This window comes from Colius striatus, chromosome 2, assembly GCF_028858725.1.
Source record: "Colius striatus isolate bColStr4 chromosome 2, bColStr4.1.hap1, whole genome shotgun sequence".
In the NCBI taxonomy this organism is placed as follows: Eukaryota; Metazoa; Chordata; class Aves; order Coliiformes; family Coliidae; genus Colius; species Colius striatus.
Genome location: NC_084760.1, coordinates 36928565 through 37071723, shown reverse-complemented (window position 1 = coordinate 37071723; position 143159 = coordinate 36928565). Strand labels below are relative to the sequence as shown.

General features: G+C 41.2%; 4 protein-coding genes across 6 annotated transcripts; all 4 read left to right on the top strand.

Moving 5' to 3' along the window:
- The first annotated feature begins 46191 nt into the window (after nt 1-46191).
- On the top strand, nt 46192-58454 carry LAPTM4A (lysosomal protein transmembrane 4 alpha). Its single transcript, XM_061990387.1, has 7 exons — nt 46192-46377; nt 52172-52292; nt 54043-54119; nt 54207-54329; nt 55464-55559; nt 57114-57212; nt 57677-58454. The coding sequence occupies exons 1-7, from the start codon at nt 46279-46281 to the stop codon at nt 57749-57751; spliced, it is 690 nt and encodes a 229-aa protein (XP_061846371.1). The 5' UTR covers nt 46192-46278; the 3' UTR covers nt 57752-58454.
- A 2631-nt stretch (nt 58455-61085) lies between these two features.
- On the top strand, nt 61086-73797 carry MATN3 (matrilin 3). The gene is made up of 8 exons (XM_061990223.1): nt 61086-61194; nt 63046-63615; nt 66230-66352; nt 66771-66893; nt 68487-68609; nt 71300-71407; nt 73297-73343; nt 73430-73797. Exons 1-8 carry the CDS (start codon nt 61086-61088, stop codon nt 73460-73462), a joined length of 1236 nt encoding a protein of 411 aa, XP_061846207.1. The 3' UTR covers nt 73463-73797.
- Nucleotides 73798-76126: 2329 nt separating this feature from the next.
- WDR35 (WD repeat domain 35) lies at nt 76127-122579 on the top strand. Of its 3 annotated transcripts, XM_010203529.2 has the most exons (28): nt 76127-76203; nt 76852-76969; nt 77682-77753; nt 80191-80283; nt 82224-82352; nt 82572-82705; nt 84194-84359; nt 84454-84599; nt 86623-86748; nt 90476-90661; nt 91193-91225; nt 93165-93225; nt 102154-102298; nt 103529-103598; nt 104323-104376; nt 105273-105382; nt 107027-107237; nt 107815-107895; nt 108021-108157; nt 109739-109942; nt 111789-111935; nt 113090-113222; nt 114187-114297; nt 115403-115567; nt 119236-119376; nt 120810-120966; nt 121402-121642; nt 122010-122579. In XM_010203529.2, the coding sequence occupies exons 1-28, from the start codon at nt 76180-76182 to the stop codon at nt 122155-122157; spliced, it is 3543 nt and encodes a 1180-aa protein (XP_010201831.1). In that variant the 5' UTR covers nt 76127-76179; the 3' UTR covers nt 122158-122579. The 3 variants fall into 3 exon arrangements, with proteins under 3 accessions (XP_010201831.1, XP_010201833.1, XP_061845689.1); XM_010203531.2 differs by lacking the exon at nt 91193-91225; XM_061989705.1 differs by lacking the exons at nt 120810-120966; nt 122010-122579 and having other exon boundaries at nt 121402-121599.
- Nucleotides 122580-123930: 1351 nt separating this feature from the next.
- TTC32 (tetratricopeptide repeat domain 32) lies at nt 123931-126530 on the top strand. The gene is made up of 3 exons (XM_061989588.1): nt 123931-124055; nt 124137-124297; nt 125573-126530. The coding sequence occupies exons 1-3, from the start codon at nt 123931-123933 to the stop codon at nt 125698-125700; spliced, it is 414 nt and encodes a 137-aa protein (XP_061845572.1). The 3' UTR covers nt 125701-126530.
- The last annotated feature ends 16629 nt before the right edge of the window (nt 126531-143159 follow it).

The following is a 143159-nucleotide window of genomic DNA, read 5'->3' as shown; positions in this document are numbered from 1 at the left end:
CCTAGGAAACTTTTTAAACAAGAGTTTGAACTTCCTATAAAATAAACAGAAAATTACCAGTGGGTTTCCCAGACAGCTGGATCGGAGACATAGGCTAAACAGCACTGAGAACAAATATGCATCTAGAGAACATAATAACAGCCTAGTCTTCTGCTGCTAGACAAAGCCAGTTTTTATCGTGTGAAATATTTATAATAGTACGTTGTAGGTTGCACTCGGCTTTTTTGTAGAGGAGAAGGGATTAAATTCTCCTGCCAAGTTCACAGATCTTCACTGCTGACTGGGTGTGCAGAAAAACTACCAGTACTGCTGTATATTCATGCAGCTCTGCACAGGATCTTATCCAGGGGAAGAGTGGGCACTATGAGCGCAAGGTAGACCTGGGGCACTTAACAGCTTCTTTCCAAATTATTTGATAGGGATGCAAGCCTCCTCACCTTCAGGAAACTCAACAATGCACATTATTATGCCTGCTTCTGTTTTGCTCTCAAGGCCTTTGATTTTATCTTTAAACCAGCAGTCTTTACAGTTCTCAAGATGATCCTGTTCTGCTAGACAAGTTCCTTTGTCCCATACTGTTGCTGACAAATCTGCTAGTGAAACGATTTTGCTGTTCAGTAACTTCAGTTTTGCTTCTAACTTTTTTCCCTGTACCCTTTGAACTGACTTCATTGCATTCATGCCTGCTATGACTTTGTCTACCATGTACGTCATTGCTATAGCCTATTAAAGGCAGCTGTAGCCATGCTCACCACTGGCTTCCTCCTTCCTTTTGAAGCAGCTTTCTTTGACTGGTCTTAATTAATGCACAAGCTGGGAAAGTGCCTTATTTCCTCTTTTCACAATATTTTTGTTTCTTTCCTTTAATTTCATGTCTTTGGATGAATAGATGTTTCCAGTACGTTCTTTACGAAAATGGAAGGGAAACTGACGCTTACACAACTTTTTAGTAGTGAAAGAAACCCAGGTCATGGTTCTTCTTTGACTGCATTACCATTGCGTGCTTATTTGACTAAATTTCTTCTCCCTATTGAGAAAAGCCGAGTAACATGATTAAAGTCCTCTTCCAACTCAAAGACTTTGACAGCAAACAAAGATGGATCACTTACAAACCAAATGAATCATGTAAAGGAAACCAAGGCAAGTGTTAAACACATTTACTAAGGGAATCAGTTGTGATTGGTATGCCGAAGATCTGCAATTAATTAACGTCAGTTCTACGTACTGAAACAAGAGATTGAAAAGCTATTAGATAATTAGTAAAAATCTATAAAGCTGCATTCCTCAAAGCAGATGCAGATACCAAAAGGAAATGCTGGGCTGATACGCTAGATATCAGCTTGTCAAGGAATTATTCATCCTATTTAATAGCAAATACCCAGCCACATGGGCAGCCATGCAAAGAGTTGAGCACTCTGAATAGATGGAGCAGTCCTGTCTCATTACTGCTTATTGTCACACTTTTGCCAGGCATGCAGCTAGCGCTTTCCTCAGTTTCTTCATCAATAAGCTAGAGCAAGCTCAGCTGTTCATCAGCTTCACATGTGTCCATGGAAAGTCTTCAGTGCACCTGAGTTTCAGACAGGAGGAAAATTAGGAAAAGTCTGTCAATTACAGAAATATGTTATGAACGCATCTCCTGCACATCGGCAGATGAACCTCAGGATTTGGTGTAAATGTCCCTTTGAGTCTGTAAATAAACTGTAGGTTATGAGATCATCTCAGCCTGTAAATTAGCTTCATTACAGCAGGGCAAGAGGGTGGAAGCCGGGAGCAGGGCCCCACGGCAGGAACTGATGCCCAGGGGACACATCCTCGCTCTGCATTTCATTACCCACTAATGTCTGAAACAGAGATCTGTGCTTTGATCTCAGCAGTATCTGAGAGTCTTCCTGCCGTGTCTGCACAGTGCTTGCTAGAAACAGCTTTCGACTGAGGGCTCAGGAACTGGCTACTGAAAAAAGAGCTGCTGCATGTTGCTTAAACCAGTGCAAAATGCCATTGCTTTCCATGTGATTACACCAAATGTCCATAGTCTCAGAGCGGGGCAGACAAAGCCTTGTAATTTTATAATGGTCTGTTCTGAAAAATCTGGTAAGCACCATTTGCTTCTAATAGGGAAGATACAGCTCATTCTGTCCCCTAATTCCAGAATTTCTGAGTAGCTGTTAGAGAAAAAACTCGCCCGCCTGTGTTTCAGCTACAGTTTTCCGAACTGCCACGTGAGGGAAACTGATTAAAGAGCTCTAAATACTGCCAAGGGGGGATTTTCATTGCCCCTCAAGAGATGTTTTTGCAGTTTGAAAGCTTCCTCTTTAGATCTCCTGACTTGCTTGAAATCACCAATTTTTCTATTAGATCTGTTGCTGTTGATTAAAGACAAGCCGAGTCAGAGTAGGGTAATTATCTTCTGTGGGTGAATCCTTCAGTCTACAGCTAACACGCTAGGTCAAGATCTTATCATTTCTGTGGATGTTATTAAAACAATTTATTATAACAATTATTTTGTTCCCTGCTTTTTCAGAAAACTTCCTTTGTCACAATTCAATAGAAAATGGAAATAAAAGTTGCTATAATTTCAGCTAAAGAACTTGTTTGCTTTTACCATGAAAACTGTCCTAAACAAGATTTTAATCTGTTTTGTTTTGGGTTTTTTTCCCAATTACAATTTGATTTTGTCAACATTAAACGGTTATTGTGAAACAACTAAGCATTAAGAAAACTGAATTTTTCCCCAGAAAAGCTCCCAAAGCCTACCTTTATTATTTCATCACTCTGAATTGTTAACTCTGTGTGCAGAAGCAGATAGGTTCAAATATGGACCGTTATGCATTAGCAACTGCACTATTTGGTCAGTGTACATTTACTACATTTTAGTCTGCAACAGAGAAGTGGTTACAGTTCCTGATTATTGGACTTTCTGAGTCTGAATGAAGAATAACTGCCCATCAGACTTTTAGAATTAGTTCAGGTCTCCAAGACCCACCTGGACACGTTCCTATGCAACCTGATCTAGGTGAACCTGCTTCTGCAGGGGGGGTGGACTAGATGATCTCTAAAGGTCCCTTCCAACCCCTACCATTCTATGATTCTATGATAACACAAATAGAAAAATGTCTTCTAGGCTTGCAATAAGATTTCCATCTTTCCATATAATGTGACATCAAGATAATTTGGGCTGTTTTCATAGACCAATACTACAAGTGATGTGCCATTAAATAAGCTTGAGTGAATACTAGAAAAAACGTCTAATACGATGACACTTATTTTTGAAAGTAAATGCCATTACAGGCCAGCTACAGTAATTGTCTGTATTTTGTGGAGGAAGGAAAAAGAAGAAATAGAAAGGAATGGAGCAAAGTAGTAAGCTTGTAAGTCAATTAAGAAATGCTGACTCCTGAAATGTCCTTCAGCTTATGTTTCACTGTGAAAAAGTGAACTAATTTAGATGAGCTGAATGTAGTGATATTTATTTATGATAAAAGTTATAGATTGTGTGCTCTTTAGCAACTCAGACCAGGAGAGACATATTTTCACTTTATGAAGAGAGAAATCAAGACCAGGAAAAGCTAAAAAGACAAGTATCAAATGAAAATGTCATAAAACTAACGATGTAACTGCTATTTTTCAGTTTCAGGGGAGGGCTTCCCGCTCCACCACGCCCCCATCCCTAACATTTGCATATGACTACTCAGTTACCACTTCAGAGCTTCAGTTAGGTACCAAATAGGCACATTCTCATACAAAATCAGTATCAGGGCTCGGAACAGAAACCCTGACATTTCTGAGGTTTTAGACCACAAGATTAGTCAATACTGAACCTTAAAAGATACACAGGACAAAACAAGCAGACAGAAAATAGGTAATTTGTGGGATCCATGTTTAAACACAAGTTTATCATCCCAACAACAGTATTTAAGTACCACTATGTCCCTGAGGCTCTTTTCTACACATTAAGCATTTCTCCCTCCCTCACAAAATCTGCTTCTTCCCATAAAACCATTCAGCACATCATTTTATTGACAATCATCCTGTATTTTCAAAACCTAGACTTGTTCAGGATGAATGGAATTAGGCCCAGGACATGGTAATAATAAATAATAAACCCTGAAGGGTTGATAATACAAGGGAAGGGTGGATAATTAGCCTTCCTCATTGCTGTCTCTTGCACAGGTATGTGTTTGGGTTGGAGCTCCAGCGCTTGGATCCACACTCAGGAGAGAGCAGGCACTCCTGGGTGTGAAATAAAGCAAAGACAGATAAAATCCATTCCCTTACCAACCCATTCTCTGCTCTGGGTTTACTACAAACATGACTTTTTGTGCTGTTCAATTTGAGTAAACTTTAGTTACTACCTTCTCTGTAGGAATGCCTCCTTACCTCTGGTGAGACCCACTGAGTTTGTGCCAGGTGTGAGACAGAAACAACACACTCTGAATCAGGGGCTCGTTCCTTCCCTTCATTGTCTCATACTGCTTATTTCTCTACACTGGCCAAGGTAAAATACAACTCGTCATTTTAGAAGAAGCAGCTCCACGACTTTGGGGAAAAAAAACCCAGACTTTCTGAGAGCATCACCTACACTTATTCATCAGCTGAGTGGAGAAATTTTCCATCCAGCAAAGCAAACAGGTTTGTTGCACTGTGCCCAGCGTTCTGCGAGCGGTGATAAGTTGTTATTTCTCCGAGGACCAGCCACAGATGAGAACGCGCTGCATTACACGGGCAATTCTTGCAATCATCACAGGGATGTTGCTCAGTAATGACATATTCGTAGCGGCGCCTGAGGGCAGGAGCATGTTCCAAAAACCTCTTCTATCTAGACTGGAGAATTTTGCAAAAGATGCATCCCTTGTGAACATCCCCCATGTGTGTCCCGTATCCTCGACCAAACATCTGCTCGCAAATTCACGTTGATGCCCGCAGCTCCGCTGCTTTGCACCGCATCGCACTTGGGTTTCATTTACCACTTTCATTCTTCCATCGAAAAGATACATTCGGTGCATTAACTCCTTCCTCCGCCTCCGGCACAGCCCCCAGCACGGCGACCGGGGACCCCTGCCCTTCACAATAGCCCTCACGGCCAAACCCTTCGCAAAGAGGCTCCCGCCAGCACCGACGTCTCCGAGCTCCCTCCACGCTTCCCCGCACCGCCCCCCCCACCCCCCCCCCCCCCCGCCATCCTCCGCCTCGACCTGCCGGTCCCCCGCACAGCTCTGCAGCCGCACTAGGGCCCGCTCTGGACTGCGGCAGCCAGCGAAGCTCCGGCATCACCCCTCCGTGCGCGGCAGAGCGGAGCGGAACGTCGCCCCCCGGCCCGGCCCGGGGGGTGCGGCGGCGGCCCCGGCAGCGGCCATGCTGGGACCAGCGGTGCGGCCGGCGCTGGGCGCGGGGGAGCCGGTGCCAGCGGCCGGGGGGCTGCCGGGGGGGCTGCTGGCCCTGCTCTGGCCGGCGCTGGTGCTGGGGGCGGCGGCCGTGCTGGTCCTGCGGGGTCTGCGAGGCGGCCGAGCCGGGCCGGGGCTCCGCCGCGCAGCCGGGGAGGCGAGGGAGGAGGAGGAAGAAGAGGAAGAAGAGGAGGAGGAAGAGGATGGCCCCGCGGGTGCCGGTGGCCGGGCAGTCGGGGCTCTGCCGGCGCGGCAGCCGGAGGAACAAAGGCGCACGGCGCAGGTAAAGGCGGCGAGGGGGAAATCGGTCCCTGCCCGTCCCCTGGCACAGGGGTCTCGCCGGGACCAGCATCCTTCCCTCTCTCCTCCCCAGCATATTTTCCTCCTCCCTGACTTGCTCTTTGCAGACCCTCCGGGCAGCCCGGGGTGCACTCCTTTCTTTCATCACATCGCTGTACAGCCATCTATCCCTCCCATCCCGTCCAGTTCCATCCCGTTGATCCCATCCCACCCTATCCCATCCCTTCTCATCCTTCACACCCGGGCAAGCCTCTCCTGCCTAGAGATGCAGCGTCCCAAAGCTCTTTGGGTGGTTTAGAGGTTTAGGGAGATCTCTGAGCCCTGTGGGGGCACCAAGATCACAGGGAAGGCAGCAGGTTGCTAGAGCACCTGGCTTGGGACTGGTGGTATTGTTCTTTCTTCTGCCACTTTGTTTAACAGCGTAACTCCATAAGGACTTGATGCCGATTGCAAGGAATTAAGACAACTCCAGTTAATGTCCATCATGCAAAGGAGAACTCACATACCATATCTCTGCTATAGTGTTAATGTAATGTGCTAATAATGTGTATTTACTTTAAATCAAACTTTGTTATGATTACATTAAGATGTGCTAGTAGCTGTGAGATGATGTCCATGGCCACCTTGTTGAATATATATTTGACATGATGCACTGCGATGAAGTTGCTTTATGACATTGTCACGACTGCATCACTTTGACTTGCTGTAAACTGATTGTAGCAGAAAATCTTAGCATAAATTGCAGAAAACAATTTCAGCAGGGCATTGTGATAAAGAAAGTAAAGCTCTCAGGAGAACATGTACTTAAAATTAATACATCAAGCATTTCTGAATGTTTTTATCTCTAACTGATATCTCCTAGGTCTCACTTCTGAAAAAGACAAAATGCAGGGGTTTTTCGTTGGGTAGGCTATAAAAGAAGTGCTTTTGTTCGTCATGAACACAAATGTGTCAAGCTTTCCATCACAACACTAGCTTTCAGGGTTTTATTTTGTCATGGAAGTTTTAAGTTTTAGTTCTGTTATAGTTGTGTTTTAATAGGCTATTCTGTTGTGGAGTATTTTGTCTTTCATCAGTCAGAGCAGAATCTTGGCCCAACAACATAAGTATCCCTGAATTAGGTGACAACAATGAAAAGCAATCTGAATAGGACTGCCCATGTCGAGGAATAAAAAACAGAATCACAAAATCACCTCACAGAATGGTAGGACTGGAAGGGACCTTTAGAGATCATCTAGTACAACTCCCCTGCTAAAGCAGGCTCACCTACATCAGGTCACACAGGAACACGTACAGGCGGGTTTGGAAGCCTCTGGAGAAGGAGACTCCATACCCTCCCTGGGCAGCCTGTGCAAGGGTACCCTCAACTTCACAGTGAAGTAGTTCTTCCTTCTGTTTAAGTTGAACTTTCTGTGTTCAAGCTTGTGTCCGTTAGCTCTTATCCTGTCACTTGAGACAACAGAAAAAAGTGACACCTCATCCTCTTGACATACAACTTTTAAATACTTAGAAGTGTTAGTGAAGTACCCCCTCAGTGTCTTCTTCTCCAGGCTGAACAGTCCTAGCTGAAGAGGGATTTCAGTACCAACCTTATTACAGCTTTACCATCATTGATACTGGATGACTTGGCTGCAGAACAAATTACAATTTTGCAGAGCCACCGATTATTGGAAGCATTGTGGGATAGAAAGGGGCGGACAGACACGCTGGGTCAGATAGGCCTGGTGCTGTAAGGGTCTTGGGGTTATTGGTTCAAGCTGAAGACCTTGATTCCTATAAATGTTTTCAGGTCAGAGATACTGTGCCTCACAGGACTGAATAACAGAAACCAAAGAAGAAGAGAAAGAGATAAACTGAAGGGATAAACTTGTTTGCAGTCACCTCTAGTTTCCATCATTTATCTCATCTTTTCTGCATTGAGCAATTTCTGCTGTTTAAGGGATGGACTTTAGTAGTTATTTTTAACAGAGTAGCATCATCCTCTGTATGAGACCCACTGATTTTTCTATATGTGCAGAGGAAGCAAAATGTGGTCCTCAGGAAGTGGAAGATGAGAAGATGATCAAGAAAAATAACTTGAAGATCCTAAAGAAAGATAACCTGAGGAAAACATCTTATATGCTGAAATGAAAAAATCAGGCTTGTCCAATCCTGATGGTACCCTGCCTTTTCTCGTCTCTTTTGTTTTCTTCTCCCTAGCTCCCTTCTTTAATGCTCCTTGTCATTTCCCATCATGTTATCTCTGTCTGGAACATCATATCCTTGAGGCAAAAACTTTATCTCCTTACGTAAGCGTAAAACACTGCACACTGCTTTGGCACCTAGCTGACGCAAAGATGCCAGAACAGCAGAACACCTTTAATGTGCCGAAATTTGCATATAAAAATCTCTACCAAGGCAGCATTGTAGGTATTAGTAACAACAAAGTCTTCCATCCGTAGACATAGCCAATGCCATAAACTGGGATGTGCAGGTATTGAAGGATGGGAGCCTCTCTCTGCTGAGGTATGAAGCCAAGAGACGAATCGCCTCCAGTGCTCAGGTGTGTTGATACATCCCAGCAGCCAAACATCTGCATATCCTGGAGTAGTGGATAAGTCAAGATCTTAATTAAAAGCAATTAGGCAGTTAATTATTTGTTCAGTTTGGGAATGTGCATTTGTGGGTGATTCCCAGCCCCTGCCCCATGGGTGGGCTGTTAGACTGCCCTCCTGGGCAATCTGCTCTTGCAAGGCTGGGGTTGTAGGACTGTTCTTTCCTCTGCTTGCCCTTATCCCCATAGCAGTAGACAGCCAGTGCCTGCTCAGGCTGCTTTTGCTGGAGGGTACAGCGTGCCCTCAGCCCTTTGCAGGGCTCCTTCCCAGCCTGCACCTTCCAGCCACAGCCCAGCCCTCCCAGCCACCTGTTCCCAAATCCTTCCCAGGATTCCCATTCACCTAAATAGCAGTGGTGCCTGGTTATGTTAGTCTCCCCCAGTGCCAGTGCTGCTGTCAGGCAGTTTTCAAGCCTTTCCTCTTACTACTTGTTAACTTTGCATATAGCAAAGTCGTAGGCTGGAATGATTTTCAGTCTCGGAGCAGGCTGTGCACTGTAAGACCCAGTCTGAACTGCTTTCACAGCCCATGGGAAATAAGCCTGTTGGACTAACTTTATTCAAATGGATGCATGGCCTCAACACGATCACACAAGTGCATTTTGAATGTGATCTCATTATTTATCACGCATAACAAGTTACATTCTGGCTGTTGTCATACACAAAAAAAATCTCTAGAAATTATGCTGGAAGTTGGTAACTCTTGTTCAGGACAGCCTTTTCCTTAATGAAGAATCCTTTAGGAAATTGCCAACAAGACTGTCTGGAAGCCAACTGATCTGAACAAGATTGCTGTTGAGTTTTGAGATTTGTGTTTATTCAGAGTTTTGAAGATGATCTGCAAATCTTTCAGTTCAAAATAAGAGCTTTTTTGCACAAATGCAGTGATATCATCTTCCTTGGGCAACTTATAAAAATACCTGATACACCCCAAAAGAAAATTCTCTGCTTTTCAGAAGTGTCTTTATAAACCAGACATACTTTGTGCCTCTTACAGGGATGGCTTAACAGCCAGAACTGAAGATCAGTCCCCTCAGCTCCAGAAGTATGCAAAAAGACCTTTTTCCCTATACCTTTCCAGGCTGTATGGTGCTCTTCATGCTAATGCAACACAGTTGCACAATAATTTGCATGCAGCGGTGTTGGATGAGAATTGATTTCGTAAGTAACCTGGAAGGTTACCTGTTTGAGTTGGTAATTGCCTCCTTAAAATGGAGCCTTGATCCCTTGCTGTAGTGCTGCTCTAATTAATTAGAATAGCAAATCACAGGAAAGTGATTTCTTCATCCCTCCTTGCAACAGTGGTTTGAATCCGCTCACACTGTGGAAGCTGTTTGGTCTTTCCCCAGACATCTCGTCAGATGACAAGAGCAGTGGAGCGCAGGCAGGTACCTGTCAACCCCCTGCATGTATGGCTGCCCTGTATGGCCTCTCCTGCATCCTGGGAAGGCTACAGGATATCTAACGTAGGCAGCAGCAACTTAGGGCTGCTTCTGTAACTTTTCTCTTAGGATTGTCTTTGGATATGAATAGCTACAACTGCAGTTCTGGCTCCTGTGTGTGTTACCAGTGCTCAAGGGCTTCTTCTGGGCACCCTCATCCCTCAGAATATGTGCAGAGGAATTGGTTTTCTGTGCTGATGGCTTAGGTCCTTTTCCTGTGCTTCTTGGAGCATCCACTTGATGGGAGCACCACCCCTTTCTTTCCTCTGCCAGGCGCCTTAAATGAAGGGAAACATTTCACATCTTTCCAGTGGGTATTTCCCATACAATTCTGTCTATTCACTGTGTGTGTTTCCCTTCCAACAGATTCTTCTTCCCTGCTGGGAACACGTTTGTCTGAAGTGATTTTGTAAGGGAAAATTTTCTATTAACAAGTATCAGCAATAGCTATTAATAATGAGATTATTCATATCTACAACACTGATCACAAACCTGCTGTTTTTTCCCTCCTTTGCAGGTACATGCGTAGTGGTGTGAGTGAGCACAGTCTGAGTGCCTTTATGTTCTTTTGCCACCCATGAAGAGCCTATTTCTTTTGCTAACAAACTCAATATGTGTGCTTTTGTGGCCTCCCATTGTCACCTTAGCTGAAACTACCATTGTGTTATCCTTTCCCTAGCTATTAGGACTGAATGAGTAATCTTTGAAGCAAGTGCTCTTTGTCTCTTTGGTGGACTCTTTCTCCTGCTAAACCCCATCCTTTCTCTTCTCACAAATTCAGACTTGTCCTTTCCCATTCACCTGGTTCCCGTTGGTTTGGGAAGTCTTCCAGGCTGAAGTCCATCATGTGCACAGGATCATGTGGAAAAGCCAGACTAGCTAGGATGTCTGCTTCCAGTTATGAAAAGCTGATTCAGAATGAATGAATCTCAGCGTGCTGCTGTATTTACCAATGCGTTTGTTGTGCAGATTGCTCATTGTCTGCTGATGGAGCAGTGCAAGCTGTTGGCTGGCTGCAGCAGCTTCTGATTTGTTTGCCCTGTGCCTAAGCCCATGCTTCTGTGCAGAGGGAAAGAACCCATCTTCAGAGAGCAAAGAGTGGACTGCAAGTGGTATTGCAAATACCTGACTCACAGTCTGTAATGTAGAGAGCAAATAACAGATCTTCCAGAGGATGCTGAGAAGACTTCTTGCTCAGTTTTGAGCTTGTTGAAAGTCTACTGAGAAACCTGAAAAGTGCAGTGATATCTAGTTCAGCAGTAACACAGCATGGTTCAGGACAGTTATTTAGTTGCCCTGGCTAGAAAGTCCTTTTCTTTTTGTTCTTTTCTTTTTCCTCTCCTCTTTTTTTTTTTTTTTTTTAATCTTTCCTTGATTTAGTGCATGTTGGTGTTGCTTTTGCTGTACCAATGTAGCCTTTTGGCCTATGTCCACCACATTTATCTTGTGATGTAACGTAAGGTGAAAAAAAGAAATCAATTTTTGCACTGGAAATGAGCACTAGGAAGCAATTTCGTTGAAGTATTTCTGAAATCTGGAAATGGTTTTGTGTTCACAGACTCCCTGCCAGAATGGGGCAGTTTTGCTTCCTTTCCTTTCCAGTGTCCAACCCACTAAATTTGAGTTTTCTGGAAGTGGTAGCTGAAAACAATTTTCTAAATCTTTATTCATGTTCTTAAATGAATTCTGTGATTTCCAATGTGTGAAGCATATAATAGCTCCCCTTGGATTTCCTATGCTGAGTTTATTTGCCCTGGCAGCTCTCTGCTGGGGAAAGCTCTGCATGTCTCCCGAAGGAAGGCAATTTTAACCACCTTCCCCAAGTGGGAAAAAGGGCAGTTAGTGGACCTGAAGCTAATGTTCACATAATTTTGAATGAATCCTGTAACCATTTGGTGGCACTGACAATTGAAAGCAGGCTTCCCAATCTGATAGACACTTATTGCGAGCGTTTGTTTTTGTAGAAATGACTAGTCTCATCAGCCTGTGGAAATGCATAAAGGTAAGTGTCTAGGGGTGCAGTTTTATGGCTCTGAATACATGGTTTCCATATTAATGATTAAATTGAGTATTTTTTAGCATTTGAACACCTGTCACTGCCTTCTTTCTTTGCAACTTTAAGTAGAACTATATTAATAGCATAAATAAATTAAATGCTAGCTCAAGAAGAAAAGTTTCAGAGCAATCATTAGAAATGTAACCTTAGGTTACATAAAAAGGGGAAAAAGGCAGGGGGTGGGAGGGGGAAATCCTGTTCCACTGGATCACGAACCAAATGGCCATGAACTAAAAATAATCTTTCTATTGTTCTACAGAGTATGAGTAGAAATTAATATGCTAAGTCTGATTCCACTAAAAATCCTGATTCTGTCTCTCTGCATATATTTAATGTATTTGGAATTGCACTGATGACTTTATGCAGGCACTTAATGCAGTGGCTTCAGCTGTGTTCTCCCAGTGCAAAACTACATTTTTGATTAAGGAAAAAATACCCATTTCTCTTTAACGAGTCCATTAGATTAAGTGCAATAAAATCATGGCAATTCCTTTTTTCCTTTCCAGCACGGCCAAACAGTATGATGAAGAGGCTTGACTAATCACATATCCTAAGGGCTTTGAAAGGGAAGAATAGGGTAGGGTGGGGTTCCTCAGGCATATAGCCGATTTACTCCCTGAAAAGGGGTTGGATAAAGGCAGCATTTATACAAAATGTCGAGCTAGAATAATGCTTTTCATCTGAAAGGAAGTTGAACTCTGTAAAAGTACTCAGTGATGAAAGGAAGGGAGTTGCTGCTGTTACTCAAGGATGGTGGAGAAGCAATGGATATTTCAGGGTGAAAAGAAGAGGATCAGCAGAGTAGTGGGCTGTTTGGTGATCATCACTCAGTGGGCAGATCTGGTATTTTTCTTGCACTCAGCTGCTCATTAGGAAGGGTACAAAAAGGTTCAGAGTCCCAGGCAGGTACTTAGAGCTGAACAGCCAGGCAGGTAGCGTGAAGACCCCTGACTGTCAACAGTATATTTTTAACCTCTTAGCGATGGAGAGAGAGAGAGAGAGAGAGAGAGAGAGAGAGAGAGAGAGAGAGCGCGATGTTTGCCTAGGAGATGAAATACCATTGAAGTAGGAAATGTTGTGTTTGTCTAGTAAAAGTAAACAGCAATCAGATTGGCAAAGCATTAAAGCAAAGTGCTGCCATTTTTTCCAGCTACTTGCTTGCTGTCATTTGTATGGAGAAAAAGTCCAGGAACACGATCCTGGCCCAGCTGGGACAAGTCTATCACAGCCAATACAGTTTGCAACAACTCTCAGAGAAATAATTCTCTGTCACTCTCTACTTTTTCCCTCTGGAGTTCTCCCTGCCTCTGTGAAGGCTCTGTACAGCCTCAGGCTGTGCTCCCTTAAGGCAGCCTTGGGGAGCAAGACAGTTGCATGTCTTTAAACTTGACACCTCCTTGTCTCTGCATGTAGTCCCTCATGCCTGCAAAAGCATCTTGATTTAAAGAGAGAGGTGTCTCATTCTCTGTATGTGTGTGAACGAAGGCAAAAGAGCATCCTTCTCCTTACCTCATGAGCTAGTGCTAACGGTTGCTGTTGCTGATTGTGTCTGTCTTGCTGAAAGTGCCTTAATTTGGGATGTCCATTGCAAAGCCTTTAGAAAATGTTGAAGGTTTTGTTATGAGAACTGGGAAATCACCAGGGTTTGTTGAGATTGGAAAGGAATATTGCACTTAGATGTTGTGTGAATTCCCCCAATCTTGCATTTGTCCCATAAAAATTCAGCATTCAGTTAAACTCTGTCATATAGTGCGAAGTCCTGTGTGTCCCTCCCCTCATTTGATATTGCATAGGAATTGCTCTGCACTAAGACAAGATCTGTTTATACTTTCACACATTTAATTGGACAGAAGTATATGCTGAGAAAGAATAGTGTAAGCTCAAGATCTTCTGTATCTAAGTGGTTCAACTTTTCACCAAAATTCCCCTAGTTTTCTATTTTATGTCTCTCATCCTGTGTGAAAAGATGCTTCGTTTCTTTCTGCAGGTAAAACAAATTTTCTCCCTTGAGCAGAGCAGGTTATGGAATATGTGGTAGGGTTTTCAGAGTGCCTCTAGTAAACAAACCTGAGAGTCAAGAGAGATGACTGCCCATGGGAAAAACCAAAGATGGCCTTGCTAAATGTTACAAAACATGGATGGGTTTTAACACAGAAGTAATTATTTTGCTAGTGAATGTTCAGAAGAATACACTTGTTAAACAATTATATTGTTTACAATTGACAGGTAAGGGAGATGAAAGAGATGTGAACCACTTGATTTAAGCTTATCATTTGGAGCTAGTGGAATTACTGATGCAACCAGGCAAGGATTTTGTTTCTTGTTACTGTGATATTTGACTGGAAGACTCTGAATCAGTGGTGGCTGTGTCCAGAGTGGCATGTTGCAAAGTCCACAGTTTTGGGTCTTCCCCTCCTCATGTCTGTGGTGTTATCAGTTGAACACTAGCCTGCTGGGTTCATGCTACAGCCTTGTTCTCCACGAGCTTGTAACTGGCCCAGGTTTCCAAGCAATTACCTCCAGGGAGAAAGCATTTGCCAGCATATGGGTGCCTGTCATGCTCTCTTTGACATTAATTTCAAATCAGACCTTTCTGAGACTTATGAAAAATAGCTCTGAAATCTCAAAAATACCAAAGAATTAAATTTTAACAGGCTGAAGGACTGCAGCCCCTGCGTTTGCTGGGGACAGGCATGGAGAATCACCCACAGGGGTTTATTTGCTGGTAACTACTCATTGCAAACATCAGCAGAGGTTCCATTTTTGGTGTCTAAGAAACAACTGTAATTCATCTCTCAGAAGAAGCTGTTTCAAGGTTCTGACTGCCTTTGGGCTAACACACAAAGCTTGCTGCTCTGTGCGAAAGAGTTGTCGGACTTCCTGCATGCCCATTTGAGAGCTGTAACATCACCCGTCGCAAGGTGGCTCTGAGCCTTTGCCTCTTGCCTCTGGGGACGTGGTCACCCACTGAGCCTTTTTTTCTTACCAAAAAAAACCCCCAAACAGCCTAGGTTTTACTTTTCCTGATTCACTGTACAGTGTTTTGCTGAGTGTGCTGATTTCTATGTATTCTTTTCCTTAACTGCATGTGCTGTTCTTTGTCCATGCAAGCGCATCAGTGACAGGGCAGAGTGGGTACTGCTCCTCTGCAGCTGAATCGGGGCAGGTTTCATCTTCCAGCAGAAAGTATCTGCAGTCTTCCCTTCCCCAGGACTACGGGCACCTGAAGCCCCTTTATCATCAGATTGTGAGAGGGTACTGCTCTTTCCTGCTGCCATGGGGACAGCTCTGGTCTGCAGCCAGGAGTTTTTGCTCAATTCACCTGCCAGGCATTGGGAGTCCCTGTCGCCCTTTGGGCCAGGCAGAGGTGAAGGTTAGATCCAGGAGTATGTGACAGCCTGGGTCAGGCACCCTGCAGTGAGTTTTGGGTTCAGCTTGGGAACCCACCAAGCCTGATGGGACTGAAGGAAAGTTGAGCAGCATGGACAGGGGTTGTGTTGCACAAGGAGGGCAGCCCAGGCAAGGGAGAGGAGCGCCGTACATTCAGCAACATGCTGCTGTGCACGTCAGGGGGAAACAGAGGTACTTGTAGAAGGAGAGGTTGCCTTCTTTTGGATCTGCTTCCTCTGGGTAGCATGGAGTGGTCCTTGCTGGCATAGCCCTTGTCCCAGCTGCAGATTTACATCCTCCCACCCCTGCAGCTGGTGATTGGTCCTTTCCAGTGAATTCTGAGACAGTAATCAAACTGTAATTTGAAAAGTCCTTAAACTTTCATTGTTTACTTTACAGGATCTAGGTAGGAACAAAGCCATTTAGGTGGCCAGATAGACTTGAGGTGGAACATAAAGTCCATCCCAAACAGTAAACAAGAACTAAAATAAGCCTTCTATCTATACTGCTTTTTCAAAACAGGCTTACTCTATTTGAAAAACAACTATGATCCTAGACAAAGCTCAGGAAAAAACACAAATATGTCTGCTTTGGAATAAATCTATGTATAGTTCTGGATTTACGTTCATAAAGGCTTAGCTAACACTTATTAATTTGGAATAAACTAACTCAAACTGGAACAAGGCCACAAATTGTAGCCCAGGTTTGTACTGGTGGTAATTTTGCTGTGTCTTTCAGTCTATCGTATGTATTATAGGAAGGTATTGAAATAATTGTATTCATATGTATATTCACACACATACACACATGCAGATATATATTCCATAATGCATTTTTTATTGTCCTTCTTCTAGGTTCCAGTGAATGGCCAGCTTACAATATCAGTAAACATCAAAGAGAAAAAGCTTCTCAAGGTACCAGAAAGAGTTTTAGAGTTTATACGTTGTCTTTCAAGAGACATTTGTTTTAAGAATGTTGTCTATTTGGTAGTCCTTTATAATTTATTCTTCCTGTTATTAGAGCACTTAAGAGATGACCAAGGAACTCTCTGGCACAGTCACACTGTGGTGCTTGTCTCTGCCAGCACAAGTGGGAAGGTCTTGTGGTCAAAGGCCAGTGGTGGGATCTGGAATGTCATGTATTTCAGTTCCAACTCTGATATGGGTGATTTCTTTGGGTTGGAAGGGTTTTATCTTAGGCATTGAACATTGGTACTGATGTGGAGGAATGTCTGTACTTTACAAACACTTCCAACTGAGGAGCAGGCCCACAGCCTGGGCAGGGAAGCGTGCTTCTGGCAGGGATATCTTGCCTTGGAAAAATCCAGAACTTCAATGTTAAAACTAGAACATTCAAAATTGAAGGCTGAAGGTTAGCTCTCCTGTCTCACCAAGACAGATGAAAATGGCCTCCACCATTACTGTGCCCTTTCAGATCAGAGTAAACTGCAGATACTTTACATTAAAAGTAGATTGTATCTTGGTCCTAACTCTTGATTCCAGCATTGCTGAGTGTAAAGGGAATAAATATTTTTAGGTTTTCCTCCTTTCTAGGAAGAAAATGAAGACTTGGGAATGGTGAATGCAAATCCTACAATAGAGCAGGGGTCTGAATTAAAATGTGAGCCAAAAGCTGTAGCCTTCATTGGTTTGCAATAAAATCTGCTCAGGAAGACTTTTGACTCCAGCGATGTACAGCTCTCTCTAAGCACCACTGTGTGGTCTCTTTCAAAACTATTGGCCTCTCCGTTTGTTGCTTCATGATGAATGTAACAAATACCTGTTTTATCTTTCTGCCATGTATCTTCCGTGTACTGTAGCCTAAGAAGAAGAGGAAAGCCCAGTGCTCAGACAGGGAGGTGCCAAAAGATCTGCTTTCTGTGGAAAAAGACAAACTGCAAGAGGAAGAAGGTAACAAAAGATCTGCTTCTTCTGTTATCTGATTTATATTACCAAATAATATCATGGGATGAAATATCTCAAAAGGAAGGTCTTCTCCACCATCCTGGTGTTCTCTGTGTTATTGGGAAAAAAATTACAATTTGGCAGCTATTTCTACCCTTTGCTTTTTGCTACATGCAACTATGTGGGCAGTGACCGTGCACTTCCCTGCCACACTTCTCAGGTCCTTACTGCGTTCACAGGAATGGCAAATCTTCAGATGAGAAAGCATCTCTGCAGTGGCCAGAGATCTACTAGGTCTGTCTTCATGCCCTTACTCTCATCCTGTGGCCTCTGCCATGCTGATACACAGCTCAGGTCTTCCCAGGCAGCATTTTGTTGCTCCCATGATTGAGGCTGGGGTAGCATACAGCCCATGTCTAGCATGCCCATGATGAAAGCCAAGATCTTTGGTTGCAAGCAAATCTGCAGAGAAATCTGGCAGAGGCTAGCAAGGCTCAGACAGCTAGAGTTTCACTGGAAAATACATTGCATCCCATGAGCCCCTCTCCACCTCCCTTCACCAAGGGTCATATTGAAAACAACAAATTTTAAGCTTTTCTGAGCTTAAAAGATTATAATGTGATTAGCATGGTGGTGAGAGCAAGAGAAGCCCTCGCTGCTGTTGGGCCAGAGGCCTTGCTTAGGCCCCTGTGTCTGAGCAGAGTGCCTGCAAGGCTGCTGAACGGGAAAGGGGGAAAACAGAGCTTTTCTTCAAACAGATGTTTAGTTTTTGGAACAGCTGAGCCAACTGAACTGGTTCACATGTTATTTAGGGATGCTTCAGGAAAGGAAAGTGATTGTCTGGGAGAAATCCAGGGCCTGTGTTTATCCCTTTACTAACCATTTGTACCAGTCACTCCCCTGACTTCTTGGGTCATAGGGAGGAGAGATGGAGGCAGAACGTGGCCCTGCCAGTGGGAATGAATCAGCTGTGTGGCAATCAGCTGTGTGACAGAGGGTCTCCACACCGCAGAACAAGTCTTAGAGTCTGATCAGGGCTGCAGAAAGACAGTAAATTGAAGCCTTGTTCGATGGTTAAGATTTTCATGAACTTTGCTGTCAGATGAGGCAGTTGATGCTCTGTTGTGACATCTCCCCCAAGGAAAAGGGGTGCTACCTTAGGCTGGCACAAAGGACAGAATAATATATGTGGTGACATGAGTTGGAACACATGACAGACAGGTTTTTGATGGGGATTTCCTGTGTAATGTGTCTCTGCATAGAGAGCAAAGACTGCAAGCAGGGAAGATGCTGCCTGAGAGCAGGGCAGCGCTGGCTGCCAGCATCAGAGACTATTAGATAGCTATTTACCTTGGTGCAAAGCAATAAAGACTGTAAAGCAAGTTTCTTGATAACTTCAAATGAACTTTGCTCTGTGTTTTAGGAGTTTGGCAGACCAAAATCAGCAGTCGAGAAAAGAGACACTTGAGGAAGGAAAGGCTGAAGCAGAAAGGTAAATGTACAGGCTCAGTTTACACACCTGATCTGGCCGGGCTTGTCACCCCTTTTCCCTTCCCAGCATCTTTCTGCTTACTCTATTCATTGTTTGGCAGAAAAATCCTTTCACTCCTCTAGGCAGTTTGCTTAGGAGAAGACAGCTTCTGGAGCTCTAACTTGGGAAGTTTCCCTTTTACTCCAGGCTTTCATTAAAACACATAGTATTACCTACAGGACTTGGAAAGCAAATGTCTGTTAGACCTGAGATCTGCTAAAGCTTTGGCATAGTGTGGATTAGCTCCTTTTGTGTGGCTTGATGGACAAAGTTTTCTGACAGTCAGTATATAAAAACTTGTGTAATTTGCTCAGTTCCAAACAGGTTCTTTAGTCCAGGCCTTCCCAGAATAAACAGCTATAAAGGAGGGATATACACTTATCCTAATGAGATAAAATGAAACAATGCCTTTTGCTCACTCCATATTTTTCCTCTGGGGATTTCCAAGTGTCTGTCATGCACTTATGCTTGTATAACATTTCTACTAATTGTGTTATTATAACCCCTGTATGAAAGCAGGTCAGGGAATTAAGGCATCTGGAAATATTTTAATTAACTGTGATAAAATGATTAATGTAATAGAGAAACCTGTAAGTTTATTATATTAGAGTAATTTAGAAGCTAAGATACAAGTTTGGAATCGGGAGACAGAGCTGGATAAATGTGGATGTTTGTGTAATGTCTGCAATAAGATTTTCTTAAAGTGCTCTCAGACGCTCTCCTAAAGTTGAAGGTCAAAGTAATCGAACAGCAATTTTTAATCTAGAAGTACATTGACATTTTGGGACCACTTTATCATTTGGATTATAAAAAAATTAAATATCAAGAGCTTTCATTATCAAGAATTAAATATCTGCATGACAGTCTCTAAGGGCTTAAGATGCTGAGGTCTCTACTTGCTCTCCAACAAAGTAGTGGGTCCACATTTGCCTGTATTCATGTAAGTTGGCCTCTTGGCATTGTGGTGCCAGTGACACGTGCAGAAGGTTAACCATGCATGATGTGACCCTAAGCCCATGCAGGTTTAAGGACTTTGTTGGCCCAGGACAAGGGAACTCAGCAGACTAAGCCACAGTTGAAGCACCAGAAGTCCTTGATGCAGTCCTGAAGTCTGGGTTGTGCAGGGGGCTCAATCAGGTGATCATAGTGGTCCTGTTTAGTATGGACATTTTAAGAGCAGTCATATGCACTCTCCAGGAAGAAGCCCTAACCCTGCTAAGTGGTAACTGTTGATTCCTAGCAGGGAAGAAGCAGAAGCAGCAGCATTCAGGTGTTTGAAGGTGGAGCTGATGCCAGCAGTGGTCCCCTCCCCACAAAAGACATAGGAAAATAGAGTCCTAAATTGCTTTGGGAGTCCTTTGGAAGAAAAACTGCTTTGGGAGTCCTTTTGAACAAAAGATGTTGGAAAGAAATGTCATTATTTATAATATCCATATGCCTGGCGCTGATTTCTCTAGCAGCCTTGAACTACCAACATCCAAGAGGTTTGCTGTCTTTTTCCTTGGAGATCCTGCTGTCCTATTTCTCTCGCTTTACTGCTCTGGGTCTCCAAATGGACTCCAGAGGCCTTGAGCCACCCTTGCAGTCAGAGGGACGCTCGAGGCCACTGCCATGCAGCGTCATCTCCTGTGGGACTCATTGCTGGACTGTATGGTGCTTTCCTCTCTCATGGCCTTCACATTTGCTGCTTAAGTGTCCCATCCCAAGGGCTCTCTTTACTGTCATTGTATCTGGAAATAATTTCAGTTGGATTACAGCCATCACATCTGATGGGTTTAGGTCAAGCTTTGCTCTGTTGTTTCCCCTGTACAAACTCTTCACTGTAATTAAAACTAACGATGACCCTGTGATAATGTTTAATCCTGGGAAGACCCCGGCAGAGCCTCTCTGGGTAGCTCAGTGGTCGAGCCAGCCTTTGACTGGGATGAGAAGGGAACAGCATGGCCACTCGCAGAGGACACCAATGGCAGTGGAAAAGGTGCTCTTATTGCCAAGGCAGGATGTGGGACCGCGCTGAAGGCCTCAGGAGCCACACGGGAAGAGTCATTGCCCTCCCGCTCAGAAGAGGATGTTTTCTCCAATGTAGGTGAGTATTGATGTTCAAGTGTTGCAAAGGAGGGCTTTGTGAATTGCTGTGTCTAGCTGAATACAGCCCCACCAACATGCATTCTGCAGGCTCCTGGTGTTGTCCCCCCTCTCCAAACCCTCCTAGCTGTTGTTTATTTTCCAGCAACATGAAAAGAGAGGTCTTTATGACAGGAATTTCTTCTGTGGTGCGGACTACCTGTTGGGTGCAAGTTGTTTTCCACCCACAGGTATTTAGTGTTTGGTTCCTCTATAACCAAAGCCTTTCCTTCTGAGGATGCTCACACACAATCAGTTAGGTTTCAGGGTATATCTATGTGTTTCAAAGCACTATGAGATTGAGTGTTCCTAAAACGGGGTCTTGGTTTAACTCCAGCCAGCAACTAAGCACCAGGCAGCTGTTTGCTCAACCCCCACCCTGCCCACAGTGAGATGGGGAGGAGAATCCAGAGGACAAAAAAGTAAAACTCATGGGTTGAGATAAGAACAGTTTACTAACTAAAATGTATGTACATTAAGTTAAAAAGTTAAAGAAACTATAATAATAACCACAGTAACAATATATAATAATAGCAATGAAAATAAATATAACAAGGAGAGAAAAAAAAAGCACCTCCGGGGGAAAAAAAAACCAAAACCAAGTGATGCCCAATGCAACCGCTCACCACCCACTGACCAGTGCCCGAGCAGCAATCCACCCCTCCCCACCAACTTCCCCCTGTTTCTGTACTGTGGTATGGAATGGCCCTTTGGCTAGTTCAGGTCAGCTGTCCTGGCCACGCTCTCTCCCAGTTCCTTGTGCACACCCCCTTACTCATGGACAGGCCAGGGTGAGAAGCAGAAGTGGCCTTGATACTGTGCAAGCACTGCTCAGCAATAATCAAAACATCCCTCTGTTATCAACATTCTCTTCAGCCTAAAGGAGAAGCAGAACCCTGTAGCAGCTACTAGGAAGAAAATTAACTCTATCCCAGTTGAAATCAAGACAAGCAGTTTGGGTATTGACCATTGGAAGTAGCCTGTTCATCTGCTGTATCTACGCAGTCTGCCCAGCTTCCCAGCTCATTCTCGCCCCCTTTTGGTGTCCAAACAAGGTCATTTAGAGCTGTTTTGGGTCTCAGTTGTGCTGTTGGGACATTCTCTGTGTAACATAAGCAGGAGTTGGAAAATTGTGTCTCTGAAGGCTCAGACACTTTTAAAGCAGTGAAGGGATGGACTGCCAGGCCATCAAGCTAAAGATTAGGAGATGCTGATACTAACTCTCTCACTGTCATTTGATGACTTTTCATTTCCATCATGGTTTAATTTTTACGGCAGAGTTATGTCTCTTGTTGTATTTCTACCATGGATCACACGTTAGATTCTGGAGAAATCCTAATAATTAGTAACTAGGTGGTAACTGGATTTTTCTGTCTTTCTTCCTGACTTCTTGGTGGGGCAGGAAAGTAACAAGTTAAAAGTTAAAGTGGTTAGTACTTATTTTAGGTTAAATTCCTGAAACACTTGATTTTCATTACAGTCTTACTGATTAATCAAGCTTGATGGCTGAATTGATTGATATATAAGGCCATATGTTGACTCACCTTTAGTAGCAGTCATCTAGTACTGTGCTGATTCAGAAAATAGTCTCAGGTTGCCTTTACATGAGTTGCTTCCTCTGGTAGAGTCCTTTTTTTTGCAGAGTACAGAGTGGATGGGAGGAGGACATTGATACCATTTTTTACTCTAATGCTTCCATATGAGGCCAAATTCCAAGCTGATAATGTGATAACAACCTTCTGCCAGTTGTGCATAAAGGGGCCATCAGTTCAGATGAATGAGGTGATTAAGTCCAAGAAGTGCCTGTTGGTGTGACATGCACTTTGAAGGGCTGAGAAGGTCTACATGCTGACTGGGCTGGACTCTCTCTGTCCATAAAAGACAATCTCTCCTTGCTTAATTCTTCTCCAGCAACAACAGTGGCTGCAGGCTTGGGATGGAGAGAACGTGGAAGGGCTGTAATGAGATTGGGAGTGTTGGGTAGAAAGTGCAGTTGCCATCTGTGAATGTGATATTGCATTTGGGGTTAATGTTTGCTTCGTTTTTAAATGCAGGAACATGGGATATCGCAGAAGTAAGATCCTGTCCTGTGACCTTTGGGCCGTTGTCACAGCTGTCCAGGGAGTTAGGTGAGTGATCTCTCTTTGGACTTCTGTCTGAATTCTTCTGTCACTTTCTTAGATGCTTGGCTTACACATACTCAAGGCCTTTGCCCTTGGAGCCACATTTCATTAGTCAGTCTTGCTCGTAGAGCTTGCTTGCATCTGCAGTCTGATGCACCAGCATTTCAAGGAGTGACATCACAACATTTTATTGAACATCTTCTAAATTTGTGTCTTGTCCTGGAATAAATAAAAAATATTACCTGACCAGCATATCCCTTCTCTGTTTAGATTTACTAGCACAGAAAGTTTCCTCTATGTTCCAATAACCAACAAACTAGAACACAGGAAGTTCAACTTGAACATGAGGAAAAACTTCTTTCCTATGAGGGTGAGGGTGCTGAGGGAGGATGTGGAGTCTCCTTCTCTGGAGGTTTCCAAACCTTCCTGGACACTTTCCTGTGAGGCCTGATCTAGGTGAACCTGCTTTAGCAGGGAGGTTGGACTGGATGATCTCTACAGGTCCCTTCCAACCCCTACCATTCTGTGATTCTGTTACAAATTCAGAGAATTACAGGCCAAGAGAGGGGGCAAATGCTCAGATTGAAGAGGCCCTGGAGAGGCTCCCTAGCCAGCAGCTTCCTTTCCAGCACAGCGAGGAATTTTCAGCTTGAGCCTCTCCATGCATGGCCTTGAGAAGGATGGAGCATCTTCTGGTTTTGCATTAACCTTCAGCCTTATTTCTGGCTCTCACTTTACCTCTCTGCAGCTGTCAGGCCTTCTCAATGCTTGGCTCTGAGTGCTCCCAGTTCATGCACTTGTCTGGAGGTCCAGCTGGCTGATGAATGCAGAACCTGGTCCTGAATCTTTTAGAGATGCTAAGGGCAAGCATAGATAGACAGACATCCATGCACAAAACAGCATGTGCAGTGTAAGCCAGAAGGCTGAAATTGATTTCTAAAGCCAGACATGGTAATCAGTATAATATATGCTACATTTAATAATCTATTTTCCAACACTGCAGTTGATTGAAGCAATTCCTAATGTACAAGTACTCAACAGGGAGAAATATCTGTTAATATCTGCATTTATGTAGAAAAAATCAAGCCAATACAGAACAAAACTGCATAAAGAAGGGAGTCCTTCAGGTGAAAGGAAGAAAGGAAAAATTAAGAAATATGAAAAAAACCTTGATGTGTGAAAGAAATTAAGAAAACACAAGTCTGTTATGTACAGGCCTTAGAAAAGTGCCAAGGGGAGTCCTTCAGGGAGCCATGTGAATCCTACTGGTTGCTTTAATTGTTGAAAATAATAATTTAAAAAACCTTTAAATCTTCTTTTTGCTCTGGTGGTGCTCCCTCAGCTGTGCTCTTTCTTGGAGTTTGCTAATGATGGATTTCTGTTTAAAGGAGCAGAGGCTTTCTTGCTGAAGGCAGTTGGATGCACGGGATGCAGCTTTTGTTCTGCAGGAGCTGTAACTCTTTTCTTATATCCCCAACAGACAAGTGTCAGAAGTTTGCACTTCTGAACACTGTTAGCGTAGCCACTCCTGAGTGGGTTGTTTTTAATAACTTATGCATGTAATGGCCTTCTCCAGCCTTTGTTAGTAAATCCACTCTGATGAGCGGCATAAATTACTGTGTGGCTTAAATTACATAACACCCAGGCATCGTGGTACGGTGAGCAGATAAAGACAGGATTAATGGGGTTTAATAATGTGGCTGTACCTATGTGATTATCTTTTAGGTTTGGGAGTTTTTGTTTGGTTCTATTTTTTAAAAAGATGTTTTTTTTCTGTATGCAGATAACATGAAGAGTAAATCATCTGAGGACAGTCCTCTCGGATGCTGTTGGCACACCAGCTCAACGTTCCTCCCTGCAGACGATGCGTGGCAGGGGCAGGGTACATCTCTTTGCTCTCTTTCTATTGAAAAACAGTGTACTAGTGCTGATACCCTTTTCAGTCTGTTTCCTAAGCCTCAAAAATCAGAGTCCACTTCCCATGTGGCTCATTCACAGAAGGCTGGTAGAGATAACAGTGAAATTCATTTTGGGTCTGGTTTTGGGCAGGTACTCAGAGTTGCTGTGAGCTTGGTCCTGTATGAGACCCTTGAGAAGGGAGAGAATGTGTGTTTTATTTCAATTTTTAATTAGAAGGTGACAAAAGGGGGATGCAGTAGGTACAGTCGTGTTCAGTGTGAACGTACTGCTGTGCAAAGAGTTTCTGGGCAGCAAGACGGGAGGCTGTCTGAAGGATCCTGTAGCCCAATGTCTTCTGTCCAGCAGTTGCTGGCAGGTAGGCACAGGAACATGGCAAGCACAGGGTGATCCCTTCCCAAACCTGGCAGAGAGGGAATCGGGGATTTCCAGAGCCAGAATCAACAGTACCGTCTCTGTGCTTTGAAAAAACCCCATGTTAGCAATCAGCTCAGATTGCTGCATTTGTGAAACAAATTCAAAGTTGGGTTTGGTTTTCATAACTGAGACATTGTGTTTCTCTCCTTGCCATTGTTGGGTGGGGAAGGTAGAGCTGAATAGCCTCTTTCCAGGCAGCCCCCAGCCTTTTCTGGGTAAGGTGGCTGGAGAAGCACTACAGGCAGGACAGGGCACTGCTGGAGCATGCGGTACCTTTGCCAAAACGTGACATTTCCTCTGTAAAACCCAAAACCCAGATGCAGAACCCAACTCCAGTGGACTGTGGCCATCAGGATTTCAGTCTTTTATGACTGGTAATGTTTTGCTTTTACTTTTAAAATCTTGCTTGCCAGGCAAGCATGGGTCCTGACTGGCTGGAATAATTTGGCATAAACAGTGTGGGTATTAGATGGCCTTTTCTTTTGACCTTTTGATCAGGATTGAGTGAAGTATCTATTTATATGCCTGTTGTTGGGAGGCCTTACCCTGCTCTTGCAGGAATGGTGGCTGACAAGCTGACCAGACCCCTTCTAGCTCTAGCTCCTCTGATTGCCTTAACTACAGGAGAACCCAGAGGGTGCATGTACTGAAAAGACTGCGGTTGCCTTGCTCTTCTGCTCTGCAGTAACAGACTCTGCAGCAGACGCTTTCGTTTGGCCATCAGAGGATTTTATAAATAGCACAGTTTGCTTTAAAAATAACTAAAACAAAAAACAGGATAAAGAGAACCCCAAATATTCTCTTCCCTTAGTGCTGTTTGTTTACCCCTGGCGTTGCTGCTGGTGAGCACCCGGCCCTTTGTAGCCTCCTGGGAAGGAGGGAGGTGGTGCAGGTAGCTCCTCAGCAGTGCTTCCTTGTGTTGCACCTAGCATGGGTCACGCTTGGCCTGCTCTGGATTTGGTCTGCAGTTGCTATGCTGAGCACAGCTCTGCTTTTTCAGTGCTGTGTCTGCCTGAGAGCAGAACAGATAGGGGTAAATTCAGCTGCTTGCTCTTGCAAAAGTCAGAGCAGAAGCATTTTGACTGAAAGCAGAAATTGAAGGATTTCTGCCTGCCTTACAGCTTGCTTCTTAGTAATAGTATTTCTTTTTCCTTTGAATCATCAGCCCTTAATACTGATGCAGAGGGGAGTGTCACGAACATGTATTCCCTGAATTTAGATGAGGTAATGGTTGGCATTAAGGCCTGCACTGCAGGCAAAATGAGCTCTTTGACAATTAAAACAAGGCCTGTTAGCTCTTGCAGGCCTGTGAACAAAAAAAAATGCCATTCATAACCTGAATATGAACTGAGGTCCTTTTATCACATCCAGATCAGTGCATTTAATGAGTCTCTTTGTTCCATGCCGGGCTGGTACAGCAGAAGGAGCTGGATGTTGGAGTCCTGCCTCTGCCTCAGCTTGTGGAGCAGCCTTGGCTGGCACCCTGCTCCACATTGGGTTATCATTCTATGAAGTACCAGTAGTAATCACAGCTCAACTCACAAAGGGTTTGAAGGCTTAAGTGTTGTTGTAACTGAAAGCATATATACACAGAGGGAGAGAGGGAGTTAGTTGTTAGGGAACTGAGTGGTCACTGTGGTATGGGAGTGCTTAAAAGACCGATAAATCAGGCTGGTTTCAAAACAGTGTGCTGCCAGGTTGGCATTCATTAATGATGCAAGCTGCTGATGGCTAATTCTTAATTGTTGTCACAGCTGGAGTGCTGTGCCCATTTCTGGGCTCATCAGTATAAGACAGGCACAGATATACTGGAGTGGGCCCAGCAGAGTCCATCTATGTGTACGGACATCTGATGGGATGCTTGCCTCTAGTCTGCCCAGAGCATGGGCAAGAGGCAGCAGAACAGGTTGTCCAGAGAGGTTCTGGAGTCTACACCCTTGGAGGTATTCAAAACCCAGATGGCTACATCCCTGAGGAATCTGCTGTAGCTGAGCCTGCTATGAGCACCAGAGTGGGACTAGATGATCTCCAGAGATCCCTGTCAACCTTAGCAACTACAAAATGTGGATTACAGAGTCAGTCATCGTTGCTGCACATTCGAACAAATACCCCTTAGGAATCTAAGCCTTTGTCAGCTATTCAGTGTCTTGGAGCTGAAGCTACATATTTAGAACTAACGGATGCAGTCCCACCAGGAGGTTGAGGTGGCCAGGGCCCTTCTGTGAGGTGAGACTCACCTCACAGAGTCAGTGGATTACAGAGTCAGTCATCGTTGCTGCACATTCGAACAAATACCCCTTAGGAATCTAAGCCTTTGTCAGCTATTCAGTGTCTTGGAGCTGAAGCTACATATTTAGAACTAACGGATGCAGTCCCACCAGGAGGTTGAGGTGGCCAGGGCCCTTCTGTGAGGTGAGACTCACAGTGGGCAACATTTCATCTTCATTTTCGATGCTCATCATTAGTGTTTGCATACTTTTCAACCCTAACCAGGAAAAGAAAGAGGTGAATCTCTTCTGCTCCTGGTATAATTCCCTTTATTTTTGAGCTCAGGAAGTGCTCTGGTTTCTCCAGGCATCTTTCTTGCTTGTTCTGCAGGGTCATTCTGGATCCTCCTGCTCTGTCTCATGCTCCACCTGGATAGCTTTATCACTTGCATGCGTTTCCCAACACTGCCTTTGTACACCTATACAAAAACTTACTCAATAAAAACCTTGGTGACATTTATGTACTTATGCTTGGCCATCTCACAAAACGCATTACAGGCTGGGGCTGCTTTTGCAGTAACCCACACAGTGTGGACAGCCAGGCTGTTCCAAGGCAAGCAAATACTAGTTTTATCCTGTGAGTCTCCGAGTGCCATAGATCTGGGCTTTGGCAACGGCACAGTGCAGTCTCAGAAGACCCATGTTCTGTTTTGTGAATACAACATGTCTCATGACCACGAGGGCTGTCTTTTTACCTGAGACTTGACATCTTCCCAAAGAAATCTCCTTGATTGCCAGGCAGATTTTTCCTGCAACCTTCAGGAAGCTGCCTTGTCTCCCGACTCCCATCTTTCCTCCTGTCTTGAGGTTAAAAATTAAACTTAATTCCTTTTTTTCATAGGAATAAGCAGCTTCTTTCAATTAAAAGAAGTCTCTGGGATTTATTTGATATTTTTGCATCTACTGAATTGTATTAGAGGAAGGTGCCAAAGGGGACTCCTACGCCCAGCTGTTGGTAGCAGTAATTTTGACCTGTAACACATAAACACAAGCTTTAAACTGGAAATTTTCTACCCACTTGCACTAAATGGATTCTACTTGGTCTACAAGTGAGGGCTTGGCAAGGATTTGGGTTAAGACTGTGCTCATTAAATCACGGAATCATTTTGGTTGGAAAAAGACCTTTGAGATTATCAAGTCCACCTACTACTCTCACACTGCCAAGTCCATCACTAAACCATGTCCCTCAGTACCTCATCTACGTGGTTTTTAAATATCTCCAGAGATGGGGACTCCACCACTTCCTTGAGCAGCCTCTGACACTGTCTGACAACCCCCTCAAGTAAAAAGTTCTTCCTAATGTCCAATCTAAACCTCCCCTGGCACAACTTGATCCCCTTTCCTCTTGTCCTGTCATTCATTACTTGGGAGAAGAGACTGACTCCCACCTTACTACAGCCTCCTGTCAGGTGGTTGTAGAGAGTGATCATAGAATCATAGAATTTCAGCCAGAAGAGACCTTTAAGGTCATCGAGTTTAGCCTTTGTCCTAGCTCTGGACCGCTATGGTCAATCACTACCCTACCATTCTATGATTCTATGATCTTCAAGTATCCTAGTTTCATGGGGTATGTGGAAATTAGCCCTGAACTATGTGATGCAAGTGGGATGTGTTTGCTGCCAGCAAGGAAAAGAAAGGTACCATTTTGTTTGGATGGAGCTGCTGGGGGACTGAGGAGGTTTGCAAGGAAGAGACTAGTTGGAAAACAACACTTAACAGCACTGCTTTTGTAAAAACAAATAGCGGGAATTATCAAGATGTTGGTCTGTAGATGCACTTGGAGAGATCACCTCCAGTAGTACTAAACCCACCAGAGGAGCAGGATTACTTCCTGCTTCGTGGCACATATTGTGTTCATAGTTTTCATCCACTGAAAGAATTACTGACCAGCTTTAGCCTGTGTGAGAATTTATGACCCAAAGAGAACCAGTTGCTGATTTAAAAATATTAAGAGAATACACAAAGTTTAAAGCCATTCCAGAAGATGTCACTGTAGAAGGGAAATATGCAACATAACAGGGGAGGTTTTAAACCAGAGCTCTGAAGTGCATTTAAGTAGATTTTCCTATCAAATTCAGCAAATGGTAAAGAATCTTAAATTACACTTAATTTTATTCAGAGTTGATTGTTAACACCCCTGAGATAATGTTTTGGGAAGAGCAATTCTGAGATGAGGCAGTCAGTGCTGCTTGGCCAAGCTTCATGCCTATCTGTATGATGAGGGCACACCATGAACATCAGCCCACTGTAGGAAGTGAGCTATTAAGAATATTTTCAGGCGTAAAAAAAAAATATATGAAAGTACTTTTTGAGAAGTGAGAAGTTAAATAAGAGTGACTTCCGGTATTTCTTCCTGAAGCTGCAGTTGGTTTTGTGTGCACACTCATGAGAGCATCCATTGGCAGAGCTGCTGCCACACAGCTTGGGAGGGTCTGCCCTTCCTGAGGTCTCAGTGCCATTTCATCAGTCCCTGTGCCATGCTGTGTACTGTCCTGCTAGCAACAATTTGCGTACTCCCTAGCAGCAGCAGTGACAGCGGCAGCAGTGGCAGCAGCAGGATTTTGCCTTTATTTTTTGCTGCAATGTCATGCTGGTGGTATTTTAGTGCAGAGGTAGAGTGTGCACCTCACAGGCTGAGGAGCTGGGACTTACTGTGCCCTCACCTTGATGTCGCTTCTAGCATGGTTATGGGGTAGGGAGTGCAGGTTGGTAATGCTTTCAGTCACAGCAGCTAAATCCTCCAGGATTTGTGAGCCAGACCCTCAGGTAACTGAACAGGGAAAAAAAAGCAGCGGAAGCTTTTTGGTGGGGGTACCCCATACGACAGCTTACACAAACTGTATTTTAGACATCTAACTCATTCATATATATTGTGCATTACTCACATATAGATGCATTCATTTGCCTACAATACTTAGACTGCAATTTTATTGTGGAATGCATTCAAAAAGACATGTTCCTGTCCTTCTGAAGAAGGAAAGAAATCCTTTCTACGGGGCATGGATTTTAACCGAGAAACTTGAGCAATGTTTATAATCATGTTTATAACATTTGGCAGCAAACTGGACAGAGCAGCTTTTTGGAAACAGTTTTCTTTTATCATCCCCAGCATGCTTTTGGTTTTTGGCCCTGCTTCAACTAGAAGTTTTTCCATCCAGCTCGAGGTTTTTTGTATTTGTTTTTATTTTAAGATACGTGATCAGCTAAGAGTTATTATTATATGTTGCGTTTTCAAAGTCTTTCTCCCTATTAGGATGAGACTTAAGATTATTACATTAAAACCATTAAAAATAATCAAATAGTCCTTTCAACATCTTATGCTGATTTATCTGGGTTTTCTTGCACCTCATTCAGTTTGGGCAAAGGAATTAGACGGGTCTGTTTTGCCTTCTTGCCTGAGGATCATTTGTCAGTGCTTTGTGAAGAGGCAGCTGAGGGCCTGGGGCCAGATTTTCAAAGGTACCAGATGCTGGCAGATATAGAAACCTAAAAGATTTTCAAAAGTTTTTTGCCTAGCCCTCATGAAACAATCAGAATGAGGGTAACTGTTATCTATTTCATGCATATTTAAAGTTCTGTATTAGGGAGCTTTGGAAGTCTGTGCTCTGTTGGTGCTTTCTGGCTTACGTACAAGAAAAGAAAATGGAAGATGAAGTCAAGAATGCATTTGGTTCTGTTTTTTATAGGAAAGCCTGCTGCCAGTGAGAGCAATAACGAATGCACACATCCTTTGCTAATATTACTCTTGCCCCGAGGATGGTGTGTGGCAGCGAGTGGAAGAGCCTGCTTTGTCTGCCAGTGTTTCTGAGTAAATCTGAATCCATCTCCATGAAATTAAAAGAAAATGTTTGACAAGCCAGGCTATTAGTTTTGTAAAGCTTGTTTTCTTGAAGCACAGGCTGAAAGCGCTTTTGTTCCTGTATGTGTTGTAATGCCCCTTTTAAATTTTCCTCCTGTCCTGAAGAGTGCAGTCAGTAAGTGTGAGTTAGTAGCCAATATATGCTTTCCAAAGTACATTTAAGATATATATGTGTGATTACATGCACATTCAGGTATCCCATTGGCAAGCAGGAAGGTGACAGATATTCTTTGTGTTACCAGCGTGAGCCTGGGCAGCGGTGTGGATTTGAACATAACACATTTGTATCCTTGTCCTTATAGATGATCCTTCAGCAACTGACCTAAACTCTGACTGGAAGGCTCCCACAGAAGAGTGGGGAAACTGGACAGGAGATGAGGAGCATCAGACAGGGGATGAGAAGGTGAGACAGTGGTGTTGATGACCAACAGAGACATGCTCACTGGGGTTAGTCATAGCCAGACTGGGGTGTCCAGTCCAGCCCTAGAGCTCGGCTCTGCCAGTCCTGGGGACTTTCTTGGCTGGGAGGAGGCACTTGGCATGGTCACTCCCCTGACCTGTCTGAGATAGCTGAAGCTCAGGAACATACTTGCAAGACATGTGTGAAGTGTTCGTCCACAGCTGGCACCAACCTTCACAGTGTCCCAGGAAACTGGGATGTTTTCTCTGAGAGGGTTTGTGATTAGTGATGCAGTCTTAGCTTGGTGGAGAGGTAGAAGCAGAAGGCTTGCTGTTTAAATGCTTGCTAGAAGCCCAGGGAAATGCCCCTCTTTGGCAGCAGTGGGAAGGGCCTGCTGAGCTTTTTGCCAACAGCTCTCCTAAGCTGCTCTGTCCAGAGAGACACCTTGCTTGCACACTGTCAGCATACACTCCTGGAGGTAATCACCTTTCCTGAAAAAAAAAACCCCAAATCAGCCATCCCAGGCCTGCTCTTATAAAATCTCTGATGCTTTCAGGAGCTGCCAAAAGGCAAAGCAAGTGTTCATTTCTGCCTTAGTGGACACGAAAGCAAAACACAGCGGAAGAAGAAGAACATTGAAGGGAAGGAAGCAAGGGGTGGTGCTGGATTGAGGCATGTGAGTATTTTGTATTCCCAGAGCAGTACCTGGTTTTCCAAGGGATGGACTTCTTGTTTTGTCAAATGATGAGGCACAGCAGAGAGGACAGAGACACCAACAGAAAGAGTAATTTTATTTTACTGTCTATTTTAAAATGTTACAGAAAATAAGATAAGGCATTCAGTTACAACAATAAGCTTTTGACACTCTTATTTCTAAGTAGCAAAGAGCATAAGCAAGGTAATGCACCTAATCATTACTACATGAGGAGAGCAGTAGTGATTAAGAAAGACCCATCACCAATTGCCCTACTGATACATTACCATCATCCAGAGCCACAGTCCCTGGGGAGCCCCAGTTGCGGCGAGGATTTGGAGAGCCTGTCCCGGCAACTGGGAGCTCCTACACAGAGCGTCCACTTGTAGGTGAGGTCTCCAAAGTTGCTGCAAGAGGGTCCAGCTTTTTATATTGTTGAAAGAATAATCTTACATAACTTCATTGGCAGAACATTTGGTTTCTCACTCTGTTGAGATGCCACCTGAAGCTTGGCCAAGGCCCCAGGAGGAACCAAAGGAGTTTCCTCATCTTCTTGATTTTTCTTCATGTACATCCAGCCAAGGCTGAACACCTGGTTTCTCAGCCTTGAATGTCAGCCTCTGTACATACTGAAATAGATACATTGAAGCGACTAATACATTCTCATAGACAGTTTTAGCTACATCCTTCACTAATGATCAGAAACTTTATTCTCATAAACAATTAGATTTTGTCTAAGCTACATCTTTTGCTAATGATCATGCACATTTCACTAATGATCAGTTACTACTTTTATATAATGTTTGGCTGGGAGGTTCATCTAGAGGTCAACTCTGGTTCGAGGCCTGTTGCTCAGGCCTCAGCACTACACTTCTCCATTAGGATAATGCAACCTAAGAGGGGCTTTTCTTACTCACCATCTTGTGGCTTCCTCTTCTCTTGTCCTTTCTACCTGCCGTCTCATAAAAGGGTGAGCACAGTGACCAATGAGTTTTTGCAACATGGTATTCCCCCACATGTTTACAAAACAGTTTGATTTTGCAATGCAGAAAGGAGCAGATGGCTTTAATCATCAATATTTACAAATATCTAAATGGTGGGTGTCAGGAGGTTGGGGCATCCCTTTTTTCTGTTATATCTGTTATATCTAGTGCCAGGACAAGGGGTAATGGGATGAAGCTGGAACACAAAAAGTTCCATTTAAACATAAGGAAAAACCATTTTACTCTGAGGGTGAGGGAGCAGTGGCACAGGCTGCCCAGGGAGGGTGTGGAGTCTCCTTCCTTGGAAGTCTTCAAGACCTGCCTGGATGTGTTCCTATGTGACCTGATCTAGGTGAACCTGCTTCTGCAGGGGGTCTGGACTAGATGATCTCTGAAGGTCCCTTCCAACCCCTACCATTCTGTGATTCTATGGAAAAAATACACTTTCTCAGGCAAACACACTCCAAGTTTAGCATACAACTGGGCTATGTTTTATCTATGGAGGAAGATCACCTGGAGATATTATCAATAATGCAAAGGTGGTTCCCAAAAGCTAGTGAAGATACAGCGAGACCAATGTTATACCAGTGAAAATCTTATTGAGAGAAAAAAAAAGTCTCACAGTGGAACAGAGAAAGGCCATGGAAAATGTCAGCTCATTTGAGATGCTAAGTACAAAGGAGCAGAGTGTTGACTGAGTTTTGGACTAGTCCTTGGCTGTGTCCTAGGACTAGTCCTAGTCCTTGCTGCTCAGGGAAATGAGAAATGGCGGGGCACCCTCTAAAATATCCTAGCTGGTTTTTATTCATTTCTCACTGAATATGTTGCTCTGGACTTGTACACTGTGTAGGATCACTTCCCCTCACACCCACTGTGGTCTCTCCTGATGCTAGGGACAATTTTGCTCCCTGAACTCCTGATGCTTGCATTTTAACTTAAAAGCTTTTCACTTACTGACCACAATCCACAAAGTCATTAGGACAGCTCAGGAGTGATGCCACCCACTGTCTTGCACACCCAATTACTTCCTTTAGCTTTGTATATACCTCAATGAACAGTCTTAATAGTGCTGTCTGGATTCCTCAGGAGAGCAGTGTTTTGTTTCTTCTGGCATGTTTCTGATGGGCCACAAAGAGCTCGTGTTGCATGCCAGGCCCTAATGCTGGTGTCTGCTGCTGTGCAGCAGGGATGGACAGTAAAAAATTAAATTACTTATAAAGCCAGATACACAAAGTTGTTCATCACACTCTCTGTGCGACCTGCAGTATTTCTGTGGACTGTGGTCATTTTACAGCCACTGGGAACACCTTATTCTTCAGTCCCACTGTACAATTACAGTACTTTCATCTAAATATATCTTGCTGTTCTTCTATTCACTGGGGAAAACAAGGGGAAAGATGGTAATGATGGATAATTTCAACAATTCAATTCCTCCTAAAGAAAATAAAGAGGAGGTAGGTAGATGATACGCCAAAATGTTCTAATAATTTGAAAACTAATTTGTCCTGCAGTTTCTTTAAATACCCCAATTCCCTCCAATAATGACATTTTCTCTCATATTTTGTACTCGCGTATGCTTCGTTTAACTCATATGCTTAGTGAAGCATATTGTTTCAATTAAGCCCCAGCAAGGTTTGGAAACAAGAATGGAAGAAGGCCCAAGGGACTTGGTATCTACAAAACATAGCAGTGAGACAGTCTGTGGTTCCTTGAAAAAAACCTTGGACATTGCTAATAATTCGCCCAATAATGGTAAGTGATTGTTTTTGTACATCTGTTGAATTTTGGTTTCAGAATAATGCATAAACTGAGAAGGGTTCACAAATGCACTTTTAAGTGAATATACAAAATGTTTCTCCTTTAGCTGCATGTGTTAATTCTTGGAGAGGCTCTATCATTTTTTTTTTTCTGTGATAAATACCCGTTCCTGCTCCTGCCAAAGTTAATGAGCAAAACTACTACTGCACTGAGTGGGAGTAGTTTTTGCACCACGCTTTTTAATATGAAACAGAAGCAAACATATGTGTTAGAGCCCACTAAAAACATTCAGGGCCCTCTCCATGACTCTGGATTACCCTTGAAAGCAAACGGCCTTTGTAAAACACATCTAAGAACACCAAAATACCCTCCTTCAGGCAAAAAGCCAACAGTTCCCATGGACGTGATTGCACGCGGAGGGTAGTGCACTGGCCCCTGTTGTTTATGTGACAGATGTGTCTGGGAAAAAGGAGAAGAGGAAGAGGAAGAAAATGAAGAAAGAGACTTGAGGGAGCTGTGCAGCTGCCAGAGTGACAACCCAAGAGGGCAGGCATGCTGATGAGCTGCAAGGATTCTGCTTTCTGCAATGTTGTGCTGAGCCCAATGCAAAGAGAGGCTCTAGAAGACCTCCCAGCGAGAGGAAGAGAGAAGGAGCAGTGAGCCAGAGAGCGTGAGTGTGTGAGAGAACGAGGAGAATGAGCATACTCTGCACAGGAGGTGGCATTGAAATTGAGTGGCTATTCATTACAAGCTGCTGCCCTTGATTAAAAGCTGCTCAATGGGTTTTGACTGGTTGCATTAAGTCCTTTCAGTTTTTCACTGTTACATTGTTTGTCAACTTGTAATGTCATATGCCACTGTAGAAATGGTTGGGATATACCTGACCGTGATCGTACTTTGGCTTCATGGAGGGTCCACCAGCTAGTCCAGTCTCTGGCATTTCTGCAGAGGTGCTCAGTGACAGCTACTAATGTACAGAATGAAGCACTGTTCAGAGACAAAGGGAGAACAACATGGAGCATTCTCAAACCTCCTGAATCTTTTAAATCCTTGTTGGCTGCTACAGTCAGACTTTGGCCTTGTACCTTGACCCGTTTATCTTTTCACCCCATGTTAGGCTGGCTTGCTCCACAAAGGACAATTTCTAAAGGAGGTTTTAAACTTATTTGGAAACACGGTCTAAACCCTTTTTCTCTCCTTAGATTTCATGGCAGGCCTAAAGTTTAATCTCTGTATGTCCAAAGCATGTTGCATTTGTACTTATAGTAGACTGAAGTAACTTTTGGAAATTGTTTTTCTTAATCTGATGTTTGGAAGTTTTTATCATTTTGTTACTTAAATAACTGAATATAAACAAAATTTGTGAATGAAATGTTTTAAATGCCATTTTAGTATTCATCAAAGAGTGTGTATTTCTCATTGTCAGAGGGCTGATGGTATGGAGGAGGGAAGACGATACAACTGAATACTCTGGTTTATAAATAACACTAAGCTGAAGCTGAAGTCCTTTATCTCTGAGGATCTGCAGCTTTGGTGGTAGCTGTGAGGGTTTCTTCAGATGGTCCTGAGACTGTCTCCACCTGACCTATCCTAGAAGTGCTGCCTCAAAGGAAGAGTGATTGTCACATCTCCATCTGCATTTGGCTTTGAGCCTCAGGAGACGGTGTGGGAAGATTACGTTACTGCTGCATGTTAAGTGTACACACTTTCTGTTCCTGGGCACTGGGCTGATACTCTTGAAACTCATTCACACAGGGCACTGAGTAACCAGGGGTGTTAAAGGCTTTAAAGCACTGCAGCAGCACTCCTGTTCACATTGTGGAGCCAGAGGAGAGCTTTGTGTCTCTGTCATCACAGCCACCCAGTCCCTGATGGTGGCTTGGCTGAGGTTTATCTGCAGTTCAACACTTTTACCTGACAGTTTTCAGCTGTTGCATAGTTATCAACGCAGCTGTATCCTTCAGACAAGCAATTAATTGCAGCAGTGTATTAATGTTTGGAGTTCAGATACTATATGTTAAAGGGCAGTTCTCTTGTACTGTGATTTTTGGGGTAGTTAGCTGTACAGTGTGCTCTGAAATTTGGCACAGCAGGATTGTTTCAGGCAGACAGGTGAGGGGTATCTTAAGTGATTTGACTTAGGTGCCTGCTGTCTAGAATCTGCACATCTTGGTGTTTGTGTCTCAGTGAAGGGGAAATGCAGGCAGTTTATGCACACACTAAATAGACCAAGGAGCTTTTATCTGGAAAGTAACTGGTTTGGAGCAGATGCATAACAAGAAAGTATATGGCCTCACCGGAGAAACAAGTGCAGCAAGTTCAAGGATTTAGTAGATGTGTTAATGAGTATGTGGGTAATGAGTACAGTTCTGCTATCTCTGAAGCCAATGGAAAACATTCATTGACCTCATTGGGGCCAGGATGTTGCCCAAGGTCTTTGTTTAGTATTGAAGATAACCTCTGTCATGCAAAAAAAACCCAAAAAGAAGAAGCAGCAAAGGAGATAAAGAGAAGCTCACAAGATTGGTATACTTCAGATTGCTTCTGCTTTTTTATCTGCTTGCAAAGTGTTTTGCAAAGTCTGTGTAATTATGTTTTATTTCAACATGTTACAGTATTTCAACTGTTCATTGTTTTTATAATAAAACATCAAAACTTTTGCCCAAAGCCCAGCATTCAAGAGCAGTTTTATTTAATTAATTTATTTAATTTACTCTTTTTAAAAATTTGTTTATTTAATTAATTTAACCAGAGCACCTGGTTTGGTCTAAAAACAATTCATTTTCAAGCTTGTAAAGAGGTATAGTAAATGTTTTTAAAGGTATTTCCTTCATCTGAACCCTTTTATATTTAAGAAATCCTCATTACATTCTTCTGTTGTTGGGATAAAGGAACAATCACTGCCTGTAACACTGATGAGTTGACTGAGGTGCTGATGACAAGCAGCAGCAAATTTTATTACCCAGTTTTTCTGTCAAATTCATCAGCATCACTCCTAATGACATCAGCAGTATCAGGAGAGCCATATTTTTTTTCTGGTTCCCCTGTTTCACAGATGGGAAGCCATCAGTGTAATACAGATGGGCTCAGTAGCTTATAGCAGCACATTAATTAATACCAAATTCTAATGTAGGAAAAGAAAATCCACTCCTACTACTAAACACTGTGATGATAAGCTTTCCTAAATAACTGCAAAGCTCTCTTCAGGGTAGATTTAGTGGCAACACACTGCTTGTGTGATTCACCTGCACTGATGGTCCCATTCTGTGAGTAGTCAGGAGGGTACGCCGGGTGCCATTGGGGTGGCATGGCTGTGGCAGTGCCGTCAGCCTTTCTGTGCAGCTGTTTCCCCCTGGGAAGGGGAAGTGTGCCAAGGGCCTGACTCCTCAGTGAGTGGACAGAGTTTAAAATAACAGCTAAAACCAAAACACAAAGCATGCAGCAAATGCTGGGTTAGCTTCCACTCTTTCACTTCCTAGTCCTCTGGGGCTGAAAAACCATAGCTCAGCTTTACAAATGGTCTTTGCAGATGTCCAAGGCCTTTGAAAAGCAGACCTTTGAGCCCCTTATGAAATTCCCTTTCCTTTCATCTCTGCATGTTCAGGCTACTCCCTGGTTTCTATGCATTTAAGACAGGTCTACCCTTCTCTTCTGTGAGAATTAACCATTCTGCACAGCTCATCAGCCTGCTATGCTGTTTCTGGCACTGGGAGTGTTAAACAAATGGGCTTGATAGGCTCACTCACCTAGCCTCTGGCCTTTTTACTAGCTGGAGACAAGCATAAGTCTTCAGACAGGAGATCCAGCATCCCTCCAAAACGTTGTAATATTGCTTGAGCTATAGCTGGCTGGCTAGATGAGGGGAGAACACTGGATGTCATCCACCTTGATTTCAACAAGGCTTTTGACACTGTCTACCACAACAACCTCATCAGAAAGCTCAGGAAGTGTGGCTTGGATGAGTGGACAGTGAGGTGGATCAAGGTGTGACAGAGCCCAGAGGGTGGTGATCAGTGGCACAGAATCATGTTGGAGGCCTGTGGCCAGTGGAGTTCCACAGAGATTGGTTCTGGGGCCAGTCTTGTTCAACATCTTCATCAATGACCTGGATGAGGGGACAAAGTGTACCCTCAGCAAGTTCCTTGATGACACCAAACTGGCTGATTCCCCAGAAGGCTGTGCTGCCATTCAGCGGGATCTCGACTGGCTTGAGAGTTGGGCAGAGAGGAACCTCATGAGGTTCAACAAGGACAAGAGCAGAGTCCTGCATCTGGAAAGGAACAACCCCATGCACCAGTACAGGCTGGGGACTGACCTACTGGAGAGCAGCTCTGCAGAGAGAGACCTGGGAGTCCTGGTTGATAACAAATTAAACATGAGCCAGCAATGTGCCTTCGTGGCCAAGAAGGCCAATGGCATCCTGGGATACATCAAGAAGAGTGTGGCCAGCAGGTCGAGGGAGGTTCTTCTCACCCTCTACTCTGCCCTGGTGAGGCCTCATATGGAGTCCTCCACTGGTGTCCAGTTCTGGGCTCCTCAGCTCAAGAGCAACAGGAAACTTCTGGGGAAAGTCCAGCGCAGGGCCACCAAGATGATCAGGGGACGGGAGCACCTTTCATTTGAGGAAAGGCTGTGGGAACTGGGGCTGCTTAGTCTAGAGAAGAGGAGATTGAGGGGGGATGTCATTAATATTTACAAGTATACACATGGTGGATGTCAGGAGGTTGGGACATTCCTTTTTTCTGTAGTAGCTAGCAACAGGACAAGGGGTAATGGGATGAAGCTGGAACAGAAAAAGTTCAATTTAAATATAAGAAAAAACTATTTTACTGTGAGGGTGAGGGAGCAGTGGAACAGGCTGCCCAGGGAGGGTGTGCAGTCTACCTCCTTAGAGGTCTTCAAGACCCATCTAGACATGTTCCCGTGTGACCTGATCTAGGTGAACCTGCTTCTGTACAGGGGTTGGACTAGATGATCTTTAGACGTCCCTTCCAACCCCTACCATTCTATGATTCCATGATAGCTGAATAGAATTTATCTCTTAGAAGGGTAAATCTGGAGTAGCCTCTCTCTGGTCAATCATCAACCCAGTGTAGTCTAGTTACGAGTTGATGGGCCAGATCCAGCTGGCTTCCCGAGCTTTTTGCCGAAGTAATTCCTTAGTTCCTTGAGAACATGCCCAAGGAGCAGTCAAAAGCCCTCCCTGTGCCTGTGGACAGCCCAGTGGCTTGGAAATCAAGCCTCTGGTACAGCCTTGGTGTGGGAGGTGGAATGAAACATAGCTGGGAGAACATCTATGATCTGGTTAGGAGCAAGCAATTAATGGTTACAGCTGCAAAAATGATTAAATACACTGCTTTAAGTTTTAACTTTCTCTTAAACTCAGTCTGCTCTGTTTTTGTAATGAGGCTCTTTTTTGTGGGAAGCCTTTTGCAGGTGGAAGGTTGGCTACATCCCTAGTGATAGGGCCATATCCCTAAGTGATGGATCCGTGAGATGGTATCCCAGGCACTAAGATGTGGTAAATGCTGTCACTGATGAACTCCTGACCTACAAAGCTGTGTTGGCTCAGATAGACTGCAGTTTGCAGATGCAGAGGCTGGAGGTTTGCTTCACCTTCAAACCATGATGTAACACCATCAGGGTTAAGTGGGGCAACTGTGGAGAGGAATTTGGCCTGCTGTTCCATAATTATCTGTACTTGATCATTCTAATCATCTGTAATTATACAGGTTCCACACAATCTGCAGATCAGTGGCACGACTGATGTATCTGCATGAACTGAGTATTGGCAGACATGCTAATTGCTTTACAGGAAATAATTTATTTACTATGCTAACAACACAGGCCTGCTCTGTAACATCCAGCATCTTGTAAGGGGAGCTGGCTCCTTGTGAGCAAAGAAGGGAGTTTTAGTAATGGGCTACAAAGACCAGATATAGGAAATCTTGTCCTCCTGAAATCATACTGAACCAGACCAAGGGGTCTTTTTGAGGCAAGTTGAACTTTTCAGGATGTGCCACCCCTGACATTCAGCTCTGCAGATGTTCTCAACTGCCAAGGAAGCATCCTCCCATACTAAAAGGACACTGTAATGCATTGATTTCAGAAAGAAACTCCCTGTGTTTTCTTGGGGAAAAGCCTCTGTAACAGTAATTTATCCTTGTATTATTCCATCAAGAGGCTATTAGAAACTTGGTAAACACTTCCTGTCAAACTTTTATTTCTTTTTGCACCCACCATTTTCCTTTGCTGGTGATTCTGTGTAGTGCAAGTTACAAAGACATGATAAATGATGTTATCAAGACTCTGTGGCAGCATGAGCTGCCACTGTGTTCCTCCTGTTCATCCTCTGCTGAAGTCCCAAACCCATTCAAAGAGCCCATGTGTAAAGAAATAACAATCACCAGAATGTAACGCTTCCTACTTCCCTGAGCATGTTGTGTTCAGATCCTTGGGCTCTTCCTGTTCATCCTGCCAAAATTCATAAAGAGGCAAGTCTGGGCTCAGAGCTGGAAGAGAGAGAATGCCAGTAAGTAAAGAACACGTCCCATTTCCAGTACTTACTTTTGGTCATGTGAAGCACTGAGAGATCTGAAATTGCAAGTACCATTTTAGATTACATTATTTTTAGACATTGTTACAGCTCCTCAGCTGCATGAAGACTGATATAAATGAACCACAGCTCTTTTAGTTTATCAGATTTTGATTCTCTAAATGAATACCAGAATTTTTGCTCAATGTTTGATATTCAGAAAACTTAAGCATACAGTGGATAACCCAGAAACATGGTCTTGTGCTAATAAAAGTTTTACGTCATGCCGTCATATTTTAGCTGCTTTTCTAACCCTGACTTTCTGATCCATCTGTTTTGAGTTAAAGGTTTGGAACTGATTTAACAAGCTGAGTTAACTGACTCTTGCTGGTAAAAGATAATTCATATTGTTAACAGCAATCAACTAGACTAAAAAGTACAGAAACTTGGAATATTACATTAGGAATCCCAAAGTGATGTTGATTAAATCAATAAACAAATGTAAAGCCCGATAACCATAAAAATCAATAGAAAATGTTATTACTTTCTTATTTCTTTTACAAGAAACCACTGAATCTTCAAATTAGCTTGTTTTCCTCCAGCAGAGTCCATCTTGGAAAAAAAGGCTGGTAAAATTCATTAATGCTGGCTTCAATATATCTCAGACTTCACTGTGTGAGTCACCAACAGGAAAGTTTCCCTCCTGACTAATTTATTTTAAGGGCTTTTTTCCCCTCCCTCATTGATATACAAATGCTTTGCCTTTTACTCCATTTTTTTTTTTTTTTTAAAGAAGCAAAAAGCCAATCCATGCTCTCAGCCCAGTGATTTTTCACACTTTCTGCACCAGCTCTGTTGATTTTTCTAACTTCTGTTGAAGGTGTCCAGTGCTATACACTGTGGTATCTATGTATAGACATTAGTTTCTCTGTGATGTTGAAAAACCTGGCTTTTTGGATTTAAAAACTGGTTGTATAGTGGTAAACATAACCAAGTCTGAGAAGCAAAGTTACCTTTCCTCTTTTCTTTTTTCTCATGTAGAGTAGCAGATGTATGCATAAAGTTATAGAAAAATAATTATAGAAGTAGCTTGTTACTGCCCTCGTAGTCAAACACCTGCCATTTGGGATGGAAGAGCTCCACCACGTCCTACACCATGCCTTTTATTTACTGACAAAAAAATCCAAATCCACTGGGCAGAAGACTTGCCTGATGTTTCAGTGGCTTTCACTTGCCTTTGTGGTGTTGGTCAAATCAGTCCATCTCACCGTGCCTCAGTTTCCCCAGTATCAAACAGCTTAATGTTTTCATTATAAAGTGATACAAACCAGCTCATGGTCTGTTTAGGTTTCCTCTCATGCAGTGAGAGCAAACACTGAAGCAGAGCAGCATGTCATCTTTCCTAAGCAACATGGCCAGAGCTCAGTGCACACAGAGAAGTAATGACTACAATGTAAATGTATACCTAAATCAACATCTTTTAACCAAGGATAGACTGAAGAATGGCACTAAAGGCAGAGACTGTGGGATTACAAAAATTAGCATAAAACATAGTCTTACTCCTGTATTGTCTTGGCATCTTGCAGGAGTTGAACTTAATTTTTTGAAGAAGCTGAAGGAGAATGCAACCTGGCCTCTAGTTTACCTGATCCCAGCCATTCTGCTGCCACATTTTTCAAATTAAAAAATAATTTGCATTTGGTAAAACCTTGCCAGGCTTTTCTCAAGACAGAAGTTCAAATCTCCTGTCTAGACAGATTTTGAAAGACCTAACTAATTTGGCTAACAAGGAAGACTGTGACATCAAAACTCTTTCCCTCCCTACCTGCTGAGAAGGAAGGAGTTAAGTTTCGTGCTGGTAAAGGAATCTGAACCATTCTTTGCAGCTGCTTCTGACTTGCAGATCTGTGTGGGGCTTTCTGCTCTTACTGTTGTGAAAGTGGAGGATTTGTTCCTGCAGCGTCAAGGTCTTTCTGTTTGGGAAGAAAAGTTTATCACCAGTACTCTGTCTCTCTGAGATTTTGCTCTGGCTGCCATGACTGTAAGCCAAGCCCTTCAGAATTTTAATATGTTTAGCCTGACAAATCCTCTCTGAAATAACAAAAAGGAGAGAATTAAGGCTCAGAGAGGAGGAAATGTCTTGCCAGAGGTCATCTGGGCTGCTTGTGGCATGGAAGAACCAGAATCTTTCAGAGAGGGTAGGACTAAAATCATTAACCTATTCTCTGTCCCCTCAAGTACAGGAAGCAATACAATCATTCTAAAAATACTCTTTTTTCTTCTTTTTTTTTTTTTTTTTTTTTTTTTGAGGGGAGGAGAAAGTAGAGAGGTTTTTTAATGCCCAGCCAATTGTGCCACATCACTGTATCCTACTATGGAAAGCTGCTTTATGCTAAATTACATTCTTCCAGTATCTTTGTTGTCTGCAGAGTATAACGAGCAACAAAGCTCAAGCAAATCACATCAGTTTTTATTCTGAGCCTGACTGACAAAGATATGAACACTTAATTAAGACTTCTTTCATCTCATGAAAATAGCCCTGGAGATCTGAGCCTGACATGAGAGCTTCCAGTGATACTAGTGAAGGCAAAGTGTCCAACTGTAGGACCTTAGTCGGAGCACTTGCCCTCACAAGGCATTTGAATCAAGAATGGAATCTAGGTGTTTCCAAATGGATGCCCTATCTCCTGCAAGAGACTCATGCTTTCTCTTCTGACTCACTCTAATCCTGTGAATTTCTCATTCACACAGGGGCAGATCAACAGGAGGGAGAGCCCCTCTCAGCTCCACAGGAACAATGTCATCATTTCAAGCCTGCATTCTGCAGGAACAGTTGGCTTAGGCTTCCCAACCTGCCATCTGGAAGAAAAAAAAAGATAAATTAATGACTGATTACAGCAAAATGCATACTCTTTTTCTATTTAGTTTCATGCATACATGTGTATTGATTAAAATTAGTCTAGTTTTGCTACATTAAATCAGAGTTTTGATAATTAAGCATCTGTGCACAGGGCTGAGAACATTAGGAGCACTAAAGAAACAAACAATAGTTTATAATAGGATCATTAGAGCAGCTTTAGCAGCACTTACAACATGTTTATTCAAAAATGAAATATGCCCTAAGGAGAAAAACAGAAATAACGGAACACGGGAGAATTAAAATAAAAAGGTCAGTTTTAAAGCCTTTAAGTAAATATTTCAAACAACTCAGCAACAGCTCACATTTAAAAATAGACTAAGTAGCTAAAACATTAAAATATGTTAATTGTAGTATCTGGAATATATCAAAAGGACAAGTACAGTCACCCTCATTGCCTTCTCATTGTTCAGAGTGAAAAAAACTCAGTATTAATACTAACAGACAGCACTCATCTTGGTGTATATATGCACAGCAAATATTTATGGTCCTATGAGTATCTCAAATTGGCTGTACGTGGCCAAGAAGGAAATACGTGCAGCTGCACCAGGCTTAAAATAAACTGTGTGCATATCTGTATCAACAGCTCAGGTCTGCAAAACACACCAGGGCCCTTGGATCAGACAAAGTTTATAGGACTTACTCTGTATGGGAACTGGAGACTTTCCAAGTGGTAGTGCAACCTCTTATCAAATACATATATGAAGACAGTACTTGAATTTATACATATTATTTCTAATTAACACATCTATCTGGCAACATCTGAAATTTTCAGCAGGCCTAATGAAGCATTATTACCAACTCACAAACGTGACTTTTGGCTCACAAAAAGTAAAGCATCTCTGTGGACTAAACTTCACCTCTCCTGTTCACCCTCTTATTGTATATCCTCTCAGTGCATAACACACCATATTAATAATTTAATCCAAGGAATTAATGCAAAAGAATAGCTGAAGGGTTCAAGCAAATTAATGTTGTTTAAATTGGCTGAATTTCAGAAGCCATGAGATGCTGCAAGGTAATTTTGGGCTCTACTAAACAGACTCCTCCAGGAAGGCTGTCATAGAATCATAGAATGGTAGGGGCTGGAAATTCCAACCTCCTGCTAAAGTGTGTTCCCCACGATCTGGTCACACAGGAACGAGTCCAGGCAGGTTTGGAAACCTCCAGAGGTGACTCCACACCCGCCCTGGGGAGGTGCTGTACAACTCAGTTCTCCCCCTGGGGTTTTGGTTGCCTGCTCTAGAGGCCAAGCACTGGCTCTCGGACCTGATCAATCTTCACCGACACTGCGTGCTAGAGCAGTACAAGCCGTGCCCCAGGCGCCAGATGCGAAGGGCCAGCGGATCCCCGGCGGGGCGGCCAGGCGGGCGGAAAGGGCTAAGCCCCACCACGGCGGCCGCTGGGGACAAGGCGGGCCCCAGGCCTCGCCTCAGGTGAGCGCAGCACCACCCCGCCGCAGGTGAAGGGCGGAGCGTCGCACCCAGCGATGCTGTGATTGGCCCGCGGCGCCGCCAATCGCTTTCCCACGGGCACCCCCCTGCGAGCCCCACTGTCGGTCGCTGATTGGCGCAGGAGGCGGTGACGCGCGCGCGGGGGTTTTACGGCCCTCAGCAGGAGGGGAAGCGGCTGGGAAGGGTGAGCGGCGCTCCGGAGGCGGGAGGACAGCCGTCCCGCTGCCATCATGACGTTCAAACGGAGCCGGGACCGCTTCTACAGTACTCGCTGCTGCGGCTGCTGTCATGTGCGCACCGGCACCATTATCCTGGGCACCTGGTACATGGTGAGAGACGGGCGCGGGGGGCTCGTGGGCGCCGTTGAGGGGGCGGTGGTTTGGGTTGTGCGCGTGCGTGGTGTTTGGGCCGTTGCCCGGGCTGGGCGCGGAGGCGGGGGGGCAGCGCGCACGCGCCGCGCGTTGGGGGTGGGGTGCCGCGCTCTGGCTCTGAAGGGGGATGTGGCGGCGGGGTTCCCACTCTCCTCGGGAGTCAGCTGTCGTCATGCCCGCCGGCCCTCGACTGGCACCTGTGCTAGCCCGCGAGGGCAAGCTGCGGGAGTTTCCTGGAGTCACCCGGTGTTGTTGAGACTCCTCTGCCCGGGGTCTGCTTTCGGGCTTGCCATAGCCAGTTGTCCCTTGGTGGTCTCCCGTGCTGTGGTTAGAGAAATTGAAACACAACTTCACAGTATTTTAATTTGGGTCTCTAAGGGCTTCTTTTGCTATTCACTTTCTTGGATTGGAAAGATAAGGGCTTTTATATGTTTCAGACAATACCTAGCATGTCGTTGGTATGAAAAGAGATAGTAATGTTTGGGGAGAGTGGAATTTTTGTGTTTTTGTGGCTCCCCTGAGTAACATGTAATCCCAGAGAGGAAGGAGAGGCTCTTCAGAATTGAGCAGAGCTCCTGCTTGTTGAAGAGCTTTGCGGAAGTTCCTGGTTTTTCAAGTACTCAATGTTCTCGAGATAGTGGTTGAGGAGCAATGCAAACACATTTAGTTTCCAAAACACCTATTGTTTTCTGACTGGCAGGTGCTTTTTCAGGTGAAGCTGAGGGATAGTTTTGAACTAGAGTGAAAGAAATGTGAAATCAGTACCAGCAAGTTAAGGCCTAGAGGTGTTAGTTCCCCTAAAGGAGAAATGGGTTCCCCTTTATTGAAGTCATTTCACCATCTTTCCTTCCCCTTACCCTCATGGGCAGTAAAAAAATACGAAGATGATGTAAAAACGTTGCATCATAGCTTTTTTTTGTTCTCTTGAAGCTGTATCTACAGCCTGTATTCTTCTTTACCCTTCCCCAGGTTGGAAAAATAGAGAATGCTGAGGTTTTTTTTGTTGTTGTGAGGGATTTTTTTTTTGTGGATTTTTTATATGCCTTGAGGTGAAGGAACCATGTGGAGAAACTGCTTTTATGGGCATGAGGATTAAAGTTTGGAAAATTAAAGGTTTATCTTTAGCAAGTATGGAGGAGGTGCTTTTTTGTATGGTTTTTGGTGGTTTTTTTCATCTTAGTCCTTCCATACACAAAAAAAATCCACAGGCAAGCAATAAAACGGCAAAAGAGGAATGGAAGAAAAAGCAAGGCAGGGGAATGGGAAGTGTGACAAAACTCTTTAAAAAGAAATGTCTTTTCTTTTTCAAAAAGAATTTGGAAAAAAGGTATCTTGGTGTTGGATTAAGTTCTACTGGTAGTTCATGTAAAGTAAGGTCCACTGCAGAATTGGAAACCTACAAAACTTCCAGAAATTTTACCCTGTGCTGATGAAGATCAAGAACATGCATAAATTATTCACAGTAAGGAGAGGCTCATCCCTGTTATTAAATAAGCACACCTTACTGCATTCCCCACTTGTGTTTCCTGTTTGCAGGAGTATCTAGAAACCCAGGAACTTGGTGGGCAAGGATGTGCTTTCCCTGGCCACACATTTAGTAGTACTTCTAGCTTCTTACCTGTCTTACTGTGCTTCTGTTTTGCTGCCTGGGTGCAGCACCTCTTTCTCTTTTCTGGATCTGTACAAATATCTGTAGTACTTATGGATGGTGAAAAGTGTGCTGGCCACGATGAGGCTGATGGCTTCAGAGGTGTCTGAGGCAAGGCATTCCTTTTGATCTTGTGTAACTGCCACACAGGCTGCTAGAGGGAAGAATACAGTTCAAGGTATCAGCGTGTATAGGGTGTATTTCATAGCTGTGCTTTTCTAGAAACTGTATAATACACTTTGCTTAACTAAGCATTGAAAATTCTTCTCCAGTTCTTCTCAGACAACAGCTGGGAAAAGATAACTCTTTAAAGTCTGACAGTCATCAGCTGTTTGAGCTGAAATAAGGTCTTGCTGTGAAGTCTTAAGTGGTCTTACCTTTTCAAGGCAAAGTACAATTTGGACATGGAAAATGAAACTTATCTTTCTTTGACAAACATTTAAAAAAAATCCAAATGGCCCAGGTTGTGCCAGGTTGTTTAGACATGTTAATGCACCACTTAAGTCTATCCCTATACGTTTTTCAGACACTAATTTGTGATAAGTATTTCTCAATGAATTTAATAGTCTGTGCTGGCATGTTATAGTGGGACAAATAGTAATAACTTTCTGTATGAGATAGTTTTGGTTTTTTTTTTTCCACAAGGGAGGTAGCTTTTACGTGGGGGAGAATGCTTAGTTCAACAATAGCTTTGTGTTACTGAAAATCTTGGTCAGCCTTTATTTACTGGATAGACTCTGTTCTTGTGCTGTGCAGTCCTGAAGGAATTTAATACCAAACATAAAATGGAGTCTTGTAGAAATCTACTCCAGATGTTTTAGCAAGATAAGAGTTTTGACTATTTAATGTATTGTTCTTGCGTAACTGTTTCTTTAGACATTTTCCTACGCCTTGCTTTTTTGTATACTCTTAAATCTTGTATCTAATTAACTTACCTCCTCACTAAAACAGTTATAACCTCTCTCCTTGTTGTGTACTTCTGTGAGCCTAGTGAGAGCAAGGACATTATCTTCTAAAATGTCTGCTGTTGATGCTGTGACATCAACTGCATTGCTTAAGCGTGTTTCAGTTCCTATGCTGCTCTTTCTGATAAATGATAAAACTGTATTTGCAAAAAGATGAGTTAAGAACGTTTCTAGCAGGCTCATAATTGTATTCCATAACTAATATAGTTTGGTTTACTCTGCAAAACCCACTACTGTTCTGTGTAGGAAGGAAAAACAAAACCACCTATGTGTGGTTTTGAAGTTTGTTTCTTCCTGTTAGCTTTCTTAGGAAGCCCAGCATTTTCCAGAAACCGGAAGCATGAACATGGCACTGGCAACAATCGAATTGGAGTTCAATAAACAGTCTAAAAGTAATAGCATTGTTACGGAGGGAGTGGTGGTTTCATTCTGGCAGCAAACTTCAGCCATGGAGTCAAACTGATGCAATTGCTACTGGTTAGCAGAGGGGCGAGGGTGATCTCTGGAATCGTTCATTCACTGAAGTTGAATGAAGTTGAATGGAGTTCGAGAAATGAAGCAGTGTAACTGGTCTCTAATTTTGACAATGCTAGAAGCTCTGAAGTACCCTATTTAAAGTTATTATTTTTCATTTTTTCCAAGACTTTTGGTCACTCAGAGTGTTTGGGGAAACCTAAGATTTGTTCAGGCCTCCAGAGAGATAAAGCACTTACGTGATTAGGTGTGAAATATGTATACCATGGAGATAAAACACACTAATTAAAAAGCTAATGTTTGTGATAGACCCACAGTCTTTTGAATTCAAATTATATGGGGAGCTAATATTTCTTTTACTAGATTGTAATAAATTTCTACTTTACTACCATCTATTGGATTTTTATATTTTTAATATAAGCTACGCCAAACTTCTGGTTTTAGTTACCTAACTATAAGAACAAAAACCAATTCCTAAACTACTGCAAAACTAAACTTAAGTTGTTTCACTTAATGGAACCATCCTTTGAATAAGAATTTTAACATGCATTTTCTAGGGTTTTTTCTTTTGCTCTGATGATGTCTTGGAATCCAAACTGTACTGTTGCTGCCAGTCACAGCTGAAACAAGCCTTGAGGTCTTGGTATTAGCTAGCTGTGAAGGAAGAATGATAATAGTTAAAATACAGGTTTTGGCTTTTTGCTTAAAAGGACTCCTAATTTGGAGTTTTTGGTAATTCTTAATTTAAATCCTTACCTTGAATATGATGAATTGCTCAGTGCTCTGATAATTCATAAATAATGGTAATGGAGTACTGGAAACACTGGGGTGTTAATTGACAGGTTTTGGGTTGTTTGTTTTTTTTAATTCTATCTCACTGATGCTAATACATTGGGTTTTGAATGACTCATTTCCCATTTGTCTGGTGTGCTATTTCAGGTTGAGAAAATGAAGTTTTAATAGTTAAACTGTGCTCAGTGACTAGTGAAGTTACTAAGGGCGTTTGTGTGCTAAATTTATGGATCATGGATAGGGTGAAAACTTAAAACACCACAGAGGTAGATTGCAATATCACAATTCCAAGGCATTCAAGTTTTTCTGTGCTTCTCTGTTAATTGAAGTGCCGCTTGCTCTATGTCTTGAGGCAGATAGCCTATCATAGCAGTTAAACCCAGTATTGAAGTAATAGTGTATTTTGGCCTGAATTTTATAACCTTAAAATAACTGTGTATAAACAGTAAATTATTCAGCTATAATTGAATATGTTTCTTTGTTTTGTAAGGTAGAAATTGATGTTTCAGTTACTAGAAATCTAAACCTTGATATAGGCCTTTTAAGTATAGAACAGGAAGTTACTTTGCAGAGTACAGGTTGATACTGTTGGTTCACTCACAGAAAGACAGAAATAAGTGGCTTGAAGAGATATTGAGAGCAGAAAACCAGAGTAGCGAAGGATGAAACAGGAGTGGTGAGAGAATATAGTATTCTATCCATTACAACAGCAGTTAAGCAAAAGAGAAGGCTGTGACAAGTGGCAGATGTACAGCTTGACAGTTTACCTTGTAGGAATTGCCTTGTGAGGTGAGAAATAGGCTCATTTCAAGGCTAAAGATATTGATGTCAAAACTTTGTTTTTTACCACTGGCTGTACTAGTTGTTATATTTTATATTCCAAAGCATAAAATGGGGGATAAAAGTGTCTGAAAGTAGTTGGAATTTCTGATAAGTTTTTTAATAACTGATGTAATAGGCTTTCTACAAGACAATCAGCTTTGATTTCACTGAAGGGGTTGTCTTAGCAGGAAGTGTAGGCAAACCTTTTAAAAAAATAGAAGCTTGTAGGAACTGTGAGTCTTAAAAATTAAAACTCATTTGAAACCCTCAAATCCCTTTTTGTCACAGAAAGCTTCAATAATTGTGTGTAGATTTGTCACTATTATTGTCATTGACTCTTGGAACCAGGCCAGTAAAAGAAGAAATATCTGGCAAATATTCTTAATTGTGAAAAACTGCAAACCAGTTTGTGTTTTTCTTTTGAGATCAATTGTAAAAGATCCTGATGGTGTTGGTGACCGTAGTGAATATTGATTGGAAAATGACTGCAGCTTGGAAACACCATCATGACTATTTTTTGTTATGCAACCTTTTTTCTTTGGCATTTCTCTCCAGATATTAGTAACTGTGCCTCTGTAAATCTTGAGTAGGTTGTAAATGCTGTGAAAGTAGTTTTGCAGAGGCTTAAGCTACTTTTGACTCTTTCTGAGCTATTACTGAAAGCATTTCTAGTATGGTTCAAAATGGGGAAAGAGAAGTAGCCTTCAGTGGCACCATAAGTGGCAAAAAGGGCTGGTAAGCAGTGTTGAATGCCTACAAGTTTTGAGGTTCAGTCTTTATGTGAATCCCTACAAATCCTATCCATCCTCAGAAATTGCAAAGTAACTTAGTTGTGACCCATTAAAACTAGCAAGTGTTCAGTGCTTTTCTGGTTGTTCGGTAGAAATTTATCAGCTTGAAATTTAATTGTAAGTTGGGTACTCTTGTCTTCCACGTATGGGCAAAGCAGAGAGTTTACTTCTACCTAAAAGAACAGATTTATTAGCGTGTCCTTAAAAGATCATAGCTGTTGCAGTGTAAATAACCTTTAGGTAACTTTGATCTTTCTCAGGTGGTGAACTTGCTGATGGGCATCTTGTTGACAGTAGAAGTGACTCACCCAAATATAGTGCCAACTGTTGATATCCAGTATGAAGTCATCGGAAACTACTACGCTTCTGAGAGAATGGCTGGTAGGTGTATAATTCTGCTGTCTGATTAGAAGATAAAGCTGCAGTGTCATGGGCTATTTGGCTTACACTAGTGTGTAATACAAGTCTACAGCTTTAAAAATACAAGACAACTCCATTTAGATATTTAAATACTATTGTTACAGATTAAGTGTATGAGATGTCCAAGTGTAATTGTGTCAAACTCTTGTCTGTAACGACCATGTTTTTTTAACTGTAGCATGACTTGTAAACTTGTGCACATGCTTTCTCTTTTTTTTTCTTGGTTTTAAGTGTATAGAAACGTTTAGTGTGGCACTTTAACATGTCTCAGTTTATAATACTACACTAAAATTGAGGGAGGGTCAGATCCAGCCTCGAGTGAAGATAATTAGTACATCCCAAATCTGGGCTTTGAGTATTCTGATTTAGAGCTTTTATCTTCATTTTAAGTTCATGACCCAAGTTGTGGATCTGTCAGGTCTGTCCTGTGACTATAACTCATGTTTGTTAGTAATGTAACAAGGACCAAATACTTCATAAAGCCAAGGTATTAAAATTAGAACAAATGTCTGTAAAGTGTCCTATGTTCTGTAACAAATGTGAGTGTACTGGTAGTCTTAAGCTTATATGACAGAAAGATACTTCTGAAGCGGAAAGTGCTCTTTTCGCTCAAGTATAAAATGACTATCCTATACATTTCACTTAAAGGTTCTTCTCCCCCATGTTGAGATACGGGCTGAAGGGCTTTGTGTGCATGAAGGGACATTAGCATTTAGATTGTGTTTGTGGATATCAAAAGTAATATATTGTCAGAAGAAAACCACACTCATTGGTTGTTGCTGAGTACTTGGGATTCCCTGAACAACACAGTGCATTTCAGACACAGGAGGCTACCTTGGTGCAGTCTGTGTATGTGGATGGTATTATTGTGGACTGAATTGGGTGTGTAAGTGCTTCTACAGTGCATCTTCTCAAATCAGTTACAGACTAGAAAGTTAGGATTCTCATATCTTTCAAGCTTGGGAACCACAAAAGTTCAGTTTCAGTATTGCTAAAAGCATTAGCTTAACTACATCTATAGACTTTTAAGCTTGCTTATTTCTCTGTTTAGAGTGCTTGCTGTAGGAGTATAGTCTAACTCGGGGACAGCAGCTGCACCCCTGTCATCAGTAACAATGATGCACAGGGAGAGTCTTTTCAGTTTCTGTGAGTGTCCTGGATTCTGCTACTGTTTGGCTTCTGTTCAGCTGCCTTTTCTTGTAAATAATGGGATACCTTCCACATGGCAATTTCCTGTTTTCCTTGGTGTTGCTGGAGGAACAGTGCTACTCCCGCTGCCAATGACCAAATTATATAAACTATTTGAAAGTGTGATACTGTGCTAGCTTCATTTAAAATTCTTTCCAGTTATAAAGTTAATCACCATATACTCTTAGCACTGACAGATATTGCAAATCAGCATCATGATGTTGCATTACTATCAAACTTCTAATCTGTCAGGCTTTTAATTGGTGTGTTTGAGTGTTATTCAACCTTTTTTATTAAGGCAGAGAGATTTTTTTTTTTTCCAAATGTCTGCCTATTTTACTGAACCAGATTTTTTTTTTTTACCTTTAGGAAGGATCTGAGTTAATAAATTCTGCTGCTGCTAGCTTGCACAGATGAAATGGCTTAGAACAGATCCTAGTAATGAATAGAGCTGGGTACCTGTTGGCTTGCAGCTTGACAGCTCTGGGAAAGGACTGATGCTTACTGTTTTCTTTTAATGCAGAAAATGCCTGTGTTCTGTTTGCAATCTCCCTCCTCATGTTCACAATCAGTGCCATGATGGTGTATGGTGCAATCGCTGTAAGTATGTTTATAGTCCATGGTTTCAAACTTGCTACTTGAATTTTTAACTGAATACCTTACAGGCTGCTGCTTTTTTCTTCTTAGCATCGTGTAGGCTGGCTGATCCCGTTTTTCTGTTACCAACTCTTTGACTTCGTACTCAGTTGTCTGGTTGCCATCAGTTCTCTAACCTATTTGCCCAGAATCAAGGATTACCTGGATCAGTTGGTAAGTGCTTGTTGCACTCAAGTTGATATTTTACTTAAACAATTAAACCAAAATTTAATTTCTAAAGTGACTGAGCTATAGTTACCTTCCTGTATGTAAGAAAGAGGAATTTGGAGTGCAGGGAATGACTGCTAGGGTGATTAAGAGAACAAGAACTTATCAGAGGTGAAAGCACCAAAGGTGTCACTGCACCCTAAAAGGAGAGCAGGAAAGAGTAAAGAAGGAATTGTGATGGGAATTGTTGGTTTAAAGTGGTTTTAGTACATTTGCACTTGAAACAAAGATGTTTTAACCCTTTAAGTGATGTGATTATATGGCAGGTTTGCTGCTGCAGTGTAAAGATGTTCCATGTACCCACCAAAAAAGAGTCAAGAAGAGTATGGGTAAAGATTGACGTGATGTAGGGTCCTACAGCGTTGTGAGATTCTGAGGGTTCCCTTTTATGTTTCTGGCTCTTGTTTTGCGACAATACCTACTGAGGAGACTAACAGAGATTTCATTAAGACAGCCTGTGTTTTAACTGCAAGAAGGCTCAAACACCCTGCCAGTTAATGGGGATCACAAGCTCTTTCTGGCTAGCGTTTAGATCTGTTCAAGTAAATGTTTTAAAAAGGATTTTAAAACAGAAAAAAAAAGTTGGATTGGTGTTGGAGGGAGGCTTTGTTACTGTGGTCAGGGAAAGAGAAAAGCCTGCAATTTGCATGAGCAGTTTGTTTTGACCCTTCCGAAATTTTGGGGCAACTTTTTTCTTTTCTACTCCACACGTGTATGTTACTGGTTGGACTGACAGGAGGTGATCAATACTGAGTCAATAGGTACAAATGTTGTGCTGCAGCTGTTAAAAAGGCAGTTTCATGCATTATCTGTATTAGCATGAGACTGGGGACACAGTGGAATGCTTCAGCATAGGCAGCCATTTTCTGAGGTGACCTGGTCTTTTGGGACAGAGGTAGGATAAGTACTGTGCTTTGTGGGAGGATGTAGAAACTAGGGAGAAACAGAACTTGGTTGTTTCTGGAGCAGTAGTTAATACAGTCTTTTTATTTGATGTGAAGTTTGAATGTCCTTCTGTCATACTAGTGACTGCGCAGTGTTCATGTTTATCTCCTCACTCTCTCTCCTCTTTTTAACTAGCCCGATTTCCCTTACAAAGATGATCTTCTTTCCCTGGACTCCAGCTGTCTCTTGTTTATTGTTCTGGTGTTCTTTGCCTTATTCATCATCCTAAAGGTAAGTTAAAACTTCAGCATATGTATGTGTCATGAGTTACTATATTAAGATGCCATCAATCTGAGTCGATCCTCAATGCTGAATTAAGAATTTGGCAAGCTTCTTAACGCTGAGAACTTCTTTGAGTACAATTGTTAGGATGTCCAATTACAGTGTCACTTAAGTTGTATTATGTACTGGTGTCTTCAGCTAAATTGTTTGTATGCAGCAGGGTGTGTTGGTGCAGCTCAGCCCTTCCCTAGTAAGAAGCAGGAATGTACAAAGACTTCAAATACCATCTTTTTGCATATGTGGAGATAAATTCAGTGTTTGTAATGAAGCTTGTAGTGAAACAATACTGCATGCCAGCTTTCTAAACAAATTTTTAAATCTCTCACTGTGCCTATCAAAACAGGGTGCATGTTTTGGAAGGAAGAGGTGCATAGGTTAGTTCAGAGCTGCATCTTTCATCCTACTGAAGGATGATATTACTGGTTATTTTCTTTTTTAATATTTAAATAGAGGCATTAATTTGAATTACAAAAACAGTCATGAAGACAAAGCATATTAGAGAAATGAGTTGATAATATGCATTGGCCATGCCAATATTCCTTCATTGTGTTCAGATTGAATTTAAGAAAAAGTGAAGTGATGAAAAATTGAATTTTATTCACTTTTTCAGAAGAATGTTTGACTGGGAGGAGTGGAAGCCTAATACAGTAGATGATGATTTTGATTGGGAAATTTGGTACTTGTGTGTAACTGTACTAACTTGCCAATGAAAAATATGGAGAGATTCGTGTTTTACAGATTAATAATACAAAAATATAATGATCAGAGCATGATTGTATGTTTCTGTACAGCAATTAATGTTGACTGACAGTCCAGGCTACTTTGCCCTACTGTCTTCTCCTGTATGTTTGTGCCCTCTTCTTCACAGTGGTAGCTGGACAGACAGTAATGCTAACTTGGGGATGAATGAGATTGTACTGTTTGCCCTGTCTTCCTCCTGCTGGCAAGTTTGGGCCAATATCCACAGAAGCATAAACCAGTTGACAACGAATTGGATTAGCACTGCTGAGGCAAATAGAGAGATTAGTTGTATTGAGTTTTTGCTAAAACCCCTGTGGTTCATCCTCTGAGTCACTATGATAGTAAAGCAAAATAGGGGAGAAACATCTATATGTGGCTGAATCTGTGAAATGCCAACAACTCCTCAGGTACAGAATCTTTCAGGTTGGAAAAGACCTTGAAGATCAAGTCTGACTACTGACCCAGCACTGCAATATCCACCACAAAACCACGTCCAAACGCTACACGGCTTTTAAGTATCTCCAGGGCTGGGGACTGCACCACCTCCCTGGGCAGCCTGTGCCAGCACTTGACAAACCTTTTGGTGAAGAAATATTTCCTGATGTAGATGCCAATCTAAACCTCCCTTGATGCAGCTTGAAGCAATATGTATCAACCAAGTTGACTTACGTTTTTTGTCATAGAAATTAGATACTGGATTACATTCCTGAATCAACTAATGTGTTTTTGATCTTCTAAAAAGAGGAATCTTTCTTCTTTCAGGCATATCTAATTAACTGTGTATGGAACTGCTATAAATACATCAGCAACAGAAATTTGCCAGAGATAGCTGTGTACCCTGCTTTTGAAGCTCCTCCACAGGTAAAAACCTCTTTTTGAGATAAAAGCAACTACTGTCATGGAATTTTGAAGTAGAAAACCACATATATTTGTATACGTTTACAAACCTTGGGCAGCTTTTTATGCAAAGATTGGAAAGATTAAAGCATCCAATTGTTATGGTGGGCTATTACTTAGTCTTACAGTGCATGAAATAGGAGGTTTTACAAAGAAAAGCCTTTTTGTTTTTTCTTAATGCACCAGCCAAAACCTTCCTGGTTACTTTGCAAAGCCAAGATATGTTGGGATGGAGTGACTGACCTGGGGTTAGGGTCAGCAGCACAGTCAGCTGCTGTCGCCCTTTCACTTCGTCACCAGCTTATTAAGTTCTTAAAAATGTTTGTCAGCAACAGAGGTTGTCATTGCTGATGAGGCACATGTGGTTTTGTTCTGTGTGTGTGTTCTAAACCTTCCGCATTAATCTCTTCAAAATGTCTTCTCTCTAGTATGTCCTGCCAACCTATGAAATGGCAGTGAAGATGCCGGAGAAGGAACCCCCACCTCCCTACATACCTGCCTGAAGCAATTTTAATGTTAATTAACATCTGTACCAGCTTCCTGGAGGTTTTGTCTTTTAATCTTGCAAAACTGCTTAAGTAATAGAAATATTCAGGGCTTTAGGAGCAAACTATTCTGTTTAAAATATGTTTGATATGAACTTACTAAGCAAAACACATCTGGGAGTGATTTTTGTTTGCTTTTAATTTTTGTTCTCCTTAATGCTCTTGAACATTTTATTGCCTTGGGGCCTTACACTGCGAGAACTTATGCATGTGACTAACTTGTGGCTTTTAATAATACCAGCAGAGCCACGATATGATTGAAGTTAGCTGCAATTATAAGGGTCTGCAGGATTGTGCCCTTAATTTATATTAATTTTTTTAAGTAGTTCATAAAGACAATCTGATCGTGCAGCAAAAGGACAGTTTGCCTTTGTCCAGATTTTGGAAAGAGGGGGGGGTTGAACGTGGTAGATACGTGACCTTTTTTACTTTGCACTTTTCTTATATGTTATCTTACCTTTCATTGTGGGGGTTTTTGTTATCCTGTGTCTTGAAACAGTATTTTTCAGGAAGAAGTGAATGTGGCACGGGAGATTGTGATGTGCTGCAAATGAATGAAAAATAACTAGAAATGTGGAAGATGGTTGCATGCTTCTAATCTTTTATGTATTTTCCTTTTTATGACAAATGATACTTAAATAAATCTTTTACGAAACGTTTACCAGTAGCCTTCGTTGGTGGGTTTGTTGGTTTGGGGGGAGCTTTTAAGTGCTGAAGTGTACTGTGGGTGGTCACACATACATGCAGCTTAGTGCACGCTGTCTTTGTATAGGGTTGTTCAGCAGTGGATCTATGTTCTTTGGCTAAAGTCCTCCTGGGTTGGAGGACGTGGATTCCCTTCAATGTGTAAGCTTGAATTGCAGCCCTTGCAGTTCAGGAACTTGCCTGTCTCAGCTTGTCTAGTTTGGTACTCAGGCATAAGCTGGGAACAGGAGATTGTATGGGAGGTTGTAGCCCTTGAGGCAAAGTCAATGGCTGATGAGCTCAGGCATTAAGAGCAGGACAGGCCCTCACTAGGACTACAGCAATATTTACATTGTAAAATTGTCCAGAGTTGTTGGACATATGCCATAACTTCAGAAATGCTCTGCTAAAAAAAGTCAACTAAAACAAATGAAATCCACCCAGCAACAAACAACTGGTTTCTACTGTTGCTCCTCTCTAGTAAGAAGTGAAAATTCTTTTAATGATCTCCTAATAGATCTGAAGAAAAAAATGACACTCTTCTCTGGAAGAAAAAAAGAGATTCAACTTGGAAAGAGTTTAAACTGCTGCAGCATACAGGTTCTCTGTTATTCAGTCTGTTCAAGGATGTGCCTCCTGGCTGTCCCATGAAATGCCCTCCCTCACTACCAGGCTGTCAGGAGCAGTGTACTGCTCCTTTTCCCTTTGTGGAAGGTGCTGTTGAGCAGTGCCCTGAACTGGGGTAGTGAAGACCCCACATAGCTATGCAGGCAGTACCCTCCCCTGCATTTGCCCCCTGCACCCTGGGGTTGGCATCTGTGTGCCTGCTAAGTGGAGGAGTTGGGTGAGGGCTATGCTCCCAGCCAGGTTCCAAAACTGAGGAATCTTCAGATGCTGGCAAAGATGGTTTAAATGTCATTTGGGGGGGCAGGGGTGGGCAGAGCTGAAAGACCACTTCAGTTTCATAGAGTCTTAAGAAACACATAACTGAAAGGATGGGGGAGTGATGTGATACTTGGTGTTAATCCCAGGGTGTATGCTGCATGATCTACTTGCAGCTGGGGTACTGCTGTGTGTTGCAGAGAGAAGCCAAACCCCTACTCTCTGACCAAGTGTGGGCACCAAAGGAGCTTGCAAATGGGGTATATAGACAGTGAGCTCCAGCCAAGGGGGGTTGGGTGTTGAGACTTCCCAAAAGGTGGATGAGTGATCATCGGGGTAAGCAGCATTTCAGAGCTCTGTGTGGGGTGTGTGCAGGTGCTGTCACTCAAAGCTGTAGCTCTAGGGATGGAAGCCATCCTGCACCACTGACCCAGTGGCTGTCCTCTGTAGGAAGAGTGGTGTTCCCCCCTCATTTTGTTTGCAGGCTTTCTGAATGCAATGGTGGCCTTTTCTACTGTGCAGTCAAGAGAGCACTTCCTGCAATGAGTCAATACCTGTCTGAGACTGTACTGCTGGTGGGCTGTGAAGGTCCTCATCGGGGCCACCTTCAGAGGTGAGGGGATGGTTCTTCTTTCTGTCCAGCATGTTGAGTGCAGCTGTGGCAAAGGTGTCTTCCAAAAGACAATGCTGGAGATTGTAGTGGATTTGTGCCCTAGAGGCTGCTTTCCATTAAAGCTTGCTGCACCTTCCCTTAGCAGCTGACAGGACTTGCTGTGTGGGGGGACCTGACACTGCCCTGGCTTCGATGTGACACCAGGGAAAGCAGTTTCTTGTGGCTCAGTGATCACGCTGTGAGCTTTTTATCCTATTGTTTGCAAATACTAGCTTCAGACCAGAAATGCAAAGTTAAGGGACCTGAATCAAATTATCCCAGTGGAGGGGAGAAAGGGTGAAGTGCCCTCGTGTCCAAGAAGGCCACTGGCATCCTGGGATGCATCAAGAAGAGTGTGGCCAGCAGGTCAAGGGAGGTTCTGTTCTCCCTCTACTCTGGAGGCCTCATCTGGAGTCCTGTGTCCAGTTCTGGGCTCCTCAGCTCAAGAGGGACAGAGAACTTCTGGAGAGAGTCCAGCACAGGGCCATCAAGATGATCAAGGGTATAGAACATCTTTCATATGAGGAAAGGCTGCAGGAACTGGGGCTGTTTAGTCTGGAGGAGACTGAGGGGAGATCTTATTAATATTTACAAATATCTAAAAGGTGGGTGTCAGGAGGTTGGGACATCCCTTTTTTCTATAGTAGCTAGCAACTGTACAAGGGGTAATGGGATGAAGCTGGAACACAAGAAGTTCCACTTAAATATAAGAAAAAACTATTTCAGTTTGAGAGTGAGGGAGCAGTGGCACAGGCTGCCCAGAGGGGTTGTGGAGTCTCCTTCCTTGGAGGTCTTCAAGACCCACCTGGACATGTTCCTATGCGACCTGATCTAGATGAACCTACTTCTGCAAGGGGGTTGGACTAGATGATCTCTAAAGGTCCCTACCATTCTATGATACTAGGTTGTGCCTTGGCTCTGAGGTTTGAACTCTGTCCTTAACCATGCCGTAAGCTCCCGCCCCGGGGAGGAGGCGGCGGGGGGAGCCGATGACCCTCGGTGTTCCGTCCGCCTCCCCGTGGTCCCCGGCGGCTTTAAAAGCCAGCGGCCCGTGGGACATGGGGCGGGAGGAACATGTGGCGGCCGCTCGGTTCCCTGGGCCGCTGCCCGGCGCTGGCGCTGCTGCCGCTGCTGCTGCTGCCGCCCGCCGCCCGCGGCTCTCCGCGCCGGCCGCCAGCCACAGGTACGGCCCGCGGGTCTCCCTCCGCTCGGTCACTCCGCTCGCTGTCGCACAGCTGCTCCGGGGGGCGCCGTCCGCGCTCCTCGGAGGTTTTCTTGCAAGCTTCGTTTTAGGGACGGGTAGAGGGAAGCGAAGCCCCAGGGACATCACGCTGAAGCTGCAGCGGTTTAACGGACCGCTCGCTTCTGCACGGAAAGATCGACGATTGTGTTTTTATGCAAAGCTCGCCTTGCTCATCTCTAAAACCTACTTAACTTCCCTACCCGTGTTCATTTAGACTCACAGGAGGATCAGGCTACTGATAATTTGGGGTGGTTTTTTTTAAATCTAAAAGAGAATTCTTCTGCCTGCGAATCTTGAATTTCATCTTTTTTTTTTTTTTTTCTTTGGGACCAACAGTGTGTGTCTTTTCCTTTTGTGTCTTAAGCTACACAGGCATGTGCAAGCATTTCTTTATCCTTTCTAACCCTCGCAAAAGGCACAAAACCATTCTTCTAAATCCGAGTTATGGGATGCAGGTAGAATTCTATATACTATGCCTGGTCAGGATCCAGGGTTCATGTGGTCCGTTACTCTGTCCAAAGGCAAAATCAACTCTGGTGCTGTGTTTCTCAGTTGAAGTGAGGTTTATCTGTGCTATTTGATTTTTTCCCCCTCTCTTTTCACTTGCACAAGGGAAGTTTTCTAATCCATTGGAAGAAAAAAACAAGTGCTGGTTTTGTCTCTAACAGACTTGTGATTTTTTTTTCTTATTTTTGTTTTCTTTCAACTAACTGGAATAGAATAATAAAAGTGAACTTGTTAGCAGCTGGGTGTGTCAGGTTCCCAAAACAGCTCTCAGGGACCATATTCAAACTGACCACCTCACCTTCTGCAATTCAATGCATTGTTGAACTGGAATGTCTCTTCTATAGAAATACTATGCTTTTGGGCTGTCTGTTTTTCATAAACCAGCTGCACAAATCCATACCTTGGTGGTATAAACTAAGTGCACGGTGTTGTTGATGTCAGGTAAGGATAGGGAGTGTAAGCCTTGGTTGCCTGCTGTCGCTGTCGTGACAATTTTTATCTTCCCAGAAGTGATGCTTGTCTCTGAGCTGTGGCATTTCTGCTTCTGTCTAGATTTATATGTCAATGAGGAATTTTGAAAGCTAGAAATATGTGTCTAAATGTTAATTTTTACATGCAAAATTACTTCATTACTATTTGCTGCTTTTTTTTTTTCTGTGCTGTAGAAGCCTTAAAACAGTAACAACCCCGTGAAGAAGTCTTTACCATCACTTGCATCTTTTTCTTTTGGCCTTTATTTCTTCTTGTTGTGTACTTTGGATTGTGAAATTTACAAACAAGAAATAGGTCTTAATCGGCAATCTGTGTTATTACTACCCTAACAAATAGAACTAGGATCAGTGTAATCTGTGTAATCTAGACAGTTGTTTTACCGTTTTATTTCTGTAGCTTATAGAAGTGGAATTCAGGCTTTATCTTCATAAAAATAGTAAGTATTTTTATATGTAATTGCTACACTTCTTTGTTGAACTTTTACATGCAAACTACAACCCTTTGTTTCAAGGACAGACATTTCGTGGGGTGAAATGTGGACCTCTTCTAATGCTTGGAAGTGTTTAATAACATTTATTACTTGTCAAAATTAATATTTAAGAATTTCTAACATGTTGTTCACCATAATTTTAAGCCTCTTCCGAAAAAATCAAGAGTGCCAGCATTTATCTGGTAGGATAATCTTAGTAGTAGATAATCTGGTAGTTTTCCATGTCAGCTCTCACTGCCCAAGGGTGAGAGCTCCAGTCCTGTGTAGGAGATGACTGAAGGGTTTTCCTTCCTTCCTGACAGACACTGCCTGCAAAAACCGGCCCCTAGACCTCGTCTTCATCATAGATAGTTCCCGTAGTGTCCGACCTGAAGAGTTTGAGAAAGTGAAAATCTTTTTGTCAGAAATGATCGATACTCTGGATGTCGGTGAAAGAACAACCCGCGTGGCGGTCATGAATTATGCCAGCACTGTCAAGGTAGAGTTTCCACTCCGCACCTACTTTGATAGAGCATCTATGAAGGAGGCTGTGTCTCACATCGAGCCCTTGTCTACTGGCACCATGACCGGCCTTGCCATCCAGACGGCCATGGATGAGGTCTTCACTGAGGAGATGGGCACCCGGCCAGCAACCTTCAATATCCCCAAGGTGGTCATTGTTGTGACAGATGGACGGCCACAAGACCAGGTTCAGGATGTGGCAGCAAGCGCCCAGAGAGCTGGCATTGAGATCTATGCCGTTGGGGTGGGCCGGGCAGACATGCAGTCCCTGAGGATAATGGCCAGCGAACCTCTGGATGAACATGTCTTCTATGTGGAGACCTATGGTGTGATCGAGAAACTGACAGCCAAATTCAGAGAGACATTCTGCGGTAAGATGGACAGTCCAAGGGGGCCGTGTAACTTGGCTCCTTTTGGCTCCTCTTGTGGTTCCACTCCCTAAGAAAGAACTTTTTCAGAGGCGTTATGTATCACATTTAAATATTTCCTTTGCCATCCATTGGTAAAGGAGCCAACCCTTTTATTCAGTGGAGGCCAAGAAATGACCTTTTACCACGCAAGTAGCAGTGGACCTCCCTGTGCAGTTGGTCCAATTCAGAGTAAGAGAAGGCAATCTGGACAGGATTTAGCTGTGTATATTTACTGCAGTCTGCTTATTTCTTCTCCCATCTTGCTGGGAAGCAAGGAGGGTGAAAGCGTGGTGTTGAAGGGCTTCTTATAGATTCAGAATAGAAAAATCAGTATGGCAGGTGAACCACCACGCTAGCTTGAGAAATTTGATGCAGGATTAAGGTTCCAAACTCAACAGCAGGTCACCTCAGGATGGGCTTTCACCCTGCAGGCATAGCTGGACTTTTCCAGTGTGTCAGACTCACACCTCGCTCTATTGCTCTGCAACTTGATTTAGGTTGGGAGCTGTGGAATGAGTTGAATTAGCTTTGCTCTTTTAGGACTGGTCTTGGAAAAATGCTGGATGTGTATTTGGTTTGGGCTAGAACTCCATTTATGATGCTAAGGCCAGTGTGAGTTGTTATTGTCATTTACAGGAAAAACCCTAGACTCTTGTATCTGGAGTATTAGAAGTACCTGCAGATTGCCGTGACACAGCCCCAATCGCAAAAATCAAATGATGACTTCTTTTGACAAAACAATTGTATGAAGTAGACTTTTCTAGCAAATTTCTAAGGAAATTACTTGTAAAATAAGCCTCCATCAAGTAACAAGTAAAATCAGGTGTAAAGAACATTGTAAGGGAATTAAAATAACAGCCATTGCCTTGGGAATTTGGTTGGCAACGTGTTACTTGGTTATTTCAGAACCTTACTAAAAATTACCACTGTACCTTTTGAGTACATTCAGAGTGAATAGATTTCTTTTTCTAGATATGAAATAAATGTGTAGGACCATCTGCAAACAAGACACTTTGCCCAATATTTAACATAGGAAATGCCTTGAGGTTTGGCTTGACATCATGTTGGGTTGCTGATGTGACCAGATGTGATGTGACCCTGCTCTAGTAACTGGAAATGGGTACAAGAGCCCTCCCAGCTCAGCAGGTCTGTCTGCTGTGAACATAACACTAATTTTCCACCTCTTCTCACCAAAGCAAGTCCTTTCATAGCACCAAAGAAAAATCTCTTCTTCTTTGGAGTGAACTTACTGGATTTTGTGCCAAAGCATAGAAATTGTGCTCCTGCTTAGCTGGAGGATAAACCAGAGGGAGCTCACACATATGGACTTCCAGTGTAACGCTGAGTTGCTTGCATATTATTAGCTAGAATCTGTAGGAATCATAAGTGAGAATGAGGTAAAGGGGATAGTTTTTAAAAAAGGTTCCTGCAAACCAAATGAATCTAAGAGGGTCTTGTAAGACAGTGCGGATAAACTGGGTCTTTTCCAGGTCCAGACTGCTTTTTTGGTCAGAAATTTAGACCCACCAGTGACAATGAGGATTTTCTTTGCTTTGGCCAAGGCAAATAAATGTGTTTGTAGACTGAACTGAGAACAGGGAAACTAATGTTTGGGGCAAAATAGTTGGCTAAGATCAAATTCTTGATGCATTGAGACCATTATTCAACCTGAGGCCATCCTGGAGATGGAAAATCTTAGCTTTAAATTAGTGTCCAAGTCAGTGGAGGCTTAACTTTCCTACCACAAAAATCTGGCCATTTGAGTCTGAGCTTCACAGTTATGTTTGAAAGTATCACCCACCGATTTTGTTTATAATTAATAGAGATGAATTCTCTTATTCCCAAGGGTGTAGCAGAGTGAAAAGATGCTGTCTTGTTTGAGATTTGTTTTTGCCAATGGTAAGACAGGGCACACTTTCTGTCAGTCTTACTATGGGACATACAAATCTGCCATGTGTTAGAAAATAGGAAATGGTGCCTTGCATTCAACTTCTCACTTCTCTGAGATTTGGACATTATTTCTGGACCATCCTTCAATTAGAAAGCTCATATGCCTGTAAAGCTACCTTATTGTAGAAACTTTCCTCTATGTCCTTTTTTTGGTCTCGACATTTTAAATCTGACAGATCCAGTTGCGGCTTTCACATACTCATCTTGCACTGGTCCTCTCCTCTCCTCTCCTCTCCTCTCCTCTCCTCTCCTCTCCTCTCCTCTCCTCTCCTCTCCTCTCCTCTCCTCTCCTCTCCTCTCCTCTCCTCTCCTCTTTTCCAGAGTAATGTTACTAAATGCTTAAAATCTCTCACTGTTGCACCCTTTTCAATTAATCTTATCTTTCTGCCACCTCAGGTGGTGAGTCATTTCAGTGTGGTTGTTCCAGTGTCATTTCTGACCTCTTTCTTCTGAGTACAGAATGATGCAAAAGATGCCAGTGTCACTTTTTGTGAAGGTGATGCAGCACTGACATTTACTACTACTAATACAGCAAACAGTGCAAGATGTACTTTTGGAAGTATGAATTATTAATGACTGTTTCTCTCCTTTGGCATGACTGATGCACCTTTTCTGCCCTTTGTAGCTGCAAATGTGTGTGCACTTGGGACCCACGACTGCGAGCAAGTCTGCATGAGGAATGGTGGATCCTACCTTTGTGATTGCTATGAGGGCTATACCCTGAATCCAGATAAGAGAACCTGCTCAGGTATTACTGCTTTGGTGTGTTTAACTAGGGAAAAAAAAAAAATCACTTTTTAACATCAAAATTGGATTTCAGGAGCTACGTGTATACTTCTGTTGAAACAGTGACCATCTGTATGTTCTTCAACAATAATAAATCCAATGATAAATACAACTGTGCTGCAAGTAATGGTGAGAAGTAGTTTGATTCCATCACCCTCCTTTTTAATATGCCTTCAGATCCAATCATTAGTGCCAGATGCCAAAACAAAGTCTTCAGATGTAGACACTGTATACATATTTTCTCCTACCACTTCTGTCAATTACTGTTGCCATTTCTGAGCTGATTCCAAATAAAAATGTATTAAACAATGTGACTATGCACTCCACTCCAGATTACTTTTTCTTAACAATGATTTTTTTCTGTAACATGCATCTTGCAGCTGTGGACATGTGTGCACCTGGCAGGCACGAATGTGATCAGATCTGCGTGAGTAACAATGGATCCTATGTCTGTGAATGCCATGAAGGCTACACCCTCAATCCAGATAAGAAGACTTGTTCAGGTAAGAATTAAAGGCCACTCTAATATATGAAGCTCATGAAGACATGCACATGTTTTCTGTGAGTTACCCACACTATTTCTAGCTGAAAATTTGATTACAGGCATCAACTCTTAAAATGAGAATTCACCTGTAGCCTTTCCCAATGGATCAAAAAACAATTAAATTGCATTTTTCTTTAAATGTGTTGTTTAAACAAAAAGAAATTTTGCACTTACCTACCATTTTATAGTCTTACAGTACTTCCTAAATGTCACTTAGTCCCTGGGAGAGGATTGGAGATGCCCACAGGCACTGTGTCTCCACCAGAGAGTGAGTGCCAGAAATCCAGAGAGAACTTAAAACCTGATGATTTTCCCATGTCCTCTCCATCTCTCCTATTGAAACTCTGGGTATCTTACATTTTGCTGCTTTGGCTTCCAAAGTTGTGCAGGGCTCTGTTATACAGCAACCCCAGTCTTACACCGCCAGCAGCTTCTTCCTTTCCTACTCTTTGAATTGGCACCCTGAAAAATTAGCCTATTATTAAAACTATTTTCCCCCAAATACTTCTCTGGAGTTATTTCTTTAAATCAAGAAGTTCTGAGCAACACTAGCCTTAGGGTAGCAGTTTTCTAGCTGGTAACTGCATCTCTCCTTGGCATTCTTCTTACTGAAGTGTTCACTCTTCTTGTTTCTGAAAAGATAACACAATCTTCTAGTGCTTCTGCTTTTTTAGTGGTTTATTTGTTTTCTCACTAGGCTTTATATCTTTTTGCCACTTAATAGCATTTCTGCGTACCATGTCTGGGTTTTTGTGCCTGCTCATGGATGAAAGTATGAAGTTAAATTTGGATTCACCGCTAAAATCTCTTTCTCTCTTCTCTTTCTCTCTCTGTTTCTTTCTCTCTCTCTTTATCTTTTTCTTTCTCTTCCTCCCTCATTCTCCCTCTTTTACTTGCTTCCTTGCTTTCTCACTTTCTTTGTCACTTTCTTGCTTTCTCTCCTTTCTTTCTTTTCTTTCTTTGTGCCTTACTGAACCTCCTTACTGCAAAGATATCCAAATATAGGAGCTCCTTCTCAGCTTGCCTTTTCAGGGTTGACGTGTTAAATTTGGCAGAAAACATCAGCCTCACACATCAAGTGCCCACTTTGTAACTGGAAGCGGGTGCCATGTCTCTCTATTTTTTTTTCACAGCATGTATATTCTCCTGTTTATGGTCTTTTCATGCCATAAAACAGTGTCTTGTCCAGCTCAATTAGAGCTGAAATAATGCCAAATACTCTCTTAAAATCCCGCTATTTGTTCTCTGAAATTCCTTTGGATAATTATTTTGTAACTGGGTCACTGCTAGTTCAGTTCCTTCTGCAATCTGTTACAACTGCAAAAAAGTGTTGTGAGTGTTCCAAAGAGCCTATTAATTTAGTGACGTTGAATAGCCAGATGAAAACACACTCTGTATACCTTATCATGCCTAACAGCCTGCTGACATAAAATAAAAATGTCCTGGTTTGGATCCAAATGAAGAGATATTTGCAAATAGGAATTACCAGCATCAACTAAACTGAAGTTTGGATATTGATTAATGTTCTCCTCTTCTCAAATGCCTTCCTCAGCTGTCGACGTGTGTGCACCTGGGAGGCATGACTGTGAGCAGATCTGCGTGAGGGATGATCTGTTCTACACCTGTGACTGCTACCAAGGCTACACCCTGAATCCAGACAAGAAGACTTGCTCAAGTAAGACCAGATTGCTGATCCCTACACCCCTACATACACCCCTACATACATACCCTCCCCCCACTACATATGTGTAGTGAAATAGCTCTCAGTAGCAGGTTAATGCATTTGGATCTGTTTGAGAAGCTTAAACGTGCATTCAGGTGTTCTAAGGCAGTTCTATGTTGCTCTGTGTTTTCCACTTTGAGAAACATTTAGAGGTGTAAAGCACTTCATATGCAACAATGCTAGTAATGCTTACACTTTGGTTTTATCATATTATAACTAAGGCATTCACTGTATTAAAGAAAACAAAAAGCAAATCCAGAAATAATTGAAGAGAGAAGAGCTGAGGTTAGTCACAGAGTCACAGGCTTTGCACTACTGCACAAACTGCATTACCACCATGCAGGAGACAGCTTGAGGTCCTCCTCTCCAGGATGAATTTAAAATTGCTGTTTATTTCTTTAGCCTCCAAATGGCTTTGTGTTATAGTAAAAACGTATTCATTTTAGAAGAGTTTCTTTTCTTCCCTGTCTCCTTACTGTGAAGTTATTGTATTTTGGAAATTTGTCCTAGCATGCCTTTGGAGGTGATCTGGCACTTCACATCTGCTGGGGTTAGGCATCTGCAGTCAAGAGTGTGTGCAGACACCTCAGTAGGTCCTAGTACAATTCACATAGGACAAGCTCCCAGCATTGAAAAACACTGCCATTGGGAAGCATTGAAAAATGTTATCTTGCTTTTGGATAAGTGTTTCTCCTAAAAGGCATTCTGTGGGATCTGATGTATGTGCACCAGAAGTGCAGGTCTGTGTGAGTAACAGTAGATCACATACCTGTGACTGCTATGAAGGCTTTACCTTAAATTCAGATGAGAAAACATGCTCAAGTAATATTTTTTTCCTGAATTAATTTATTGAAGTATCTCTCTTCAGTGTGTTAAATCCTTAAAATGTTTGAGAAACATTCTCTTAACTCACAAACACCCTAAACGTATAATCCCTTTTCATTCTTTTCTGCCTATTTCCACTAATGTTTTGAGCTAGTTTGATCCTTCTTGCTTAGTTACAGCAGTTATTGTATTAAAAACTACAGGTGACTCTTACCTACCACCACACATTTAGGGAATTCCTAAAAGAAAAGAGCCTGTTAGATTCTGCATTTCCTTATGAAATGTGACTAGTTAGGGGGATTGACAGATCAGAGTTCTGGGGCATGTTTCTATGGAGCATAGGAGTCAATTGTGTACCAGCATTTGGAGGATGGTGGGGGGTCAGAGAGAAACAAAACTGGTGTCAGAAGATCTGCAATGTTAAACCATACATTCTTATCCACACCTCCAAGCTGAGCAGGGTAGGAATCAACTTGCTGACTGCTTTCCCTTCATATGGGCAATAATGGCATCAACTGTTGGCAGAACTTCTGCACCATTTCATGTAGAATGATAAGGAAAGTTGGGGTGGAAGGGATCTCAAGAAGTACCTAGTCTGATCTTTGCTTCAGATCAGGAGTAACTTGCCGTTATGTCAAGTGGCTAAGTACTCTGAGTGAGAGCATAGTTATAAAATAGGTGGATATTGCCAAACACCATCTGCAAAAACAGTAATTTTTGTAGGTGTGGACTTATATAAATGCAGTGTAAAAACACAACGCCAGCATGTTCTGTATGACTTGTTGGGCATCCCGGTGGCAACAGGAGCGCCCAAGATTTTGAATATCAAATATTGGAAGACTCTACATTTCACAGAAGGACTGTAGAAGACTTCAGGGTACCCTTGGGTGGTTGCCAAAGTTGGTTGGAAAAGTAATTCCGTTAAACCAGACATAATCCAAGGAGGATCTGTTATCTGTCATTGAAGAATTTAAATGCAAGCATTAAAAAATTAACTGGCAGTTGGTTGGAAACCAACCATGTTGGTGTGATATTTTGAACTGGCCTTTCTCCAGCTGAATCTTGAACAGCTCTTCTTTGTACATTGACCATAAAGCCGGTGGAAAGTTCCAAAAAAAGGGAGCTGGACAAATACACATTCAGTGGAATCAAGGAGACACCAGTTTCAACATTGGCTCTAAGACAAATGAATTTCCACACTGCTAGAAATGCATCTTTTCATAGACTTTTTTTAGTGAGACACTGAATGAATAACCTTTTGAAATGGACATATTTCAGTCATTTTTCTGTAGTTCAAGCAGCCATCAGTTTCCTTGCAAAATGGAAATATCAATGGCATAAAACACAAAGAGAAACCAAATAAAAAAACAGGAAAAAAAAAAAGAGGAATTGTATCCAGGTGTAGCATTTCTATTATTTTGCTGTTCTGATGCTCCCACAATTTGTTTAGCATTGATCAGTTATGCTATTATACATCTACAGAAAAAAAAATCATTTAATAATCTGCCATTGTTGCTTTTCCAATCAATGTAAAAAAATATGTACAAAGGCACAGGGATTACATAAAAGTGACCTCTCTTGGTAACTTGTTGAAAGAGTATGTCATAATTGTAGACCCTCTTTTAAGGAGGCTCTGCCTTTGGAAGCATCTTATTCTGGAGTCACATGTACACAGTAATCTCACTGCAGTAGCTGTGCTGTATTAGCTGTTGAGATGTTTGTTCTTGGCCTGCACAAGGGGTGCAGCTTGACTTCTTCCTGGGATTTAAGTGTTTGATAATTGTCATCAATATTCTAAATGCTGTTTTTTATCTTAGGAGCCGTAACAAGCAGTCTTGTAACAACTGAAGAGTCCTGTAAGTGTGAAGCCATAGCTGCCCTGCAGGACTCAGTCACCTCACGCCTGGAAGCTCTGTCCACAAAATATATCCTTTTTCATACAGTCTGCTGGATTCAGCTTTTTACTGGTATGTTGGAGGTAGTTGTTTGGATATAAGCCAGGGAAGGAACATCCCTCCAAACAGGAAGTATTTTCATGGTGATTTTAGAATTGTTATGGAGTAAAATCTTGGTTGTTGCAAATGCCACTACATTTTCACATTTCACTGATGGCTTTAGGGTCAAGACAGATAAACTGCAGATGCTCACATGCTCTAGATTGTATCTGCTATGTGCTATATGCTAAATCAAGCACTGCTCTAGTCTTAATTCTTTCAGGTGATTTTTACTGTTACAAGCAAATACTCAGTTTTGAGCCCTCCTGTTATGTCCCAACATTTTCAGGGCAACTTCACAGGCAGTGTGACAACAGTGCCATTAGCTGCAGTGCTCCTTTGCATCCCACCTCTGCAGGCAGGCACTGTCCCAAGAGATCCTAATGCACCTTCTTTTCCATGAAAATGTGCTGGCCTGTTAACATACAGCTGCTGGGATATACAAGGCTAGGAGAGCTACGAGACAAGGTGACAAAGCTGGAGGCACTAGGCAAGCCTTGGGCCCATGGGACATTCGAGGTGCAGGATGCTGGTGAGTGCCAGCAGTGCTGAGCTGGAATCTGCTGCCTTCATTTGCTGCAGCACGGCGCCTGTGGCAGGGAAATGTGGTCAGCCCTCAGATCAGACATTTCACAAACATGTGGGTGAGAAAAAAACAAGAAAGCCAACAAAAAAAGAGAAAGTAGTGGACTCTGTGCTAGCACAGCAAATCTGAATGCTGGAATAAATGCCCTCAGATGGCATGGTGGGAACTAGTAACTGGAAGTTAGGGTTGGGCAAGCTGTGATTCGTCACAAGGCACAGTTTTTAGAAGTGAGAGTGGCTGATCACTGTTACAGTTTACCTAGGACTTTGGTTGATTTTTTTCACTGCAAATTTTTGAGACTGCATACCTTTTCCTGTAAAAGGTACTTTTGTTCAAGTAGGAATTTATTTAGAGGAGAACTATGTCTGTGGTTGTCCTCCTCATCCCTGATGCTTTAAAATCAAAGAAGAGTGGGGTGTTAATCAAAGAAGTAAAGCAAACAAGTAAGTTTCATATGTGAACTCATCATTTATAAAGATAAATGAATGTTTCAGTTTGCCAAAGTTTCTGAAAGCCAAATGAAAATTCTGCCAAGGACACAAGACTATGCTGGTTCTTGAATAAATTCAAAGTGATTTTTGTAAGATCTCATGGCAAATCCCTCTTCTTGCAGCATGCTTGGAGTTCAGTTTGTCTGCCTGGGAAAGGTGAAGGGAAGACTCTGATTTTTCTTGGATTATAATGTATCATTCCGGGGAATCTAAGTAGTTAAAACTGAACACCAAGATAATTAAACCTGTAATGTCATCTCAGTAGTTGCATGCACTTTAGAGGAAAACGTTTCTGCCCTAAAGAGCTCAGGTTAAGCAAGAAAATGAGGTGACTTCAAGTGAGGAATACAATTTGTTACAAAGAACTGAAGCTCTCTTTCAAAGTTATTCTTTGGTGGGGAATTTGTATCCCTAGCATCCTTTCAAGATAATATGGAAAAAGCAGCAGAGACAGTCACTTGCTGCTCCTCAGCCCCCAGTGTCACTTGGTTCAACTCCTTCTAAGAGATTTAGGGCTGTTGAGATTGTTTGGGAAGTTGTCAGATCATTTGAGATCATTTGGAAAGTTGCCAGACCTTGACAGATCTCTAAAATGTTTTGAAATCTCTTTCAAGCATGAATTGACCTCATCTAGAAAACAGTTTGTTGAAAATGCATCAATAAGAAAGATTACAAATAAACCAAACATTATAGCCCTTATACTTGATTGCTCCAATACTTTACTGCCCTTAACAACTGACCACTAGATGAAGTGTCTGAGAAGCTGCAGGCGTATCAAGGCAGGCAGCAGGTTGTCTGAGCTATCGTTCTTCTTAATATAATCTTTCAGAATCAATCCTTTTTGTTGTCTTCACCAAGCTTTATTTTGTTGCACAGCTTACAAAAAAGCAGTTGGTTTGCTATTATTGACAAATGTCAAGAAGACTTCAGGAAAACACCAGTCTTGAAATACAGTGACCTTGAGGATTTTCACATACAGTTGCTTTTTAACCATACAGCTGCCTATACCTGCTCTACTGTATTTTGGCCTACAAATAGTCCAGCAGGTACTGCTTTTCTGCACAAACTGGATTTTAGTTCTCTTATTCAAAAGTAAATATAGTAAAAAAAGGAATGGATACAGTATATCACTACATAAAACTGTGAAATGGCAAGGCAGAGTGAAAGATGTACCTCTGTCTTCTGTCCATTAAATGGGAAAGTAAGTTTGGGTCTTGTAATTTATTTTAATAAAATAAAGTATGATGTGCACACTGATGTTGGAAGGTTTTTTGTATACAACTTAAAGGATGCAGGTTATGAAATAAAGGGTTTAACATAAACAAAGAAACAAAGGCTCTGAGATAGACGAGGCATAAATGGATGAAATTCACAGAGTTAAACTGGATACTATCTCCAAGTGACATAGTTGGAAAAAGAGCCATTTTATTTTAAAATCTACAACTCCTTGTTAATATAGGTAAAGGTTTAATGGTAATTTGAATTATTAATAATTTTGCTTAACACTCAGAAGGATGAAAGATATCCTCCAACTTAATGTTTTTATCCTGCAAGGTTTACCTCTGTTATTAGTCAGCGATTCCTATTATCATACCACAGACCTTTCTGAGACAACTTGTATCACGTGGATAAAACATACAAGCTAACAACTTAAAAATTTGTTAAAAGAATCCACTCATTTTGCACACTTTAAATTTGGAGTCAAAACTGTGATTCTTTTTTCCTTAGCATCAAAAAATCCAACCTATTTTGTAGGGCATTGTGATACAGTTCCACAAGCTGTTATCTCAGTAGCTGGTATGCCAAGGATGTGTTATAATGACATCTGTGCTTGCTTCGTGCCCTGCATATAAAAGATACAAACAATTGCAAGGAAAATTGGTGAGCAGAGGTTCAGTTGTCAAGTTCACTGCACATGCGAGTGAGACTTCAAGTATGTCTACACAGTAATGTTAAGTTAGAATATAATACTGAATAGCACAGGTGAACGTGACACAGATTCAGCAAGGGCTAAAAATGAGACTCCAAAACTCTCCAAGACTGGTAGACTGGTTTGTGGTTGATGTTTTGTTAAGTGTCGTCAGTGATCCTAAATTGCTGTAGTTCAATTAAAGTTAACATGAGATTGCCCAGCTATGCTACTCTTGCTTCCTCAAAAGGCAATATATTTTTTCTGTAAGTCATGGAGTTTTATATCCAGCACTTTACATTGCTTACTTTCATATCCTCTGCCTAAACATGGGTATTATACAAGGATTTACAGGGCAAGAAGTACGCCTTGGCCTCCACAATTAGTAAGAATAAACAAGCTGTAAATCTAATGCAGGACTTTCTAACTTCTTGGCAATGGGGAGTGGATGACATCAGTCCCACTTACACTAGGGCCAGTTGTCAGAGGAGATGTTTATCATTATCATTTATATAATAATGGAAAGTTGTCCTGAAGTCCAGATGTGTCTTGCAATCTGTCAGCTAGGAAGGCTGTCTCATGCATTAATATGCATAACTCCATTTTGTGTTACAAATGATAGTATTTACATTCAATTCCTCTGAGCAGTTATCTTATCTTACTGTATGTTTGTGAGCACCAGCCTTGACTCAGTGCTGCAGAGCCAGGCTGGTCCTGTAGCCCCCTGCATCCATCCTGTGGGCACAAATCCTGGCTTCTGCACCGCTCAATGTCCAAGAGCTTTCATAGAATTGTAGAATGGTTGGGGTTGGAAGTGACCTCTAAAAATCATCCAGTCCAACCCCTCTGCTAAAGCAGGTTCATGTCAATCAGGTCACACAGGAATGTGTCCAGGCAGGTTTGGAAACCTGCACAGGAGACTCCACACCCTCCCTGGGCAGCCTGTGCCAGTGCTGTGTCACCCTTACAGTAAATACGTTTTCCCCTTGTGTTTAAGTGGAACCTTTTATGTTCCAGTTTCTGTGCATTACCCCTTGTCCCGTCACAGGACACTACAGGAAAGAAAGTATCATCCCATCCTCTTGACATTCACCTTTTAAATACTTGTATTACTGCGGTCCCCCTCAGTCTTCCCTTCTCCGGGCTAAAAAGCCCCAGTTCCTGCAGCCTTTCCTCCTAAGAAAGATGCTCGGGTCCCCTGATCGTCTTGCTAGCCCTTTGTTTCCCAAAGCAACCAGCTAACTATGAAGTAAGGCATTATTCATCTGCGTGTTTAAGTAACTGACTGACCAGACCCGACAGCCCCTCTGAGGGAGCGGGATGGGCACCCAACGCCTGCGGGCTCAGCCACAGCCGGCAGTTCCCTCAGGCAACTGGACAACTCTGAGGTGGAGGTAACTGTGGACGATGGATTGATGTAAGTTACACGAAAAACACTGTGTGCGAACAATCTGGGCTTCACAGGCCCCCTGCTTCCCCTTCGGGTAGAAGCAGCGACCTAAACCCGCACCCCGCCGGGCCGAGCTCCAGCCGCGGCACACACCTCAGCCGCGCCTCAGCAGGCCCTAGCGGAGCGCATACCGCTCGGCCCCGCCCGAGCTGGGCGCCGCTGCCGGAAGTGGAGGAGCGCGCGGGGCAGGTTTCCGGCGGCGGTTGCCCGGGTAACGCAGTTGCCAGGGAGGCCCCGCCGGGCCCGTTGCGCCGCGCCGGCGGGAGGATGTTCATCTACCTGTGCAAGAAGGTGCTCCCGGGGCACGAGGGAAAGTCGAGGCGGCGGGGTCCAGGGAGCCCTGGGCGCAGACGGAGTTCCCCGTTCTACCCCTCCCCAGCCGAGAGCGTCCGAGGATTGGGAGCGCGGAGGCCTCGGGGCGCTGAGGAGACGGGCGCTCGGAGCTCTCTCCCGCTGCCCGCGACCGCTGCGTCTCCTCTGGCGGTGCGGCCGTGGGCTTACTGCCTGCCCAGCTCTGTCCTGCCAACTCCCTCTCGGCCGGGGTTTGGGCCTTGGCGTTTCTTTAGTTTCAGCTGTCTCCTTAGCAACTGCTTTCTCGAGAGACTTCGGGCATAGTTCTTGGGCTGGAGACCAGCTACTGGCAAAACCCTGTGCACTGTGCGGTCTCTCTTCACATGTTTTGTTGCTCGCCGCACCTTCCTTGCTGACTTTTTGACGATGTCCTGCTATTATTATTTGCTGCATGTGTTAGATTTCCCTTTTCTCTAATTTTGCGTTGCAGTTTCACTAGTGCTTGTAGTGAATTGTATTCCCTTTTTGCATGTATTGATCAGTGATAAGTAAGTTTGTGTGGTATCTTATATACGTGTCTTAGAGGTGTTCAGAATATTTTAAACATGACTCATATCTATATAGAGATATGAAATACTTCTTTTTCAGATTGCAATTCCTGGTAATGTGTGTCTAAGATGCATTTCTTGGAATAAGGATCAAGGTTTCATAGCCTGTGGTGGAGAGGATGGATTACTGAAAGTTTTAAAATTAGAAACACAGACAGGTAAATCCAGCACACTTGAGAAAACATAACACCTTCCACAAATTACTTGATAATAGTGAATATGTTTTAAATCTGTCCATAGTTATGTATTTGCAGAAACATCAAATGTGCTGTCACTTTCTTTTGAATACTGTTTTTCTCCAGCTTGTCTTAATGTGGCACACATGTAATTTATCTGCCAGTTATATCTGCTGAAGTTTTCTTCAGTGCTGCTTCTTTTTCAGGGCATATGTTTCATTCTTGCCCTTTTTGAGTAGGCTTCCAGTTTAATTTGGAACTTAATTGATCTTTTTTCTTATTTCTTTGAATATTCTCTACTCTCTTTGTTATTTTAGGGAGAAAGCTGTGTATTTTATTTTCTTTTAAAAAATAAATATGTTCTTAGAAAAGTATAATATATTTTCAAATTCTTTTTAAGCATTTTTTATGAGTGAAACAAATGTGATAGCCATAGTGGGGGGTTTTGTTTGTTTTTTTTTTTGTTTTTTTTTTTTTTCCTGAAACTGCTAGACCATAAAGACTATATAAATTTGGATGACAGATGTGAATAGCAAACCCATTGAAGTGAGGGGTAGAAAATTTATCCTGCAGCTAAAATTCACATACTTCTAGGTGAATAATATTATCCATCTAAATAGTGATTGGGCTGCAGTATAGGTAGAGACACAGTAATATGTATGGCTTATTTTATAGCTATTTTTGTTATTTTCAGATGAAGCAAAAATAAAGGGACTTGCAGCTCCTAGCAATCTTTCTGTGAATCAGACTCTTGAAGGTCACAGTGGTAAGTAGTTTTGGTCATTTAATGTATTTTTGATTGGTATAAAAAAGACAAGATTTTGTGAAGTCAATAAAGTAATTTTGCTGTGGAATCATCATAGAATCATAGAGTGGTAGGGTTGGAGGGGACCTGTAGAGATCATCCAATCCAACCCCCCTTCCAAAGCAGGCCCACCTACATCAGGTTGCACAGGAACGTGTCCAGGAGGGTTTTGAAGACCTCCAGAGGAGACTCAGAACCCCCTGGGCAGCCCAGGCCAGGGTTCCCTCACCTCAACAGTGAAGTAGTTTTCTTTTATGTTTAAATGGAACTTTTTGTGTTCCAGCTTCATCCCATTACACTTTTCCTATATGAACATATAAGCCTGAAATAAATGTTATCAATATTCAACTCAGGTATGTAACAGCTTGGCTATCAATTTTTACCTAGTTATGTGATGGAAGACCTACAGTCAGTCTTTCATGATCTGTGAGTGCATTACTGGGTTGAGAAACAAAGTGATGTGGCCTTACCTCAGTTCTCCTGGCTCACATGGTACATGTGATACAGAACACATGCTGCACAAACCCAGGTCTGCTCTGCCTGTGAAAAGTTAAAGATTCCTTATGCATTTTACAAGATTAAATCTGTGGACTGTGACATTATAGCCTGACTTGCATCTTGTATTACAGCAGGATTTGCTATTCCCAAATTATTTGGTCCCCATTTGTTACCCTGAGAAGGAAATATTTATTTGTTAGGTGTAGCAGGTAATGATATTCATAGATTCATGGAATAGTAGGGGTTGGAAGGGACCTTTAGAGATCATCTAGTCCAACCCCCCTGCAGAAGCAGACCTCCCCTGCAGAAGCAGATATTGAATGTGTTTATATTATAGAGGGACTTTTTTTAATCCTGCAGTGCTTCTGGCATAGAATTTATCTCTGACTTCAACATGGTTAATCTGGAAGTGCTATTCAGTTGTATGGGTCTGGAATATATATATTTCTTTAGGTATTTACATAAAAGATGATGCATTTGCTCCCATACATGTGTTTATATATTGCCTTGGTAGGTGATTGATAAAGAATGCTTTATATCAGGGTAGAAAAGCTAAACTGAAGGGCAGATGATGCTGGAAACAATGGTGATCTACTGTAGTTTAAAGAAAAAAGAACAATTTTCTATTACACTGTATATATAAAGTTTTTAACTCTGTAACATAGGCTAAAATCAGAAATGAGACAAGAACCCTTCTTCAGCATTTTTTTCTAGCAACGCACATGCAGATAACCCTGGTTTTGGTCTGGGTTTTTTAATAGTGTCTATGAGTTACTTATGTTATGGTAGCTTTATGTTTTCTTCTGAAGAGGCTGAAGTTAGTTATCTCTACCTTAAATGTATCTTCATTTTCCCTTTATTAAAAATTACAGAATGTGTACATACATAGGCTGCAGTCCAATACACAGATAAATTTTAGAGAGGTTGGAAAACAGGCTAGACAAAGATGATTTGTGAAAGTAAAAATTGAATACAGGGAAATTAGACAGGGAGGAATGAAACTCTGGCATGAGAAATATTAAACGATCATCATCAGTGGACAATGGTATGTGAAGAGAATGCTAAAATGTTACAGTATTTGAGTAAATGGTCTTTTTATGAGGATTTGAAGTTGAAACCTGCCAGTGGTCACATTTTAGGGGCCTGGTTAAATATGATCACAGAAATGAATTGTGAGGCCTTGAGCTAGTGGGTGTTTTGCACAGATGTCTTCAATTCTGAGACAAATTGTTACCCTGAATGCCAGGGATTTTTGAAAGTATCTTTGATTGCATCTGTTGATAAAATTTGTAACTGAAATGTTGCAAAATAGAAAGGATACTGAGGAAATGGAGGACTAATGGTGAGGGCATGAGAGATGTGGTTCTTGAAGTGGCCAAGTTCATATCCAGTGTTGAACTGATCAAATAAGATGCTACTTTGAAAGAGTTTGAAGATGTTTCAAGTTGAGTCAAATATTTATGAGTAGGATGAGACTTGAGAGTCTTAAGGAATTGTGTGTAGAGTGCTATTTTTGGGAGATTTTGTTTTAAAAGTGCAGCACTGATGAGGATCAAACTGCTAAGAGGAAGAAAAAACCCAAACTTATGACTGTACAGTTTGATCAGCTTCCCAGACTAACATGTTGGAGGCAGTCAGAAACTGCAAAACTATAATTTGAATTTTGTGTATTGATTCAATATTCTGAGCAGAATTTGGAGAGGATGTTATTCAAGTGGGTGAACACAAAAGCAAAAGGAGTGAGCTGTTTAGCAGGATTTTGAAAGAGGAAATGAGTGATACAGAAAGAATGCCTAAAACTAGATCAAAATCAGCAGTGCAAATTTCTGAAAAGCTCCAAGTTAGTGAACTTTAACTTATTTATATGGTGTAAATAAAAACCAACTATGTCGTTTCCTAGGTTCCGTGCAAGTGGTGACATGGAATGAACAGTACCAAAAACTGACTACTAGTGATCAAAATGGGCTCATCATTGTGTGGATGTTGTACAAAGGTATTGTACCAGATAAGTCTGAGATGGGACAGTATTCTATGTTGTGAAAAATACTTTTTTTTTTTGAGTCAACAATTTTTACAATTCTTTTTCAGACTTCTTATTTTGCAGATTGTAAAGATGAAATGGATTTAAAATAATTTCCGTGTTTTCATTGTAATACTTGTCTATGTTTTTTTGTAGTGTAGACACTTATAAAAAGACATTTGTCCTGCAGAGCTACCTTAGGAGAAGATATCTGTTCTTGGCCATATGCTTGGTAGACTCTTCTAAATTACTTGTTTTCATATTTCTGTTACTTTATTGCCTTGGATGAAAATAGTGCATTGAATAAAAAAAAAAAGCAGCAATGTTTCTTTCTGGATTTCATTGTAGTATTTAAATAGTTCTGCAAAATGCATCAAGCACAGACATATTGGCAGACCTACAAGAATTTAACAACCCTGCTTAGACCATCAATTAAATACTTTTATATCAGGGAACTTCTAGTGAGAGTCCAGCGCAGGGCCACCAAGATGATCAGGGAACTGGAGCATCTTTCATATGAGGAAATGCTGTGGGATCTAGGACTGTTGAGCCTGGAGGAGACTGAGGGGAGATCTCATTAGTACAAATATTTAAAAGGTATATGTTTAGAGGATGGGGTGATACTTTTTTTTTTCTGTAGTGTCCAGTGACAGGACAAGGGGTAATGGACAAAAGCTGGAACACAAAAAGTTCCACTTAAGGAAAAGCTTCTTCACTGTGAGGGTGAGGGAGCCCTGCCACAGGCTGTCCAGGGAGGATGTGGAGTTTCCTTCTCTGAAGGTTTTCAAAACCTGCCTGGACGTGGTTCTGTGTGACCTGATCTAGGTGAACCTGCTTGAGCAGGGGTTTTGAACTAGATGATCTTTAGAAGGCCCTTCCAACCCTACCATTCTGCGATTCTGTGACTTTCATAGCAACAATCTTTAAAAGTGTTTGAGGCATTGAACTGATACAACTAACCAGTATATTGCTGTAACTGACTTTTATTGTCTTGACCTTTTCATACAAAGCATGCACTTCTGTGGTTCACTTAACATTCATTTGGAAGCCAGCAAACCTCTCAATAAAATTAACTACCTTACAATACACATGGGGAATAAAAGGAAAAAATGTTTTCTTTTCCCTTGGGGATTTTTGAATGGAAAATGGAAACAAATCTCATCTCAGCTTCCCATTTCAGGAATGAATGATATCACTTGATTTGTCTTTCTGCCTCACTTATGATAGCTACTATCACATAGATACTCTCAGTTTTGGAAAAGAAACAGTAAATACTGTTAGTAATTTAGTACATATATAGTAAATTAGTACATATTCCTATCGGAAATGATTGTTACCCCGACAAGCATAGATCTTTTCCTGTAGGGCCACTTTCAGACTTTGGCTCCCCTTTCTAGTTCCTCATTGACAGATTCTTTTTGGAAATACCGATTTTTCCCAATAACTGTATTTTGGAAAAATTCTGTTTCCCAATAATTGTGTAGTCTGGAGGATACTAGCATAGTCTTACTGGAGTTTTACTGAAGGAACAGAACAACATTGGTTTTAATTCCTTTCCAAAGCTCAGCACTTCTGTAGCTTTTTGTTGTGTGTTACATTACAGATTGATATGTAATCTACTGTCTCGCGTTTACTTACAAGCAGGCCATGGTCAGATTCCTCCATTTCCTTAAACACCTAATTTGATTGCTTGGTAACTTTAAAAAACTTCTTGTGTGTGTGTATATGATGTTACATTTGTTTGGGTTTTTTAAGAACTTTATGAATTTGTATTGCTAAGAAATGTCATTACCATGCACTTTGCAGATCTTTTTAATTTTACTCTTTGAATTCAATGATCAGCACATACCTTGAATCCATAATGGATTATCAAATCAAGAAGTATGATGTAGTTTTTCATTCCTCACTAATAGGTGCTTGGTATGAAGAGATGATTAACAATAGAAATAAATCTGTTGTTCGAAGTATGAGCTGGAATGCTGATGGCCAAAAGATTTGTATTGTATATGAAGATGGAGCTGTGATTGTTGGATCAGTGGATGGTAAAATTTAAGCTTTCCTAGTTGTTGTTGTGTTACATAGCTTTTGTTTTCAGTATTATGTACATAGTGGCTCTGTTTCTCTATATAAATACAATTAATACTTCCTTTCTATTTGTTGCTTTGACTTAGTTTAGCTGTTTTAGTTTTTACATTGGTAACTTGCATCCTATTTTAAATTTTGTGGTATATTTATGAAGTACAATCAATGTTCTGTTACAGGCAATCGCATTTGGGGAAAAGACTTGAAAGGTACCCACCTGTGCCACGTGGCCTGGTCCTCCGATAGCAAAATTTTACTGTTTGGAATGGCAAACGGAGAGGTTCACATTTATGACAATCAGGGAAATTTTATTGTAAGTTCATGGTAGGATAATAAAGGTATTAATTCCAACAGGCATAAAAACTTAATTCCTCTTAATGTGTTTCATGTTACTTGTTTAGCTGGTGGACTTCAGTACTGAGAAGTGCACAAGGTCTTGTGCACATGGTTTTTATTAAAGATTTATGCAGCTGCAGCTTTTTAATAAAAATATTTCTTTCTCAGTAGCCAAATGGCTGTCACAGCAACTAATTAGAAGGGTTGGACTACATGATCTCTAAAGGTCCCTTCCAACCCCTACCGTTCTATGATTCCATGAATGCTTTTTTGCCTTGCCATAGTTACTGTCAATGTAAAGCTATGTATGTTGATGCTAACAAAATTAAATTAAGTTGATGTTAAAGGTACCAACGTGCTTTTAGAATAAAGTATTGGTTTATTTTCATATTGCTCTTGTAATTTTGTATTACCTAAGGAACATTATGTCCTTCAGAGAAAACCTGGTACTAAGAGGAAAAATGAAAGGAAGTAACTCTAGTATTGTTGCATTCCTATATCTTCAGTTTATTTTTAATTTTTTTATCTATTTATTTTGAATTTTGGAATATGACTATGGCAAAATGCTAAAGAGGAGTAAACCACTGTTCTTGAAAAAAACTCCAATGTGTTTGGAACCATGTTTTGACTTTTAGATGTCTAATATGAGTAGTTGTATCCTCCTTTCCTGTCCTTCCTTAAGAAAATATCTGTTTAGTCCTCCCATTTTCCTTTCCTTAACTCCCCACTGTGTGTTTCTTTATTCACATTGTATGTTATGGTGTTCCTAGCATGTGCTGTAAATGAATGAAATTCTTTAAAAAAGTTGTTGCTCCCCTAACCCCCTGCAACCCCATATTGACCCCAGCCCTTCTTGAAGTAATTCTCATGCATTTGTATCTTTCAGAAAAAGCCCTTACCTGTGTTACAAGATGTACAGGATTAATTATTACAAAAGTAAACTTATCTTAATTGATGTTTCAATTTCAACACTTATTTTTCCAATTATTTTTATATATTACTAAAGAGACTTTTATAAAAAAAAAGACAGCAAAAAGTTCATTTAAAAAAAAAAAAAATTGTGTCCAGGAGTGATTTGAAATGATTTTTTTTTTTTTTTTTGCAAAGTTCCAGTGAGGTTTCTTGTGCATATGCACAGATGTGTGTGTGGTCTCTTGGATTTTTTTTTCTTTGTTTTAACATTACTTTTCAAAGTTACTTTCATTCTAAAATTCTTTCTAATGAAGGAAATTTCCAGCATTAAAGTATTTTGTTGATAAAATACATGTTTTCTTATGTCTGATCTGGCTTTGAACAGGGCAATTTTTCAAACTCTTAAAATTTTGCAAATGTGAAGATTTTTTGGGGTACAGGAAGAAAATTTTCATAGACATCCCATCTTTTGCAAGGTATCAATAGAGATAGAAATTGTTCCTGTAAATATCATGTTGTATGCGACTTTAAATAATTAATCCTTCCTATCTAGGTGAAGATGAAACTGAGTTGTTTGGTCAACTTAACTGGAGCATTCAGCATTGCTGGCATACATTGGTATCATGGTACAGAAGGCTACATTGAACCAGATTGTCCTTGTCTTGCTGTCTGTTACGACAATGGAAGATGCCAGATAATGAGAGATGAGAATGACCACAGTGGGTACAAAATGCCAGGTGCTAGTTACTGAGCTACTCTTGACCTAAAACCTTTAGCTGTGTTTGTTTTTAATGTTTATTTCTTAAAAACTAGATCCTGTTTTGATTGACACTGGTATGAATGTCATATGTATTCAGTGGAACCACTGTGGAAGCGTATTGGCGGTGGCAGGCTCCCTAAAATCAACTTCTCAGGATAAGGATGTAAACATTGTGCAGTTCTATACTCCATTTGGTGAGGTAAAAATACTTAATATACTTCCATAACTTAAATGAGTTTCTTTTAATATAAAAATATTACTGGTAGAATCTGGATGCCAAAATGTAGGTCTCTAGTGTGTTTGCTCTAAGGTATCTGGGATATCCATCAGGATCTGGAAAGATGACACAGGATAATAAAGGTATCCTACCTTACCTTACTAGAACACCAAGTCAACAGTGAGCATGAAAATTCAAGTGCATCTCATAAAAAACTACCTGATGGGCTAGATATAGTGTCTAACTCTGAACACTTAACTCAAATGTCTGAGTTCAGACTATAGTCAATGAGCAATTTGGAATACTTAGGCAGCAGTTGAGATGCTAACTTAACATTGGTGTATCAAATCTGGAAGTACTTGTATTTCTCTACTGGCTGTGTAAGAGACCTAGGCATCTCTAGGTGAGGGGGTTAGAACACAGTGAATGCTCTCCTCTATTTTTATGGAATCAGTAAAACTGAGAAAATGCCATCTCGTGCCAGTAAAAGCAATGCCCCAGAAACCTCGGGAAAGATATTGTTTCTAATCTTCATTTGTAAATGCTTTCTTTTACTTCCAGTCTTTTTTTATAAGATGTTAAATGTTCAACAGTTAACAGATGTCCTTCCTATAATTTTTTGTTGATGGTGCTACTCTTGCCTTGCAAGGTAATTTCACTGTACTTCCCAGCAATATATCTGGAAATCAGTAAGTTAGTGTTATGTATCAGAGTGTGAGGAAGTTTGTGCCTTATACAGAGCAAGTACTGGTCAGCTCTGAGGGTAACTGTGGTAAGGAAAGAGCTGTGAGCTGTCCTGTGCAAGGGATTAAGATCCAATATAATCTGTAGGAGTTTCTTTATTTGAAAAGTTTAAATAGAACTGAAGGTTTTGGCAATAATGTTAAGTCTTTGGTTGCTAATGTCTTTTAGATTAATTGAAACAGGTGTTCCAGATTCTATATGTAGTGTGTAGAAGTAAATTCTTTAGATTTAGAGTTGTTTTGTACTAGTTCTCATGTTCAGATACGGACTTAACTTTTGGGAGACGATGTCTTCTGTGAATAATGTGTGACGAGTGTGTGGACTTGGTGTTTGCACCTGGTCAAAAGCATGAAGCAGGTACTAAACTGTTTAAGGTCATTGACAACTGTTTATTTAGGCACAAGGTTATACTCTCAAAAGGAAAGTTAGATCTAAGCATAAGTATCAGTGTTCTGTACCATAAAATGTATTTTTTAAAGGCCAAGATTGCTCAAAATTTTACCGTAAGTAGCAGATTAATGTGTCCTTTATTACGTATATCTACTATTTGCAAACAAAAAGCTTCCCACAAACAAGCACTCTCTGGGTCTAAGGTTATAGTTTTTAAAAACACTTTTTTCAATTATTTTCTTTATTCCACTTCAAATTGTACAGCCAAATAAAGATAAAAAGAGATGGAAAGTGTATTTCTTTTCTAGCTCTTAAATTGTAAATGGTCATCTAACTGCCTTTCTTAGAGTTTTTTTTGAAAGGGAATAGAGAAAAGGAGAATGTCTGTTGCCTCACTGCAAGTTGTATACCTATGCAGCTAATTTACTGTATGCTTTTGTCATAGATTAGGTTTTATTTGTTTTATTAGTTTTTATTTGTTTAAACAATCATGTATTTAAGGATGTTCATCAACTAATACATTTTCAGTATAAATGAAGCTTCTGTAGCATGTCAGGTATCAGTACTGTGATTATACTGTATTATACTGTGATTCTCCATCTATTTTTAAGTTTGAACTATCACTGAATCCTTTTTTTCCCTTCTCACTGACAAAAAAAAAGAATTGGAGCAAAAGAACACTTAATGAATGTTAAATTCTTCCCTCTTTGTTTGCATGTGTATTGCCATTTCAGAGTCATTATGGGATACTGGTAAAGAAGATTCGTGGTTGATAGTTGATTTATCAAAACTGTTATATATGTTTTAGAGTGTGGTTTTATTTTTTTAATGAATGCATTTGTGATCTTTTTCTTTCCTTGTTTTAAACAAGCATTTGCGCACACTGAAAGTTCCTGGCAAACAGATATCTGCTTTGTCTTGGGAGGGAAGTGGACTGAAAATTGCACTGGCTGTTGACTCTTACATATATTTTGCAAACATTCGGCCAGATTACAAGGTATGTAGTAATCACAGAATCACAGAGAATCTTAAGGGTTGGAAGTGACCTCGAAAGATCATCTAATCCAAGCTCCCTGCCAGAGCAGGACCACCTAGGTCACACAGGAACTCGTCCAGGTGAGTTTTGAATGTCTTCAGAGGAGACTCCATAACCCATCTGGGCAGCCTGTTCCAGTGCTCTGTCACCCTCACAGTGAAGAAATTCTTCTTTGTATTTCTTTGGAACTTCTTATGTTCCATCTTGTACCCATTGCTCCTTGTTTTGTCATTGGACATCACTGAGAAGAGCCTGGCTCCATCCTCTTGACACCCACCCTGTATATATTTGTAAACATGAATGAGAACACCCCTCAATCTCTTCTTCTGCAAGCTAAAGAGCCCCAAATCCCTCAGCCTTTCATAAATTTCCTGTTATTCTTTTTCTCAATGGCTTGAAAAAGTAGCTTTCTCTATTACATAAATCAATCCTTAACTTGCTATTACTACTTGATTAACAGTACTGACTTGAAGTTTAAGTGGAATGTAAGTGTCTGTCTTGGTGATGGAATGACATAGCCATTGCTTTTATAATGGATTTGTGCTTTTGTTTTCAAAATAAGGAAATCTGTGCTTTGTTAATGTTAACAGAATTGGGCATGAGTCTAAATTTGGTAGTAGTTGAGATTGTCATGTAGGTAAGGCTTCAGTGTTTTCATTGATGTTTGGTTAAAGTGAGTGGGTAAAGTGATACTGTAGGAGCCTTACTTTTGCTGACACTTTTTTTTTTGGTGGTTAATTATTAGTTTGAATCAGGAGAGTTGTGCAGAAACCTGAACAGTAGAAATGAATGCAACCTGATGGGTGTACTTCCTACTTAGATTTGAATTTCCCATTTCCTTTTTACAAATGTGTATTCAGTTGATTCTAAAGAATGTTTTTATCTTGTCTACTATATGGAATTTTTTGTTTGATTGGAGTTGATTGTGTTGGCTTTTATTTTTTTAAGAATTAGGACTATTTAACTTAAGTCCTTTTCTTTTTTTGAAAGAAAGTGGTGACTGCCTATTCTACTGTGCTGTAGTCTTTTTGTTTTACCAGCACAGGATATGTTCTTTAAACATCAGCATATAACCAGAATGTAAAATGAGGAACATACTGCAACTATATTAAAATGTATTATTCAACTTGGCTGTGAAAAATCATTGGTCAGGGAGTTATAAACGCAGATCCGCTAGGAAGCAGTCTCAAATTGTTGTAAATCTGATGGAAATTTGAGCTGGAAATTAGTCTTGCAGGAAATGCTACCTAATGTTTGTTCTGGGAAATGTGTAACAGCTGGGACACAGGCCTATTGCTTTTTCTTGAACTCATCAGCATCCATATGTGTTTCAAGATCTGGCACAATTTTCAAATGAGTAATATTTTGAAACCTTAATTTTAGAAACTGCATGTGTAAGCTTCTCCTCTCTCCTCTCTCCTCTCTCCTCTCTCCTCTCTCCTCTCTCCTCTCTCCTCTCTCCTCTCTCCTCTCTCCTCTCTCCTCTCTCCTCTCTCCTCTCTCCTCTCTCCTCTCTCCTCTCTCCTCTCTCCTCTCTCCTCTCTCCTCTCTCCTCTCTCCTCTCTCCTCTCTCCTCTCTCCTCTCTCCTCTCTCCTCTCTCCTCTCTCCTCCCCTTCCCCTCCTCTCCCCTTCCCCTCCCCTCCCCTTACCCTTCCCTCTTCTCTTTTGCATATTTAAAGTAGAAAAATATGTTCTCAATTTATTGCTGCATCAAATAAACATTTAACCTGTCTGTAGTATAAACACAGTTTCAATATTAAACTAGGAGCTAGATGGTCTAACAAATGACAGTCATTAAATGGTAGTCATTCAGAGACATCATTAATTTAGGCTCAATTGGAATTAATGACCTGGAGATGAAGTGTTAGTATCATATTACCAACCTACAGAATAATCTGGTGTCCTGTGTTTTTGAGTAGTGCCATACTACAAGAAAGGGGGTTCTAAATTAATATGATAGTAAAAATTATCAATTTAGCTGATCTTTTTTTGAATTATTCATAGTTTGCATGGTATCTTTTTGGAGTTGTAACTACAGCTATAGACTCTAAATTAGTATTACTTTTTTTTTCTGGTGTAAATTACCTTATTCAAATCTACATTGGGTATTGCTTTATATCCTCATCATCCCATATTCTGAGGTTCTTTGCCACTTTTTGAAATCAGTTTTAGATTTGACAAATGTGATTTACAGTTTACTGACTTGTTACATCATAACTTTCATATAAATTTTTAATATTCAGGATAGTATAAATTCCAGTTTACATCTCTGGCAAAGATCCTGTGGGCAGTGCTCCTGGTTGTCAAAAACTACCTTTATTCCAGTCCTTTTATTTTTTTTTCCTGTATCTACAATGGGCTTGATTTTCTTGAAAATACAAGTAGATTGTATCAGTTGGGTTGTCTTCATTCACATGCCTGGTGCCTCTCTGAAAGATAATTAAAAAAAAAAAATTATAATAATAAATGAAAGAAGTACAACTTCCAGAGCTAAAAACATGACATCCAGTATGTTGTATTTATTCATGTCCATCTAATTCCATTAATTATTATACTATTACTTTTTTTAATATCTCTACTTGTGTGAAAGCTGGATTTACTGATTTGTGATTACCAGAATCATAACTTTTTTTACAGCTGCCCACTCCTCTTCCTCTGGCTATACTCCACAGCCCTGTGTTTGAATTCCTGTAGAACTCTACTTGCGTGGAAACCTTTGGGTTTTGGCAATTTATTACTATTCAGTTTATAGATCTATTCTACAAGTTCTTTTACTGATACTTTAGTTTGTCATCTTGGTTTAATTCCCCGTAGAGACCTCTTCTGGCCAGCTCTCTAACAAGCTTTCTCCTCTCTCTCTAGTAAAAGTTGATGCAGAGAATTCTATTAGTTCTTCTACAATTGTGTCATCATCCTTAAATGATTTGCTTTACATTTGCTTTTTGTTTGTCAGCTTCACTTCCTTTCTGAGATATCTTATGGTTCTGCAGAGTTAGAGAGAGTTTTATTATTCTTATTATTAAATTCTCTAATTTAAACCAGTCAAATGCAGTAAAATGTTAATGGTTTTTACAGTGTTCAGATATTTCATTTTGTCTTTTGCCTTGTTGCTCTTTCTCCTACTTGTTACATGGATAATTATATTATTCTAGGAGGAAGGGAGGAGTTTTCTCATGTTACTAATAGGGAAGAGATGACGTCAGTTACTAGAGAGCACTGTAATATAATTGCTTTTTTTTTTCACTGCTTCAGGTTTTGCACTATTGGAGTTATTTGTTATATTTCCCTTGGGAAATGTGCTTTGAGTTTCCAAATCAGTCATCATAGAGCGAGTATTTTCATGACAAACATCATCCTCACAGTGGTTATTTCTGTGTATGTTCTGAACAAAGAGAAAACAAGAGGAAGCGAGATCTTGTCACGTTTTGAGGTTGATGCTCCGATTCTGATTGTGATGGGTTATTCTGTGTTATGGAAAGGCTTCTTTTGCCATTTGAATATTATGCAAGTAACTTATTACCAGAGCTGTGTTCACATACTTTTAATAAAGCAGTTCATTGTTTGACAGGTACAGAATATTGAATGATGATTTTGTATGTTAAATATTTTCTTTCATAGTTGTGAACAAGTTAATATTGCATTGGTATAATTTCTGGTAGATTTTAACACAGTTGTCTCTCTTGGCAGTGGGGTTACTGCTCCAATACGGTTGTTTATGCGTATACCAGACCCGATCGTCCAGAGTACTGTGTAGTCTTTTGGGACACAAAAAACAATGAAAAGTATGTGAAATATGTCAAGAGCTTGATTTCCATAACAACTTATGGAGACTTCTGTGTTTTAGCAACCAAAGCAGATGAAAATCAACCTCAGGTAAAATATTTCTTTTTTATTTTCCCTTGAAACGCTCTGTTCCATGTGTCAGTGCTTTACAGCCAGAATAAGATGAAATGTAAAATTCTAAATTTAGCTCATTGTGTCATTCAGTTGTTATTTGACAGAGTAGCACTTGAATGGGCTTAGTGTTAAAAAACAACCCCAACAAACAACAAAGTAATAGCAAAAAAATGCTTTGATATTTTAACTCCTTGTAACCACAATGGATGTTTCTTTAGAAATATTTAGAGCAATTGTCTCAAGGCAAGCTAAAAGCAGGAGAGCATCAGAACCATAATGCATATTTAAGTAGTCAGAAGTGGGAAAGAAAGCAGAATTTTTTAGGTGATATAAATCATGTTTATACAAACTACTCTGTTGTTGCTTATTTATTTTAAATGTAGTGACAAATGACAACTGTATCATTTGGTTAATGTTTGGTTAGCTTGATGTTAACTGTTACACTTTTTTTCTTACTACATTCACTTCTGAATTATTTTCTGTATCACTTGTATGTTGCTTACAAAGGAGGAGCATGAGACGGAGTCAATTGGTGCAATGGTAAAAAATAAAAAAGCTTTAGTGCTGCTTTGCTTGATTGTGCAATAAAAGGTGTACTGTTGTATGGATTGGAAATATGGCCAAAACAACCTGGCGAAATTGAGGGCAATAAAATGATATTTTTCTGGGTTGTAGTTTTAAAATAGAAAACAAAGAGTGGAGGAATTTAGTGTAACTTAATATTGAGTACAAATAAGAGATTTAATTTTAGCATTTGAAAATAACAGGCAATAAGCATCTTTCAGTTTCTTTGAAATGGCTCCAGTGTAATTATTAACACTGTGGGGGGTTAGCTTTTAGGAAATGAACAAGCTTATTCTTTGGGTAGTGATTCATTAGAGTTGCTTTCTGAAAAAACAGATTTGCCTTGCAGTAGATTTTGGTCATTAGAATTGTGATTTCAAGACTGCAAAACGTAGTAGCTGATAGGGCAAAAAGAGTAATTTCAGCAGGGACTGTTTAAAGGTATTGCAAGTCGATGTGAATGTCAGTAAGTTATGAAGAACTTAGTGTTGATATCTGTAGCAATGCCTGAGCTTTCCACCTTGACCCTGGCACCACCCTGTGTAGGTCATGTAGCCTCTGTCTTGGATTCTATTACTGCATTACCCCTTGGCAGTCTCTGATCTACTGACTTAGAGTCTCAGAAATAAGTAAAAAGGTCATAAAAGATAAATTTATTAGAGAATGCATGTTGTGATAATTTACCAGAGAAGAATCAATATAAACATATTGAAGCAAAGGGTAAATAGTTAAAGCCAGTTGTGGTTTCCTACAGATGTGGAGGCTCAACATATTTTTTAGAAAAGAAAAGTTTGAGAATACTGGGAGGAAGTTTTAATTCATGAACAAAGAAATACAAATAATATTTTTAGGGAGATATTTGTTGGTGGCAGAACCAGAAAAATAATTTATTCACTGAAAAGAAATCCTTGTTGAGATCTTTTTCTTTGAAAGAATGAAGTTTATACAGTAGCTGGCAACCTAAATTCTTCCATTCTTAAGTGACTACTAAGCTATCAATCTGCAGTTTAAAGGGATAAGCTCTGCAGTTGCTGTAGTCTGCTACCACAATTACACAAATTGTCCAGGAGGTGAAATAGCTATGAAGAGCTAGTTATATTCCATTTCCTGGAGAGTCAGGATAACAGCTCTTAGGCATTTGAGTTTTGGCAGTCCTGTTTTTTTTTCTTGTTCTTATTTGTATAAAAGCCTTTCAGTAAAAGTTGCTACTTAATTTCTACACTTCTCATTCAAGACATTCTCATTTCCCTGTGCAACCATCATAAAGCTATTTAATCTTTGATTTGGCTCTGGAAAAATAAATTTATCAGCAACAACAGTGAAGCATTGGTGTCTAGGACAATTTTTACTTATTTGCATCTTCCTGAATTTAAGAGACCAGTCTGAGGTGCCTGTACTATCAAAGTCTTCCCAAGCAGGATCACAAGAAGGGCAAAACTAATAGAACTCATGGGTCTGATGCAGTTTATTAGATTCCTTTGCATGAACAAGTAGGTAAGGGTTGAGTCTCAGAAACTGCTGGTGTATCATGCTAGTAAATAATTGCAGTACAGCATGTGCCCCACAAGAGCAAGGGATGAGACACTGTTTTGCCCCCATGTTATAGAATCATAGATTGCTTGCTGATGGTGCATCTTACATATGGTGTCTGGTGGGTTTGCTCCTTCCCATAAAACAACTGATCAACTTCCTGTGCTGTGCTTGGCTTTGTTTATAGCACTAATTGGCAAATATCTCATTACTGTCATGCTTATGCTGCTTTGTATTCAGTCATGGTCTCTCTGTTTTCTGTTGCTTTTGAGCATTAGATTGTGTGAAATGTGGGTCATGAGATACACCTTCACAAAAAACCTTGTGCAACTTGCTAATTTACAATAGATTGGTAGTAATGACATTTGCTTTTATTCCCATACAGTATGTGCTTGTTCTCTGCAATTCTATTGGCACACCCTTGGATCCAAAATATATTGATATCGGTAAGCAACTTGCCTTAGTCTTATTCTGTTGGGTTTTTTTCTGGTCTTTACAATGAATTTCTTGCACAAGTATGGTGTTTAATGAAAGAGTCACTATGACGTAACACCTCTTACATCCAAGTGTTGTGATCTGTATGTCGTTGGAACTATGGTGTTATTTTGGCTTCTCACTTCTGCTTGGACTCTCCCTAAAGGTCATAAACATGTAATCTGGGTTTCCCATATTGCAGACTGTAATTTGTATTGGACAGAACATATTAATTACTCTGTTCATAAAAATAGTGACTTATAAAACCAATCCTATTCCTTGTGAAAAGTGGCTAAATTGAAACTTCTTTCAGTTAATACAAACTTTTGAACAGAGTATGTAAAATTTGACACCTTTTTTTTTTTAAAAAAAAAAAAGGTTCTTGGTGATTGAGATTTTTCTTCACAACAGTGATAATTCAACTCCTTTTTAAGAAAAAGTACTTTTTTGAAGAGTGTCCTATTTCTCTGAGCAATTGAAATAGTTTGATCTGCACTTTCATTTAAAATTAACATGTTGCAGCATCCCAAATGTTTTAAAGGTCATTTTCTCTTATTTCAGTGTTGGTTAAATCTTTTCCTTATCATCTTTCTCACAAATGTATTATCTAAATAGCTTTGGACTATAAATTAAATATAGTAATTTAAAAAGTGGATTATGACAGAAGTATCAAGATACCTCCAAATCCTAAATAGAGCTGAATTTTAGAGTTTCCCTGCTGCTTGTTTGCTGCAGCTGTGATACAGAACACTGCCAGGTAATTGCAAACCACTGTTTTCTGGGGGTTTTGATAGAGAATAAAGATCACTGATTTTTCCCTTCAAACATATGAGAGATGTGTAGACAAACTGACAAATCAAACAACTTTTTGATTAATCATTTCACTTTTGCTTATTCTGTTTCTTGGTTGATTTTTGGTTTGTTATCCATGTAGATCTGAATTTGGATTCAGAATAGACACTGTGAACTCCATTTTGGTTTTGAAGTTTGATTCTTTAACTTCTCTCTTTTGTCAAAAGGCTAAATAATTTGTAATGAACTTTTAGCAAAAATATTTATTTTCTTTTTGAATGAGAGAAAAGAGTACAGTTATTTAAATTAAAAGTACATGCTTATTTTTAGAACCTCTTAGCTAAATTGATTGTAAGTCAGAGGTTCACTTGGCTGTAGATATGTAATGTGATTCTGTCATGTTAGAGAAGTGGGATATGCTATATCCCTGCTGTGCTCAGCACACTAAAAGACTTAAGAAAAAAAAAAAAGAAATTCTGTGCATAGTTGATGTAGCAGAGGAGCATGTAGCCATATTGGAGCAAGTTATGGATAAAAACAAATCGCTTATTCTGGAAGAATTCCAACCCTTCTACTTAATACATGCATATAGCTTTGGAATTTACATGTTCTGATTCTGCAGAATTTAGGTTTAATTTTGAAACAAACCAAACCAAAAGCTTTTCCTTACTTCTGCCAAAAAGAGATAGTAAGAGAAGAAACCTCGTGAACTTTTTCCAATGTAAATTACCTCTTAGAGCCTTGATTGATTCTCTCTGCAAAAAGTAACTCTTCTGACTTAATTAATCTAATTAGAGAAGTTAGTTCCAAGCCATAGTGCTAATATTTGGTGTTAGTATCAAATGATAAACAGCCATTCTGTCTGATAAAATAGATATAAAAAGTGTCTAATAAAGTTTTGGTAAGATAGAAATGATGAAGAAAGTAAGGTGAAGAACTGTAAGACAAGGAAGTTAGAACAATTCATAGAAGAATGTAAGTAGGGGAAAAAAATCAGCCAAAGAATAGAAATAGTTGAGATCATAAAGATTTTTATTTTCCTCAACCAGTGCTATGAAACAGATTTATTTTTTATTATGTATTAGCTAAATTTGTAAGTATCATTTTCTAACATTGTTCAGTCGAGTATATATTGTGAAGCTCATGCCCTTTATTGTAGAACATAAAGTGAAGAGTATCCTGCTCTGATCAGTAAGTTTGACTGTTTTATCCTGCAGATTATGTCGAAATACTGTGGTACTTTCAGTCTCATAGTTTCCATTTATGTCAATTTGATGCCCTTTTGCCACCTTTTACAGTAAGGATGGCACATCAGAATCTTACAAAGAAAGTAGTCAGGAAATTCAATACCAATAATTTTACAATGCATGGAGGGGAAAAAAAACCAACCCAAAACTGAAGTAAGATGATTTGGTGGGTTGTAGTGATGTGGGTGGGGTGTCTGTTGTGTCTCTTCTGTCTTGTCCTCTCTCCTGATCAGATGTCTACGCTGTATGTACTTACTAGTCTCCTGCACACTTACTTGACAGGTGGAATTGGGGCGGTGGAAGGAGAATTTGAGGACTTATAGGGAGTAGTTAATCTCATTTTTACAGCTGACATCTAAAATAAGTTCAGTGAGTCATTCCTGAAAGGGGTCTTTTTGCTCCCCATTGGGTACAAAGAAGCCCAGGGCAGCCAGCTCATCCCTGGCAGAGATGTCTAAAATTAAGTGAGACAAATCCCACTCAAATGGTCAAAATTAGCTCTGCATATACACTTCTAACTCTGCATTTAAACTCTCTTCTTTGCATTTTTCTAGTGTTCTGTATATGTGAGCTTTGTAAGTTGATTTGTGATAGGTTTATTTATTTACATTATAATCAAATATATCAGTTTTTCCCCCTTACAACCCAACTCCTATGGCTGTCTGTACATACGAAAAGAATCTTCTCCAATGACTGAAAAGAGATATGCTATTTAATTGAAAAATGCTACTGTTGTTCCAACTGCATTTGAAATATGCTGAAGAGAATTAACTGTCTAGAAAAAGCTTCTCTTCCTTTAGCTTAACTAAGTGTTTTGCAGTCTGCTTCTGCTCCCTCCAGTGTCAAGAGTATCAGTTTAGTTCATAGATTTAGAATATTTTTTCCTAGTGTGAGTTCATTTGTGAAAATACTCAGCATTGTAGCCTTCAACCTCATCAACAGGCACATACTTCAGGTTAGGAACATTTGCATCTTTGACTCATGAAAAAATTCTGTAGCCTCTAGTTAGGATGTACCAAGCAAGTCTTTCATTACTGTATAGTAAACATAGCCAAAGATTCAACTTTTTTAATATACGTATCCTCTAAAACTCCTTTAAAGTTAGCCCACCAAAATTACAGAAAGGTAGTGAAAGTGAAAAGCAAAGACCTGCAAATGCAACACTTGGGGAACACGTTATGCTGGTTTTATCACAGTTGCTTTCCTTTTTTTTAACCTTTGAAGATACAAATTTATAGAACAATTTGAAATATTTGTAACATAAGGTCAGTTTGTACAAGATGTAGACAACTGTACACAGAGCCGAGAGGGTGGTCAATGGCACAGAGTCGAGTTAGAGGCCTGTGGTCATTGGAGTTCCACAGGGATGGTTTTCTGGAGCCAGTCTTGTTCAACATCTTCATCAATGACCTGGATGAGGGGACAGAGTGTACCCTCAGCAAGTTGGCGGATGACACCAAACTGGGAGGACTGGCTGATTCCCCAGAAGGCTGTGCTGCCATTCACTGGGATCTCGACCAGCTTGAGAGTTGGGCAGAGAGGAACCTCCTGAGGTTCAACAAGGACAAGTGCAGAGTCCTGCACCTGAGGAGAAACAACCCCATGCACTAGTACGGGCTGAAGCAGAGAAGACTTTCAGTAGTTCCTCCCTCTCTTTATCCTTTGTCACTAGGGCACTCTCCTTGTTCATCAGCGGGTTCACATTCTCCTCAATCTTCCCTTTGCTGATGATGTATTTGAAAAAGCTCTTCTTATTTCCTTTTACTTCCTTTCCCAGGTTTAATTCCAAAAAGGCTTTGGCCTTCCTAATTTTGTCCCTACATGCTCTGGCAATGTTCCTATACTCTTCCCAAGCAACCAGGCCCTTTTCCCACCTTACATAGATTTCTTTCGTTTCCTTGAGTAGTTCCAGTAGCTCTTTTTTCATTGATGTAGACCTCTTGCCTTTTCCTGTTTTTCTGCTTGTGGGGACACACTGATCTTAGGCTTGGAGGATGTGTTGCTTGAAGATTGACCAGCTATTTTGGTCACCTCTAGCATTTAGAATTCTATCACATGAGATTCTTCCAAGCAGGTCTTTGAAGATTCATTAGCTGGTAAAAGGCCATCACTTCAGCTTTCTTTAGACATTGATGGATGGTTACACCTTAAAGCTCTTCCTGATGTTGTTCTCTATTTTGTCCAAGAACATTTTGCTTTTTCTGCTTCCTGTGCCTTGTTATTAGGGTCCTTCACAATAGCTTGTGTTTGCTAGCTCATAAATTACCCTTTTCTTCATTGTCTAGCATTATTATGTTCCATCCTACTGAGGCACAAAAATGAAATGAATAGCTTCTTCTATGCTTGTTTCACAGGCTTTCTGTCAAAGTCCTTTCTTGAATAACTAAATATAAACTACAGGAAGTTAAATATCTTGTTATATAATATCTTTTTAATGGAAACACAACAGATGGTATCTGCTAAGAAAATGACTCTCAGGCTGGATTATATCATCTTCTATGCGCTTAGGCGCATTGATATAGTGAAGAGTGAAGCTAATCTTTCCCATATGTGTTAGTGCCCAGTGAAATAAATGAACAACCTAACCAACACACAAGTGGAATAAAGGCAGAGTGCTGGAGTCCTGCGTAAGTGTCTCATCACCCTCCTGGATGCCTTAGCAAGGATGACTGAGCTACATGTGAAACAGCACTTGTATTGCTGTTAGTGAAACTCGATCACTTGAAAGTAAACTATAAGTGATTTTTAGTATTTCTTTATGTTCTGTAAACTGTGGTCATTGATGAGTTGTCCTATGTGCAGTTCAGACCCAAGACATCTACATGTTTATCATGGAAAGCTGCTGTGCAGCAAAAATGATGAGCAGAGGCATGTCCAAGTCTCTTGCCTCTTTCTGGCTTATGGTGCTTGCTTTTGTGCCCACTTAAGGTAGTAAAGCTAGGTAGTTAAGCCAGCTGTCTAGAAAGGGATTCTAGATCTTTCTCAGCCAGAAGGATTTGAAATAAGCATCTTTCCTTTCCCAGGTGTGCTGGTTTAGTCCTGGATGGGTGCCAGGTGGCCACCAATTCCTTCTATCACTCTCCCTCCTAAACTGTACAGGAGAGAGAGAAATATAACAAAAAGATTTGTGAGTCAAGATAAAGAAAGGGAGGAGATCACTCAGCAATTACTGTCATGGGCAAAACAGACACACCTGGGGAGAAAAAGTTTGATTTACTAATGAGCAATCAGAACAGAGCAGGGAAATGAGGAAAAAACGCTGAATCCTAAAACACCTCCCCCCACCCCTCCTTCCTCCAGGACACTTCTTCCTTCCCCCCTAGTAACGCAGGGGATGGAGGATGGAGGTTGCAGTCTGTTCGTTACTAATGGACTTCGCTGCTGCTTCTTCTCATGGGGAGGCCTCATCACACTTCCCACTGCTACAGTGTGGAGTCCCTCCCATGGTAGACAGTCCTTCATGAACTTCTCTAATGTGGGTCCTTCCCATGGGCTACAGTTCATTACTAACTACTCTGGCTTGGGGCCTCCCACAGGGGCAGCTCCTCACACCCTGTCCCAACGTGTGCCTCACAGGGTCACAAGTCCTGACAGCAAACCTGCTCCGGAGTGGACTCCTCTCTTCCTATGGGCTCCCAGGTCCTTCCAGGAATGTGCTCCAGTGTGGGCTTCCCACAGAGTCACAGCCTCCTTCAGGCATCCACTCGCTCCGGCGTGGGGTCCTCCACGGGCTGCAAGTGGGTTTCTGCTCCCTGGTGGCCCCCATGGACTGCAGGGGCACCTCACCATGGTCCTCACCACAGGTCACAGGGGAGTCAGGACCTAAGCACCCTTTTCCCCCACCTCCTCTGAGCTTGGTATCTGCAGAGATGTTTTCACATTTTCACTCCTTGTTTCCGCTGCAGTTCTGCAACTGCCCAGCAACTTCTTCCCCTTCTCAAATCCGTTATTCACAGAGGTGTTACCTCAGTCACTAACTGGCCAGGCCTGGGTCAGCTGTGGGTCCATCTTAGAATTGACTGGCAGTGACCCTGTCAGCTACAGGGGAAGCTTCTGGCAGATCTTTGTTTAAAGAAACCATCCCTGTAGCTCCCCCGCTACCAAAACCTGGCCCACACGAAACCACTGCATGAGGAAAGGACAATTCCCATTCCCTCCTCTCTGCCCCAGCAACAGTCTCTTAGAGTGGCTGGGGTATCATCTCCTTTTGTTGAATCTATGCTGTTAAGCAGCCAAGAAGCGAAAGCATTGTTATAGCAGAGTATAGCCCAGTGAGAAGGGGGAATAAAACAGAATAGAATACTTCCAGCTGGAAGGGACCTGCAGTGATCATCTAGTCCCACTACCTGACCACTCCAGGGCTGTCCAAATGTTAAACCACATTATTAAGGACATTGTCTCGATGCCTCTTAAAAAACACTGACACAAGAGGGGCCTTGACCACCTCTCTAGTAAGCCTGTTGCAATGTTCAGCCAACCTCAAGGTAAAGAAATGCTTCCTAATGTTCAGTCTAGACTCGAACGTTAGGGTTTTTTTCCTACAGATTTGTGTGTGTGTGTTTGCTTGTTTAGTGGCTGTCCAGTGGAAAATGCTAAAGCAACTGTAGAAAAAAATCCTGTCTTATACAGTTGTTTAATATGTTTTATATGTTTGTGAAAGCACTGGTTCCCACATACAGATGCTGTTCTTCTAGCTGTGTCTTTGAATGGAACTGATCCTGATGACCATGCCTGTGTGCTGTTTATCCCTCTCCCTGCAATTTCACATTTGACTTGAAACCAGTTGTTTAGCCTGATGTTGCAAAGAAGTGAAGGCTGTGCCCTTCATACTGACTGCTCATTCCTGCCCTCTCCAACATTTGTGATTTTTCTCTTTAATCCAACTTAAACAAATATTTTATTTAAGTTTGAGGTCATTTAGATGAATCAACTTATCCAACTTACTCTGTGGTCAAGCTACTGTTAGAACTATTGTAAAAGAAGTGGCAGGGAAATGTGTCAGAGGTTAATGTGTGTGGGGTTTTCTGACATTAACAATCAGTTTAAGTCTCAGGCATGTTCGTAAAATGCCTAATAGATTGTATTCCTCTGGATAAAGCATAGATGTGTTGCCTTTGCTTGTTTCTGGATCACAACAGACCTTATATGAATATCCTTTTTTCTCAAATTGGGGTACTTTGAGGTACACACAAATGACTAAGTCTCTGTGGAAGCTGTAAGTCATAATGGAGCGTTGTAGGGTGAGCGCGAGGAATGCCCATGGCTTTCAGATACGAGCTTGGCTTAGCATTGCCTTGGAGTAAAGTGTTTAAATGTTGATTAAGCTGAGTCCAAACATGAAGCTTAGTACTAAAATTGTGTGATTTGAGCAAGAGGAAACCTTATTCCCTCACAGGTCAGGAGATTCTCATGTTTCATTTTTAAAGGGTAAAAACATTGATCGTTACAGCATATGCAGCTGGAAGGTAATAAAAGAACAGAACAAAGACACAGAATTTGCTGTTAATGAACAGAGGAGACTATCTTTCAATTATACATTTTCAGTTATATTGAGATGTGTAATACATCTGTGAGATACACTGCATTGTATATAATGTAAACAACTGTACTCACACGTTAAGTAACATCACTAAACTTTCTTACCCAGTATTTACATTTGTACTAAAAAGTATTCTACAGCCACTGAATCCTCTTAGTTTCAAAGAAATAAAATCTGTTCAACCAGTCTTCCCTCGTCTGTCTCTCATAGCACTACTCTTTATGGCAGGCTTATAGCTCCCTCCAGAGTTCTGTTCTGTGCTAAAATTCAGAAGAAATTGAAATTCGCTGTAAAAGGATCAGATTTTATGCTGACATCATGTTATCCGTATAACTCAATGTTTCACTGACAGTCTGGGCTACACAATTACTTTGAATTTGCCTGCCTAGATGATCTTTCGAGGTTGTTTCCAACCCTTAAGATTCTGTGATTCTGTGGTATCCCTATTTACTTGTAGAATTGGAAGATACTGGGGGATTTCCTTACTAGATTTTTATGTCTTTATCTATGCCTTTTTATGTGTATTCACCATTTTTCAGAAAGATGAGACAAAAGATTGTAAAATGGGAAAAAAGAGCCACAATACAGTCAAGATAGTGTATTATAAAGAATGACATAATGGTTTGAGTGCATGTATTTATTTTTTTCTTTCTTTGTTCACCAAACATTGACAGCAGGAATAAGATGCTCAATTTATCCGTATACTCTAAATGATCCTAGGGCTAAAGTAAAGAACAAGCCCTGCCTTCCTACACTATGATCTTTGCATGCAATAAAGTAGGACTAAGCACACGCTTCACTAAATACTGAATTTGCTGCCATGCAGATAAAGAACTGTTATTTGGCCCAGCTATTAACTGAGATACAAACAGCATTTCTAGGTCTTGGGTTTTTTTTAAGTAATGCTAATCAAAGAGTCTCTTCTAGATTGTCAACTTTTGAGTAGTCTTCCTTTTATTGATATTTGAATAATTACAAATATGTCAGGGAGATATTTTATAGATCTTGTTAGGCTCCTGGAAATGTGCTGAAATAATAGGGAGAAAAGTTTTAATTTTAAAATCAGAACTTGTAAAGAGTTTCTCTGTTCTTCTAAACTAGGCCACAGGCCTCACTGACATTTCTTGGCAATTAATAGCATCTACTGCTAAATTGTATGTGATGTGTTTTTTGGTTTGGGGTTTGGTTTGGGTTATTTTTGGGAGGAGGTTGCTTTTAACCTATGAACATATGATTCAATCTATCTGCAAAAAAGTTGATAAATTAGCCTGTAGTCCGATACTTGCTTCTCTAATTTTACAACCGTTTTGGTTTCACAACAGGGCCATTGTTTGTCACAATGACCAAAACACATGTGATAGCAGCTTCTAAAGAAGCGTTTTACATCTGGCAGTATCGTGTGGCCAAGAAGCTCACAGCAATGGAAATTAATCAGGTAGCACGGACCAGGAGAGAAGGCAGGGAGAGGTTTGTCTTTGGGCTTTGTCATTTTTCTTCCTTTGCATTGTTATTATTGATAAAGGTGGATTTCCCGTAACTAAAATGTAAACTCTTCTCATTTTTTCTACTCACGTTTGTTGAACTTGCAGCCTGCAAGATTAAATACTGAAGAATAGTTTTTCATGGCAAATATGTGTTTGTAATTGAAATCTCTTGGACTTTTTTGGATTAGTTCCTGTTCAGTCTGTCTTTACTCACTGTGTGCTTCCTTTACAGAGCTGTGTGTCTTCATGCTTTTTCCGTCCTCTCTCCTTGTTCTCCTCCATACTCTTACTTTTTAGACAGCTATGTTCCCTCTGAAAACTTTAACTGCTTTTTGTGTGTCAATGGTTGTAAGGACATAGTCTATTCAGCTAGTTCTTCTCTAACTACACCTGTGTCTGATTGTGTCTTTGACCCCTAAACCTGTATGGACTTTTATCCTCTCAAACTAAACAGGCTAAAGTCAGCACCATCGTACCTCCAAAATATTTCCTTCCCAGGTTCTCATTATTGGCATTAATTTTTGTCACCTTCAAAAGCTTGTAACTTTTTTACAATTTTCTTTTGTGTTATGTTTTCATCCATTGAGATGCTATAGTGTCTTTCTATAAATCTACCATCTCCTGTCATCATATATCCTTAAAAATGAGTAATTATTTGTACATGGTGTAGTAACTTTCATTGTTCTAGTACTTGAACGTCCTAGCCTTGGCAAGAGTGTAAGTTTCATAAAAATACTGAAAAAGTGAATAGTTGTTATTTAGCATAAGCTATGACTTTAACATCGTAACATCCTTTCTAATGCTACTTTTTAAGGCAAATCAAATGTTATGATGAAGTATTGAATACAGTAATACATAAGTTTTGTGGATAGGAAGTTGAAGTTCTTCCAAAGTATAGGGGAGAGCCTGAAGAGATTTGAAAGTGGAAGTTTGAAAAGACACAGTTGGGGTGGTTGATGGTTTGCAGGAACTTCTTGTTGCAGAATGAGAAATACACCATCAGGGGCTGTGAAGGTGAAAGCAAGTACCGTATCTTTCTATCAGTAAAAAAGTTATCAAAGGGGATACTACTGGAGCACAATAACAGGCATAGCTTTTATTCTGTTTTCCAAATACAATGATTTCTTCTCCAAGGGCTGAAGATACTTACATGCTGTAAAAAATGATCCTTTCCTTGGTCTCACTTTTTTCTTCTAACTTTGCTTTTCTACAGGATTTATCATATTGATGACACTCCTTCAGGGTCAGCAGATGGACACCTTGATTACAGTAGAGCTATTGAAGTGAGTGATGTTTTAACTCATTTACTGTGATGTCACTGGTAGCTTGAAAGATGAGTACTTAGCATTTCTTTATTTGTTTTCATAGATTTTCATTAGTAGAGCTCGTTAAACTTTCTTTTATATATAAGTGTTATTTTTCTTCCCTCTGGTTAATACATTGTTACTGTGTCACTGGGTATTACTGCAAATACACACTGAACTGTAGGGAACACAGAAAAGTATATTCTGAGATCCACTATGTAGACACCAGCTGTCATCTTGGTGAGAAGCAGGTCCCCTTACTTCAACAAAGCATAAACTTGCTGAAACTCATTAGGCCCTGTAATCTTTTCTAGTATTTTTGGCCTTTTTCACTTGCTGTGTTTGTGTGGGCTCACTTTTGTACTTACTGTTGTACTTAAAAGTAATTATGGACCTTACATGTCAATGGCCTTTGTGTGTTTTCTCTTGAACACCTGTTATATTTTGGGTTTCTTATTTTTCTAGAGGAGGGACAGGAGAAGAAAGGAAGCTGTTTATGTTGGTATTGTCATGATTCCAATAAAAATGGGGACTATAATAAACTATCCATATACTGTACACTGACAAGTTTACATAACCCTTTTTCATGTGGTTACTTAGCAACATTCTTGTATATTTAAATAAAACTTATTCTTTAGCAATGCATTTTTACTGTTGGATTAAAACTGATGCTGATATTGCTTCTATACTTGTATACTTTCAGGGAACAAGAGATCCAATTTGTGCAATAACAGCATCTGATAAGATATTACTTGTGGTAAGTTACGTGATTAAAGTAACTCCTTATTGCCTCTTGTGCTTGTAGGGGAGATATTTTTCTCCAATGTCATAAGCAGTCATAATTTCAAAGCATTTCTGAATTTAGAATTGATACAGATGAAATCTCTTTTGAAATATCTTCAAAGACAACTTTAACAGGTTCTCCTCTTAACCTAGACTTTCTTTAGGAGAGATAATTCACAAAGTACAAACTTGTTGCCTGAGTGAGTGCTTATACATAGGGTTTGAAAAAGTACAGGGATGTCAAACTCATTTTAGACTGTTATCCTGATAGTTTCCTGACATAAGGCATGGTATGTCATTAGCCAAAATACAGTACATTGGTACTTAGATTTGTTTATTGTTACTCAAGCCAGTTTATTTTACAGCATTCACTTTTAAAGCTAGTGGAGATCTTGAAGTAATTGGTGAGCCTTGTTAGCATGCAGACAGCACTACATGAACTCTGCTGTACTGCCTCCAGACCCAAGCCGGTACTGTCATATGGTACTGAGTGGATTTACAAGCATGGGACATGAGTCTTCACACTGTTATCCTTTTTTCTTATGTAGACCACATTTGAAGGTTCATGGGGAATCGTTAGACTCCTGAAACTCTTCTGGGGATTCTGTGTAGACTATGACTGTTTGCTTTAACAGCCTTGATTTAAGCAGGTCTGTAAATTGTAGCATCTTAAGAAAATATCTTGCTTAAATAGCAGAATTTGGAACTTTTAGGATGATGACATTCCCTCTTTCCACTTCTGCTCTGTTACTTATCTAAAACCTCTTTTGTCTAGGACAGCATAAAAATAAAACCTGATCAAAGAATTTATTGGAAAAAATAATCCTAATGGAAAAATTCTCTTAATAAGCAAGCATTGCTTTTTTCTAGGGTAGAGAATCTGGCACTATTCAGAGATACAGTCTTCCTAGTGTTTGTCTAGTGCAGAAGTATACCCTGAACTGCCGTGCACATCAGCTGTCTTTGAACTGTAACTCCAGGTAAGTTACAGATCTGCTTCTAATGTAGGTATCCAGTTTAAAAATAAACCACTACTAATGATGTGATACCAGTTCTATGAATTCTGTGATTCTGTAGTAATGATGGACCAATTAAAAATGTGTAAATTAATTTTTAAATGAATTTAATAATTTTAAATGTTATTCACAGATGCTTAACTGTTTATTTATTACTAATGAGTTATATGTGGCCAGTCATCAGATTGCTCTGAGAGACTGTGTTAGTAAAGCTCTCTGGTGTTTTAAACTTCTAATAGTGTGTGTGTGTGTATGAAGTTTTAGGAAACATATACATTAAAATATATTTTAGTAGGTGAACCAAACATAAGCTTTCTGTGTTCCTGACATGAATTGACAAAATTATGTCCTAACTTGAAATTTAATATTTCTAAAGCTTTGTTCTATTTCTCTGTCTTTGTAATGCTTAAAAACTTTGATAGCAACAGGGTAATGCTTAAAAACTTTGTAATGCTTTGTTCATCCCTTATTATTTTTCTATTGTTGCAATCTGTAGCTGGTGGCAATGCTTCTGGCAAGACTGGTTTTCCTAAGCTTCGTCTGTGCCAGTACTGAGGTTGCTTTCTACCTAATAGCTAATTTTTTGTGAGAGAGTGTGAGAGTCTTGGCAGAAAAGGCAGAAATGTACTGACTAAAGAGGACTTGTAAGACAATATTAATCACTTCAAAATAACTTTAACTTCAAACAAAATTCATATGTATATAGCTCACCTTTTTAGGTATAGACCAAAAATAGATTGCTTCACTTAAAAGGAAATGTGATCTTGTCAGAGCTGTATTAATTTTGTTTTGAACCCAGGCTGTTTCCTTCTTAAGTAATTTTGTGCTAGTGAAAAGGGCTCAGATCATAAGTGTTTTGAAGTTAATTTTCTAAATTGCTTTTGAAATACTAACAGGGATTACAAGTGTCTAAATACCTTTCAATATTTAGACATAATTTTTAAATGGCCATGTAGTAAATACATGCTACTGTGACTCACTGAAGACCTATGTAATTGGAAATTCTCAAATGTAACCCTTTAGAAATTGCATTTTTTCCTATATTTTAAATTATTTCAAAGATTAATTAGATTTTTCTTCATACTGTCTGGAAAAAAAAGCTCGATAATACCTTTTGTAGAAATATAAGAAATCCTGTTTCAGAGATGGACTGACTATATCACCACACTGTCGTCTTAATTTAAGAATCTTCCTCATTGCCTCTTTGTAAATAAGGAAATCTAATTCTTTGCAGTTGTTAATTTTAGGCTCTAAAATTTTATTTTTTGGAAAAATTTGGTGAAGGGCAGAACCTGCAATTTACCCAAACTGATCTCCGAAGTACTAAGGATCTTCAAAATGCTGGATGAAAAACAGGCATCTTTCAGAACCTTTTCAGGGTCAGATCCTATATGAGCAGATGAAGGACTTTTTTCCATGTCTCAGGTCTCTCTCTGGTGTGCAGATAAATGAATGACATGCTTTTCACTGCATCTATGGGACTGTACTGGTATTTGATTAGAGAGGAAATTTAGCCTGAGTCTGCCAGTTTAAGGAACTATTTCAGATTTACAACTTTGAATAGCATTATTAAACTGTCTTATTTTTAACTCCTTTATTTTTCTGTAGTCGTGTTGCTATCATAGACCTTTCAGGTGTTTTGACTTTCTTTGACTTGGATACACGGGGAGTAGACAGTACAGGACAGCAAGTGATAGGTGAGCAGCTGAAACTGGAACGAAAAGATGTCTGGGATATGAAATGGGCCAACGATAACCCGGATTTGTTTGCAATGATGGAAAAGACAAGAATGTATGTTTTCAGAAACTTGGATCCAGAGGTAAATATTAACAAATGCCAGCTACTCATTTTACAAATCAATTCATAAGTTAATGGCTCTGTGTTGAATAGTATGAACCTTATGCTTGCTGTTCAATTAGACAAGTGTTTATATAAATAAATTTTGCTTCTGGAAATATCAAAATCTTGTCAACTGTAATATGGGAGTGTTGTTTAGGAATAAATAAACAAACTATCAGTCCAAGATAAAAATGCTGGAAAGATGAAAGTGTCATATTTTTCTTAAATGCATTAAATATGTTGGGAGCGTGTTTTTTTGATGGTTTGGAAAATATCAACACAATTTTAGTAAAGATGTGTGTAAAGCACAGTTCAGTTGAATGTAAACCTTGGCAAATATTCCTTTTTCTCTTTTGCCTGATTTAGTTATAGAAAACATGAGGATTTTCAATTATGTCTGTGTATATGGAATTGTCAGTAATGTTAATAATTTTAGTATTTGTTTCCTGTTAGAAATACAATTAAGTCTTAGTGGCAGAAGATGAAAACGTGTTTATATATACCTAATAGATTTGTTTAGGATTTAATCATTCCTTTGTATTTCCTTAAACTTTAAGGAACCTATACAAACTTCTGGATATATTTGCAACTTTGAAGATTTAGAAATCAAATCCATTCTTCTGGATGAAATATTAAAGGTAAATGTAATGAATTTTATTTCAGGTGGAAAGTCGATGTCAATGATTTGAACAATAGGTGTCTAGGGTGGGTTAAAATAAAGATGGCATGAAATAAAAATGCATCTCTTTATCCACTATGTTAGAATCCTGAACATCCTAACAAAGATTATATCATCAATTTTGAGATTCGATCATTACGAGACAGTCGAGCATTGATTGAAAAAGTCGGCATTGAGGAATCTTCCCAGTTCATAGAAGACAATCCACATCCCAGACTTTGGTAACATCTCTTTATAAGCTAAATTTGTTTAAAGTTGTGATCTTTTGTATTGTTTTCCTGTTCAGACAGATCTAGTATTAACATACAAAACCTCAAATTTAATCCAGCCAAAGCAATATACGCTTTAAACTACATTATTTAAGAAAAACGGGGAAAAAATGGTAACAGTGCTCAGCTGCAATCTGACAGGCTGCTATTCTGAGAAGGTCTCCTCATTGGGCTGAGGGAAGGCCCTAAGAGAGCCTTGCAGTCCCCTAATAACCTGGCTCCCCACCTCCTGCAATTGGTGTGTTAGGGCAATTTCAAGTTATGTGGTGTTAGAATTTCCAAGAACACATGAAAGTGAAAGTTTTGTTCCTGAGCTTTTGAGAATTTGCATTTCAGGAGATGCTGAGCAAGTGGTCAATTCCTTGGCAGCTTTCTCAACAAAGAACTTGGGGTCAGTGCTTCCCCAGGCTCCTGGTCCTTCGACCCAAAAAACTGGGCTGTTGTAGAAGCAGAACAATGTTTTTGTGAATATTGTAGTGCCTAGACTGGAGGACACGCTGTGTGTGTCACAGTAGGGGCTACAGGCTCAGGACACTTCTTTGCTATATGTGCCCCAAAATGCAGTGCTTCATATTTTTAGGGATGAATATAAGGGAAATGAAAAAGCAAGCCAAAAACTAACTTTAGGTTGGTTAAATTAAAATTCAAATTGGTCACAAGTTGAGAGGGTATGTCTGTATGTATTTGTTTATTTACTATGTCTTGAACTTTGATGACAAAGAGCTTAAAACCCCTGTGCTGCTGGGGAAAAAGAGGTAGAAACTTGAGAAGAAGGAAAGGGTAGGGGGACACATTTTAAGATTTGGTTTCTGTTTCTCATTTCCCTACTCTGTTTTGGTAATAAATCAAGCCATTTCTCCCCAAGTTGAGTCTGTTTTGCTCATGATGCTAATTGCTGAGTGATCTCCCTGTCCTTATCTTGACTCACAAGCCGTTTGTTGTATTTCTCTCTCTCTCCTGTCCTGTTTAGGCAGGGGAGTGGTAGAATGACTTGGTGGGCATCTGGTAGCGAGCAAGGGTTAAACCACCTCAGGCAATGCCAGTACAAGGTTTCTGAAACTGTCCTGCTCTCCCAGACTACTGTCCTCTAACTGGCCAAGGAACATCCAGATGGATTGGAAGAGTAATGGCCAATTTAGTTGGGGGCCTTCAGACTCAGGCTGCAGTCAAGGATTAAAATTATGACATATTCTTAGGTAGAAATATCTAATGGAACTGCACTGAGACCTGCAACACATTTCATATAGGACAGCTGCAATACTCGGACCCTGCCCATTCCTCCCAAGCCAGTGTCCATTTGAACAGCTAAACAAAAGAGTATTAGCAATTATTTGAACATCCGTCCCTGAGCAAGTACTGGATAGATCACAGAACAGAGTAGAGACAAACACACAGCTGAATTAAAATGAGTTAGTAAACAATACAACTGCAGTTAACTTGAATGTCTTCATTAAGTACTGACTAGTTAAATAGATCCTCATTTAATTTACTTTCTCACTGCTTTGCCATCAATTTGGTTTGTTTTTCATGCAGGCGTCTCCTGGCTGAAGCTGCTCTTCAGAAGCTGGATCTGCAGACTGCTGAACAAGCTTTTGTACGTTGCAAAGATTATCAAGGTATTAAATTTGTGAAGCGCCTAGGGAACCTGCAGAGTGAGTCAATGAAACAAGCAGAAGTGGCAGCCTATTTTAGCAGATTTGAAGAAGCTGAAAGAATGTATCTGGATATGGACAGAAGGTAATTGCATGTTATCACCTCATCAGCAAATAAAGGAGGAAAAAAAAGTCTGAAGAAAAAAAACCCCTTGCCTTAATAAGGGTTTTAGTACTGAAGACTCTGTACCAGTTTCTGCTAAGACAGAAAGGGATCAGATGGAGAGAATTTTGTTGTATCCATAGATAACCAATTCTACATGTAAATCAGTGCCTTGCAAACGGTCTGTGAAACCTCAGTGACTCTAGGTAGTGAGTACTGTGTTTCAGAGATGGTTTTTCACAAGTATTTTGTCAGTATTTTAGCTGGACTGCCAAAAATACAAACAATCTTAACTAATGTTTAATTTATGTACTGTTGCTCTTAGCTAGTAGCCAAGTACAAATTCTTTCCAATTACATATACAAACAACAGAGTTTTTAATGAGCTGTAATCTCTGGAGAAACAGAAAGGATTCTGGATGAAATTGGGGACCAATCAATGGAATTTTTACTCAGGAATGAAAACAAACAAAGCTAAATTACAGTATCATTGGGAAACAGAAATTAAGGCTAAGTAATTAGCTTAGGGCACTGTCATTACTGAAAAAGGATCATGAGAAATAATAAGCGGTAGTTGTATGATGTACCCTGTAGGTGGTGGTCATGGAGAAGCATGAATCACTTATGCACATGTACAATTTTAAAGCTTTGATTAATGGAGCTATGAAAAAAGTAGGGCATGATGGAGAAAAAAAAATTACTTCTTTCATGCAGTAAGAATGAGAAACCTTCCTTTTCGCCAGTAAGGGAGGAGGAGAGGAGGCAGGAGCTCAGGAGAGATGCACATTAGAGTCTGGTAATGGAAAACTTTTCTCGCACGTGATGAATTAGCTGATGTCAGTCTGCTGGTTTAGAGAGGTGGACTGCCTCGTACACACTTCAGGCACACTGCAACACCAATTTCTAGATATGGCATATTCCTTTCCAGATGGCTAAGGACAAATGTGGCCATGAGAGGGCTGTGGAAGTGAAAGATTGGTTTCTTCAACAGTAGTGCATCTTCTTCTCCAGTTACAAGAATATGGGAGTTCTATAATACCTTATGTGTTTCCTTACCAGCAGAAAGCTTTTGATAAGGACCTACCATAGATCAGGCTGGAATAAATCTAATTTTCAGATTTAATTATAATTTTTTTTTAGATAGATGCTCTTATTTAGCTGACTGCACTGACTTGCTGTTGCCTTCCCTAACTCACTTGTAAGTTTAGGACATTTTAAAAAGAAGCATACAGATCTCACCAATTTATTTTCTGTGCATCTGCTGAATTCCTTCTATATGAAGTAATATAGAATTCCTATATTGTGGAAAAAAATGTGCTGGGGTTATATGTATGCATGGATAATAAAAATGTAAGAGTCCTTTCTTCCACATCCAGAGTAACCTTGAACCTGGAAGAGAAGACTCTCTAAAATTCATTTTATTACATCGCAACTTTAGCCTCCATTATTCATATTCTTTGCTTCTTGGCCTTTCTCCTCATCGCCTCATGCTTCTAGCCTTTTGCAGCTGCTGCTCTCTATTGTAGCAGTCAGCAGGGAAAGATAAAGAATGTTACACAGAATAAGAGGAAATCAACTGCTTCACCAGCTGCTCATTTAACTCCTCACACATGAGGGTGGCTAACAGGGGCTGCATGTGTGTGGTGTAACCTTTGAGCAATCTGAGTTTGAATTGTAAACAAGGTATCTGGGATCTCTGTGATACCCACAATGTGAGTTATGAATATTAAAGTATTTCTTGATGCTTTTCTGAAGATTTTCATTAGTTATTTTATTGTCTTTTTTAAAAAAAATTTTTACTTTTCCCTGCTATTTTCTGTTTATCCCAGAAATCTTGCCATTGGACTACGGATGAAACTGGGAGATTGGTTTCGAGTATTGCAGCTATTGAAAACTGGCTCAGGTGATGCAGATGATGCTCTTCTTGAACAAGCATACAATGCTATAGGAGATTACTTTGCAGACCGTCAGAAATGGTATGTTCTGTAGAGGAGCTAGTAAGAAATTACAAAGGAAAGTATAGAACTGATGACATTTAATTTGTGGGGAAAAACAGACATTGGGAAAGCTAGGATGCAGTACGTGAGACAATTTTGGAATGAAGAGATTTAGCTCAGACTTTTATGGCTCCATTACTGCATGTACCTTTAAACAGAGAGCTGTTCATCAACTATCAAAAGAATGAAGGTGACGAAAATCCCAGTTTTGCCAGAAGTCTGTCTGTTTCAAAGGAGGGAGGGAGAAATACCTATACAAATATATTAGGCTGGCTATACAAAGTGTTAAAGAAAAAAAATCCGTTAAAAGTAGGAGAGAATTATTGAACATCAGGGAATTTCAAAACTAATCACAAGCTTTCTACAATGCTTAAACCCACAAATATTTAGAAGAGTCCAGAATTCTGTCTGACCTGAATCTGTCTCCAGCTGTTGCCCAAACTGGATGCCCAAGGAAGATTTTAACAGCAGTACATGCATGTGATGGTGTTTCATCACATTTTTATGTCAGTTACTTACTGGGACAAAAGTGACATCTCTGTAGTTAATAAGTTGCAGATAATTATTTTCATTCACTTTTCCTGTTGCCTTCTATGCCCATGTAAACTTTTAGCATCCAGAGCACTCTGTCTCATAGAGCTCTGCTATATATCACCATTACCCATACTGTATTATCAGAAAGAACTTGGGTCACATATAAGTTGAGAACTTGTGATAAGATTTTGAAAGTTGATTTTTAGTTGTTTTAGGTAACTTTGCAGAATTGTTTTGGAGACCTTAGTGCTTGTGTTTTAAAATACAGAGGCACAACTTTTCTGAAAAAAGTTCAGTCTTAAGTTGTTGTCTGTTATCAGCTATAATCTGTGCAGATGGGGGAATACAGTTTACTTCCTAACCTTATGCTGTTCAGAGAATTAGTCTTGCTATTACTTCAATATAATCTCTGCAAGTTAAAACTGTTAGTGCATTTTAGAGAAAACAGTGAAATTCTAGCTACAAAAGCTCTCAGGCAAAGTTACCTATTGAAAATAATGTAATTTCAAATTTACAGATGCCAATGACTTACATAATGAGAAGCTTCACTTGTGTTTATATATCAGAAGCCACCACTTACTTTTAATTTTTCCTATTAGGTTAAATGCTGTACAGTATTATGTGCAAGGACGAAACCAGGAACGTTTAGCTGAGTGTTACTACATGCTAGAGGACTACCAAGGACTGGAGAATTTAGCTAACTCACTTCCGGAGAATAATAAATTGCTCCCAGTAAGCAAAAAAGCAGCTTTATGTTTTGTTATCTTATGCTCAACTATTTATTTAAAAGTTCCCATCTTGGGAGAGTTAAGAAAGAAATAAAGAATGCAGTACATGGCTCACTCACTTAAGCATAATGGTGTCACTTTGGTATTGATCTCCTGTTGTTTTCATACTCCATCATTCTTCTTTTCTCTTTTTGTCCACGTTCCCTAGAAAGTCCTGATTATTCATCACGCTGTAGAGCCACAGTGGCTAAATCATGATTTACTGCTTCCCTCACCAAGTTGTGGCATTTCTTTCTAAAATAGCTATGCTTCACTGAAGTCACTCCTTGTGGCTGGATGCTTACTTTAGCTTTCATTTTGTTGTCTAGTCTACACTGAGGGATTTTTGTCTCAAATTCTTCCTGGTTGCTCAGTCCATGGTTCTTACACGGTCATGCTGGTTGGAATGCTAATGTACAATGAACATTGAAAATACTCTGCTGAAGGAAAGGAAAGTAGATGCTGTAGCCTAAAGTGACCCACTAAGTAATAGCTAATTAAAAAAATATTATGTGATTGATTAATCTGAAGTGCTTGAAAAACACAAAACATACTCATTTAATGACATTTTCAGTTGTTTGAGTACAGCAAGATATAGCACTTTCTTTTAAACCACTTTTCAAATAGCCAAGTTTTATGAAATATTCTTAAGTAGTAAGAACACAGCTCTTCTGGTATGATTTGATTGGAAAGAAGAAAATTTAAATAGCTTTTTAAAAAAGAATTTAGAAGCAGTGTGTGAAAGTAGCCCATTGTTCTAAAAGTTTACAACAGTATGCCTTGTCTTCCCAGAATCTGTGAAGCAAACAACCTCTTTCCCCCAACTTCTTGGAATTAAACTAACAAGAGTATGATAGTATTGCAGTTGCTACACAGTGTACTAAAAATATGGTAGTTAATGTATTGTGGTGCTGATGCTTTTTTTGCAGGATATAGCTTGTATGTTTGTAAGAGTGGGGATGTGTGAACAAGCGGTGTCAGCCTTTCTGAAATGCAACCGACCAAAGGATGCGGTAGATACGTGTGTACATCTCAACCAGGTAAAACAGCAGGAGACAGTCTGCTTTACTGATCCCGATTTAAGAGTGAGGTTTTTATCTTAATGCCCAGTTAAATACAAGTTCTTGTTAAGTGTCTGATATGTCGTCATCATTTCTTGAAAATTCATATTTCTGTGCTTAAGCAGGTTACCTGAAATTAGGATCAGACCATTGGAGGGACAAAGCACTGTGAAGCAGTGCCTCTGCTGCGTGCCTGTGTGGTAGCAGTCTCAGCCTACAGATATTTGTGGCCATTGTGGAGCCAGTCTATGCTGCGTCCTGAGGGAATGGGAGGAAGATTGGAGAGCTTTTTGGCTGCTCATTTTGTGCATCCTCCTCCTTCCTTGTACAGATGCAAATGTATTTGTGGCTGCATTAGGATGCAGCTGATCTGAAAAAATCTGATCTGTATGTTTACAGCTCGAGATGTTCCCCAGTATGACTGACCAGTGCAAACATTTGTGCCAATACAAATAAAAGAAGCTGAAGATAGCTGTGAGAACTTGATGTGTGGGAATGGCAGGACTGGCTAGTGCTGGTGTTATGTGAACCGTTTCCTAGTTTATAGATCTGAAGGGCCATTTGGTATGAGATTCAGCTAAGTTTCCTGCCAAACTTTTGATCCGGGACAATCACAGTAGCCAAACTGTTGAAAATCAGGAAAATTCACAGACAAAATGAGATGTATAGAAAGATACAGAAAGTGTTACTGTTTATGCCTCAGTCTTATCGGCTGAAGTTCTCTTTTAGACATGCTTTTGAGAGTCTGGGTTTTAGTAAAATCAGAAGTGTTGACATCCACACATCCAGCTATGTGCAGCAATGAAGTGATTTTGCAAAGCTTTTACCAAAGCAGAAGCAACTGCTTTGTATGTGGTTTTGGACAGAAGTCCAGCATTTGTTTCACAGGCCTGCTCTATTGCATGATTGGCCATGATGTTTGCTTTTGTATTCTCTTGCTTTTTACTTTAGAAGCAGGCTACTATAAAATTAAATAGTGATTAAGTATTGCACGCAAATGTTGCAGACTATTCATGGATGACCTGTGTGTTCTGAGAATGTATTTGAAAAAATGAAGTTAATATTTGTCTGTTTTCATTTCCAGTGGAATAAAGCTGTGGAGCTGGCTAAAAATCACAATATGAAAGAGATTGGATCCTTGTTAGCCAGATATGCAAGTCATTTACTGGAAAAGAATAAAATCCTTGATGCTATAGAACTCTACCGTAAAGCCAATTCTTTCTTTGAAGCTGCTAAGCTCATGTTCAAGGTATTGCAAGTTTTCTTTTTATGTCAAATATCTAAGTTTTTGGACTAGCTCTTATTATTTCTATGCTACTTTTATTTTCTTAGCGTTATGTAAGTGTTAACAATGTCCAGACAATAAGCAGATCTTATACAAGATACTGCAAAGACGAATCCAAGTCTTAAGCTCAGGTATCTCTGTCTGAAATAGTTGCCCTGGATGTCCTCTGCAGGCACTGGGGAGGAGACTTTCAGGACACAAGCCATCTGATTTATGTTGAGACTTTTGCTTCAGAATGAGATGAACTGCACCTCAGGAAAGATCCTGTTGCCCTGCATTGCCTAGTAAAGAAGTACAGTAGACTGGCCAGGGTGCAATGTCCACATTATTTTAAACATTGAGTAGATTTAGTTTTATCTCCTTTATTTTTAAAAACAGCAGTTGAACTAGAAGTTCAATTTTGGTATTTCTTCAACTGCTATCTTCAATTAAGAACTGCTGTCATGTGCTTTTAAGATAAAGATGTTGCTTAGATTTGGTTTGGCTGCAGATTTCTGTACATAACTTACAAAGTCTATAAGAGGGATATGTAATTTTTACAACAAATATATACTGTGAAATCATAGAATGACAGAATCATTTCTATTGGAAAAGACCTTTAAGATAAGTTCAACCACAAACCTCACACTGCCAAGTCCATCACTAAACCATGTCCCTCAGCTACACATCTTTTCAATATATCCAGGGTTGGTGACACCACCACCTCCCTGGACAGCCTGTGCCAGTGTCTGACAACCCTCTCAGTGAAGAAATTTTCTAATATAAACCTCCGCTGGCACAACTTGAGCCCATTTCATCTCGTCCTGTCACTCATTTCTTGTGAGACCAACCCCCACCTCACTACAACCTCTTTCAGGGAGTTGTAGAGAATGATCTTATCTCCTTTCAGCCTCCTCCAGGCTAAACACCTCCAGCTGCCTCAGCTGCTCCTCATTAGACTTGTGTTCCAGACCCTTCACCAGCTTTATTGCCCGTCTCTGGACTTGCTCCAGCATATCAATGTACTCCTTGTAGTGAGAGGCCCAAATCTGAGCAAAGTATTCAAGGTGTGGCCTCACCAGTGCCAAGTTCAGGGGATCAATCCTTCTCTAGTCCTGCTAGCCACACTATTTCTGATACAAGCCAGGATGCCATTGGCCTTATTGGCCATTTGGGCACACTGCTGGCTCATATTCAGGCAGCTGTCAACCAACACTCCCTGGTCCTTTTCTGCAGGGCAGCTTTCCAGCCACTCTGCCCCAAGCCTGTAGTGTTGCATGGGGTTGTTGTGGCCCAAGTGCAGGACCTGGCACTTGGCGTTGTTGAACTTCATATGATTGGCCTCGACTCATCACTCCAGCCTGTCCAGGTGCCTCTGAAGAGCCTTCCTGCCTGCCAGTGGATCTATACACTTGCCGAGCTTGTAAACTTGAGGATGCACTTGATCCCCTCATGCAGATCATTGATAAAGATGTTAAACAAAACAGGCCTCAACACTCAGCTCTGGGGAACACCACTGGTGACAAACTGCCAATTGGATTTAACTCCATCTCCCACCACTCTATGGGGCCAGACATCAACCAGTTTTCCACCAATACAGAGTGTGTCCATCCAAGCCATGTGCAACCAGTTTCTTCAGGAGGATGCTGTGGGAGACTGTGTTGAAGGCTTTACTAAAGTCCAGGTAGACCACATCCACAGCTTTTCCCTCATCCACTAAGCAGGTCATCTTGTCATAGGAGATCAGATCAGTCAAACAGGACCTGCCCTTCATAAAGCCACATTGACTGGGCCTGAACCTTTGATTGTCCTCTGTATGCCTCATGATATCATGAAGGATAACTGCTCTATAACCTTCCCCAGTACTGAGGTCAGGCTGACAGACCTGTAGTTCCCAGGATCCTCTTTCTGGCCTTTCTTGTAGATGGGGGTCACTTTTGTCATCCTCCACTCCACTTGGACCTCCTCAGTGGGCCAGGATTGCTGGTAGATGATGGAGAGTGGCTCAGCACTTCTGCCAGCTCCCACAGCACCCTGCGGTGGATCCCATCCAGCCCCACGGGCTTGTGTACGTCAAGATGGAGCAGCAAGTCACACACCATTTCCCTCCAAACTAAGGGGCTTCATTCTGTCCCCTGTCCCTGTCTTCCAGCTCAGGGGACCGGGTAACTGGGAAGACTGAGATGCAGAAGGCATTAAGTACCTCAGCCTTTTTCTTATTGCCCTGCATCCATTAAAGGATGGAGATTCTCCTTAGCCCTCCTTTTGTTGCTAATATATTTACTGAAATATTTTCCTATTGCCTTTTAGATTAGTGTCCAGTTTAAATTCTAGTTGGGCTTTAGGCCATCTAATTTTTAGCCTGTATAATCTCACAACACCTTTCTTCCAAAGATCATAAATTCTCTTTTTCCTTCTGAGCTCCAGCAGAAGCTCCCTGTTCAGCCAGGATGGTCTTCTGCCCTGCTGGCTCATCTTCTTGTACATGGGGACAGCTCGATCTTGCACCTTTAAGATTTCCTTCTTGAAGAATCAAGCCTTGCTGGATTGCTTCGTCCTTCAGGACCTGCCTTCTGGGGGATTTTGTATATTTCCTAAATTTTTCAAAGTCTGCCCTCCAGAAGTCTAAGGTAGCAGTTCTGCTGACCCTCCTCCTTGCTTCTCTGAGAATCAGGAACTCAATTATTTCATAAATGCTATGCCCAAGACAACCTTCAGTCATCATATCTCCCAAAAGACCTTTCCTGTTTACAAACACCAGGTCCAGCAAGGTGCCTTCCCTTGTTGCTTCCCTCACCAGCTATGTGATGAATTTCTCTTCCATACACTCCAGGACCTTCCTGGTGTGTATGTGGACTGCTTTCTGGTGTGTTTTATTTCCAACAGACATTTGGTAGTTAAAGTCTCCCATGAGAATGAGGGCCAGTAATCCCAAGACTTTTGCTAGCTGTCTATAGAGTATTTCACCTGCCTCCTCATCCTGGTTGGGTGGTCTATAACATGATATTGGCCTTGTTGTCCTTCTCCTTGATTCTTACCCAGAAACACTCAACCCTATCCTCACCATCATTGACCTCTAAACAGTCAAGACACTCCCTAACACAGAGGGACTACCCCTCCACCTCTCCTCTCTTGCATATCCCTTCTGAAGATTCTGTAGCCATCCAGTGCAGCACTCCAGTCATATGACTCATCCCACCAGGTTTCTGTAATGGCAACTATGTAATATTTTCTTTCATAAAATATATATGTTATATTTTAAAAGCCATTCTCTTTTCTGGGAAAACCACAAGCCCTTATTGAAAGCTATGTATTTATTTCTTAAACTCCGGTGTTTACAAATCACTGTTTCTGAATTCATATTGCCAATACAATTATATGTGGTTTCCCTGATTTATCTTCCCTGAGAAGAATTTTATCTACTTATTAACTAAATAAATATAGAAGAATGTCCATTCTTCCTTTGACATTTTCATTTACAGTTGTACTTGCAGCCTAGATTATGATATTCAATGACATTCAAGTGCAGAATCATTTTTTGCCATGATTTCCTAAATTTGTACAAGCATCCAGTTGTCCAAGAGGATGAGGCAATTTGTCTTTTTTTTTTTTAATCTACACTAAATTCCTTGCTTTTGTTGTTTTTTTTTAAGATTGCAGATGAAGAGTCAAAGAAAAGGACAAAGCCTTTGCGAGTGAAAAAGCTCTATGTATTATCAGCCTTACTTATGGAACAGTGCCATGAACAAATGCAAAATGCACAAAGGGGAAAAGTTAAAGGAAAAAGTTCTGAGGTAGAATTTCTTTTTTTTTTTTTCTTTCTGGATTCTGTTATGTGCTACCTAGTTAGACTAAAGCTATCTTGAGAGTTGGGCAGAGAGGAATCTCATGAGGTTCAACAAGGACAAGTGCAGAGTCCTGCACCTGGGGAGGAACAACCCCATGCACCAGTACAGGCTGGGGGTTGAACTGCTGAAGAGCAGCTCTGCAGAGAGAGACCTGGAAGTCCTCAATACCTTGAACATGAGCCAGCAATGTACCCTCATGGCCAAGAAGGCCAACAGCATCCTGGGATGCATCAAGGAGAGTGTGGCCAGCAGGTGGAGGGAGGTTCTGCTCCCCCTCTACTCTGCCCTAGTGAGGCCTCATCTGGAGTCCTGTGTCCAGTTCTCGGCTCCTCAGCTCAAGACGGACAGAGAACTTCTGGAAAGAGTCCAGCGCAGGGCCACCGAGATGATCAGGGGACTGGGACATCTTTCATATGAGGAAAAGCTGTGGGAACTGGGGCTGTTTAGTCTGCAGGAGACTGAGAGGAGATCATATTAACATTTAAAAATATCTAAAGAGTGGGTGTCAGGAGCTCGGGACATCCCTTTTTTCTATATTAGACATGTTCCTATGTGACCTGATCTAGGTGACCCTGCTTCTGCAGGGGGATTGGACTAGATGATCTCTAAAGGTCCCTTCCAACCCCTACCATTCTATGATTCTATGATCTTCCTGTGAGGCTAGTGAGGCTATTATGGTTTTTTTTAATAACCCTTTTTCCTGCTAAGAACAAAGCTTTCCTTAAAGCAAGTCTTCCATGAAAACACATTGTTTAAACTATTATTTGAAAACACTGAAATCATGTATATTAAGATATTTATCTTCCTGAGTGTCATGTGTTTTTCTGAATGTTTTCCCTACAAGAACAAAAATAATACTAAGAAGCTCCAGATATTTTTCTTTCCTGCAAGACTCTCACTTTCCTGTCATTGAGGACTAGGTGTCAGTCTCAAACACAGTTCCATGATTAGATTAAGCTGTACTGTCTGTAGTGTAGCAGGCAGACAGCTCCAGAGATGGGGGAAACAAATGGAAGATTATTTTTTTTCTGTTCACATTTTCATCTTCATATGCACAACTGAAATAGTTTAAACAAAATTTTAAGAGATCTGGTGTTGAAATTCAATATTAATCCAAACTATGAACCAATCTACAGATGTGTGTGGAATATATTTGTATACATGTATATGATATTTATCTTTGAAAATTTACACCATATGTTCTGCCTGTGTACTCTATAAAATGCCTGACAATGTTCACATTAGGTCCATATTTATATTTTCCCTAGTTAACACAGACAGTGGTTTAATCACCGAGCACAGAGAAGTTCCCCATATCCCCATTTCCTGTTGTATCTGTTTCATATAAAAAATGACTTGTGATGTCGCTTTGTTTTCAGACTGCTTCAGCTTTGAGTGGTTTGCTAGAAGAAGATGTTCTTTATTCAACTAATCGCTTTGCAGACAATGCTTGGCGAGGAGCTGAAGCTTACCACTTTTTTATACTTGCACAAAGACAGCTCTATAAAGGTTCTGTAGATGCAGCGCTTAAAACAGGTAGGGCTTAATTTTAACCCTGTAAAGAAACTGTTCCAATTTTACAGCCCTGCACAGCACATAGTTTCATTTATAGCTGGCACGTCAGACCTCCCTGTAGAGCTTCATAAAAAACTTGTGGGAGTTAGAGGAGAAAATAGTGCTTTATACTTTGTCCAAGTAAGGAAGGTCCATTTCAAATACTTCTAACATGTTTAAAGAAGAAGAAGGGTCTCAAAAAGACACAAAATTTCTCAGTCAAGTTCCCTTATTTGTATTTAGTTTTAAATATTGTTGAACCACACATGATTCATAGTCACACCAATGAAAAGACTTGGGCTGATTGTGTCCAATTTGTGAGATTAACATTGTGTACCAGTAGCAAATATTCCATACAGATGCTTGCACTTCCTGAAGACATGTCATAATGTCCTTGGATTTTTGTTTATTTCTTAGCTCTTCATTTGCGAGATTATGAAGACATTATCCCTACAGTTGAAATCTATTCCCTTTTGGCACTGTGTGCGTGTGCAAACAGAGCATTTGACATCTGTTCAAGAGCCTTTATGAAGCTAGAATCCATGGAAACTCTTAGGCCAGAGCAGAGGCAACAGTATGAAGACCTTGCTCTAGAGATATTTACAAGACATTGTCCAAAGTATAACAAAAAATCTGACCTGGATGACGTTCTTGAGAGGTGGGTTTACATTTATGTGATATCATAATATACTAGCAATTTTTTCTGCTGTTGTCTATATTTGAGGTTTTAGCAGGTTTTGTTTGATTGAGTTAATTAGATGTTTTGCTTCTTAAAGCAAATATTGGGCAAGGTGTTAGCTAGCTAAATAAGTTAATAACTTTCAATCTAAAAATGGCCCACATCAGAACAGAGAAGCAGCATTTTACGGATGGGCATTGCAAGTTTTGTTAACCAGCTGTAGGCACACACTTAAGTATTTATGCTGGTTTGCAAATTTCCACAACACAAGTTTTAATTGCTGTTTTTAAACTGTGTTTTTATTTTGTCAAGTTTATTTACTTTTGTTTTGTTTGTTTTTAAATAGTGGAGGTGGGAAACTTCCTGTATGTGTTGCAACAGGAGAGCGTATCCTGGAGTATCAATTCTGGATGTGCAGTGTATGTAAGCATTGTATGAAAGCCAAAGAAGCAAGCAGTTACAACTTCTGTCCTCTGTGCCACAGTATAGCATAGCAGAGGATAAAGGACTATTTGTTCTCATATCTGTTATGTCTCATAAAAATACTCTCTAAAATGTTACAGATGTACTATTTTTAAAAATACAACTCAGGTACTGTATTTTAACAAATAGGGTCACTGTTAGAGAAACATTTTAAAAAAATAACCGGAAAACCCACGAGAGAAACCTTTACTGGTTCCATTTATGTGAATAAGCAACTGTGTTAACAGACTCCATTTGATTTTGTTCCATTTTTTGTCAAAGATTTAAGGTAAAAGCATTCTATTCTAATTCATGCAAACTGAATGTATGTTTGTCTTAATATGTTTTACTCTCAGCAAGCTCCATTTTTTGCTTTTTTAATTCCGTAGGAAATTTTGGAGTTTTCTTGGAATTTACAATGTTTGGAAAGAAGTAATTGCCGAGTTCAAATAAAGCCACAGTATTTCTGATAATATTATTGTATCTGCTTTTCTATTGCTGTGTTACTAGAGCAATGGTACCAGTTCCTGCATACGTTTGTGTTCTTCTCTTTGGCCCAGTGTATTTAAACCCACCATAGCAATAAAGGGCTTGCAAACATTTAGCAATCAGTGCTGTCAGTCTGCATCTGGGTTCTTGAGCTTTGGTGATGTCTACAACTAGTTAAGGAAACCTCATGTATCAGAAATAGTGTGGCCAACAGGACCAGGGAAGTGATTATGCTCCTATACTTGGTGCTAGTGAGACTGTGCCTCAAATACTGTGTTCAGTTTTGGACCCTTCAGTACACGAAGGGACACTGTGGTGCTGGAGTGTGTCCAGAGATGGGCAACAGAGCTGGTGAAGGGTCTGGAGAACAAGTCTGATGAGGAGTGGCTGAGGGAACTGTGGGTGTTGAGTCTGGAGGAGGCTGAGAGGAGACCTTCTTGTTCTCTACAACTACCTGAAAAGAGACTGTCATGAGGTGAAAGTCAGTCTCCTTTCCAAAGTCACAAGTGACAGGACAAGAAGGAAGCACCTCTGTTTGTGCCAGGGGAGGTTTAGGTTGGATACTTGGAAAATTTTTTTCATCAAATGGTTCTCATGCCCTGGAACAGGCTGCCCAGGGAAGCACCTGAGTCCTCATCCCTGGAGGCACTGAAAAAACTGTGCAGCTGTGGTGCTGAAGGGTGCTGTTTAGTAGTGGATGTGGTGGCACTGGGTTAATGGTTGGACTTGACCTTAAAAGTTCTTTTCCAACCTAAATGATTCTGACTCTGTAAACCTTCAAACTTGAGTGTAATCACGAGATATTTTTTAACTAGCATGAAGACAGCAGCTGACATCTGTTAAACAGATTCCAAGAGTTGAACTGTCATCCCTGTTCCATACAAAGGTTTGAGAACTGCCATTTTCCTTAGAGCTACACTGCTGTTTTATCTCTGTATTGGAGCCTCTGCTGTGGGCCCTTGCTTGGTGTGAGGAGCTATCCCCAGGCCTGGCCAACACTGGGTAACCCTGCATCAGCATCTGCACTGGCCAGGATGTGCACGTTGGGCATCAGGACCTTTCCCAGAGGCGAATGTGAGGCCTCTTCCATTCTGTCCTTGGGGCAAGCTCAGGCCTCTCACTTAGACTTGGGCCAGGTAAGAATACACTCGTTTCGTACTAAAAGTTGGCATGTTCTGCCCTGGCATTGAGCTGCTTTTTTCCGTCACGGAGCCGAGAGAGCCGCGGTCCTGCGCTGTGCCGGATGCCCTCAGTGCTCCCGCCGCTGCCGCGCCCGCGACGTCAGCGCCCGCCCCGCGTGACGCCGCGGCGGCGTCATGGAGCGGGCAGCGGCCGGCGCGGCGGAGCTGCTGTCCGAGGCAGCGGCGGCGGCGGCCGAGGGGCGGCTGGCGGCGGCAGAGGAACTCTACAGCCGCTGCATCGCCCGGTGCGCGGGGGCCGGGTACGTACCCGGGCGGGGGGAGCGGGCGAGGCGCGGGCCGGCGCCCACCATGACGGCTGCTCTCCCTCTGTCTCCGAGCAGCGCCGGCCGCGACCTCGCCACGGCCCTCAACAACCGGGGACAGATCAAGTACCTCCGGGTGGAGTTCGACGCCGCCATGGAGGACTACACGGCTGCCATCGAGTGCCAGCCCGGCTTCGAGGTGCCCTACTACAACCGGGGCCTGGTGCTCTACCGGCTGGGTACGGGCTGGGTATCGGGGACGCCAGCGCCGCCGGGCCCGGTGCCACTAGCTCGGGCGGGCACCCGGCGGGGTAAGCGGCGGGCCTTGATCCCCGGCACGGCCCGACCGCGGCTTCCCTCCCCTCCCCGTTAGCGCTCGCCCGGCGCGAGGAGAGGGCAAGGGGAGCGCTCCAGAGCCGGAGCACAGCCGCAGCGACTCCTGTCACAAGACTGACCCGAAGCCAAAGGGTAATTAATTCCCTTGGTTCAGTGGATGGCCTGAGCGGCCTGGCACCTCCCGGGGAAAGGTGCCACGACAGAAGTAAAGAAACGGTGTAGACTGAGACACGTTTTTCTTAAGCAGCCAAGAAGCGTTTCAGCTATGAGTCTGCTCTGTGTATGCAGTTAGATACCACTATCGTTAGCAATTACAAGGGTAAATGTCAGGAAGATGGGGCAGCACTTTTTTCTCTAGTGTCCAGCGACCGGACAAAGGGTAATGTACATAAGCTGGAACAAAAAGTTGCACAAGAAAAACACTTCTTTACTGTAAGGGTGAGGGACCCACAGACTACCCAGGGAGGGGCTGGAATCTCTTCTGGATGTGTTCAAACCTGCCTGGATGTGTTCCTTTGCAATTTGATTGAGGTGGACCTACTTCAACAGGGGATTGGACTGGATGATCTCTAGAGGTCCCTTCCAACCCCAACCTTTCCATGATTCTTTGATCTGTAGATGCACTGTTGTATCTTTTGAAATTATGCTGTTCAGGGAAATACAGGGAGAGAGATGGCAGGGCAATTTGTTTTAGCCTATTCCAGACATTGACATTAAACAGAAGATAAAGCACCTCCTGAGCAGGTGTAGCCATAGTGAGTGCAGCCTTAACTTGCATGGGGCTGTCAGCTATCTCCTGAGAATTTCTTGCCCAAGTTTTGAATGTCATTAAGAATGACAGCCCAGCAAGGGCAGCTGTGGAGCAGTATGTCTGTGTTCTGGTCTTAAAGCACCCTGGCTACTGGTGTAGGCCTTTTATGTCCTTGTGGAATAAACTGGCTAAATTGAATCTTCAGCCCATTTTGAGGTTCAAAAATAGGCACCCGAGTTCTTGCTCTGAAGACCTTTGAGTCCCGCTTGGGCCTTTTGGGAATGAAAATGTAATGGGTGCAATAAGTACACCTGTTGCTTTTAGTGAAAGTATTAGGATGAATTCTTCAGGTGTGATTTGTGAGTTGGAGCAGTTACAAAGAAGTAATTCTTTATCTTCTTTTTTTTTTTTTTTTTTTTTTTGACAGGATGCTTTGATGAGGCCATGAGAGATTTCAGGAAAGTATTAGAGTTAAACCCTCAGTTTGAAGATGCTGCATCGAGTCTAAAACAGACTATTCTTGATAAAGAAGAAAAACAAAAGCGGGGTTATTGAAAATGCAGCTAGTGGAGTGAAAATGTTTTGCTAAACTTGTGATTTTTGTCACTGATGGGTGGACCACAAGATCATTTATGTCTATTACGACCTGCTGAAGAAATCTTGTGCTTGGGTAAATAAGTGAAAAATGGATTATGGTTGCGAAAGAAGCTATTTTTGGATATCGTTGATGTTGAGATGTGAGATGCTTGCACAGATTTTGTACAGAGGTGCTTCATAAAGATGTCAGAAGCTCAGTAACAGCAAATGAAGTCTATAGTTCTGTTATTAAAGCTCTGGTTTTGTACTCTTCCACTGAAGCTATATAAAAGATTTAAATACTTCAGATTGGAGCTTGTGAGAAGCACAGTAATTTAATCGTGCATTTAAACATAGAGATCTTTTTAAGTAACACAGCCTCTATCTTGCATAAGGAATGTGGTTGGAGAACTCAGTCCTTCCTGTGCTCATTTTTTCCTAGAGGTAGTTCTGCATCACCTAAACAGGTTGCGTTTTGTAGTCTCATGGTTAAAGTACTGGACAGATTAATAATTGGATGAATACAAATGAACATGTGCTTTTTATCTCATGGTTGTCTGCAGTGAGCTTATGGTAGAGAATGTTGTTGGGCTGTTCACAGTAGGAATCGGAGCTTTCTCGTTTTTACTGGAAAAATCAATTGCTTCTAAAATATAGTATGAAAACTCTGATTGAGCTGGCCTCACAGGTCACTTCAGTCCTCATGGGATAGCAGGGACATTGCTGAAATCTATAAACCATCAACAAGATGCACCCTTAGTCCTTGGTTGCAACACAAGTCCTAATAAAAGAAACACTCTTTGATTGCCCACCTGGTCATTGGGATTTATTTTTAAAAATCAATAATGCTAATGACACTTCTGCCTCTTATGGTGAGTTTTTCCAAGGCTCATCCTGGAGCCTGCGCCAGGACAGGCCTGAAGGTGGTGGGATGTGTTAGGGGATAAGTGATGTGAAGAGACTTGAGCCTCAGAACACTGCCACTGCCTACTGAGATCACTTTCAGCTTTGGCATGAAACTACAACAGCCATAATGAGCAAGTTTGGAGCGTGGGGTTGAGAAAATACTACATTTGCCTCGTGCTCCTGGTGCTTCTCAGCAGCAGTTCTGAAGTTACAGAAACATGATGCATGGTAGCAGGATGTAACAGGTAACAGTTTGGAAAGCAGGATGTGATGTCATAACAATGTGTGGCCTTTTTTTTCAAAAGTTTAGTTTTGGAGTTTTATGGAAATATTAGGCATGTGCTTTGCTTTCTTTTTTATATCTTAGTGCTCTGCCTCCAAAACAACATTGGTAGTTTAAGGATGTGGCATGTTTCATCCCACCTCAGTCTCAAAAATTGAGAAATCACACCAGCTCTTGGTTGACAGTGGGAAGGTAGAACTGAACCTGTTCCTGTGAAGTTCTACTTTCAGAGGAGAGATCCCACATGCCGTTCTGCACAGAACACTTCAAGTGACAGGTACACATAAAAACCAGAAGATACCAGCAAATAAGTATTTGAGAAAACAAGGATGCTAGTAATAGTATCCTTCATACTTCCCAGCTTGGGTGATTTTTTTTGTGAGTGTTGCTTAATTACTTCTAATGCATTTGTTGTTGGCATAGAAATATTTCACTGGACTGGGAGCTATTTGGTAAGTGATTCTCCAAAATGTTTCCTTGTCTTTCCTGTAGAAGAATGAACTGTTATGATGCATTTCAGCATCATTTGGAACTCTTTCAAGGTAATTTTGGCCGGTAAAGTTCTCACACACATTTTTCCCTTTCACTTGCACACATGAGTCATTTAGTTCTCTGGCTTTATATCATGAAACTAATTGGGGTTTTCAGTCTGAAGTTGTTTAATGGCAGTGTGTGGTGGTCAAGCCTGTTGGAAAGGGTATAAACTGCTCTTATTGAATTTAAAAAAAACCTTGAAGAGGAGGATGTATTTAGTAGCTCTCCTTGTTCTGCAAGGTTTCCTCTTCATAACCCTGTAAGAATTAAAAGTCTGATGGAGAGTAGTAAAATCCTTTTTATGTAGTGTTTCCACATGAAATTCAGACAGCCTCAGCTTGTAAAAGGAGCAGGGATTGTGTGCTTTGGATGCTTTGCAATGCAGACGTGCTGTGGCTTTACACCTTCACTGTGCTTTAGAGGTTACCTCTGTTCAAAAATGACAAAGTGCTGGCTGTAGAGCATCTGGGTGAGTCCTGCCTGCCTGCTGCATTATCCTTACCAAGTGTTTGCTAGCCAAAGCATGGTGTGTGCTGCTAACCACCCAACAGGTGGGTGCTGCTTATATGAGTTCAGTGTCTCTTTACTCTGGCCAGCAGTGTTTCAGATGTTAATAATTCACAGCAGCTTTCCCAAGGTTTCCTACCTATAAACCTGCTCTCAGAAGCCCTCAACTCTCCTACAGCCTTCACTGGCAACCCCTCTGTTTAGTTTGTTTCGTGTAGCTGGGATTAGTTTGGCAGCAGTGCTCTCACCTGGTGATTTACCTCTAAACTTACCAGAAATGCCTCATTTCCTCAGTACAGTATGGAATTTTTGTGGTTTTTTTCCCCTTCAGTGTCTAAGGTTTAACAACAAGGTCTAAGGTGTTACTTGCTCAGAGAACAAGGCAAAGATAATGCCATCGCTCTCTGCTTTCCCCCAGAGCTTTTCCCCATTTTTCCACTGAAACACCGGAGGGGGAGTTGTCACCCTGCTTGCAGTGCTGCAAAGCCTTTCCCTTGCTTTTGTGCAAAGGTGACAAAATCCCAGGTTAGCAGGGCAGAGAGCAGTGTGAGGAGTGTTTCATACATGTTTAGCATGAGATGCAGTGTGGAGACCAAGGAGGGCCAATCCAGAAGTACAACCATGGCACACTGAGGGGAAAGGGACAGGTTGTCAAGTGGCCAGAGGATGTTCATTTTCCACATGCTTTCCCTCCAAGTAGACAACAGAGGTAAATCAGCATTTAAAACCCCCAAATCTTTGGCTGTTACAGCTGAGACCTGCACTGGGCACTGTCCTGTTTAGTAGGTAACCTTGGTAAAAAGTAAATTGGTAGTGAGAGGTGCACTATTCATGTTTTGTGGGGAATAAACACCTTTGTAGCTGTCAAGCTCAGCTACGCAGCTTGTGTTCTCCCACAGCTATCAGAAAGGGGAAGGTTCAGAAAGAGACAAACCCAATGTTCAAAACTTGGCTACTAGTAGAGGGATAGTACTCTGTAAGTAGAACGATAATACTCTATGTTTTATATTGGCAGGTTATTGTTGGTCTACCTAGTTCTTTTAATAGAGACAGAGGCTGGATCAGTAGAAGAGATTCAACCTCAACCTGTGACTTTCATGCATGATGGAAGGGCTGGTTGCTTTTTATGAAAAAAGTTTGCTATTAGATCTGGTCAAGGTGCAGGCTCACCTAGCAGCAAGTTGTGATCATCTGAGTTGAACTCCAGTCTATTTCTGATGGTTAGCTGTTTCCAAGATTCTCCTTGTTGGTCCCTGAGCAGGGAGGGCTTGGATACAGTCCACAGCATCGCTTCCTAGAGCTCATGTCAATCAGGTTTTTCATAATTCATATCTTTGTGTTGTACAATAAGTATGTAAAATGAGCCCAAAGAATATCTTCATCTCCCAGCAAGGAACGCCTAGCAGCTTCCCAATTCTGTTTCTTAATATTGGGTGAATAATGAATGCTTGTTTGACTACAGTGGTATGACCGGAGTAGTTCTTAAAAGCCTAATGCAAGAAAGCATTTAAGCCCATAGACCGGAAAACTGCAAGCTAGAGCATGAGTTAGGTGCTGAAGTTCCATCTGCAACACCTGAGAGGAGGGAGTAATCCCAGGAGAACCTAGATGTCAGTCCACAGGCAATAACATGACTGAGTCAGAGCTGGGGAAAGACAACCTCAAAGCTGAACAATGAATGTCTAACCCTAATGCACTTGTGTGATTCAGTGTAAAAAACATCATTGCCATGAACAGCAACCACTGTAGGAGGAGGACAGCAAGGACAGGGAATTTCTCTGGCGTGCTTGTGAGAATGTGGGAACTTGAAATACCTGTTGAAATGGGAATGCAGATCAGTCTCATTTCTCTTTCTCTCCCAATGTATCTGGAAGAGAAGGGTCTCCCTATCTGCCAGCTGATGGGAGATAGGTGGATATGGAACCCTGTGGAACTGCTTCCTGGCTTTCCAGGGAAAAAGGGAGAGGTCTGGGATATCCCACTTGCTACAGACAAGTTTACCCATATCTATTCCGTGAGGCTCTGGAGTGAGCAAACCTTAGTGACACAACACCTGACCTAATGCTTATCTACTTGGAACTTGATAGTGTCCCATGAGCACTGGGAGAGGAAGAGCTAGGGTTTAGTCATTGTTGTTTGGCCTTTGTCCTAGCTCACAAATTTCAAAAGGACTGCTTTTGAGATTAACAGAAAGTTCACCTGAAGTGATGAGTTTGTTACTGTTAGCATTAAAAATGAGGAATGTGTTCTCTTGGAAGCTGTGTGGGAGCTGTAGGCTTACTGGAGTCTGCAGTGTTAGCTCTGGACAGCAGAGTGCAGTGCTCATACAGCAGAGACAGAGCCATGTCTGGGCATCTGCCCAAGGCATCTGGGATCCCAGTGCCTTCCCTTTTTTTTTTTACAAAACTTAATCGTGCAACTGATCCGCCTTTAAGGCTACTTTTATTCAGCCATCATCCTGGGCATCAGCACAGCTTTGAGGAAGCGTGCCACTTGTATGCACTGGCAGTACGTGGAACCAGACAGATGGTGAAGATGGTAGCTGTGTGAGCTGTGCAAACCCACTGGGGACAATGAAATCCTACTGGAGACACTGCCATCCCACTGGAATCTGTACATACATGCACCATTAGCCTGCATGGGCAGCGGTGCAGTTTCCCGCTCTTTATCTTGAGCTCCTACTCGTGCTGCAGGCACACCTTCAGCCACAGCGTAGGCACATCCTGAGAGTGATTGCAGGTGGTCATTGTGTGTGGTTTGTCCTTGATGTTTTATGAATGTTTTAAGAATGTTTTATGTGGGCACAGAAAATACCAGGCAGGTTGTCTTTTTACTCATATAAGAGCATCTATCTGCTCCCATTTTGTAGAGTGAGTTTTTCCATACAGGGGCAGGTAAGAAGAAAGTGAGGAACTAAGGTTTCCAAGGCACTCGGGTTAATGCAATGTTATAGATAAAAATTGCATTAGTGGAGGGGGAAAAAAAAGTATGCTGTTGTCTTGCATGTCAAAGAGGCCCAGAGTAGCAGGTTGGTAGTCAGTGTTGGTACACAGGATGATTGCTGTCACAATTTAGCAAGGAGATGTTTTGCACTTGTGGTTACTTTGTATGTATTTTTATTCCACTTTTCAGATTTGCACTTTATGTTCAGATGGGAGGATTGGCAGTCACTTTATGAAATATTACAAGAAGCAGCTGTAATCAGGGCTGGAATAATTTTAATGATTTGCAAGTCCATATTTCAACAGCTGGAAGAAACAAGAACTGTCATTTTGCAGCCTTGAGTTATTTCCTGGTAAGTTTTCTTTTGTAGCCACTTCAGAGAGGCACCAGGTTACATCATTTATTAATCCTGTTAGCAGACCCTAGCACTTTCCAGTGTTGTGCTGTCCTGAGTCCCACCATCTGGTCTTTTCACTTGAAGCAAGATAGTTCTGGTGAAAGAGGTAGCTCCTGTGTCTAGTTGAACAGTTTAGAAAGCAGCAGAGCCTTCAGGTGCTGTTGGAGACACACACAGTGAAATGAGGAGTGGGGCTGGAGCACACAGGTTAATAAATAACTCTGGTTCTCCCAGGGTGGATGAAGAAGCTTTAGGGTAAACCCTAACAGTTTGGAGGATTTGGATCTTTCAAAAGAATTTGGAATATGGCAGTGATTTGTGCCTTAATGCTTGGTTCTAAAACTTTGGATCCATTTTCCATCAGACTGGATGCAGTTCAGTTGAAAACCTGTTGAAAATATCTGATTCCAAAACTGCCTGCTATAGCATGCCCAGCTCTACTGCTGGCACCTTCTCCAGAGCCGTACCATGTGTAATTGGCTTGGCAGGTTTTTCTCCTTCACTCTCTTACGGACTCAAACTTCAACCTGGAGACTGCAGACCCTGCTTGTTCCCTACCTAGTTCCTGTCTCAGAATTTACAGTTCTAAGGTCTTGAAGGACAAGCTCTGCATGACTTGTGCCACAAAACGTGGTGACCTTTAGGCCTGGTGTTCTTACCAAATTCAGTTTATTTGCATCATCTTAGATTGGGATCAACAATCCAGACTGGTCCAGCAAGTACATAGCCCTGGAGATGGGCTGAAGGGTGCCCTGGAAAGACTGAGAACAACACACAGTGCATTTGTGCAGTTTTTACAGTATATATATATATATGTATTTTATAGTATACATACATGATGCACATTAAGTGCTGATGTATTAAAGTATGAACTAAGGGTAATGTTACGCAGTCTGTTTGAGGCATTTCAGATACTGAAACCTAAATCCCTTAAAAAATGTCAGGTCAGGATGGCATGGCTCCTTCTCTTGTACACCTACCTGTTCTCTCCCTGCTTGAGCTGCACTGTCCTCTGCAGGGGCTACCAGGTATGTTGTTGGTAGGAGCGCATGCTGCCACCAAACAGTGCACGTACACCTGAGAAGAAGAAGAAATGCCTCTTGGTCTGTAGCATGTCCCACTTTGCAGAGCATCATGTTGTCTTTTGTCTGTCCTTTGCAGAAGTTATAGCCAATAGACTTAGGCTTGTGTGAACACTTGCGTGCGGCACCTTCTAACTGAACCTGCCTTGGCTTTCAGATTTGGTGTCAAAGAAGCCCTCAGGCAGTTTGGTAACTGAGAGGCTCAGACAGGAGAAGTTAAAACCTCACGAGCTGCAGTGAGGCTATGTATCAAAGCTAGACAGAAACTCAATCTAGTGCTAGATGCAGCTGTGCACTTAGGAAGCAGCGCAAGCCAGAATTGCATCATATTCATTTCCAGCAAGTTCACAAGTTGAACTTATGAAAATCCGAGTCAAAAAATTACATGGTTGTTTGAGCTGCCTACACAGAGGTACTGCCATGGCTTGTGCCAGTGCATGTGCTGGAGTCCACTCAACGGGCTGTGCTAGGAGCAAATCACCCTCGAGTGACTGTCCTGTGGCTTTTTTTGCTCTTAGACCTGTTAGAGGAGGACAGAACCTCAAAAGTGTAAGACCAAAGCCACATGCCTCTCTTTCCCTCCCCATTGGGCTGGCATCTGAGATAGTTGACTGGCTGGGATGGATGGGACACAACAGAGCTGAACTTTCTTGTGGATATTACAGTGCGCAGAAGTTGACTTTTCTAGACATTTTGAGCTGAAGTTATCTGATCCTATAAAAAGTCAGAAACACCATATAAAAATAGTATTTGCACACAGAGGTGTTTTGTTTATTCCAGCCAGTCCAATCTGAAGTCACTGAGACTGTGTTGCAGAGCAGATTTGACAAGAGAACTAAATTAAAGCTGCCCACCAGTTAGGAGGCTACTTCGGTGAATGCTGACTAGATCTTAAGTTGGTGAGGTGTTTAAATTGGCTATCAAATTGGATCCATGAGCAGGAGGTGAGGCTTTCACTTATCTTACCTGTTGCAGCTGATGTGTCTGGGTCCTTACTGCTAGCCGTTTAAAATGAGAAGGGTATCTCACTCTGGGGCTAACAGCTACTGGGCACAACTCTGCGACATAGTCGCTGCTGTTAACCTCACACCTATTTGAGAGAACAGATCAACAGATCTAGAAGAAATCAAGGCTTTGCTGATGAACACATTGGTCATTTAATAACTACTTGCCCATCCACAGTGATGTTCCATCTTGGGGTGCCATTGAAGGCTAGAGACCCAGTTACCCAGCAGTTTTCCAGATACAGCTCAGCATCAGGACTCTCGTCTTTCAGCTCCACCTCAAGGAACACGGGCTCTGCAGCTCGCTTCAGGATTGCCATGTTGGGCTCGTAGAATTCCACAAAAGATTCATCTCAAGAAAATGTCAGGGGATTTTGTTGTCCTTTAATTTTATTTCAACTAAAAGGTGTTTGGAAATTTTCTGGTTTTCTTAGGAGGAAACTTACCTTTTGACACTCTTGAAACTACATTCAAGGCTTGTCTTACTCTTCTCCGTACTGCAGAAAAGGAAATGTTAGTGAGGTTTTTTAGCAAGACATGTCTTAACAAGGGAACTTAAAACTGAAAGAGCCCCAGAAGTTTGAAAATGAAGAGGCCTACCTGCAGTATTTGATCTTGGTACCATCGTACCGGAGCCAAAGGGAGGTGGCATGGATGGATCACCGGTGAAGGCACCTAGCACTATGGTCTCTTTTGCTCGATAGTAGCACAAGACTGTTAGTCTGGAAGAGGAGAAAGGGTAATATTTGTGTTCATTTTTGTTTTCCAGCAGCTGTGCCAATGTGAGCGGTGTCAGTGAGCAGTAGTTCCTACCTGTAATCTGGATCTCTTGTGATTGTCGGTACGCTCTGTCCTGGAAGAATCTCTTTCTCAAAAGAGATTTCATTTTCATAGATAATGTGATCACCTTCAAACTGTGCATATGAGAAGCTCATTAAAAATTTAATCTTCTCAGGAACTGAGGCAGGGGAACAAAAGAGAAAATGCAGGACAGACAGGGACTTCCAACAGATGTATCTGTGCCAGCTACAGGCTTACCCTTACTGAAGTGCCACAGGTAGTAACATGGAACTTGAAGAAGGCATGTCCTTCATTATACTCCATAGGCTTGCAAGAGCTATCCCTTAGTTTGGTTTTACTCATATCAATGGCAGGAACTGTCTTCATTTGGGCAGATACCATTACGGTACCATCTGGGTGGCATACTGGGAAAATCAGAGGATTGGTTATAAACTCAAGGGAAGAATCCCAGATCTTTTTATTGGTTGATCAGTTGTGTAACTTACTTATAAATGCTGAAGAATTAAAACTGCAGCTAACAGAGAACATCTGTAAGGTCTCCATAGTTCTCACTTTTCTTAGGGCAACATCAAACCTTGCTTTAATTTTCTGAAAGGACACTTCCTGTGAAGGAGATGATGGAAGAGGTCTCTTGTTAAGGCATATAATCCATACATACGAGGTTCTTCTCTTTAGCTTGTTCCACTTGAATACTAAAAAGTCACAAGAGCTAAGTCGGTGTGAAGACTCAAGCCTGATGCAATGCTGAGAGCAGAAGTTTTCTTGTATGGACTAGCTGGTCACTGTCACAGATAAATTTTGGCTGATTATTGTAGAATGGTTCAGATGTTTAGTACAACATCGGTTTTCCCCTGCCACGTCTTATCATTTCTTCAAAATTTTCTTTTAAAAGAGCTTCTTTCATAAAAGCTGCATTGAAATACTGTTTCTGGCTCAGTGCAGATGGGGCATTTTGCCTCATCTTACTGAAAATACTGAGGACTTTATTTTTGAAAGCTTGTTGCATATCTTTTAGAGACAGCTTAACACTGCAGATTACATAACACATGGCATTACCAGGAGGATCCATGTCCAATACCTCTTGTCCTGCTTGCACTGGCTTGTAGTCCTTCCCTCTGGAGGTTTTCCAACACGTGTAATACCACAGCACTACAAATGACTCTAGGACTGTGCTTGTATGAGCAAACAACCCTACATGCTTTAAAGAAAACACTGCTATATGGTTCCACATACCTCATAGATGACTCCCACAGCAAACAGGGGTATCTGCAAGATCAGGTGTGTAGAATTGGTAGCTGCAAGATACCCACTGGTAAGCACAACATGTCGGTTCAGTGGCTTGTTACCAAGATATAGGTTCCAATAGCGGTGCAAACCAGAAGTAGGGAAGGCTAGGTAGAGGTTTTCTTCATCACAGAAACCAACTGCTTCTGGTAGTTCTGCAGGTGGAAGGTTTGAGTGGTGATTTGACAAAGGAAGATTTGAGTGATGATGTTTGACCCAGACAGGGATTTCTATCATGGGTAAAGTTTGCCCTGGCACTGCAGCTGTGTTATTACAAGCATACTGGCATTCTCTGCAGGGCTTTGGTTGTGCTGTGGATGTAGCAGCTCACAATTGGTGGGACTGGGAATCCTCATGCTTTAGTGGTAGTCTGCCAGCTTGTTTGCAGAACTAATCCCTGTTTCAGTCAGGCAAGCTGAGCTATGTCTTTGAATGCTTTTTTTTTTGGTCAGCCTTCTTTGTGTTGAACTCAGAGAAATTTCAAAGATAAAATGGGGCAGTGAGAAGACTCTGCCACCTTCATGCATTCAAAATCTAGGAAGTTTGAGAAAATACCAATCAGACCTCCTGACTGCTTCAGTATCTGCTAAGTTCAGCGCTTAGTGAATGACTCCTTACAGAAATGCTGTCTTTGGAGTTCACAGCAATTTATTTGAGTCAGCGGAGTTCTGCTCTGGACACAGAGGCAGAATTGGTTTTGAGGACAAACTCAAACTTGTAGCAATGTCTGAAAGTTTTGCCAGTAGATGTATGTTCAAATTATGAGGCATCTTATTCACTGAGTTTGCAAGCCAATTTCTTCTACACACTAGTTTTTATTGCTCTCAGTGTCTCGAGGGCAGGCTGTCTTGCCAGTATGCAGAAGAGCTGCCATCACAAAAACAGCAAGTTGGCTATGTTACCAATAATGAGCTATTGAAGGGTGGGGTTTTCCCAAAAGCTCTCATCCTCATTCTAATGCTGTTCTCAGTGAATTCAGTGAAACACTGATCCATACTGTTGATGCAAAGCAGTTAATTTTGGGGGAAAGCTTACCAATGTCAGCAATCACACACTCCACCTCTGCTGAATGATAGTAGAGCATCATCTCCGTACCCACGCTTATAGTGTAGTTAACAAGGAGAGTGTATTTTGTTTCGTTCCTGTTCACATACTGAAAAAGAGGGAAGTGTAAGGCTGCAGTAGCAATGACTTCTAGCACAGACAGGCATGTATATCCTGAGCAGCACTATGTAATTTTTCCTCTCCCCTGCAAACAGCACAGCCTCCAAAAACATCGGTTCAGTTGGCCTAAAACTATTCCAAAATCTGGACTGGATTCAGAAGCTCTTTCAGCCAAACATAAATGTGGAGAATGTAGTGCCTGTTCAGAAAATGGAGGCAGGAGCAAATACAGTGGCGTTTCCTCTGTAGTCCACTGGTGAAAGAGCTTGTAGAAGGAGATTTGTCTTTATTTGGCATTGGACTGGACCCAGGAGAGTAACTGATCGGTAAAACAGAAGGTGTGAGGGGCTGCTCTGAGATTCATCTCTATATCCTCATTTACTTCATTAAAAGTGTTCCCAAAGAAAAACCTGCTGTCCAACCTGAAAGAAACATTTCTGAAGGTTTTTTGCTTGCTTTGATCCGTAATGCAATTTAACTGTGGTTTGACTGTGGCCTGAAAACTGTGCCAGTCCTGATCCTGTGTGCTGACAATGTTGCTCCTTGTAGCACAAAATAGCATCACAGCTCTGCACAGTTTGGTTGAAACAATGGTAAGGGACTTTCAGTTATGCGTCCTCCCACTGAAATGAGAGGCTGAATTTCTTCTGTGAGTTTGTACTTTTTACAAATATTTAGATTACAAACAGTCTGAAGCTGAACAACGTTACATATAGAATACCCTAGGCCTTCCTGTACAGGCTTGTGTGGTGCATCGCATGTACTAGTGGTCAAATGGCTCTGCATAAACAGTAGGTCCAGGAATTACTGGGTGTCAGTAACTAGTGTTTGCAGGATTGCAATAATTGATTTATTTTTCTGAGGCACTCCTGTTTCAAGGGACAGGATTTAATAGAGTTTTGACAAACCTCTTCCTGCTGGGTGTGCGCTTGGACATCAGCCATGCTAACAGACACTAAAGGAAGCCATATTTCATACCATCTAATCACACTTGATGCTGCCTGCATCTCAGAGACCTAAGGAGAGCAAGGTGGGGACATACAAACCTCTAATCTTGATTCAGATGAGCTCAGACTCATTGACACCTTTATGATCAAGGAACAGTTGTTGGTTAATAAAAGCCAGGCTATGTTCTGAAAAAGACTGCTCTACCTCCTCCACTCAGCTGCTGAAGTGACCTGCTGTATCTTACCTCCTTTAGAACATATGGATCATCAAAAGGCACTTCTAGGATAAACCCTTTTGTTCTGTTAGAAAAGGGAGTTTCATAAATCTTAAACCCCTGGTGCTGCACTTCCCTCAAGGTAAATGGCACGTTTCCTATTGCGATTGCCACCAGAGAGACATCAGGAAGAAAGTGTCCAAACGCAACATTAAATAGCCTTTCTTCTGGCAGAGTATCTGTAGGGAGAGAACATCAAATTACTGCTGATGTGGATCAAGTAACGAAGACGATTGGGGTGGCCTCCCATTCAAGTTCCAGGAAACTTAGCCAACAACCATCTCTTTAATGGCTCTGATTAATGAATGTTTGTGTTCTAGTCAGATCTGAAATACTCTGAGTACATGAGAATTGCTTCAAGCTGCAGGAGATTAACAACAAATACATACAACTTCATAGAAAGTGGGTTCAGTAACTTTCTAGAGATGCATTAAGATGTGCAATGACGTTCCAGTAAAGAAATCTAGAATCTAGTTCAGCCACATAAAACATGGAAAAGCTATCATAATGTATGCTAAGAAGCTTCTTTTTCTTTCTATATCAGTTATACAGACATCTCCAAAGATCTTTAGTACCTTAAGGCATTGGAAAAGATAATCTAAAAAAAACATTACTGCACCACTGGATAGCAATTCACAGTGATTTCAGTATACTCCCAAGATAACAAATGCAGACAATTTGGAGGAGAAAAGGCCATCAATGGACCCTGTCCTCAGGCAGTTCTGTCTCCCCAGTGTGATAATTGCACAACACAGCATCTCTGTTCTAGGGTCCCAGTGCTCACTGTAAAAATCTGGATGTTTATGTTCTTATCAGCAACTTCATTTTTAATTTTGTCTCGTAATGACAGAGGATAAATGATATATCTGTTAAGGATAAAGGTTTGAGTTTTTTTATAATACCTTGAACCTTGACTGTGGCTAGGAAATTGGAAGTGGAAATTGAGAACATTCTGGTGGATGTAGGTGTATGGCAGAGGTCAAATAGAGCAATGTATAACAGCAGAGGCCAAAGATTGGTAAAAGTTACTGAAAGGACTGACTTACTGTTGATAACAGTTGGTATTTGTGGCATGAAAGGTGTGGTGATGGATTTGATGACGGTATACTTTGTGGTTTGCCGACCTGCGTCTGTCCATGTGTGCTCCAAAAACAAGTCAATACTGTAGATTACTCCATATACACCACCAGATATGGAGCTCTAGGAGGCAAAATTTGTGATTAAATCATAACTCTGAATAGCTTGATAGAGGAAGGACTGAGTATGGTTAAATACTTTACATTAGAAAGACAAAATAGTATTCCAGGACAGTTTGGGATGGATTTTGCTAGGAGAGCTTGCTTGTTTGCTCATCCTGTTTGTCTGGTCCGTGTTTGTCCCAGATACTGCTGAGATTCTCAATAAAGAAGTATCAGGTTTGGGGGTGGCTGTCCTCATTAAGTTTGTTAAGTAACCATATTTGCATATATGTTTTTACAGTCCCTGGATTACCAGTCATGTTTCTTCTTTTGTCCAAGTTCACTCTGAAAGTTTGTCAGTATTTCCAGCAGTTCTTCAGACCAAGCCTGTCTGGTGTTACAAGTGATCATATCTCCTCTCAGCTTTCTCTTCTGTAGGTTAAATATCTTCAGCTCCTTCAGCCACTCCTCATCAGACTTGCGCTCCAGACCCTTCACAAGCTTTGTTGCCCTTTTATGGACACCCTCCAGCATCTCCATGTCTTGTAGCGAAGGGCCCAGAACTGAACACAATATTTGAGGTGCAGCCTCACCAGTGCCAAGTACAACGGGACAATCACTACCCTGGTCCTTCAGGTCATACTGTTTCTGATGCAAGTCAGGATGCCATTGGCTGCCTTGGACACCTGGGCACACTGCTGGCTCGTGTTCTGCTGCTGTCAACACTCCCTGGTCCCTTTCTGCAAGGCAGCTTTCCAGCCACTCTGCACCAAGCCTGTAGAGTTGTATGGGGTTGTTGTGGCCCAAGTGCAGGACCCAGCACTTGGCCTTGTTGAGCCTCATGCAATTGGCTTCAGCCCATCGCTGCAGCCTGTCCAAGTCTCTCTGAAGAGTCTTCCTGCCCTCAAGCAGGTCTACACTTAACTCCCAGCTTGGTGTCATCTGCAAACTTACTAAGAATGCATTTGATGTTAGATCAGACCCCAACACAGCCCTGGGGAACACCACTGGTGACCAGCTGCCAATTGGATTTAACTCCCTTCACCACCACTCTGGGCCCGACCATAAGCCAGTTTTCTACCCAGTTCAGAGTAGGTCCATCCAGGCCATGGGCAGCCAGTTTCTCAAGGAAACTTATCTTTAAAGCTCTAATCCAATCCAGTCCGTTCTGTTCTGTTCTACTGAATGTTTCTGTACTGCCTTGGTACCTATAAGCTACAGATCAACAAGGAATATACTATCTTCAAAGCAGGTGGCTATACCCGAATCACATGCTGGCAACCTGTCTCATACTAACTCATGCTATCTACATGGAAACTGTTTGGGAAATTACATCTTGACTCAGTCCAGAGACTTATCAGTGCTAGTTTCATAATGTAACAACATAGGCAATTGAAATCTAGTGCCAAGGAATCCCTTCATTCCTAATTTCTTAGTATCTCTTATAGACTGTTAGCAAAGAGAGTCTTTTGCTTCTGTTATGTTTTGTAATTATAGATACCTAGTTTCATAGTAAGTGCTTTCAGAACACAGAGAAGAAGGATCAAGGTCTTCAAATATCTCTTGTAGCTAAGAAGTCACTATTTGGAATGATTTGCAGTGATCATGATTTAGAAACATTTTCTATGGTACAGGCCCTCAAATGTGTGACAGGTTTGTACTTACCTTCAGCTTGCCTCCTTCTGCTCCAATAGGGATAGTTATTCTGATGTGTGTCTCATTGTGCTCCAGTAAGTAGTTGTTCTCCTCTGGGTTTACTATGACTCGATCATCAATTCCCATGAAAATGTCTTTAGACAGAAAGGTGGACTCTTGAACCACTAATGTGGGAATAACACTTGGCACAGTCCATGTTAGTGTAGTGTCGGTGAAACTGATGCCATCTGTTGAGTTAAGACAGTCCCAGAAAAACAGGTAATTGGAGTTACCAGTCAGCCCTCACTCTGTAAAGACTCTCTTTCCCTGACTGCTTTTCACCAAGGTACCTTTACAGCTTTCACTAATGAAACACCTTGTAGGATATTAGCCAACTGATGGTTATTTTGTCACAGAAGCCCTGGCACTTGAAGGAGACTTGAAACACCAGTTGAGTGACTGATTAATTTGTTCAGAACAATCAAGAGTCATGCTCCCAGCATAATGGCTGGTGCAGCCACCACTATTCTGCAAAAAGCCAGACTATTTTTGTCTCTCCAGATAAAAGGACTAGGTGAGTTCCAAGGATGGAGAGCTACATCCCCTGCCTGGAGTTATATGTCAGGAGAGAGCTAAGGCTGTGGGATTAGTCCAGGGGAGGCTACCTGGCCCTTCTGCAGCAGTTTTACTTGTCTCCAGTTCCCTGCATCTAATGTGGGAGTTTCAGAAACCAGAAACAAGACATGAAACTGCACTGGGAACATGAGGGATATACCATCACTGCAGGGAACACGTTTTACAGGGACTAAAGCCGTGAACTTTTAGCTCACGTTGCTCCAAGGGCATCTCGTAAACCTCTTCTCTTACAGAACCTCTTACAGAGAAGAGGTTACAGAGAAATGGGGAAACTGTGTTTTCTACTAGCTCCTTAGAGGTTAGGTGTGGTGGACAAGGAACGAATCCTTACCAACAGGACAGGAGACAGTTGTGTCAATCAGCAAAAGCAGCCACCGCTGTCTGTACATAGAAGTGGAAGTGACCATGTTCATAGTCACACCGCTGACCTGTTGGGATGCAGGCAGGACAACAGAACTTATGTTCTAGAGAGGCGGTGGGAACAGCAGAGCTTTGTGTCTGATTGAGAGCAACAACTCACCACACTGCTGTCGGACTCATTGCTGTGATAGGGCGCACGGAGGTACACTCGGGACAGTGTGTTATTGAAGCTGTAGCCCAGTTTTGCTGCATCGCTTACTGTTATTCTCTTTCTCCCTGATGGAGAAACAAACATCAGTTGCCATTGCTGGTATGCAACATTTTGAGTCTGCAAGAGAGAAATGAGCTGCATCAGGTGCAAATCTTATCAAAGTGTCTTACAAACCTATGATATTGTAGCCTCTGTTTTCCTATTAGAAGCTGAAGAAACTGGAGTGGCACTAGACACTACTAGTTCACTCCAGACAAGAAACACCCTTTGATATAAGAGTTAAAGAATTCTATAGCTCTTTAAGGCATCTTCAGAGATAGTCTTTTAGCAGCCGTGGAGGAAACTTAGATTGATGGCCTTGAACAAATTCCATTGGACAAAATGCCTCTGTTGTTAACTGAATGATTGCCTTTGTGTCTGTTGGTTGCTAGAGAAGTCCAGAGACAGATGACAGGCCATGTTTTACAACATGTAGGCACACAATATCAGAGACAAGAAGAGAGAAATGTCTGTATTGATCTAGAACGGAATCTCCTGAAACAGTAACCATATGAGGGGGATAGTCAAAACAAAAAATGAACATAAGGAGCAGGTAAGACATGAGAAAAATAGGAAAAGCATATATATTTCTTCCTAATACTTTCCAGCCTCAAATAATTCTCAGATCAGGGATTCCTGAGCTATCTGTAGCCTCTTTGTGTTTTGTGTGTCTTATTGGATATCTCTTCAGTCAATTTTTCCAGACTCTCCTTGAGATCGAGCAAGCTTTTAGCAGCCACAATATCTTTTGGCAAGGAGTTTGACAGATTCACTACCCATTGTGTGAAGAACCACCTACCTTTGTTTGTGTTGAACTCATTTTCCACTAATGTAACAAGCATGTGTTTCTGTTCTCCCACCTAAATGGGTTTTTTTTCAGTGTAAAGCGCTAGGAAATCTTGAAATGTTTTTCAGTCCTTGATGTTATCTTTGCTACCTCTCCTTTTTGACAGGGATGGAGCTGTGCCTCAAGAATAACTGATGAGACTAATGGAAAGAGGTAGGGTAGGAACTGTTAGGAAAGGCTCCCTTTCATACCTCTGGCAGTGCTGACATCCACGCTACGGTGTAGTCATTTGAAACTGCAGGGACATCGGTCTTCACTGACACCTGAGGACACAGAGGAGATTCTTTGGGAGCAAACATGTCTTCAGCATTATTGCAGGCATGGGGTGCAGAGAGGGGAGCAGAAAGAGAAGCAGAGGGCTTTCAGATTTCTTCTCCAATGTCTGTCAGGATTTAGCAATTTACA

Coding starts and splice junctions, on each gene's coding strand:
- WDR35 (XM_010203529.2), top strand. CDS start 76,180: ATGTTCATCTACCTGTGCAAGAAG. Junction 82,353..82,571: donor GATTGTTGGATCAGTGGATG/GTAAAATTTAAG, acceptor GTTCTGTTACAG/GCAATCGCATTTGGGGAAAA. Junction 111,936..113,089: donor TTTGCAGACCGTCAGAAATG/GTATGTTCTGTA, acceptor TTTTCCTATTAG/GTTAAATGCTGTACAGTATT.
- LAPTM4A (XM_061990387.1), top strand. CDS start 46,279: ATGACGTTCAAACGGAGCCGGGACCGCTTCTACAGTACTCGCTGCTGC. Junction 52,293..54,042: donor CGCTTCTGAGAGAATGGCTG/GTAGGTGTATAA, acceptor CTTTTAATGCAG/AAAATGCCTGTGTTCTGTTT. Junction 54,120..54,206: donor TGGTGTATGGTGCAATCGCT/GTAAGTATGTTT, acceptor TTTTCTTCTTAG/CATCGTGTAGGCTGGCTGAT.
- TTC32 (XM_061989588.1), top strand. CDS start 123,931: ATGGAGCGGGCAGCGGCCGGCGCGGCGGAGCTGCTGTCCGAGGCAGCG. Junction 124,056..124,136: donor GCCCGGTGCGCGGGGGCCGG/GTACGTACCCGG, acceptor GTCTCCGAGCAG/CGCCGGCCGCGACCTCGCCA. Junction 124,298..125,572: donor CCTGGTGCTCTACCGGCTGG/GTACGGGCTGGG, acceptor TTTTTTTGACAG/GATGCTTTGATGAGGCCATG.
- MATN3 (XM_061990223.1), top strand. CDS start 61,086: ATGTGGCGGCCGCTCGGTTCCCTGGGCCGCTGCCCGGCGCTGGCGCTG. Junction 66,353..66,770: donor AGATAAGAGAACCTGCTCAG/GTATTACTGCTT, acceptor TGCATCTTGCAG/CTGTGGACATGTGTGCACCT. Junction 73,344..73,429: donor CGTATCAAGGCAGGCAGCAG/GTTGTCTGAGCT, acceptor TTTGTTGCACAG/CTTACAAAAAAGCAGTTGGT.